This window comes from Solea senegalensis, linkage group LG1, assembly GCF_019176455.1.
Source record: "Solea senegalensis isolate Sse05_10M linkage group LG1, IFAPA_SoseM_1, whole genome shotgun sequence".
NCBI classification, from domain to species: domain Eukaryota; kingdom Metazoa; phylum Chordata; class Actinopteri; order Pleuronectiformes; family Soleidae; genus Solea; species Solea senegalensis.
Genome location: NC_058021.1, coordinates 14,907,247 through 15,011,250, shown reverse-complemented (window position 1 = coordinate 15,011,250; position 104,004 = coordinate 14,907,247). Strand labels below are relative to the sequence as shown.

The 104,004-nt window shown below is 41.7% G+C and overlaps 1 protein-coding gene across 14 annotated transcripts; it reads left to right on the top strand.

The window, feature by feature from the left end:
* Nucleotides 1-3,784: 3,784 nt before the first annotated feature.
* On the top strand, nt 3,785-94,931 carry LOC122774898 (adhesion G protein-coupled receptor L2-like). 14 transcript variants are annotated; one of them, XM_044034568.1, is made up of 24 exons: nt 3,785-4,386; nt 26,055-26,268; nt 43,795-44,008; nt 47,931-48,040; nt 50,740-50,754; nt 51,948-52,748; nt 63,653-63,952; nt 65,819-65,919; nt 67,592-67,777; nt 70,201-70,239; nt 73,242-73,425; nt 74,918-75,040; nt 76,459-76,664; nt 77,125-77,298; nt 79,707-79,916; nt 80,774-80,994; nt 81,769-81,835; nt 84,124-84,215; nt 85,364-85,532; nt 86,514-86,642; nt 87,983-88,079; nt 89,161-89,286; nt 92,165-92,218; nt 92,845-92,909. In XM_044034568.1, the coding sequence occupies exons 2-23, from the start codon at nt 26,193-26,195 to the stop codon at nt 92,200-92,202; spliced, it is 3,678 nt and encodes a 1,225-aa protein (XP_043890503.1). In that variant the 5' UTR covers nt 3,785-4,386; nt 26,055-26,192; the 3' UTR covers nt 92,203-92,218; nt 92,845-92,909. The 14 variants fall into 14 exon arrangements, with proteins under 14 accessions (XP_043890503.1, XP_043890525.1, XP_043890514.1 ...); XM_044034590.1 differs by having other exon boundaries at nt 92,165-92,203; nt 92,845-92,906; XM_044034579.1 differs by having other exon boundaries at nt 92,850-92,872.
* The last annotated feature ends 9,073 nt before the right edge of the window (nt 94,932-104,004 follow it).

Here is a 104,004-nt window from a genome sequence, read left to right as displayed (position 1 = left end):
AAAAACAGAGACAAGGGCTGGCTGTGTGTATTTACATATATACTGCTTTGACCACAATGAATAAAACACCAGCGAGCCGGGCTCTCCTGGGTCAGTTCAGATGAAACAGAGAGTTTACACTTCCAGTTGTAGGCCATACATAAACATTGTTTTTCTAAATAAGAGTATGTGCCAGTGGATCGGCATCATTACATCTGTTTTTCTTTCACTTTGATATTCTTTATAATGTAAAACTACGCCTCGGAAAACATGCGAGCTCTGCACTAATCCTCTCACTTTCCACCTGGTGAATTTGACCCAAATTCACATTTCCCCCGTGCGGCCAGGGGGCTGTTTTTATTGAAGCCACGTGTAACAGAGACCACTGACCTGGCTATGTACTTTGGCTCATGAGGGGAAGAATGAGAAGTGATATTTAAGAGAGTAATATTTCCAAAGTTGGCAATCAAGTGTTTGTACTTAGATCGACTTTTCTCAGGCAAATATGTCCTTTGCCTGTATTTGCACGAGTGAAGTTCGGCTCTTTTATTGCAGTGCTGAAAAGTAAGGATCTAAAAATAGCGATAGTGTTGGGGAAGAATGAAAGCCCCGACTCGCAGCAAAATATCATGTTCAAAAGAAAGCTGCATGGGGCTGAACTTAAAAACCTGAGCAAAATGTTACCATAAACCTGCTTCCAGCTGGGCAGATCATTCCCCTTCCCGTACATTGATTGTCGAGATATGACAACAGAAACCTCACATGATATTCAGAGGCTAAATGGCAGAGCTCAGACAGCATATGAGGAATCGCATGTTACCAGAGGAGAAGGGTACCTGTGTAGCGACACCTCTGCTCACAATGAGGACACAGCTGGTAGTGAAGCACAGGTAGACATTATACATCTCGCCATTACTGTGCTGTCTGGCATATCACGGGTCTAACGGCTTCTAATGATAGCCTTAGCGTGGCAACAAATAAATCTGAACATTATGAAAAACTTTATTTTCTTCTTCGTTCCAGACAGAAACATGTAGCCTGCAGCTGCTGAGTCTGCAGCACTCAACAGATCACGACTTAAAAATCTGCCCTGCACAAACATGTTGTTATCCGGGTTGTCATTAACATTATATCGTATTTGCTTCAAATGACAATTTAATGCTAATGCCTTTTCACTTACAGAGAAATCCTGGGGGGCGTTCAGCTTTAAAGTGTAATTTTATGGACAAACAAAAATCTCCATTGAGCTCAGTAAAAGTTTTAAGTAATTTACAACTCTGGTCTTCATTTGTGACCATACATTCACTTTGCCCCCCCCCTTTTTCCCCCCAGTCACTGTGTTTACATAATATTATAAAAATACAAATAATTGTGTTAGTGCAACTAAAAGTGGACTTTTAAAATACATGTAAACATGTTAGTCTGACTGAAATTGTACTAAATTGAATTTGTCAAAGTTGGACCAGCACACCCAGACACACTGCATGTCCTTCAGTTGGACCAGAGTGAGACTCGAGCTGGCCTGGCTCCTGTGTCCACAGATGATAGCAAAGAAATAATAGAAGAAGCCGATACACAGAGGAATAAGACAACCGTGACAAAAACATGGCGAAATTCTGCCCGGAACATTGTTTGAACTGAGGAGGAGTCAGATTTTTTTTATTTTTTTTTTATTTTTGGTTCCATCAATTTAAAGAATATTGGATATTTTATGACGGTAGTAAGACTCTAAATGGCGCTTGACATGCTAATAACTAGCTGCATGCTAAACTGGAAACACGCCTTATACAGAGGACCTGAAAAGGGGGCTTTTCACCCTCTAGTGGAGCAGAGGCGGACACACTTCATTCAATTAATTGATTTCCCACTTGTGCTTGGATACTGGGACAAGGGCAGTAGTCAGTGCATGGAAATGTACTATTTTGTGACAAAGGAGGTGTCATGTGCCTTTTTTAAAAAAGAGCAGAAGGCAGAAGGCAGGTCAGTGCAACAAAAAAGAGAAATTTATCGCATGATGGATATTTTTTCTCACTTATAGCCGAGTGTCTGTGGGAACAGAGGTTATACATGACGCAGGTATTTGCATAACATAACATAACAGTCTTGTTCTGCTCCCTAAACACACATTGACCTAAGATATAGACCTGTGGTCTGAAAAATCTATATGATATGTTTATATTCCTGTGAGGACGTATAGTACATATTTACCTTCTCGCACACACTGTGCAGTTTATGTCCTGTTTGGTTCCTGATAACAAGTTTTTCCAAAGCATACAGTATACTACTGTATATTGGTATATAGATGAAAAGTCAGCATGAATACAGATGTCAACATATACAATTACTGTCACATGTTCTGTGAATTTGAAAGCAAGGATTATCCCAGTATTTTTGACCCATTTGCTTAAAAGCCTATTAAAAGGGTTTAGAGTTGTCTAATCCATCACAAGCAGAATCGAGTCTCAGCTCTTTTATTTACTACTTTAGCTCAAATACATTTAAAGTGTTAACAGTTTCCAATCGCAACAAATGGCAGATGAAGAAAAACACTTCATTATCAAACATGAAGTAAGAAGTCATGTATGTACATACACAAATCTTGTGCTTTTGATTCACACAAGGGATTTAACACTGTAAATGAAATGAAACAATTCATACGTCGGCCTACATGTGGTATATGTATGTATATGTATATGTACATATATATATATGTATATATGCATGACGGTGTTATTAGCAGGATAATCCTGGGGTTTCAGTGAAGTTTCACTGTTACGTTCCATGGTTTCATTTCAGTTGCAGATGCTTTTCCCCGGCAACAAGATTAAGATTCAAAGGGAAGTGTTGAGTACTAGCAATATCTCGCCATGAACATATGGAGGGATAGTGAATGTTTACAAGCAACGTATCCGTGTCTGCGAGAACATAATATAGCCTAAGTGCATGTGTGTGATCATAGGACTAGTGGATTTATTTTTGTGGGAGGTTAAGGTTGAGGGTTAAGCACTGCCATTTTTTTCCCCTTTCTCTCAAAGAAATTATATTACACTGAATCTACATACTTTTACTCACTGGGTACACTATGTAGATGCTCATACATGGCACATACGACTGTTTATCTCTTTATGCTCATTTACATTTTTGTTGCCTCCAGTTGCATTAGGTTGCTATATTGACACCTAATTAACTACTTGTTTTGACTAATTCCCTGATTAATTGATCTATAAATGATCAGAGAGTGTGTGCTTTAGGTCCAAACATGTACCAAATGTCAGTTTTATATATATATATATATATTTTTTTTTTTTCATAAGATCAAAAGGATATTCTTGCAACCGATGAACCTTGTTACAACCCCTTGTTACATACTGTTGTGTACTTGTTACTTAAGAAAATGTTGAATTCCTTAAACAAAATATTAATTATTCGCATAATGAGTTTTGCATTTATTCATTCATCTAGAAAGTCTATCTATCTATCTATCTGTCTGTCTGTCTGTCTGTCTATCTATCTATCTGTCTGTCTGTCTATCTATCTATCTATCTATCTACATATTTGAAGTTCAACATCATGTTTGACGTCAGTGTCTAAACTGTCATAATTAGCACTGGGATCCAGTCCATGTCCTGCCGATGGTCCGCCCCAGGTTTTGCGCACGGCTCCTCACAGCCAGCTGCTGCAGAGCGGAGCACCGCTGCTCCGCTTCTCCTCGCCTTGTTCGCCTCCAGTCCCGGCTGTAGCTGCGACTGTGTGCGTGTGTGTGTGTGTGTGTGTGTACTGCATGTATGTGTGTGCACACCACGGCGTGTGGATGAGGAGCAGAGGGAACAAACAGGAGCGACTAAAAACACTCACACTACACCTTCTTCTGCCTGTGGCTGCATGTGAGTGAACCAGGCCGCTGCAGACTTTTTTACACGGACTTGACAGAGCGCGGAGTTCCATTCTTCAGCGGCACCGGGGCGCATCACGTCTCCTTGAAGTGATCCCGATTTTATGCAGTCTGTCCGCGTCGCTCCCGTCGGAAGGAGCCCGAGTGCACGCACGAGAGGGGAAGAGGAGGAGGAGTGGGGCAGGTAACGATCAGTACTTTTGAACATGGAGCTATTGGTCCGGTCTCGGACGCTCTATAGGCTTGAAGAAGAACAGAGAACCGCCACAGGAAAGCTCTCCGTCTGTGCGCTTTGAGGAAAGTGGAACATGCAGCCGAGCCCCAGCCTTCTTTGTGCGACCCGCTGCTTAGTTTCTGGGGGCCTCTTCTGAAAAAAAGGAGAGGAGAGCAGAGCAGAGCAGAGGAGAGAGGAGAGGACAGGACAAGAGAGGACAGGAGAGGAGCGGGGGCTCCCGGTGTTGATCTAAAATTCACACTCTCAAGCCGGCATCCATATTCTGGCACGGCGCACCACTGTAAGTAGCCCTTAAAAGCTGATGCTTTGAGACTTTCAACAGAGAGATGCTGGGTTATGTCTCGCTGAATCAATACCATTTATTTACACTCCCAAGGCAGACTAAGGCAATATGTATATTTATATATATATGCATATATCTATCTATATAGATAGATACATATACATATATAGACATATATATATATATATATATGTAACTGACTCACCCCAGCAATGAGCTCACTAGTACAAAAGTGTTATTTTGTGACGTTTGAAGCCTCTAATTCAAATGAAGTTGCCCACTTCTAGGCGTCATTCTAATACATATTTGATTCAATGTATTTTTAATCTCTATTTAATTTAATTTTTAAAAAAAAGCCCACTCAGTGATGCGTAATCAACTGCATGACAACATTTGGTGCAGATTCCTTCATTTAATACGATGCAAAATTGGAGTATTTGTTATTGAAAGGGTAACATAACATGTGTTTTGTGGTGCACAGTGATTAGGCAGGTCCCGGGGCGTGAATCAAAACCTTGCAAAGAGCAAATGGGAGTTGATTTATAAGCTACTCAGCCATGATATTCAGCATGATCAGGTGGTGAAAAATTGGAGCTCACACAAAACATCTCCACCCTGTGCAGGACAACAGGAGATAAGTAGCTGGATGTCAGTTACTGTCTCCATTTACTTCTCCATTTTGCAGCTATAAAATAAGATCATTTCACAGGGCATGTATAATTCACAGACCTGAGCCGGCCATGTGTGATGATGGGACACACACACACACAAACACACACACACACTGAGGTTTTTACAGGCTGAGGAATCATATCTCATTCTCACGTGAAGCCTCTCGAAATAAGGCCATATTAGACTTCAGCAAAAAGAAAAATACCCAGAGGAGCACAGATGTGGTTGACTACACTTTTATCTTAAATAATACTTCCACATAATCTACACCAGTAAAGCCAAATTAGGATAGTGGTGCAACATTATGTAAGACACACTTGACAAGTTTGGAAAACTGAGGGCGTCCTTGACATACAGTATACTTATATATATATATGTATGTATATATATATATATATGTAACAGCTGTCAGTCAGCGAAGTACAGAGGACTAATGCAAAATATTTTTTTTGCCGAATCGTTAGAGAACCGGCACTATTTTAACGACAGAAACTGCAGCATTATATAAGGCATAATGCGGGTTTTTGGAAAATTGGTCTCGCTGCCACATTTTGACCAAGTGTTTGTTTCACTTCAGTCACTCACTAGGCAAACTGAACTGTGGTTGCAGAATATTGACTTAGCAATCAGTGATTGCCGAGGAGAAAAAGGTCACTTCCTCCCCTGCCAACAAAAAAAAAAGATGGGATGTTTTAGTGTTGAAGAGGGATGCAGCTCTTGAAATTCCTGTGTTTCATCTCAAGCAGTTTTTTCCAAATCTAAAAAATGTTGGGACAGAAGGAAAAGAAAAGAAAAGACAAGAAAAGAGGGGAAGGGGCAAATGCTGTGCTGCCTCCACCCTCTCCCTCTACCTCCTCTCCATCTCTCACCCACCCCAGACGTGCTGCTGGTTTGGTCCATTTGTCTGTGTAGTCTTGGGAGGAAGTGCCATCACATCTCACATTGCGCAAATGGTTTCAATGCATGCTAGTGTGAATTCTAGCGGGTTTTTGTAACTGCCAATTTCCATATCAAAGTGTCTGCATTTCAATAGGGAGAACTTGAGCTACCAGCCCCCTTCCTCTAAGCAGTTTTGTTCAGAGAGAGAGAGAGAGAGAGAGTGCTGCTGCTGCTCGTGGTGGAGGCTAGTCACAGGATTGCTGGACATTGCGATTGAGTGTGTGTGTGTGTGTGTGAGAGAGAGGGAGAAGTGTTTGTATTGGAAGCAGATTTAGTGTGGATTGGGAGAATTTGTTGGCCATAATCTAACACCAGAAGCCATGTATTTAGTGGAAAATTTGGACTCCTTTCAGACTTGGTCATGTCAAAAAAGAAAAAAAAGAAAAAAGCAAGTCAGTTTAAACAGTTTCTCTCAGTGCGAGGCATAAAACAAACTGGAGTCTGTGTTTTATATTTAAGGAGAAGGGGAACTCGCTTGAGATTCCGTGCGAAGAAGAAGAAAAGGCATAAATAAGTTGCCGAAAATCTGTTTCCACAATTTGGCCGCAGCGGTCTGCATCTAAAATGCATTATCTTCAACTGCTTCCTTTCAAATTAAAATGCTTTAATTTCCCATTCAGCGAGTGAAGATGTTAGGACGCGGAGCATTCGGAGTGTTGTGGGAGACGTCGACTACCTAGTGGTGCCTTGATTGTTTGTCTGTCACAGAGATAATATTTATTCCCCATTTTGTGCAGCTGTTGTTTGTGGGAGAGATAATGCGACAGTACACTTTTTATTTTGATGGATTTCTCTCCGTACCCTCTTTGTCTTGTGATGTATGCCGTAATGGTCTCATGCAATCCTTAGATTAATAGCTAGAAATAAAGACACATTTGCTACACACGCAAAGATAAAAAAATTAAAAGGGGGGGGCTCCCTTGCTTTTGTGCATGCCCTTACTTTGGAAATAGGATCAGCATAGGTTAATAGCAAAAGAGAGTGCAGCGTGCGAGATGATGATTACACAGAGACAGTGAACATAAATGCTATTGGGAGCGCAGAAGGGGTCAGTGGCCCCTTCACGGACATCCTACTTCAGGGTAACACCGTGAGACAACTGCTCCCCCCCAACATGCGAGAGAAGAGAGCTTGCTCCTTCCTCTTCTTCCTTTTGTTTGGACAACACCACGTCACAAAACCGGGGGCAGGTTGTGGGAGGGCAGGTTCCAGTTGGGGGAACCTAGAGAGCAGGCGAGGGGAGGGGAAAAAAACAGGACTTCACCTGCCATCTTCACTCACCGCAGACAGGTTTGACAGCTGTCTTGTTCAATTCCTCTGACATGCTCGCTGTGAAAAGTTGGACAAACAAATGGACAGGGAGAAAGGGGAAGAGGGAAGGATGAATAATGGCACACGGGACAGTTCTGATTAGATTTGAGATCAGAAATACTCTGTACATCTGGCCGATGCATTGGGACGTTTAGTGCATTTCTAGATGAATGATGTAATTCTTTTCCCCTCGTTGTACTGACCTAACATCATTCTGTGATTTTCCTGGTTCTTACAATCTGACGAAAGCTTAGATAGCCGGGCTGTCTGCATTGTGTGTGTGTGTGTGTGTGTGTGTGGAAGAGGCACAGGGCAGAAGAGACTAGGCAAGTGCAGTTAAAGTTGGTTGAGTTAGGAAAAAGTGAGCGAGGAGTTGAAGCCATGCTGTGGTGTGCTGAACCGAGCAGGGTTGTTCAGATAATTAAAAAGCTGCCGAAGAGGAGAGGTTTATGCATTTCGGCTCTGTCGGGACTGCTATCGGTGGAGAAATTGGCACCAGTGCTCTTTCTGGGATGAATTTATCCTGGGTAAGTGTTGCTACCAAATGGTCTGGAGTCTGAAAAGTAGTATCTGACTCTCAGCAGCTGACATTTACTGATGATGCTGAGAAGACTCCTCAACCCTCCCCTCCTAAAAAAAAAAAAAAAAGAGCTGAATCGAAGCTGCACTCTTGTTGCTGTTATTTGGCCTGTTAACCAGAGGATGAAGATGTAGTAGGAAAAAATACACACCAGAGGAGAAGGATGAAAAAAAAAAAAAAAAAAGGAAACAGGATTTTGTTTATTTAACAAAGTGCTTTGGGGTAAGTTTCTCATTTAACTGCGAAAGCCCGTCATAGCTATTCTGTGGCTTGCCTCAAAAATAAAGAGACAGATGACTGAAATGAATGATTATGCGTTTGGGTTGTTAACCCGATGGATGGATATATGGTCTCGCTCCTTTTCACTGAGTAAATACATCTGAGGAGGGAAAAAAAAAAAAAAGGATCCCTCCCGTACTACCACCTTCTGTGTTTAAAATGACAGTTAACTTTCCCCCACTGGTTTAAAATGGATGTTTAATGATCAACAGAGGCTTGGAGCTTACGTCTAGCAGTCACGCTGGCTCTATACGCTCTCGCTGCCGAGACTCTATGTGGAAAACCTTCCCCTGGTGTTGTTAAAGGACGCTTCGCTCCAAAAAGAAAGGGGGCTGTTTTCTTGAGTGATTGATCATTGGAGGTCTCTTTGGAGTTTGTGTTAACCCTTTGGTGCGTGCAGATCTCTCCCAGTCAGGGAGCCGTCGGCGGCCTGTGATGGATGTGTCCAGGGTCTTTAGGCTCCATATATCAGAAGATTAGTACTGACCTGTGAGTTGTCTGGGCCGCCCTCGTTGCCTTTTCTCCAACACTGGCTGACATTAGCATATGAGGACAGTGCTCTGTCTCAGGGGGATACGGAGATAGTGTGCTTTATTTGGTTCTGCCATACTACAGGTCACAGGAAGTGTGCAGATTATAGGCTGAGGGCCTTGTGTTGGTATTGGGTGTATCTGACAGGTCATCTGTCTTCAGCAAGGGAATGCCTCTCTTTTCCAATTGTGTCATATCATTATCCTGGAAATTGAGGATCAGGTCATGCTGCGCCACAGACAAAATCCTCCTTCATGGCATTCACGAATCATATAAAAATGTAAATCACTCTGCTGATGTGGTTTAATGTTGTTATTTTTCATTTTGCGCTGTAAAAAAGAAATTGGAACAGTTGTACTCCCTCAGTCCCAAATACATAATCAATGGATCTCGCCACAGTTTGAATTATTCTATTAGTAGCTTTTGCATAAACAGCACAAGGGCAATTATTTGTCCATTATTTTCTTGATCAACCGATTAGTTGTTCGGTCTATAACGTGTCAGAAAATGTTGATGGGTGTTTCCACGAGGATGTTCTCAAGTGTCTTTTGTCCACAAACCAACAAAAAAACCAAAACAATAATTTCCCAGAAATGTTCAAATTTAAGCAGCTGAAAGAACTGATAGTTAGTTAAAAAAACACAACAACATGATCATAATCAATTAGCTAAGTATTTGACAATTCATTTAGAAATCGAGAACCCAGCCACTCGTCTTCAAGTTCATTCACTTACTTAGGTTTTGTGACACATTCTAAAATGAATTATAACTGCGCTCCACATTTACAGCTCTTCCCTTGCAGCGATATTTCTCGCCCACATTTAAATGTCACCTCCCACGGTATTGCTGGCGTTTGTTGTTGTTTTTGTAGTGTCTTTATATACAGGAAGAATACTTTTAAAGCCGATCTTCAGGGAGCTGTGCATCTGCAGTCTGTCAGTTCTTTGCCTTGTCTAATGGCTTTTTGATGCCTACTTGGAGTTACTTGGTGTCTTGTGATGAGGCCAATGTGTTTTCAAGGTGAGGAGGTATTGTCAAAGCCCTTGAACGCTCCCTGGGCTTTGATTGGCAGGCGTTGTCGCAGAAGATGAGAAGCAATGGGAGTCACACGGCAAAGAGAATCTATTACCTTGGATGGCAAGGCATGCTTTCACAATGTGTCAGTGCAGTCAGCCATCTTGCTCTCTCGCTGCGTCTGTGGAATTGTCCCTCCCCGACGCAAAGAGGGAACAGCTTTCAACTCTAATTTTTGTGGCTGCCACAAGTAATGCTGCTGATGTTTTGTACTTGGGTTTCATGCTATGATAAATGATCGCGCTTAAAAACCAAAAACATTTCATCGTGGTGGTGTGTAATCCCGGTTATGATTGCTGGCAAAAATTAATAAAAGGCATCCAGGCAAAAAAGAAAGAGAAAGAAGCTTGAATTAGTCAAAACTATACATAAAATTTAGCTCCTTCTCGTGGCATTGTGCTGATTTGCCCCCCATTTCAAAAACCTTATTCACACACACACACACACACACACACACACAGACCACAAGCTTCACGAGTTGCGGCGAAGGAAGGAATCTTGTTGTTGATCAGCCAAGCAAATCAGATCTTGATATTTGAAGAGTGCAGTTGTGATTGCTAATCACTTCACTGCCGAGTTTTAATTAGGAGACCCATAAGCATTCTGTCATATCTCAGCAGAGCATAATCAAGCATCACATGTACTTAAGAGAACAAATGACTAGTTTTCTTTGTGGGGGCTACACAAACAAGCACACACACAGGAGGACCATGGTTGTTGTTGTTGTTGTTGTTATCTGCATTCCACGTGATCTTTATCTTTAAAATGATATCTTGACATTATCAAAGGATTATCGATTAAATACGTATTTGGAGCAATGCGCGGACACTTTTGTGCTTATCGCTGCAGAAAGTCCGAATCTATAATCTTAATTTCGGGGAGACAGCTCTATAGATTGGGGCCGAGCTTCTTTTCAATGGGTAGGTTTCTGTCCTGTGCTCCTAAGACCTTTGTTAGGACATTTTAATTACAGCAGAGCCTGGTGTAATTGATCTAGGCTTAGAGGGATTTCACTGTCAATGAGAATGAGCCTGGGCGTTAATACAGCCAAGCTAAGGCTTCCACCTCTGTGCTGCAGTCTGCAGTCTCTCTCTCTTTCTCCCCCACACACACACACACACACACACACACACACGTACGAGTGAAGATGTGTCTCCTCATTGACTATCACTTATTTCAGTGAAGAGCATGTCTTTTATGTGTAATCAGCCTTCCGTGGCGCTGCAGACGCGTTTTCCTCTGTCTTTAACATTCCTCTTGTCAGCGCTGTTGCCACCTGGAGAGAAACCGTTTCTTCATGGTTCTGTATTGTCACCCACGATCTTGAAATTTTTATAAGGCTGTTAGATAATGCTTCCCGATGAGGGTGAATTATTGATGGTCTTGTTTGTATGAGCGGGACAGGGGCAGGCTTTTAACTCTCTGAGCTGGTGGGTCTCTTATCCGGTAACTAAGGGACACTGCACAAACACCCAAAAGAATGATGTACTGGAGGTGAAAAAAAAAAAGAAAAAAAAAAGGCAGGGGGCTGAAAATAAAATAAAAGAAGCACGCATCCCTTACACTGCTGTTAGGCTAAGCCACAGCACAAGGGGAAACTTGGCAGAAGTGAAAAGCACGGCATCTACCAAAGCCCTTTCTCTGTTTTGAAGCACTGAGAAGTTTTAAGATGGCTGTGTGTGTGTGTGTGTGTTGTTGTTGTTGTTCGTGTTTGTTGTTTTGTATGGGAGTACACACAGCAACCCAGGCCTGGCTTTTTTTTTTAATATTTTGTACAAACAAATGTTTCAAAAAGGTCAGGCACTTCTATAAAACGGGAGGTGAAATGTGGAAGAAATAATCAATTTTCTTTGGAGTTTAAGTGAACATTTAAAATGCTGGAGCTGGAAAGAACAAGTTAATAATTAATTTGTCGATCGAATCCAAGCTAATTTGCAGCTTTTTTGATATTCATTTAATCTTGTAGGTCATTTTTCTGCTTCTGGGTGGATATTCTGCTCGTCTCTGTTTAATGTTCTAAACTGAGTTGGACTGTTGGACGGACACATACAACAATTCTATTTCCTAAAGTTTCATAGACTAAATGAGTGAGCAGTTTTAAGAAATGAAATAGATATTATCTGGCTGTTAAACCAGTTTTCACAGATACACAACACATGTGTTTTATGATAGCCTCGGCCCAAGTCAGCATAAACATTGTTTATGTACATTTCTTGTCAGGATTTTGGCATTTTCTGCTCCTGAAATGTGATCTGCACCAGGTGGAGCCACCTTTCGGCCGTCTGGAATCATAGAACCAGATTTTCATTTGTAGACACGATGTCTTTGTTCATTGTGTGCTCAAAATCACAGGAGGAGTCGCCTGTAACTAGGCAGCTATTGGACGATACAGCTGTCAATCACACGGGTGTCCACTCATTATGTGCTTGTACCTTACAGTTTATTTGCCTCGAAATGGGAACATAATTCACGACATTGACATCATGTGCTCTTGAAGAAGAGCTGAAACTATTGATTGAGACCATTAACTTCTCAGGAAAATGTTTAATGATGTCATAAATCAAGGGAGAAGTTTTCCCCATAGACTTCCATTCAATCCTACTTTATTTTATTTTCACTTCCTATCTGGCTTCAGGATGAACCAGGAATAGTATGTCCATTTTTTTTTTCACGGAAAGCTTCTGAATCCATACGTTTTGGTGATAAAATTAGTGATAAAAACACGGCAGATGAGCTCTGCATCACTTGCACACCTTATAACGCATATGCAGTGACTATGTTGAGTATATTGGCTATGCACGTGCTTGTCTTTGACAACACTGATTGATTAATTGATTGGTTTATGGCGGTGCATGCGCACAACAATAGTGCCCAGACCGTACGGGCGTTTAATACACAAAGAAGGACAGAAAGTCATTCTCGCTCCTCTGCAGCTTCATTTCACACAGTATGTGAAAAGTAAGAACAGTCATTTCTAGTGAAAGTGTGTGTTCACAGCTGATAGTCAAGTCATAGTTGATAGAGGATAGAGATGCACAAAAGTACCGGCACCGTATTGGTATCAGCTCATATTGGCTTTAAAATGGATATTGGCAAACACGACATGTTACTTTAACACTAGGCTGAATAGGCTGCTCTCTCCTTGACTTCTATGCTTGCGCCTTTACTAACTATTACTTCTTCATGTTTATTTATTTTGCGCGATGAAGAGGATTTGACATGAATGTGCATGAATGGATTCCCCTCTAGTACTTGTATACAGGGGCAAGGGCAGTAAAGCCGTAGCTTGATTGTTTGAGTGTTTTGAGTGCAGGCGTATCCAGAGCAAAATGTATGCGTTTTTAAACGAAAACAGAGTAGCGTGAATGTAGTTTCAATGGTCCTGTCCTTCGAAAGACCCCCTCCCTGTTACACCCACTGAAAAGAAATCCCATTATCGCCCCTGTTCTTCTCGCAGGAAGAAACCAGACCGTCAGCCACAAGCCAAAAATGTGTTTCTGAAATGGCGAAATGTCTCTGACTCTCCGACTGTATAACTGTATAACATGCCGCAAAACAGAACGGACGTCTGTGTCTCTGTCTGTTGCACACATAGCCGCATTTCATTAAAATCTCCCCTTAACTGCTCAATGTACACCCTGACAGCTGTCCCGGTTCTTACAGCATGCACTTTCATCATTGTTCCAGTTCATTGTCTATGCACTTGTATGGCCCTCCAGTTTGCATGACAATGGGACGAGCACAACAAGCGCACGGAAATAGGGATGAGGCGTATAATTTGGAACTCTGAACTGTCCTTTCTGCCACATTTTAGGTTCTATCTTTAACATTTATTTAGAGAGAAAAAAAAAAGGACTATATTTTTGATGTCGAAAAACACATTTTGTTTCATTGAAGGCTCAACATCTGGCCAGTGTTGCCATCCAAGATTTGAATTTCTTTGTAACTAATGTGGTGATTTAGAGACCAAGTTGTGGAATCGCGTTTTTTTTCCACCTTTATTGTAACAGCACAACAAGGGTGAGTCAGTCTACTGTGAAGGATGAGCCATTTATAACCCATGGATAAACCGGCGATGGTGCATCTATGGATGGAAATGAAGTAGTTTACAGCTGAATCAGGTGTAATATCTCCAAAATAACAGCCCTGAGACTGTCAGTGACGTCAGTAACAACAGGAAGAGAGCCGGGAACTAATTATGTACAAAGAAACAAGAAAAACAAGTCCAGCCAGCTCCTATTTCTCACTGGAAATGCTACAGATTGAAGCCCATGTTTTAGTTCCTAAAGAAACAGACAGAGTGGGTGGGAGGACAAATTAATAGAAACCAATACTGAGGGGGAAAAAAAAAAAACACTTTGAATTGAAAACAAGCACGAAACTCATCCAAGCCTACAGCATGTGTGTGTGTGTGCATATTAAGTCCATGGCTCGTTTTCAACTCAGTACAGCCAAATTGTGGAGCATGGGCAATATGGTAAAAAGATATGAGCTTGATATTTTAAGCTGTGAAGAAATAACTGTATCTCCACAGAAGGACTGCTTCTAATCAAAGCAACAATTCAGAATAATCAGTCTCTAATTAATGTTGTTAGATTTCAGACCATGTACAGCATCAACATCATTTAGCATTTTAATGATGTCGGCAATAAATTGAATTACAATACGTTTTTTTTTTTGTCATAATAATCAGACACATTTTTGCCTTTAGGGTGCACACACACACACACACGGTTGATACTTCTTGATATCTGGTTAAATTACCAATTTTAATATCAGCTAATCCCTCTCGTTTTACCCTTAAACCATGAATAGTTACTTATTAAATTCAGATTAAATTCAGCATACCTTAAAATCCTGACAACATTGTTACATTTTCACAGTACTGTCAGCACAATAAGTCATTCATTTTCAGCCTTATCGAACATCTTTCTGCACATAGTTTTGGTTTATGGCTCCTCACGTGTATTGTTTTAGTTAATTCTATTCAGATTTTAGCATCATTTTTATTACTTTCGATGAAAATTAATTTGCAAATAACCGGTCAACACTGAGGAGCATTTAGACCCAAAGGAAGATAAAAGAAGAGTTAAATACATAACAACTGCAGAGAATACTGTTTTAATACTGTTTTTTATTTCCAAACCCATTAACTCAAGATGGATATGAATCATTCGGTAATTGACAGCTGTAACTCGATAGAGACGCTTAGATTTATTGAAAAAGTGTCACATTTCCAAAAATAACAGTGGATAAGGAGTCAAGTGTGTACTGGTGCAGATTCATCACAGAAACCTATGAGGAAAGCTGATCATATTTGAACTAACGCTGAAAAAAAAAAATGCTCCTCGGCTAAATATATTCTTTTACAAAGGAGGCACTGACAATGCAGATGCCCTTTAGAACACAAGGCTGAGTCACAAGCGCACAGCAGGTGACCTGATCTGAGGAGCAAAAAGTCTGTGAAAGTGAGAGAGAGAGAGAGAAAAAAAAATCTGACGTGAATCATTTCTCACACTTTCCAGTGTCCTGATGGTTTTACCTGCCGAGAACAGCAGAGGATGTCTGCTGTCGACTGTTAAACATCCTGGTGGGTCCATAATAGTATTGGCAGTCATCTCGTGGGACTCATTAGGTCTGATGATTACTCCACCCGTTGGTGTAATGGCTGAGGTATACGAGGCAGTTTTTTTTTTTACAGGAATCCTCTGGTTGCACGGCGCGTTTCGGTGGTTTCGTGAATTAAATCAAATTCATAGCCAGGCGTCCCCCTTGTCACCGGGATGTAAACATGATGTTACATCCTAGGAAATCCTGTGCGGCGGGAGCGCAAGAGTCGGTGTCCACCCCCTGAACTTACTCATACAACAAGACACCTGCAGGAAAATGATTTACCTCTTTAGATTCTGCAATCTTTCATAATGTTGTCCATGACAACGACGCTGTAGATCAGTCGGTTCAAGGCGCGTCTTTGCTCGTCAAAATTACATTTAGGGTGACATGTCTTCAAGGACATATGTTCAAAGCAGAAAAATAATAATTCAAAATGAAGTTTGCCCGATTTAATATATAACACCAGAACAGAATTAATGGATTTCATTTTAGGGCAAGTAATAATTAACTGTCATGAGTGATGTGTTTACTCCTAATATTTCAATGAAACTGTTTAACAATTCCGTCCAATTAATGTTACAAAATAGTGGACATTTTTTTACCAGCAGTTTTACCACATGTTGTTTTTAAATAGATTTCTTTTTGTCCACTTGAAGCTGCAAATGCCAATATATTTAATTTACAACTTCCACAGATTCTTACATCAGAGGAAATTCATGTATTTCCACCAAAAAAAAGAATCAAAAAGTGGACTAACATTATAAAATATTGAAAAGCTCATAGTCAGTGCATAACCAAAAATAAATGCGGTTTAATACTTTGGCTATAATTCCTATTTTAATTACGGTTATATTGTTTGTTTTCTTGTTCATTTCGTTGTGCTGTTGGAGTGTTTACGAATGTCAGAGGACAACACATTTTTTAATAATGATCTCAGGTGTAAATTGTCCTGTAACTTTGTGCAAAACCTACAATAACTTGTGATGATTTTGTGTACAAGTGCAGAACTTTGATAGCTAGTGCTCTGCCTCTGAGAGAACACTGTAGCCCTGAATTAAGGCAAATGAATGCGCGTCATTTACCTCAGAAGCTGAATGAATAGAGACCACACAAACCGCCCTACAGAGTGACGGGCTTCATATAGAAATGAAGCCCGTTTGCTGATCGCGCATTGGGAACGTGTAGCACACTCATTTTCGAACAGGAAAAAAAACCAGTGAACAGTGAAAACACAGCCAGAGGATGAAACGTATCAGTCTTCATGATGAAGAGAGCAATTAAGTCGTCTCGGTGCAAAACAGCGGCTGCATTCACTCGTTTCCTGTCCAAACAAGACATACTACTTTGACCCGCCCCGTAAAAATCAATAGAAGAATACAGTGAGCATGAGTCGCTCGGCGGGACGTCAGGAGACACACTGTATGATGTAAAATGTCTGTTTAACACACTTCATGTTCTTCCAATAAAAATAATGTCTCACTCCGTGACACGAGACACTTTGACTGGTGACATAGCAGCTGTTATTGCTGAAACACAAGGAGGTAATGGAGATGCTTTTATTACTGGCAGATGTGAATTCATTGCAGTTGATGTTTCACGGGTTTCATCCAAAGCAGGTTCGAGTGAACTTTATAGCTTGGTCTAATTTATGTTCATGATTAAATCATGGCCCTGTAAAAATATCAGAAAAATGATGATAGACAAAAAAAAAAAAAAAAAATCAAATTTCCCTGACATTTTGCAAAAGGCTTTGGACCACAACCCAGAACTATTAAGTACAGAAAAAAAATGACTTCCTTAATTAAGCACGCGCTCATTAATTTCTGTTAATTGACTCACTGAATATGTGTGAAAATATTTTAAGATTTTAAGTGGTGTCAGTGTATTAATGGGAATGACTTGGCATTTTGTGTGTTGTTATACCAAACTACTGTGAACTGTAAAAGCATGATAATATGGCCATTTCAAAACAAGTTTTATTACAGGTTGTTATGTTCTACACAGATATGAACATAAAAAGTTACGAATCTAACTCCTGGCACCAAATCTACACCCGTATAATTCACTTTTATTTATATATTTATAAAATGTGTCACTTTTTTTCGCTTATGTCAGAAGCCCCACTTGAATGGGATTACTTTCTACAGTGTGTGTGTGTGGGGGGGCAAAAAGTAATTGAAAAAATGGGGCCATGTCTGTAAATTTTAGCCCCAATCTAAATCTTGCCATGTCAGTAACTTGTGTGGATTTTAGTGTCAGCCAAATCTGGGACCTCCTGGGCCTTTGATAAACCCGTGGCTTGCCCTATATCTGAAATGACAACCCTGAGATAGTTTACAAATAATGTGTCATTTCCCTCAGGGAAAGATAAAAAAAAAAAAATAAGAAAAAAAGGAAAGGACTCCCCGCCTCTCCCACGTGGTGCACATGCAACATCTTCTCCCCTTTTGTGTAAACAAGTTTGCCGTCAGTTTGCGGAAATTATGTTTGATTATGACCGTACATTTCCGCTGCGATGGCAGCACATGAATGGATTTCTGTAACGCCGGAGACTGATTGCACGCGTGTTGTTCATTAACATCACAGATGTTGTTGCACATAAGCGGTCTCTTCTACGCACGCGTCGTGGTAGAGTAGCGCTCGCGAAAGAGCGAGGTCACGCATGTGTAAGGATGAAACACAGTGGTGATACAGTTTCCCTCAAAAGGTGCAAACATCCACACATCGCCTGCAGGGAATCAAAGCGCTGTGAGTGTGTGTGTGTGTGTGTTCATGTGCGCATGCATGTGTGTGTACAGTCCTGGCGCTAACCAATTTGGCGCCCTAGGCAAGATTTTAGGGGGTGCCCCCCCCCCTCGCATCGCAGTAAATTCCAATGCCAATTTGCATACCCTCACACAAGAAACTGAATAGTTTTGTCTTTGAAATTGTATTTTATTTTAAGAAAACAAGTTGCCCAATCAAAACAGTCCCCATTAATTCTGTGCCACTGCACCTGCTCTGCTTTGTGCTACCTCTGCTAGCTACAATTATAAATATGTGCACTTTTGAATATTTTTAACTTGATGTGCACTTTAGCACTGACACAGTTTAACACTATAAACACACTTGAGAAGTGTAACACAACAAACAACTTGGTCTACAACCATGATATGTACATAAATGGGTGGAACAAAAACAAATTGCATTTTAATTGACTGTTATGAACAGGGCAAACGTTCGCTAACCAGATGTCAATACAAATGTAGACAAATGTGTAACACCTGCTCAGTACGTCTAATCTCTGCACATTCCCCCAGAGGGATGCAGGGAGGCGGGAGTATGGAGAGTTAAGTTAACGCCACACTCTGCTACGTAACTAATGCAATGCAACAGACAAATCATTTCATCACATGATCTTTACGTCAGAAAACTCCGCCCCACAGAGCAGGTACAGTCTAATCAGCCGGAGGGGGAGGAAGGAGGAGGCGGCGGCGGCTGGAGACTTCGAAACGTAGTATTATTAAATTATTATTTAATAGGATTTCAGTTAAATGGATGTTCTTTTTCACATTAGGAAATAGTACTGAATAGTTTTAGTGTAAACAGTTACACTTTTTTTCCCTCCCATCATTTGTGACGCCCCCTGGATGGAACATATGCCTATACTGCTTATGCCACAGGTTGTTCTGTGTGTGTGTGTGTGTGCAGGTGTATCGTTACCAAACCAATTGTGATTTTCCCTGGCAAAGAATAGTGCATTAGCATTAGAGAGAGCTGTGTGTGTGTGTGTGTGTGTGTGTGTGTGTGTGTTAACAGCATGCAGGGGAGTGCTAGAATTAAGCATGGCAGAGGCGAGAAGTGAGGCTTTCAGTAAATTTATGAAGAGACTTATTGAAAAGAGCTTCTCTCTCTGCTCCTCTCCGCTGACCTCCCTGCTTAACCAAGTGCTCTGGGGTCAGTGTATTCATTTCAATGCCAAGCAGATAGTGTTAATCAGCTCAGGAGTAGCTGAATAATAGTCACTGCAACTGAAATTGTAGCCTCTCGTAAGTGAATGTTTTTGTTGTTTTTTGCTCAAACATATGACATTATTTATTGTACAGTACAAACGTTTAAGCGTGACAAGCAATCATAATAAAGTCACCTGTAATGATTAATAATAATAAAAAAAAAAGGCATTTGTGAATTGTGATTGGCAGTAATGTAATTATCAAGTGAAGTGTGTTTGGTTTGACTATTTAAGGACATTTATTTCACAGACATAATCACTCAATTGTGAAAAAATACTGTAATCTGTCATCTTTGCTTCTGACAGACGGACTCGATTGAGATAATAACTGTAAAGTGTTTTTAGTTAGATCTCTTGTTGACACACGATTTCATCAGAAACATCATTTTTGTTCTAATCACTTTTCCGAGTGTCTGCTTCCCCGCGCACAGCCTTTAAAGATTACATGCCTGTGTCGCGTCATTTTGCTTGACACTAACCTGCTTGTTCAGCAGGGGTCTTCTTTGTTCTTTGTTCTCCTCACTTAACCGAGCTTCTTCGCTTCGCCCGTCTCTGTTTCACTGTGTCCATCTGCCCGCTGGCACTCTCTTATCTCCTGCCTCTATCATTTGGCCAAGAGCCGCCGAACACACCAACTGTTGTGTGTTCTCAACAAAATAGCTTTGCACCTTTCAGAGTTTTTTTGTGTTTTTTTTCTTCCTCTCTGGTCCTTTTGAGCCGCACTGAAGAGCATTTCAACTTAAAAGCATTTTTTTTTTCTCTCACTGAGGTTTGATTTTGGAGCCATATTAGCGACACATGAAAGCGGCGGCTGAAGTGGCTTGAATTAGATTTGTGCATGTTTAACAGAAGACAAATACCGAAACCTTCATGGACGCCCATGACCCACAGTGCTTTCACTACACATTACACGGAGGAGGAGCTGTATGTTTTAACTAGCGCTGTCAATAGATTAAAAAAAACAACTAATTAATCTCTCAAATTCCTTAAACTCGATTAACACGATTGAAAGTTTGCTTTTCTTCTAATGACTAAATTAATCAGTAATAATCAGACACCATTTATTTTAATTGTATATTTCTTTTTAAACTACACATAGAACTCTGTGATTTCAAAGAGACTATCAAGTGCCAACAATCCCTCACCTCTCTCCTCCATCTTCGGCTACTATCTCTAGTCTCTCCATATCTGACTGACTGCAGGCAAGTGACTGTTTGGCGCGGATAATTCCCGGCTTTCATGTCAGAGGTCAGCGCACACCAGAGGCAACCAAACTTCAATGATTTCATCGTGTTGATCTCGGCTGTATTAATCGCAGCGATTGACGCAAATGTCCAAATCAATTCAGAACAAGTTATTGACGTCTCCAATGCTGTTAATGTCCAGTGCAACCGAAGTGCAGTGTCGTATCCGATATCCGAGGTATGAATGAAGTCGTTTCCCAAAAACGAGAACCAGTGGGTGTGCTAATGATGAGTCTCCGCCTCTCTACCCCTCGCTGAAACCACATTAAGTATTTACAGTATGTGAGAGCATATCTGACGCGGTGTTAAAGAGGGCAGTTATGGTATTTTTTTCTTTCTGCACAAATGTGTAAAACCATCGATGCGATCAATATGCCCTGATGCGCTGCTCGTTTCCCCATAAACGACCATCAATACATATTGATACGATATAGAAGTCCCAGCCAATGTAACAGAACTCTACCAAAACTGACTTCTACTGCTTCTACTGAACAGATAAGATAAGATACACCCCAGACAGGTCGCCAGTCCATAGCAGGGCCAGAAAGGCCCTTGTTTGAATTGGGATCCAAACTGTTGACCCTCCTGCTGTGAAGCAACAATGCAATCCACTGCAACACCATGTGGCCCCAAACATGATTGTAATTGAAAAAGAAGCTATATGTCTGGTTGAGCACCACAGGCAGCACAGAGAGGAAAAAAAAAAAGTAATACACCGCATCATGGTCTCTCTGAGAAAACATGCATAAATAGATGAAGATGAGTAGTGTGTGTGTGTGTGTGAAAGTACACTTCAGGAAAACAGCTATATAAATTATTTGTTGGTATTGAGTTAGGCAGTAATGCAAAGATGTATTTCTCTATAAAATCCCAGTACTACAGCGGAAAATCCTCAAAACATTACGGCAAACCCGCCGCCGAAGTGATCGGCACGCAAAGTGATTTAGTCAAGCAAAAGGAAATCAGTCAGCAGCTATTTCTCCGATAATGAACGGCTCGAGTCTTGCTGAAAGTACAAAAAAAAAAAAGCACCGCGTGAAACACATGGTCACATCTTTCACTCTGACACTGATGTCTGCTTTATGACATTTCTAAGATATAACCTTTAGTTTAGAACATATCACTCGGATAGAATTATCATTAATTGTAGCCCTTTTGCAAACAACGCATTCATTCTTCCTATGCAAATAGGAACAGCGCGGGTTTCGCTCGCAGATATTGTGTTGCTCCATCCCAAATTCGGCCGGCCTGTGTGTTTAAGAAACAGCCCAAATCTCCAAAATATTTATTTTATTATCATAGAACAAGGAGCTTTAAACTGTGTACCCTCAGAAAACAAACAAATCACTTAATGGACAAACAGTTTTATTTAATGACTCGATAGATCTGTCAGTATATATACAGTTGTGAACCACAGTTTACACTGTCTTTATCCTAATAGTTGTACACCGCATATCAGCTCTGGGTCGATGAAACGCTCTCTGCAGACTCTGCTTGTTGTCGTCCCGTCTCTGTTTCTGGCAGTTGATCTCAACGTCTCTACATCACTGGCGGAGCCAAGGAAGTGACATCATGTCCCTGAAGGGCGTGAAAGCGCAGCCCTGACAGGACTGTCATGACAAAAGAGTTCCTTGGGAACATCAGATCACACCGAGGACAGAAAGTGTCTGGAGGCCGTGTTCTCTTAGTTCCTGTAGTTCCTGTCTCCCGCTACTTACCCAGCAATCATTTTCTGATGTTTGAAATCCTCCTCCCTCACATGTGTGCCTTTTTTTGTCCTGAATGTAGGGCATGTGGGCGGGGCAGAAAGTTCTCTGAGATTGGTGGTTATCCAAAGAGTTGAGGAAGAAATCATTGTGTTGGCAGCAGCGGCTCAGCAGAGCCACATCTCTGTTTCACTTGTAGGTTTTCAGCGAACACTTGGACTTGGCGCGTCGGTTTTGTTTCTGTCTTACTTGATATGTATGTATGCGCTCTTTATCTCGCGCCTCTCGGTGTTGACAATTGAAAATAAATTAACATTCCTGGGCTTTATTTTTGTCTTCGCTAAGCTTGTGCAGAAAACTTGGAGGCGAACCCCGGAGGTCAGGCCGTACTCACAGGCTGTCAATCCTCCGCACTGACCCTGCCGCCCTTTTTCTTTCTCCCCCTTCCATTCTTCTCCTCCCCTGCTCTCCCTCTCCCATCCATTTAGTCCCACTCGGCTTACAAACTCCCCAAGTCCCCCCTTCTCCCACTCTCTCTTTCACTGGACTCCTCTCCAGCTTGAGTTAGGCAGACACAAGCTTTGTCAAAGGAGCCTCACATTCATTCAGCCGGCTGTTGCACTCAGCCTTCTATTTCAAGTTAAGACATGTGGGCTGTCTCCTTCTATCCATTTATTTTAATTATGTTTTAATTGCTTTCCGTCCTCTCTTAAATGCTTGCTTATTATTTCTATCAGGCCGATGTGAAAAATTTGCTGTGGACTGTGATTTTCTCCATTATCTTAACCGATGATAGATTTCTCTCCTTAGCTTTCCACTGTGTTCGCACTGGAGACAAAAGAAAAACAGATGTCGTGAACGTTTTTGCGCATCGTTTTTCTTTTCATCGCTGAAGAGAAAGGGGAAAATATGAGGGCGTAATATGTGTGTGCGCGCACATATACCTTTTTTTTTTAAGCTGAAAATGAATCATTTTTAAAATAGTCAGTGGTCTCTGAGTGCATATTACATGTTTGAGCTCATTAGAGTTAGTGTAGGTGGTGACAGTCATAACTGTGCCTTTTTTCTTTTTTTTTTTTTTTTTACACGTCTGCGTCAGTGGAACATGATGATCTCCATGTGAAAATCACTGGCCAAGATACAAGTAACCTCAATTTCCAGACTTCAAGGGTGGAGGGGGGGTTGGTGGTGGTTGTGGTGGGGGCTCAGTGTAGATAATTCCTGAGCACAAGCTCCGAGGGGTAAACGATGCCTCACTTACCTCTTCAAATCATTTTCTGCTTGAGAACATCTTAAACCCCCTCCTCCTACAAACAGCACCCCCATCCCCTGATGTGAAATTATGATTTGTCTGTTAGTCCTCGTGTAAAGCATCCTAACGTTAATCACCTAATCCTTTTTATCTCAAGTCCACTGGAGACAGTCCAGCAAACAAAACAGTGTTTTAGGAAGATGAGCACGGCTGTGTCCAACCATCGGCTTAGGAGAGAATGGAGATGTGTTTCTCAGCGGGACGATGGCCGATCAAGAGAAAGAACCCCAGGGTAGTGGGGGCAAGACTTCCTCTGTGAGGCCTGCTAGGCTCTCGCCCTCTGGTGTCTGTAAGGCCTGAGTGGCTCAGGGGGCCCAGCAGGCCAGAGGGGGCAGGGAATGTCCCCCCAAAACGTTTCAAATCCCCTCCTGTCAACCATCATTATGGTTACCCTGTGGCCCCAGCCCGCATATTGGGGGATGATAGATGGCGATGGAAGAAGTCACATGCACCTCTGGAGATGAAGTGCTCCGCCCAATATTGACCGTGTGGAAGTCTTGTCACAAGATTTAAGAGTATGTGCAGCCAGCCTCCGTCGGCGTGTTGCGAGACTTCCCACGAGGATAGAACGAAAGCACCCTCAAGTTTTCTTCTGTCTTATCTGATCTGGTCCGGCGCCACTGGCAGATAAACAACTGGAAGACAAATAAAACCACAATTCCGATAAAACCACCCAAGTTTAACTGATAAATTATAAAAAAAAAAAAAGGAGGTATGTGTTTTTGCTTGGCACAGGCCGGAGCTGCACAAATATTTCATCCAGGTCGACCTCAAATGAAAATAAATACTCTCAGGCTGCGTCAGGCTAGGTGGAGATCCAGTAAGCTGTGATGTCCCAACCAGGCTTTTGGTCAGACGGCGTAGAATGAATCCAATAGTGACTTAAATTATTGCTCAGCAGGCTAATGTGAAAGCTTCACGTGTTTTGTGGGTTTTCGTGTTGCCAAAAATATCCAAATGCATTAGCGAGGCAGGGAGGGCGATCGGGGCAGACTGCTCTGCTGCTCAAATTTAGGTTCATTATAAAATAATCAGGGTGGTTGACAGGAGCTGCATTCACAACTGGGCAGCATTCACTCTCCTCTGCATAATGACGGTTACCAAGTGACTGATCCTGTGTACAAGGTGGAGACAGAGTGTGTGTGTGTGTGTTCTTATATGTCTGGCATTAACCCTGACCTTGTCAGGACCAGTTGTCCTCACAGAGACCAAAACCAGTTGAGGAACCGCTTAACTTTTAGACCTAAGATGTGAATTATGGTCAGGTTAAGGTTAAAGTTTGGCATTAACTGGTTATGATTAGGGATAAGGCTTTGTTTATGCTGTCCACATGGGTGGAAGTAAATGCAGTGTCCTGAGAAGGATAGCTGCACAAACCTGTGTGTGTGTGTTTGTTTGTGTGTGTGTGTGTGGCATTTCACATATGACACAACACATCCCTCCTCGGTGTTTGACTTTAGTAAGCAGCTTATCTGTCTGGGGTGTTAGTTTGTCCCGGCCACTAACCTTTTGCAGTTTTTCCAGACAAAGGACTGTTTTGCCACCTCTTGATAAGCAAGGAGACAAAAGTAGTTCACAATGCAGCCGTGTCTCTAATGGCGTCCTGTGTGAACGCGTTGCCGGAGCGACGGGCTTTCTCCCGCGGGGATCTGGGAGTAAATGGGGAAGGTGGAACTGGGAAGAGTGCAAGAATGAGGCAGTGTAAACACACATGCTCTCATAAACCTTTTGAATTTTTTAATATTTGCGTGAAAAATGATTTGTTGAAACAGCAGTCAGTGGGTTGTTTTCTTTGTGGTGCTCAGATTTACACATGACTTATTTTATTGCACTGCATGAAAAAGTGAATCAGTAACAGCAATTGTGCAATGATTCTTCAGGAGTTGGGGCCAGATCTCGTTTTTTTTCTTGGTTAATTCCATGTCTTTTTTCCTTCAATGTGAATGTGCAGGGAGTCTGCAATTTCAGGGTTACATCTTGACCCAAGTAAACTAGTGCTGAACGTTTGGGGGGAAAAGAAAAATTGCAATTTCAGTTTAATTTGCAGTATAATTTTATTATATCAAGTTAAGTTTCAGGCATTTATATTAATTAATGTTTTACCACAGTCGTGACTGATCACAGATAATGCAGTTGGAATACGGTAAACTATGCGTAGTGTTTACAAAATTTTTTTTTTATGATTTTTATTAAACGAAAAACTATTCAAGTTACATTTGTAAAGTAATGAGATCTCAACAGTCAGTGAGTCCGAGTTGAGATATCAAGGTTCTTGTCATTTTTCCATTTCCGTCTTGGTTTCTGAAATGCTACACCGCTAAGCAGCAGCGAAGCTCAGGCTGTGATGATGCTGATGCTGATGATGACCGTCCATTTTCTCCATTTTCACAATCTGTCATCTTGTTTCTTTCAGATGCGAAGATGACTGGTGATGCTTTTCCAAGAACTACCGATCGGTGACATTGCTCCAGCTTTCCTGCTCTCCCCCCGCAACTCACTGAACAACTATTATTAGCCATCAGGCTCCTGGATTGTTTACACACACTGCACAATGGCCTCTGCACTGAGGAGGTGTCCCGTGTTCCACTGCATCTTGCTCCTTCTTGTTTGCTTTCATTGTTCACAAGGTGAGTTACCATGGAGTCGTGTGCAAGAAAGTAGTTTTTTTTTTTTTTTTAATGTAATGTTGGTCAGCCTTTCATGAAGCCACTTGTTATTCAATGTATGAATGAGTTGAATTTATCAGAGCCCATTGTTGTTGCCGCACTAAAGAAGTGGAGAGCTGTGATGTGGCAAGACTGGAGAGTTCTTCTTTAGTGGCTTTACCCTTGGACTCTTTCATTAACACACACACACACTTTTCTCGTCAGGGGACTTTTCAGTATTCATTTAAGGTCTATAACTATACATTGCTGCATATATTATGTATCACACCAACCTCTCTAAACTCTCACTAAACTTGTCTTGGCTGAAACAGCTTCTATTTGGGCCCGTGTCTTAAATATTAATTGGAGCTGATGGTAGTAGCTGGTTTTTCCAGATTTGCGTGAGACAAGACAGCTTGCCCTAACAAATCTTTACCTCTAGCGGTTGTGCCACTAGACCCTGTAGAGACCTGGTTCTGACATCCATCCTGAGTGATCCGACCACAGGCAGGTTGTGCTGCGTGCAGGTCTGAACACATCAAATCCGATCACCTCAACCAATGTCGTCTGGTGTAGTTTAATTTCTCTCTCTCTCTGTCACGTGTACACACACATACCGGCGCACGACCCACCAACTTTTTAAAAACACAATTTTATTCTCCCAAATAGACATGACATCAATATGTATTTGAATAAAGGGCCAGGAAGCTGAATTCAATCGTATGTGGTCGCAGGAGATGCATTTTAACGACATCGAACAGCCCTGCAGTACTTGAGGCTGTCTGCATTTGATCAGACCTACGTCACAATCCACTTCACACATTTTCCCCTCCTGTTCAAGGTTTCAACTTAGCTATTAGCTCCTTAACCACAAAACCTGCCTGCACAACATGGCCTCTGTCAGAGTGCAGTTTAATAGAAGCCGCGTGTTGTTGAGCTCCCAAACTCGCCTGAAGAGCAATCATTTCATCTGAGCACATTTGCCCTTGCAACTCATCCTGCAAGTTCCCAGCTGTAGCGACAGTCAAGCTTGGCTTATTCGACAACAAAAAGCCTGATCTCACCTGGACATGCTTTTAGCCCCGAAAGAACATTCTTTTCTTTTATCCTAACAAAATAAAACAAAAAGGTAGTTTCTGGTTTGTATTTATGAATTGCCTTGTGGATCAAACCTACGGGCCACATGAATCATAGCTACTCTTTGCAAAGTGAGTTTTAGAACAGATTGTCTGCGTTCCCTTTGAAGCTCTGGCGCCATAGAGGAGAGATACATTTTTCATTTGCACCTATGTCTGATCCTTCTGATCAGCCCGTACCCGGAACTATCAAAAGCCTGACACTTGATTCATTTCCAGAGTTCCGGAGGAAAAATAATGTGGAAGTATTTTTAATTGTCTGCAATGACAGCCCTTTTTATTTCCTTCCCCTCACTTTTGATTACCACATTTGGCTATAATTACAAGTATTGTCACACAACCCTCCCGTCTGTTAAATGCCAATTAAAACCGCTGATATTGGTATGTCTGCTTAATGACGATCATTGCATTTTCTTCCCTCCTTTCAGTCCCATTGTACCAGGGAAACAAAGTAACCCAAAATCACATGCCTGTGCACCAAGCATTGCTTACAGATAGATGCTGAATCACATTATTGGAGATGGGGATTTGGGGGATGGGTCTTTTTTTCTCCCTCTGTCTTGCAGTTTTTGTTCTGTGATAGATTTTGCCTCCACTTTTATTTTAGTTCGAGCTCTACTGTACAATTTGGCTACGGAGACAGACAGCCACGGAACCGACAGTCGCGGCATTCTTTCGAGCAGAAATTCCTTTTTTGTCTTAAGATTAGCAATTTCAGATAATAAGGAACAATCTTACATGAGACAGTTGAAGAATAGCCGCATGATCTGGCTCTGCTTCGAAACGGAGTTGAATAGTCTTGCAGAATTTCTTAAAGAGAAATGCTGCTTTGGCATGCAGAAAGCCAAGGTTTTGGGTTTCAGTTGATGTGAGCGCTCTCAGGTCTAAGAATGCATATTTGCCCTTCCATCAATAAAGGAATGTGTGTGTGTGTCTCTGTGTGTGTGTGTGAGTGAATGAAAACAATATCTGGTTCTATCCACATGCCACTCACCTTCAGCCTGTCCAGCCCTGAGGGCCGGCATCCCAGTGCTTATGATCTACGTTTCCATCAGAGTCCCGGCAAGGAAACCTCTCGGCTTGATAATTACCGCCTGTCCCTCACCAGAAGAGGGTATAATCAGGTTATCATTTTTACCCAAAACATTCCTCACTCTTTGAAATGTTCATTGACATACCTGAAAAGAAAATGATTTATCTCCCGTCTGGTACTGAGTTTTCCCTTCAGAGCTAACAGTGAACTCAAGTTTGAAAAAAAACTTGACTGGTTTGTGTAAAAGTGGAACGGTGATTTAGGTGATTTCCAGTTCATTTATCGCCTCCTTTTAGAGACCAAAACAAAGCCAATAAGAGAGTGACTGCCGCGCTTACATCAGAAATGGGGCCAGAAACATGAGATGAACCGATCCAGTCCACAACCCCTGGCTGTGTTTTGTTCAAAGTTGAAGATCATTGCTCTGGAGGTGTTTCTGGCGCCTCAATGTAGCCCTAAATAATCGATCACAAGAAAAACTAAAGTTAATAAATTGTATTTTTCACAATGCCAGGAACTGCTGTAGTCAGATTTCTTGCCGCACGAGCAGTTTTCCACAAAGCGGACACAATGAAGTTAGGCAGCAGTGGTGTGTGATGACTTTATCGTTTAGAGGAAGATATTGAACATTTCGTCAACTTAACCTTGAGCAACGAAGAAAAGATTAAAATGCAGAACAGTAATAAAAGCCTTGGGTATTGTAAATTGGGAGATGCAATTAAGTCGAGACATACCAGGTTATTTTATTATCTTATAACTGTGAGGTTCATGGTAAAGTGTAAAGAGACGGCCAGCGCAAGTGAGGCAGACCAGTGTGTGGTGGGAGGCATCATGCAGGCTAAAAGGTAATCATATAAAGTAGTGAATTCTACTGTCACTGATCCGTTGTCATGGCCACATCTGACACCAGGAATGATGGTGGACTATGTGAGTATTAGCCTTGCCATTGGAGAGCCGTGATCATATATTTTTCTTCCATTCTTGACAAGATCCAGTCTCTCTTAAGCACGCGTGTTAACAAACAGCCAAAAGCTGCATGTTCCATTTTTGTTCCAGACACCAGTCTCACTGTCTCACACCCACACGCTCCCTCGCTTGCTCTCTTTTGCCCACTCGCTATGCGCACGGTGTACACACTAAACTGCATTAAAGGGGCTGCACTACTTGTCTAATATTATTCTGTCTGAAATCTATTGCGGGTCTCACAAAGAGATAATACATCGTGCCGTAATTTGCTCGTTAACCTGCTACAGCGAGGGGGAAAAAGGACTGTAATGAACGGTGGGTGCCGTTAAAGGAAGCTTAACGGGTACACCTGTCTGTAATGTGCTGTAGTCAGCCAGCCGTCGGCCAAACTGTCAGAGACAATAGTCTGCTGCCGCCACAAGTGGACAGTGAGCTAGAAAATGGATGCAAACATGACACTGGACAGAGCGCTGTTCCGAGATTAGAAGCGATGAAAGATATCGCTTCCACTTTGGTATCGTTTGCCCTGCTTTCCCTGATGGTACGTTTCCATGCACAGTTAAGATGAGCTTGGGTTGTAGACTGCTATCCCTGTCCCAGCGTATAAGCACCAGTAGGGAAGGAATTTATATTTCTATGAATTTATAGTGTTAGGTGTTGGTTGACCCATTTGGCCACAGATGAAAACTACTTTTGGTGACAGTAAAGTGTAATTCTACTGTATTGTAGTTTAAATACTTGCAGAACATGAATTCATTCTCCTTGTCAGTTAAAGAATGCATGCATGTCTTTGTTCACATACGTCTTCTTCTGTGTGCCAGTTTGTTCTATTACAGTATTTCCTGGTCAAAGCCAAGAGGGTTAGAACTGTGGACCATGTCAGTGTGAGTCTGATCAAACACATACGTGCAGTAGTAATTAGACTTCCAGTCACTTTTTCTGGCTGTGTTAGTCCAACTTTGAGAAACTGGACATCAGAAGTCCGGTTTTAGTTTCTAACGCCATGAAAGTGCAGCGACTGTTGAGCCGCTGCTTTTAGATATGCACCGAGGGATGCTTGTGACAATTGACCTATTCAAAGAAGTCACTTTGGACTTTCTCAGAACGGTCTCCTCCTAGCTCCCTAGTCTAATATCCAGATATGTTCTGATTGAGCTCATGTGAGGATGCAGCGGGAGAAAAATTCAGAGATGAATGGGCGAGTCTGTTGCTTCCCGTACGCCAGACACCGCTCATTTGCCAGGACTCTCCAGAGTCAGACAAATATCTGGCTTCATTTTTCTGTGTGTGAATAGGAAACTGGGAAAATGTCCGCACCCAATTCTCTGAACATGTCTGAAAACAGCTTCAGATAACATGCTTTAGTTGAGATTGAAAAGAGCAAAACATCTGTTCTCTATAGCTTTGTGGACACATTTTTCATTGTTGAACAACGACAGTTGGCACGAGTGTCAAATACTTTATACTGGAGTCATTTTTATAACTGCTTTATAATAAAAATTCGCTCTCCTGTGTATCATCAGTTCACACATTGTGGGCAAAGAAGCAGCATAGGAGATGTCTGGTTTGCAATAGCACCTCTATATGTTGAACACTAAGTGTTGAGGTGTCAGTGAGATAAAATTAAAAGCAGTAATGTTGGCTTTGATTCATGCATCATTTCCTGTGAATCCAATCGCGTGTGGAGGAGGGCAGTGTGGGCACTGAATGACTTTTGCATCAGAATGGAACTTGATTTCATGAACATCTTTACGAATGTAACATTAATGCATTAAATAGATGTAAAGAGACATGTGGTACGGTGGTAGCTTGACTATGTCATTCTTGGATTACATTCCTTGTACGATATGCACCGGGTTGCTAGTGTTAGGCAGTTTCTGGTTTTGCTTGCGGCAAGTTGTCAGCGTGTCAAACGCCTACCTATCGCCCACAAACTTTAAAATATTTAATTCCTCAAGCTGACTCAAACCAGAAAAAAATTTAATTTTGCTTTTTTTATTGTTGCTCTACTTCATCTTCTTCTAGCCGGACGGTGGGAACTGTGGTGCATGTGAGTGCCCAGGCCAGCTTGAGTCTTTCTAAGGTGTACACGCAATATCGATCCCCCATTGCATTACATCTGGGTCTGTGTGCAACTTCACTCAACATGTTTACATGTATTCACAAGTCCGATTTTAGTCGTATCAACCCAATAATTAGTTATTTTTCCCTAATGTCACGTAAACATACACTGTACTTAGTGTCATGTCACTACAGATGTTCCTTCTTGTTCTCATTAATCTGACTTGTTGTCCTCCACATGCATGTGCCATTATATAACACATGCGTGTAATTATTCCAGAATAAAGTAGGTCACGCAGGTATCGGGCTTGCTTGTGATGTCTCAGGCCGCCCAGTCTGCACATTTTGAAAGGAGACGACTCGATTCTTAAAGCAGAGTCCACAAAGGTGGGAGAAGTGTATATAGGCACATCACATGCACCACCTGCTGTGACTGAATGAGCGCCGTTATCTAAGTCTTCAGAGCAAAGAAAGCCCAGATTTAGGGGGCATTATATCATGCAGTCAGTGTCAACACTTTCAGTTGGCTCTTGTGTGAAAATGCCAAACGGATAGCAGGCACCTTGGTATTCATATCTAAATATTGCACCAGAGGGGAATGTAAAAAGATTAAGTGGTTTTTGTTTGAAAGCTGTGTCATATCCACAGAGAAGGGGATCAGCGTGAAGAGGCCGTGTTTGTTTTGGTCCTACCAACTGTTCCAGCACGGACGGAGCGTGTGTGAATAGAAGACATTAAGATGGAGGTTGTTTTTTTGTTTGTTTTGTTTTTAATGATCAAGTCAGCCGACACAAGAAACACATGTGAGGGAGAAGCGGCAATCGATTAATGGAAAGATTTCCCAGTCGCATTTGTCTGTCGGCGTCTGTCCCTCCTGCTGCTTAAACGTACGTCCCTCACTCGATTGTGAAATATTCCACGCTTGAACCGACCAGCATGCTTGTCTTTCTCCCCAAAAGGTTGTAAAGGTTAACAATATGTCCCAGCACAACATTTGTCTCATGCAATGCCATACATTGTGCTGATGGAAGACTCTCCCTTGTGCCACACTGGTATTTCCAGTCCTGGGTTTGACTGAATGGGGGGGGGAAGCTTTTGTGCTCTAACTCCTCACTGGCCCCGGGCCATACACATCCAGTCTGTCATCCATTGATATGCTTGGCTTGCCGTTTTATAATTCATATTGAATGCTGCGGGTCCATGGCAGGGAGATCATGAATTATCAGCTAAACCATGGGAGATTCACAGATGACTGGTCAAACTGTGTGGTGAGAACAAGCTCAAAGCGAGGAAAAAAAACATCTGATACATCAGTCTTGCATGGAAATTCGGTCCAACTGGAAGTATTTTTTTTGATAAATACGGCAGTGGGCCCATCGTTTGAATTGGACTTTCCTACAGATTACAAATTGTATGCACTTGGACAAACCTTTCCATTTCTATGGTTATTTAATTAATATTGGTTTTCATTTACTCATTATTATTTACATGTTACTTTACTGTAGTGTGCAGCCTCTCCATTTCTCAACAGTGCACGAGCTACACTTCTGAATATTGATGTGTAAAAATATGCTTCTTTTTTTTTTTTTTTTTATCAAAATAATAATAATAATAACTGTGGACCTGAAAAGTTTGGAGCCACAAGAGAAGATGGAATTGAAATGAGCCAGTCATATGAATCTCCAGGATCAGTATTCCACTCAGAGGAAATGAAATACAATATCACCCTTGATAGGGTCATCCTAGATTTATTGTGATACTGATTTCCTGAGTGCATTTTTGGTAAAAACAAAAAAGCAGCGAGAACCCGTTTGTATCCAATATGCGAACACAAACCTATTTCCCTTTAGAAGAGAAACTTGTCTTTTAAATTGTGTTTGGGTGAGAGTGTAAAAAGATGCTGTTTTATGTCCAGTTGATGAACACTCACTTAATTTAATGGGCTAGGTGTTTCCTGACAGTTTTATTTCATTTGTGAAGCATGCTTTAACTCTCAATTGCTCGCCGCATCCCAGAACCATTCAATTCACACCCCTTATGATAACAAGTTGTATAAACATTGGACCAGATGCCTACCTCACTCTTTCCTCAGTGAAATGCCGCCTGCACTTGTTTTTTCTGCAGGCAGCCTAATTCAAATAATAGATGAGTCCAGCTTACAGCCACAGAGTAGTTTGCCTCCAAATCTAAACTTTTGGACCTGCTTGGTGTAACTCACTGCTTCACAGGAGGGTTCAGCTGTCATAACAAAGTAATGCATTTAATCTTGAGAGGAAGCAGGAGGTTTTCGAATAAAATTAAGTCTACACTTTAGAAAGATGTAAATTATTTTCCTTTCTGTGTGCGAGGTAGTGTGTGTGTGTGTGTGTGTGTGTGCCAACAATATAAATCTGGTTTGGGAGATAGACAAAATTATTTACAGAGTCAACAAGAACCTGTGCTTCAGTCAGTGTTCATCCTGCACTTTTAAACGGCTTTGGGGGGAAAACGCTAAACTAATTCCATTTGATCAAAGTGCTCAAGAGTTAACAAACATGCGAAAACAAAAGGCACGCGTGTAATATTTAACACCAAAGAGATGTAATGCTGAGGCAATCAAAGGCAGCTGTTGCTCGAACGAAATACTTGCACCAGTAATATCTTTCTAACGCTATATATACAGTGTATGTTTTCTTCTAGACCCAAACATGAATGTCTGAGTCGTGAATGTGAATGTCAGTTACGCCGTGATGAATGGTAAACGCTCCCGACATTCAAAAGGAACTGGCACAAACGGTTTATATTATGTCATCCGCGAGTTTCCAACTTAGCACCTTTGCCACTAACTGTACCTTAACTTCTCCGACCCCTTTACTGAGTAACAACGTGGCAAATCAAGCAACACACATCTTTGCTTCTACCTGTTAAAGTAGTATTGTCCTGATAGTGCAAGATCAGGTTTTTCCCCCTCCTGCAGACACAATTCATTATGCATCTTATTCAATATATACATATACTGTATGTGTGTGTGTGTGTGTGTGTTACAAGAAAATGTGGGTATGGCATTTTTTCCCCAGATGATGTTGTGGTTTGCAGGACTCTAGCACTGCAGCTTGGAAAAGGGGCGGAGGGAACATGTCGTCTAAAATGGCTGCATTTCAGTCACCATTTTAAACAATTTAGCATGGCGCACTACGGAAACAGAAACAGTAAGTACAGCAAAGGAGAACAGGTTTATTGGGAATTGGCCTGGATCATACACTGTATGTACTGTTAGCACAGAGCGAAGGAGAGAAACAACAGATAAAGGGCTGAGACTGATGGACACCAGGAGGACTGAAAATACGATTGGAAGTCACGAAAATGCTAATAAGTTTGCAGTGGTCCCATGCCTATTGTCTTAGCTCTGATTTATTAATCAGTGCATACACATCTGGTATTTTGTGACAAAGGCCATTTGGCCATGTGTTTTCATGATGTGGAGATTCAAATATTCAACTTTGTTTTTTTTCCCCCCTTGCATTCTGTCTTTGTGGTTCGGCATGAGAAATGTCATGACAGCTCAGGATGGATCCGTGTCTTTGTTGAAGCTCTTTATCGTTTGCACTGCTAAATCTACTTGGACATGGATGCAATCGATACAATTTGGTGTTTGACAAAAGGGCTTGACTACACCGTTTGTGTGCGCTTTAGTGTGTGCACACACTGTGAGTCTTTTTTTTTCTTTAAGGCTGGAGGAAGAAACTGACAAAAGAGAGACTGATGTGTAAATATACGATAAAACTACTTCCACTCTGGTTCATGTAACAGTGGTTTCTTGTTCTTTTCGCTCACTCCTGCGAGGTTAGTGGTCATATATGATTCAGATCAGTGTAATGATGTGTGCTGGGTCTCTTTCGTTCGGTGCCTGCAGGCTAGCTCTCACTGCAGGCAATGAATGCAGGTCTGTTGAATTCACTGTATTAGTAATCTCCTCAGGCTGCGAGTCTGTGCCATACACCATGACCACACATTTTTTTTGTCCAGGAATTAAATGTCACCTCGGGGTGGGTCACCCGCAAACAAAAGGCCGCCAGCTGATTCGCAGGTATAAACACTCTGCGATAAGGAAACTCTCTCCTGCTGTGTAGGAAATTAAATACACAGAAAGGAGAAAGTCGGTGAAATAGTGCAGCACAAAGAGCGCAATTGTTGTTTTTGTTTTTTTTTATCGTACACTGTTTGCGTTGCCAACTCTACTACACCGTATATTCTCACGGAGTGTGTGAGGCACAATGGTTTCAGCGAGGATGAGGGGCAGGAAACTGTCTGTCATCAGCATCTCTCCATCTGAGCATTTCTTATCAGTGCTCCTGTTTTCTGCTCGCATTGACTGGAATGCAAGTGGAAGGGAATAGGGCAAGGTCATCACTCTCGAGTCAATCAAAGTGGCCAGCGCTCTGGAGATAGTGGTGGGTAACTGCTAAGGAATGTGCATGGATGTATTTTTTTTCAATGGCCTTTCTCTGAGATACTCCAGTGTTGTAGCAATGCCCGAAAAGGCTTCTCCTGTCGGACCACACTGTTAGATACATAGGCAACAGCCGAGGGACTGCCGCAACATCACAAGATCACACGGTCAGTGGAGACAGCCGTAGGCACGCGTTGCTATAGTGTACTCCCGATTGTAAACCGGCTGTGCTTGAAATGTTCTAAAACAGTCTAAAACAATGCGGCTGATGCAGTTTCATGAGGCAAATTTCAAACCTAAGTAGGAGACTTTTACTAAGTCAAGTTCCTGAGCAATTTAATTCGCCTTAGAGTCAAGGTCCGGCGCACTGTATGACTTTTTGGAGCGTGCATTGCAGCAGAATGATCATAGGTTTCAGGAATTCAGGATGTGTCCTGGAGACATACTGATAGGAATCACTTGCTAATGTAAGCCAGCACAGAGTCTGCCTTTACTGCATTCAAAATTGTATTTTAATGTGCGATGAATTGTGCACCAGATGAAAAACGAATGTCAAAAACACACACACACACACGTATATATATATATATATATGTACTTTATTTTGCGTGTGTGTGTCTGTAGAAGTCATATCTCAAATGTTGTACTTCCTCATGTGCATAACAAAATCACTCCAGCACGGTGTGTTTGGCGACACAGAGCACCATAATGGATTTGTGCCCTGTGAAGGTGATATGACTATTGTGTTTGAGGTCACTGCTGGCCTTGCATGAAGATAAACCCCTTATCAGAATTGCCTTTTCATTATTGTCTCAAGGCCTCGATCTCAGTCCCTAGTCATCCTTGTAGTTTGTGGCTCATTATTTATGTAATCCACGTTCCAGCTGCAGCTTTTCCTGACACGCTGTCTACGTGACATACCGAGTAAGCCTGGGTTCAGCTCTGCAAAGCCAGGGTTGGGTGGAAGAGACGCGGGGTTGACGAGGAGGGTAAAATGGTGAAGAAAAACACAAACATGAATATCACAGAGACAAACCCTACCCCCTTTTTTTCCTCCTCCTTTTTCCCTTCTTCATCCCCATCCTTACCTGACTTATTCCGTGAGGTTCTCTTGAGTGTAAAATCAAGGTGGGTTTTTCAGTGCTGGGGTAAAATATGGGCTTTACGGGGAGTTAAGTGTCACTCAGCGTAGATCAATCTGGTGAAACTACCCCCCTGCTGCACTTTGAGTTGCTGTAACTCACCACTTTCTGTGTATTTCATCAACTCCCCTGCAAAAAAAAAGAAAAAGATGCAACAATATATTATACATTGAACAAGCAATGGACTAATTCTGTCAAAATGGCACTCTCCTGGGAGCATATATGTTCTTTTCATCTTCCAAGTCGAACATTTTTTCTTCTTTCAAATGTTTAGCCTCTGTGACAGTTACTTGTATCCTTATGAAAGGGTTGTTTTTCGAGGTAGACTATACAAGGTGTGGAATTATACCTCGCTTTTATCCAAGTGATACATCCATGGACCTAACAAAAGAAAACAATAATGTCTCTTCAACTTTATTATTCCTGTCATGACTTATATTAAGCACCCACTCGCTATGCATCTGGAGGATTATATGTATTAGTAATGTAATGATGCTCTGCTTTTTTTCCGTGCTGGCTTTCTTTGATGTGCGCCCACAGGGTCAAGAATCATCCAACCCATCGACACAGGAAACCTTGATTCTTGAGGCCGGATTAAGACCCAGTCATTATAGCGTCCACTTTCTGTTTTCTCCCTGTAGTTCTTGCTCCCTTGGGAGAGATTCTTCATCTGCAGTCTTCTGCAGCGTCTACACCAGTTGTTCTGGGGAGACAAAATAATCCACCGTGTTTAGTGTGCATCACTTGTGCCAAAAATTAAATCTTCTTCTTCTTTTTTTTCATGTTATTCCAGACAGTGATTTCTGCAAGGTGTTAAATATACCCGAGGTTTGCACGTCTAAAGGAACGTTTTGGAAATGTCCTGAAGGCACCGATTGATTTGTCGAGGTGATTATTGCTGTGGCTTACGGTTGAATGTGCCAAGGTGAAACATTTACCAGCACAGCGTAAGGAAACCAGTGTGTAGAACGTGTGATTACACTTCAGTAAAAATATAGTACTTAATCACAGAATCTACTGTTGGTGGCCACACAGTTTACATCCATTTTAACTCTGGGACGTGTTTCTTTTTTTAAAAAAATGTGGTGGAAGTAAAGCAGGTTTGTGAGCTGCAGTCGGTGAGAAGAGTGATGGCACATCCATCTATTACTTGTCAATCTTTCCATTCGAGCGGCGCGTCCTAATTCCTGAAACAACTGGTGGCCAGTTTCACACAGAGAAAATAAAACAAACAATCAAAAAACTGAGGTTCTCATTCTTGGCTGACAACCGTGGAGGTCTCGGTGTTGCTGACAGCTTCTAGGCTAACCACTCTGACTTCCACACTGAAGCCAATACTAATGCTAAAAACTCAAGGTGATTTTTTTTTTTAAACAATCACCACTGACTATTTCAACAAAAGAATCCTGTAACAGGGTATTACAAATCCCCATGAAGGCTGCGTGGTTGATTCAACACTAAAAGACTAAAGGCTAAACAACAAGTCAGAATCCCCATCAGCTGGTGACTCTTACTGCAGATAAGCCTGCTTTTTAATGACTACCTAAAACTAGAAGAAGAAGCAAAATACCAAGAATCACTGGTATATAACGACTCACCGTTCAGAGGAGGGGTTTTAAAGATCTAGTACGTCCCAGGTGGAAAAAAAAGCAAAGGATTCTTCCTCGAAATTCAGGCGTCAACACTAAAAGAGAAAACATAACACACCTGATAGCGTCTCGCTTCCCTCTCAATGGATCCACCTGAGGAGTTAAGAGGGAGTGCAGCAGGGTCTCAGTCTCAGAGCATTACGACAAATCCTTCGCCGCAAACCCTGTGAAGACATGTTTCAACTTGCCTCTCCCATCATTTTCTTTTGGTGAAATAAACGAGAGGTGAATTAGAAGAAGGGGGTCTATGGCTACGAACACAAAAGGTGGATTTGAAATTTGAAGTGGCAAGTCGTCCAATTCATACATCACCAGAAAGAGAAAAGGGATATGACTCAGAGCGCTTTGTCTAACCACAAATGGACTCAGGCGCATATTGCCAGTTTCTATTTTAGAACCCTTATATCGGAATCAAGAGTCTCTGATAGCAGTTGTCTGGGAAAGGCGGGTGTAGCCCCGGGGTTTGTGGTCATGTCTGACACTGTCTTTAGAAACAGTTCCCAGCAAGGTGGTCCACAGCGGGGACTAACGTGTCATGGGAGACGGGGCTATATGTCCAACTAGATTTTCGGTGTTTCGCCGCATTTGGACAGTTAAAATGAAATGTGAGCCGCTGTGGCTGCACAGCGAAGAACTGTCAGGGTGTTGCCTGCATTTGAAAAGCAGGTGTTAGTTTTGTGAATCCCAAATCTCCTTTCTCATCTCCCACCTTGTGTGTGTGTGTCTCACGTCTGACAGGCGGCCGCAGAGAACACGCGTTGCACATGTTTTATGGGACAGTTTGTTTTATGAACTAGTCCAATTTAGTTTGGCAGTTTACAGAGGCACACCCATAAACAATGTGTACATTTCCATGCACGGTTCCAAACTACTACTCATTTTACTGCATGAAGTACTATGTCTGACTCTGGTAAGCTTGGTGACAGTATCCCACCCCTTCATCTTGTTAGTGCTGGGCATTTTCTGGTTGACCTATTATGTCAAAGACCAAAACAATTTTAGTCGGCGGCGATTGCCACATGCATTATCTGTGTGTTTGAGTCCAACTTTGAGACATTTGTCGTAAAAAAAAAAAAGCACTGAGTGTAGTACATATTTGCTTTTACTCAACTCATTAAAAGTTTAATCAAAATGTATCATCATATTTTATTCATATTTTAAAAAATAACCCTTGGCCAACACCTAGAATTCTTCACTGAGCAGATAAGAAAAATACTGCAGCGAAGAAAACAATACAAAACTGTTCGCCACATCCCAAATTCAAATTAGTTTTTTTCAGTTTTTTTTTTTTTTGCAGTTGGTGAATTCACGTTGAAAACTCTTCCTCCACCCGAGCAAAAAACGTGCAGTGCGACCACTCTGTCGGTCCGGATATTGGATTATGGAGGCATCTCCTGCTGTTGGAGGAAAAGCTTGACTCTAATATCTCCTCATTCTTCCGAAGATGTCGGCTACTGCTAATATAAGGAATAAAACAACATAAAAGGACAAACAATCTTGAAGTACTCCTGCTGTGACCACGGAGGGGGCACTCTTATTTGACTAAAGGCTACACCCCTCCTTTATGCTGCAGAGAAAGCGTCCCTGTCAAACCCAAGCACAGAACAATGGGGGCCAGCCTTGGGCAAACAGGGCCATTTGCATGCAGCTGTTTGCCGTTTCCAGAACCACAAAGACCAATCAAAGGAGCTTTAATGAAGGATGACAAGCGTCAACCAACTCCTTTGCTCTCTGTCTGTGCCAGCCCTCACCGCTCTGTCTACCCTCCAAAAATGGCCTAGATTTTTTTAAACACTGATCAAACATTCCTCCACTTTTTTTTTTTTTTTCATCCCACTTCTCAAGTCCTCTGCTGTCTGTAGGGTTAACGTTTGGTCACAGCTGTGATCTTAAAAAGTAACACCAGCAAAGATTTAACCTGAACATGTGTTTTTTTTTTTTTTGTTGGCACAACCACTAAATGGCAACATCTTGACATAAAACCTCCATTTTCTTTTGTTTTTATCTCCGGGGGATTTAAAAGGCACAACGTGTTGCTCTGTGGATGTTTTCCTATGTGTCCATCCGAGCCTCAGTGCCACTTCCAATTTCAAGGGTGTTGATAGAAAACAAAATATGTACGGGGGTTCGGAGCGGGGAGTTTGTGAGTAAATTAAAGGCTGACAATGAGAGAGGAGAAAAAAACTCCCACAATGCAACATATTGAGAAGTGGTCCCAGCCTTTTGCTTTGCTCTCTTGAGCTCAATAGATGGCTTAGCAGGCAGGTCAGGGGCAGGAATCTGAAAAGCTACTTTCCTCGCAGTCGCTCACTGACCAGAATGCGTGATAAGGCTTCGTGTCAACAAGGCCAGGAATAGGGATCACAGCCGATTATGACAAAGTCAAAGTAGTCTCCATGGTGATTTGACTAAATGCTCTCTACAAAGCATTATTCAATTCTCTCACTGGTTGTGTAGTTTCTGAGGTACAGATGCAGCCAACTTATTTTCTTTCTTTTCCTTTTTTGAGCTCACACAGACAGACAGGGCTCGCGTTGTGGAGTTTTTCACCCTGCAGTTGTCTTGACACTGTTTTCCCTTCAGCCGGTGCCCTTCTGTCGCAGCCTTCAACTGCTGCAAAGTTGAGCAGTCAAACAAAGCACAGAATGTGAGATGAAAAGCTTTTCATACCTCCTTAAGACGCCGACGTTTGTGCACGCAAACATCACCCGCGCTCTCTAAAATCTCACAAAACTTGTGTAAACCAAGAAAATCAACACCTACACCCAGAACCCCTTGTTGTCACACAGTAGTTTAGCTGTGCTCCTCTCCTAAGATCTTATGCAACATGTAAGTCAGCCAAATATACTGTACATCCCCTTGAATTCAACACTTCTCCTCCTACAGAGCAAAAAATACAAATAGAAAACTTCTTTGAATACACTGCACATCTGCAATTTCCACACAGATTTGTCATTAGTTGCACAATTACAAGTTGACAAGACCGTCATTAATGAGACAGCGGCTATCCGCGGTTTGGAAAAGAAGCAATTTGTTCTCTAGGCCGCCAGTACAGTCTAGAGATACTCCCCTTAATTGATGTAGCCTTAGCCTATGACCAGAGAGATCTATACAAGCGAGGGTGGAGAAGGAGGAGGCCAGCGAGGCACAAGCCTAATCAATCGCTAGGCATCTGTTGACAGCAGCGTGCCATCATGCAATAGTGGACCGATAGATGGGCTGAATCACAAGTGGCCAGCCAGAGAAAGTAGGTTATGGAGGCAGATGGCGTGTGTGTATGTGTCTGCGAGGGTGTTTTATCTGAAGGTCGGTCTCTCCGCTCAGAATTTTAAAACTCCATGAAATGCATTCTTTCTGTCGGCTCTCTGTAGCTGCCGTGATAAACCCGTCACTCCGTCCGTGAGGAATGGCAGGCGGAACAATCATTAGTCTTCGCAGTGAAGCCGGCAACTTTCTTTGTATTTTATCATGCACCACTCTGGACAGGCTTTCTGAAAGGTTTGCGCGATTGTGCGGGTTATTGGAGGAGATGGAGTGACCTCACGGGCCCCCACTCACGATTCGACTGCGCTGACGTCTCCTAATGAGGTGATAAACAGTCCAGCTAAGCAGAATCTACTGGCCATTAAATAGATCATGCTATTATAATGAAATGTCTGGTGGCCAAGTGCCAGAGAATTTATACCATTAGGTTCATATTTTGTTATACTACTTAACTGCTACTATTACTAGTGTGTGCAGAGGTTTCTCCTAATATGAAATGACTTCAACATTTTATTTCAGTGCATTTTTCACAGATGTCTTACTGTGTGTGTGTGTGTGTGTGTGTGTGTGTTTTCTGTCTGCTGGTGTGACATGCAGAGTGACATAGAATATCATTATGCGCGAGCCAGACACAGCAGGCTGAAATGACTAACAGACATGTGGGTCGGAGGTTTTTCAAGGAAAGGAATGTCGAGCCGGACTCACTTCAGCTCAAACAATGGTAATTGCGTAAGGCCCCGACTGTCAAAAGGGTGAGCATAATTAAAGTGAGGGGGCAAAGTGAACCTAGTGTGGTAAGTGTTGGTACATGACAATACGCGTGGTCCAGTGGGAGCATGGAAAAGGTAACATGCTGAAAGGAGGGCTAATTAGGGGAGAGCAGACCAGAAAATACAAATGGCAGCTGCCCTCCCCCCCACACACACACACACACACACGAGGCCAACCATTGACACAAACAATGGTGCTCTGCTTTCACGTCTAAAATGGAACACGTTTGCACGTTGTACTTAATTATTTTCTCAGGTTTAATTTTTTTCTTCACCGCAATTCCCTTGAACCTACACTAATGAATCGCTTTTTCTCTCTTCCTCTCCCCTTTTGAATCTCCATATCCACCCGTGACAAGACATTTTATTACTTGAGGGTCAGGTCTGTATGAAATGGTTAATTTTCCCCCAAAGTAGAGCTATTTGGCTGCACTCCCATCTGCTGAGCTTCCATGTATAGATTTTCCCCCGTGTGGACTCCAGACTGTCCCCTCTTCGATCGCCGACACTGTAAAATAGATTATATTACACTCCATGCTGCCAGGATAATTTTTTTTCTTTTTTCTTCTTTCTTTTCTATCTTACTTTACAGAGCAAGTAAGGCAAAATAATCTAAATGGCAAAGGGCTTGTATCGCTGAAAAATACACTATTCTCAGCCCAGGTAGGATTGGCTGTGCTGTAAATGTTCTCGAGATGGACGCCTTCCTGATGCTCTTCAGCTTTTGTATTTGTTCAAGAATTTATGAGGTTACCACTGGTCTCCAGTGACTTTCAATGTCATGTCTTAGCCAACATCCAAGACCACAGAGAGATGGGGAGTTGAGTTGTTTCGCCTTTCTCCATTCCTGCATTGCGTGTAATGGACCGTCTGTTTTAAACTGTGGTAAAACATTGGACTTCTGTTGGCTATTTATTGTGTGCCAGTGGATTCTTACTGCATGATGTGTGGCCTTATTGTACTGGAGCAGTGATCCTTTAACTCATTATAGTTTTTTATTTGTGTGCTTAAAGTTCCCTCTCTTTTCCTCTGTGTGTGTGTGTGCGTGTGTGCACCAGGGTTCAGCCGTGCAGCCTTGCCTTTCGGGCTGGTCAGGAGAGAGCTCTCATGCGAAGGATATGCAATTGATCTCCGCTGCCCGGGGAGTGATGTCATTATGATCGAGACGGCCAACTATGGCCGCACTGACGACAAGATCTGCGACGCCGACCCATTTCAGATGGAGAACGTCAACTGCTACCTGCCCGACGCCTACAAGATCATCTCACAAAGGTGAGATGCTGCTGGGGAGTGGAGGGATCTCGTTTCAAAAAATATAACCAGGAGCTGAGGAGGAAAATTATAATTGCACCGAACATTTTTCTGCACACACAAAACAAAAGAATCATTTTAGTTATCACCCTGCTTGTGCACCCACCTACACGCAGGACAATTAATCAACAGCTCACACCTTTTAAAAAGAAAAAATATCGACTCCACTATGTAGGTGGCATTTTGAAATCCAGCGTTCACACCAGCTGTGTGTTGTTGCCGCTGTTTGAATCATAATCACCGCAGCTCAGACACACAACAAGTCACACAAGAACACCCTCTTAATTCCCTAACTGGAATACTGGGCTTACTTCGTTCAAACACTTGTACTGCAATTGAAGTGGTGCTGCCTCAGGTACTGAGCCATGCCCATCCCCGTGCCTTTCATGCCGGTTACCATCTCACAGGACGCTGCCTCGTTGTCAAAGACGGCGCAGCAACACTTCAGCTCGACTGCTGCTTGCTCCTAGAGGAGTGTGTGTTTCTGAAGGGCACTGGATGAACTATTCATGAATAGTAACTAGCACAGTTCATCTTCTAATGCACTGCTCTGTCCTAACTTGCTCCCTCCCTCTTTCAAGCTACCTTCTTATCGTCGTCACTCGCCGACCGACCCCTCTGAGGTTTCGCCCAGCTTCATTCACGTCTTTACTCCCCTGATGTGTATAAAGGTGCAGCACAACAAAATTGCTCCGGAATAGGTCCCACTGTCTGACTTTTCTAAATTTGCAACTGAGTCCCACGGCACTCGCATAGTAACATCCGTGCCCTTCAGTTTGCCTGCCACCTGCTACAATTTTCACCACATCTGTTGACATGTCTGAATCTCACTTGCGATTTTTCTTATCGCTGTAGAAGATTCCCCGGAGGCGCCGTGTGTGTGTGTGTGTGTGTGAAAAGCTTTGAGAACACTGCACCACAAGCTGCACCACAAGCCCTTAATCATCGGAATTATTCTAATGATTCAGATCAGAGGAAATGGATTCTCGACTGTAATTAACGTTGACATGATAACCAGGGACATTGAAGCTGTCACAAAGTTTTGGGAGACCCTGTTCACTCTTCCTTCAGGCTGCGGCAAACAAACAAAAACACCACAGTTAGGGACAAAAACTGCCAACATTGTGATGATTAACAAAATGCATTAGCACGGCAGACAGATACGGTAAACAAACATATTAAAAGAGATTGGGGAGATAGACACAGTGGGGAGCCTACTGCACGGAGAGGCAGTTTTGTCGGTTTGAAAATTGCGACAAAAATTATTCATCAGCCGTCAGTCTCTCTGCAGCAAAAACAACTAGACAGGAATCAGATGTTTTGATTTTCAACAGCATTGGCATCAAAGTGTTTTGTCAAGTAAAATATTCGGATGTTGACAAGAATGTGGCTGAATGAAAAATGCATGGGGGGGACTCATGGCAACTCACAGTCAGTCACCCTGCCTGTTTAATATTCAGGTGATCTTTCCATTGGACATGTACTGTAAATGGACTGCGCGTCTCACTCCCCTGCCTGCCAGCCTCGCTGTGTTGTGTAGGTACACAGACTATCCCGCCACAATATGAGGAGACAAGATTGCACTGCCGCCTTTTTATTTGCCTTATTTCAGACGTTTGACCCAGTCAAACATGCAGAATAAACCTTTTACCTGGTCAGAGATGCAGCCCTTTGATAGAAAAGTCAGCAGGAATCAGACGTCTTACCAACGCGAGGCTGTGCTCGGTGTTGTAGAGATTACGGGGAGCTATTTTAGCAGTAGTTTAAAACAGAGGAAGCGTGTCAAAATGCTTAGCAACAACACCTCCCTCCGTTCTCCATGGCAGGAGTACCTGCAGAAAATACAGAGCGACTTCTTACAACTTGAAATGTAGCAGTAGTGTCTGCACATTTAGATCCTGTACTTAAAGCTGCACAAATCAATACTAATACATGTTGATAATAGGTCTAATGACGATCACAGGTGAAATACAGGGAATGGATTTCAAACGCCGTGGACCTACTGTGTGTCTCAGAGCAGCTTTCAGGTTGCTGCGTTTGTTTTTGTTTAAGTGATTCGGTTCACTCTTGTTGTTCTCGTGAGTTCATTTCCTGCAGCTGTAGCTCTTTGAGCAACGTTAACGACAACAACAAGAAACAAATCCAACCTTCTAATGAACAGCATAGCACACTCCCAGAATCAGCGACTGGCTTCTAAATATAGCAGAGCATTTAGAAACTGAAGTGCCACATATTTCCCTTAAAAGTTAGTGAAGACCCAAAACAAAAGACAGGACGGTGCATTTCATTCATCAGAAGAATGAAAAACTATTCACTTCTCAGAATGGCCCCTTTAATGCCTATCTATGTGTTATTTTTATTGGATTATAATCACTGATGCATGAATAAGTTATATAAGCGGCAGTCTCATTGTGTAGATGTTCAAGGTGAAGGTCATTTTACTGTTTTTGTCTTAAATCCATGACACTGTGTTGCATAGAATGAGCTAATCATAGCTTGTCCACGTGTAACCCGCTAAATATAACTGCCACTGCAGTGCAGTGGAGCGTCGTACACATGCTTTTCTTAAATGATGTATGTGAAGAGCATAAAATGAAATATGTAGGCAAGCCACAGGTAGATGGGAATGATCCACCAGGACAATGCTTCAGTAAATATGCTTGTCTGTCAGGCTTATAAACTTTGAAGAATATGAAATAAAATCATTAAAAAGCATATCTCTGTTCCTCAGTGTGTTTGAAGTCACTCTGTTGCTCTCATCCAGTGTCAGTCAGTTCACATTTTCATGCAGTGACCCTCCTCCCTCGCGGCAGCTCGAGTGAAGCCATAACAGTGAATCTCTTAAGTGCAGCTGGCACCATTTTGTCTGTGATGTCTAAAGCATCACCGTTGATGCTAATGCTCTTTGTTTAGTCCATAACAGGCTTAGCACCTTTTTTTAATTCATTATTATTTTAATGTTAAATAAATCCATCCATCCATTCACGATACCTTCACATTTGTGTGGCTGAAAGTGCACAGACGAGGCCTCATGTGGTCGTCGTGCTGCATTTTTCCCCAGAAAGCCTCTTAAATTACTAATGTTTCTTTGACTGTCATGTCCAGTGTTGAAATGTATGTCCATTTTGCATGACTGCTGCTGACCTTCTGAAATATTTATCTGAAGCTTGCAAATTGTTAAATGTCCTATTTTGGTGCCTTTTTTCATGTTTGCCTCTGCTGCTGCTGACTTTATCCTCAATCCCTTTGGCCTCAAGAGAGCCTGATTGAAGTAAAGCCAATTTCACCCTGTAGAGTATTTACACACACTCAGTCCTCTGCTGTTCTTCCCCACCTTATCTCTCACTTTACATTAACTTTCTTTTTACCACCCAAAAACATCTGCGCACACACACACACACACACAGACTGACGGACATTGTTTCATAACTGGAAGGCGAATAACCTCATAACCTTTATGGAAATGACTCTCATTCATGCCGCGTTTGTTGCGTATATGCATAGGAGCTGCCCCGTTTCAGCAGAGGTCACTTATTCCAGTCCGCCCCATGTCAGCGCCACCTGTTGTGTGTCTTTTAATGAATGTCTTCCCTTTCAATAGCGGCATGAAGACGCTGTTAAAGGAAATGCCTTCGCTAATTCCTAACGTGCCTCCAGCTGCTGCTCTCACTTGGTTATTCATTATCATGTCCACGCACATTCATTGTACTCGTCCTTAATGTTTTCCGTCCCCTCTCTGTTTTAAACTAGAATGTTTATGTGACAGCCCGGCCTGGGATTCCCATCAGTTTCAATGTTGCTCAGTTATTAGTGTTGTCTTTGTCGAGCACCTTTGCTCTGGGAAGTCATGATGAAATCTCTGGTCAATCTTTTTCTTTCCTAGGTGCAACAACCGTACGCAGTGTGTGGTTGTCACTGGCTCTGATGTCTTTCCTGATCCATGCCCTGGCACCTACAAGTACTTAGAGGTCCAGTATGAGTGTGTTCCCTATAGTAAGTATCGCCATTCTAATCACATACTGAATTGTACTGTTTCTAAAGTGTCTTTAGAATAGACAGATGTGCTATAACCACTGTCTCTGCACATAGTATAGCATATGAAAGACAATGCAGAAATGTTAATGATAATATTATGTTGCAGTCTGTTTATAGGTCAGTTGATCTCAATTGGGAAAATCAAAAAAACTTTTCGGTCACCTCTACAGAATCATGCAGACAGTTGTGGTTTTATTTGTCTTCCCCCCCTCAGATAAATATCTTGTTTGATATGGTATCTGCTTTTATTTTGGATCTGGCTCCTAAATACTTGGATTTATAAATATTTATTTATGCTAATTTTGTAATGCCTTGCATTGAATGCCATCTTGTGACAGGGAGTCACCTGTGTGTGTGTGTGTGTGTGTGTTGTTTTTTTTTAGCTCATTAACATATTATAACATTTTATCTTCAGGTTTCTGAGCCACAAGTTCAAGAATAAATAAGACACACTTAAAGGTGATATATGTATAATATGTACAACAGTGACATTTAGCGTTTAAAATGGTTGCTGTAATCCCCAACTGAAAAGGATTGTGGTTGCCAGATTTTCTGAAAATACAGAAATAAGCCGCCGCTGCATTAGCACCCGACGTTTGACTGCGTTCGTGCACAAATGCATACATAACCGTCCCACCCTCTGTTTTATTTTTATAAACATTGAACCTGTTCGGTTAAATTTAGTGTGTCTGCCTGCAAGCATGAGAGGAGCACTGGAGATTTATCACCTGGTGAGAGGAGACGACGACAATAACGGACCATATGCATATATTAAATATTCACAGGCACAAGTGTATGAGAGTGAGATGGAGAGAGAAAGCAAACTCGAAGTTCCCTGTTCTGCCTCCCTGTCTGGGAGAAAAGTATCCACACTGGCATCATGACGTCTGTTGTCAACGTCCTCTCCACTTTCTGCCATTTATATTTTAATGCCTCTCCACTGCAGACCCTCCTTTTTTCCTTCCCTTCTAGCCGATGCATTTCTTTTAAGAGCGGCGCCATAACAGAATGAAATGTTGAGCTGAATACACAGTTTAGGTTATTGACAATTGTCTAAGACTAAGCAGAAATAGATCCACTGATATAATTTGAGCAGATGAATAGAGTCATTACTGGTTTCATTTGGAGATCCACTAAAATGCATCCCACTCTTAGCATTGTGAGGTTTGTGCCTCCATTGCAGTGATAGAAAGTGGATTTATTTTTTTTTCATGTGGCTAACAAAAAGCAACAGGACAATCTCTCCAGAAACAATGTTCCTCTTACTGGAGATAATCTCTAGACCTCTCTGTGAGGAATGGCTCTACAAAATACATACTCCCTACAGAAAAATGTGTGTTGACAATGCTGTGAGCACCACTTACAAAAATTCCCTTAACGCCTTTGTTTGGTGGAAGTAACAAAGACGTCTCAAATGCAGATATTTTCAAGCTTGGGCAAATAAACCCAAAACTATCTGCATGATTAAGGCTCATGGGGATAATAAGTCCCTTTCAAATTGGGTGAACTCACCCTTTAAATTGTTTTCACGACATTAATTACAGATTTCTGTGTTTTGTTGAGATAATCACGGAGGCTACAGAGAGAGAGAAAAAAGTAGATTAAAGTTCCAACGTTACTGCTCAGACAGTCAGTGGTAATATGTTACAGAGGGTATTAGAGTGTAAAACCTGACAGTGTGAGATGATTCTGCATCTTTTCCCACATTAAATAAACTCCTGCACACAGTCATGGAACGCCTCAAGTCTTTGAATGATTTAATTTAATGCACTGTAGAGATTTAGTTTTTAAGCTGGTAGTGTTTAAAACTGTGTCTCTGGGATCAAGATTTAACTCCTAGGCTTCACTGCTGCCCAAGCACTTAGTATTTGAATTGATGAATCGTAAACATTTTCTGAAATATTCATCTCTTCTTTTCCCCTCTTTCAAACAGACCTCCCTTTCACCTCCGGTCGCTCCCTCCCTCAACTAACCTCTTTGCTCTAGTTTTTTTTTTTTAAGCTTTCAATATTTCACAGGTTGTGTCTCTCTGTCTCTCCCTTTCTCCACCCCGTGTGTGCAGCTTCAGCCGTCCACTTGAGAAAGTCCATATCAGTGTTCATCCGTCATTTAACGTGCTCTTGGCTTATTTAGCAGTTTGGCCCGTAATATTATCAGCGTGTCATGTTTTTCCGTGTGCGGGGGCGAGTCTGGAATCGAGTTTGGATTTGTGTTCATAAAGTTTGAGCCGACTCCACCCTCTGTTGATAAAAGCCAAAAATAAATCTAAGAATTTAATCCGTTGAAGTATGACCGGGATTTTAATTTTTCTTCCTGTGACTTAGGTCATGCATTTTAGAGGGATTTTTTTCCTTCTCCTGCTTTCAGGTGGTCAGTGCATTGAGTGAAGGTATAAAAGGATCAGTGTGCTGAAAAGGCTGGCACATTGCTTATCCCTAGTCATAACTTGTCTGTTTTTATATCCTAGGATGGGAGGCCACTTATTTCACAACACATCCTTTTTTCCCTCTAGCGCCTTTTCTTTGTGCAGCGCTGTGGTTCATCTCATGGTCACATCCTCTAACTAATTCTTTTCTTTGTACCTGGTAGTTGTCTCATGATAACCTTTCTCTCCCTTTTGCACTCTTTTTTGCTTTCTTTTCCAATGCCTGAAATAGAAGTGGAGCAAAAAGGTAAATGAGTGGTCTGGTCCCCTCCCTCCCCCTCCTTCAGCTCCTTGTTCTGTGGTGTTGAGTACAGCTCCCCTCACGTCTCCTCCCCTCTCCTGATTGCCTCTCCTGTCAAATGCTAAACCCATAGGAGGATTGTTTGCACCCACGGAGTCCAAATGAATTCCAAAACAGAATTTCAAATGACATCCATGGTCATCGAATGTAGTTTTTTTTTCTCACTAAGTGAAAGAAAACACCAAGTGTTGATTTGTTCCAGAGATTCTTGCTAAGCGTTGTATTGACCCTTAAAGAATGACTAGTTGTTGATATATATACATAAATATACATATTTGGCTCAGTCTGTAGTTTGCTCGACCCAATTTCTCCTGCACACGTAGCACGTGATGTGAAATACCATTGATGGTTGAGTGAGATTGGCACAGACGAAAAAAAACAGCTTAAAAAGAAAGCGAGAAATAACTCTCTTCCTTTTTGTCCAGAACCAATTAATTTAAAACCATCAAAATTGGGAACTTTGCCATGGCCTCCCTCACCCATCAGTGATTACTCTTGATTGTTTTTTTTTTTGCCACAGAAGTAGTGAAAATCCTTTACCAGTGTTTCAATCTATTCCCCAAACTCCACTTTCATTTTACCTCTGCTTTGCTGCCGCCACCACCATTGACAACCTATTGTTCACTCTTATCACAAGACGTGAAGTGTGTTCCCTTATCATTTCGGTTTATGACCTCAGTCATGTGAGTATGCATGTGCAGTGTCTCCATATACCCTGTTATTTATGTGGCATTTGACAACAGGGACAGGCTGATATTCAAAAAAAAAAAAACCCAACACACCAACTCGTGATCTTGTCCCATTTCCCGTGTCTTTCATTTGCAGGATTATGTTTTTTGTTCACAATATATTTTATTTTATTTTTATCCCTGTAGCAGCAGACCCTTGAGATGCAAGTTCTCTTAACATCACATTTATCATTCTGGTGAACCACCATGACGCATACATTTATCCCCCCTCCCCCCCCACACCCCCTTATCATTAGCAGTAGTACAAAAGCACTAGTTCAAATATTCCTCCAAATTCACAGTCCCTGATCTCGAGTTGTTCAGCAGCAAGAATGATGCGTGTCAAGTCTGCAGTCTGTTTAATACATTTTGCCTTATTGTGTTTTCTTTCACTCTCTTCTCTGTCACTAGTTTTCATTTGTCCTGGGACTCTGAAGGGTGTGGGAGCCGCCACCTTCCTGTTTGAAGCAGAGCAGCAAGCCGGGTCCTGGTGCAAAGACCCGCTGCAGGCTGGAGACAAAGTCTTCTTCATGCCCTGGACGCCATACCGCACCGACACCCTGATCGAGTATGCGTCCCTGGAGGACTTCAAAAATGGTCGCCAGACGACCACCTATAAACTGCCACACCGCGTAGACGGGACGGGTTTCGTGGCTTACGACGGGGCCATCTTTTTTAACAAGGAACGCACTCGCAACATTGTCAAGTTTGACTTGCGCACACGCATCAAAAGTGGCGAGGCCATCGTCAACAATGCCAACTATCACGACACCTCACCTTACCGCTGGGGCGGCAAGACAGACATTGACCTAGCGGTGGACGAGAGGGGCTTGTGGGTGATCTATGCCACGGAGCAGAACAATGGGCGCATTGTGATCAGCCAGCTCAACCCGTACACACTTCGCTTCGAGGCCACGTGGGACACGGCATATGACAAGCGCTCCGCCTCCAACGCCTTCATGGTGTGTGGCGTGCTACACGTGGTGCGCTCGACCTACGAAGAAAACGAGAGTGAGGCCAGCAGGAGCCAAATCGATTACATCTACAACACCAAGCTGAACCACGGCGAGTACACTGACATCCTCTTCCCGAACCAGTACCAGTACATCACTGCTGTGGATTACAACCCCAGGGACAACCAGCTCTACGTGTGGAATAACTTTTACACTCTGCGCTATGACCTGGACTTCGGGCCTCCAGATCCCGCTGAAGGTGAGAGCTGCTCCATTTTAGTTTCCTTCATTGTCTTCGCATAATTCTTCCATTGTTTGGCTGCAGCGTGGGATGTCACAGATGGCTGCCTTTTAATTTTGGTTGCAATTCAGGTGTGATAAAGAGAAGAGAGCCTGTGTTGGTCTTGGGGAAAGGGCTCATTTGCAGACAGAAATTACAGATTCACCTCGGAATGAGAAATAGGTCCCAGTGGCATCGCAACGCGACAAAAATCCACTCCTTTATTACCATGAGGCGAGCAGAGACACTCACTCCTGCGGAAGCTTGGACCCTATCAAATTCTTTAATCTCAGACCTTATTCAAAACCATTATGAACACTACCCTCCCGAACTCCCCCCAAATGCTGGGAATATGTTTGAGAAGTATTGCGCACAGTATGATGGAGGTTATCCTCTCCTGCTTATTGTGGGATTTCAAGTTGTGTTGCCATGGCTACCTCATCATCCTCTCTGAAGCGAATTTTTTTGAAAAAGATCAGGAGATAATCGCTGTCCTATTGTGTAGTGATAGTTGTAAAGCCACCTGGCTAGAGTGTGCATACAATGTCTACTTCATGGTTAAATAGGTTATTCTAATTTTAATACATAGAACACGATAGTAAATGCCCCCAGAAGGTTCTCTAAACTCGGCCACATGCAGGTTGCAGACCACTAGTGAGATGTGACAGGGATCACCACCCAATGTTAACACCCACTAGTAGATGTAAGGCACGTGAAACGGGTCAGAACAAAATATTGACCTTGACCAGTTCTTTTAAATTTGAATATGGCTATAGAATCTGTTTCTTTTAAATATGGTCAATTGATTTTATTGATTATTCCTTTTCTTGTTTTTGGTGCTGTCTAACGCAGGGGTCTCAAACTCAAATGACCTGTGGCCACTGACTGTCTCGTCTGGTCAGTCGGGGGTCCGTCAAGTAAAAAAAAGGCCAGTTTTTTCGGAAAAGCAACAGTTGCAGTGGACGTTATGAGCTCAAAAATACATATCTATATGCTGTAATAATTCCTTTTTTTATATGTACTCTATTGCCTCGTGTGAGCGTCTTTTATCTATCATTCTGTACAGCACTGTTTGTTTTAAAGTGCTTTACAAATAAAGTTGGATTGGATAATTTCAAAATATAAGTCCTCGTTTTAATATGAAACAATAAAAAAACATATTTATGGTGCTAAATTAATCTATTAATTTAAAAATAAAAACATATAGAAATGACTCGTTACAACTTGATATTGTTTGAGGGCCACATGAAATCGATTGGAGGGCCACATGTGGCCCCCTGGCCGCAACTTTGAGACCACTTAATGGGTTATTATAGGGCGTTAACGCAAACCCATTTTAACGGCGTCAATTTTTTTTTAATCGCGAGATTAACGTTCTTATTGGCCTAGCAAACTTTGTAGTGTTTTTTCACATGCTGTTGCAACTATTAACGTTAGAAAAGCTACAACACCACACCGGATCTAGCTAGACCGGAAACAAAACAACAGGCACGTTGCGAGCCGGCCAAAGAGTAGTTAGGTTAGGTAGTAATAGTAGTGGTAGGCTAACGTTACGTTTTGAGTGGATGGCGAGCGCTGTTCGCTTTCTTCGTCTCCAACGCAGCCTGGAACATCTCTCGACGCACTCCCCACATCCAAGTAATGAGGTATGCAGTGTTACCGATCAAGCTGGCAGACCCCGAACCGTAGTAAGGAGACCTCCGAAGACCGCTAGCTCCTTTAGCTCGGATTAGCTCATTACGGCAAAAACAAATTAAACCCATTAAATCTTATTATTGTGCTGCTCTCACAATAAGATGAATAACTCAAAATATGCAGGGTGACGGAGATATTGTCTCAAAAAAAATTAAAACATTTGCACAAAGCATGCCCATCCACTTTTCTATGTTGATAAGAGCATTAAATTGAGATGAAAAATTGGGCAAAAATAAATCGAGGGACATTTAGAATAGATAAAAATGAATTGCGATTAATCGCGAGTTAACTATGACATTAATACGATTAATCAAGATTAAATATTTAATCAGAAGTTTCAGATTGTTACGGGTAACGTCCTAACGTCACGACCTGCTGAACCTGGCTGTTGGTTACCATTTGTTAGCAAACAGGAAACAGCTTCTTCTTCTGTGGATTGTGTATTATTCTGTTGGCAGCTGGCTAACCAGTTTACAGGAGCATAACTATTGCCTGTTGAATCATCCAGAGAGAAGGTAGCAAATGATTTACAATAACTATCATAATAAATAATGAAAGGCAGACTTTTACCAGAAATCTTCTCCTGTTTTGATTTCACAAGATCTTGTGGCAAGGGATTTCAGCAGGTAGGAGATCAATTACAGTGAATAATCTTGAGAGGCAGTTCGGGGGTTTAAATTAATCTGTGAATTGCTTAGGGGCGACATACGTGTCATCAGACATGGACCTTACATGAAGCTGATAATGGGCATAATTACCTGACTGCAGCCACCTTATCCCACTGAGCCAGGCTAAGTCTCGTTTATGAAGTGGGGAAACTGGGACCATGACCCCGCGTCATTTCAGAAGATCAGGTTGCCCTGAAGCACTGGTCTGGATTAGGTTATGATTTTTAACTTGTGAATATTCGGGGTTGCCATGGGGAAATCTGATTCATGACCAGGGGTGTTTGGGGGTTGGTGTTGATGTCTCAATGGAGGCTGTGTGCTCCTGAACTCTGCCCTCTTGTCAACACGTCTGTTTGTTTTCCTGCCGTTCCCTGGAATCTCCACTGCCGTGATAACTCGACACCCGGAGGAGGGAGCGCCGAGTTTGTCTGTTTTTCAGAACAACTAAACCCTCAATTAAGAGTACGTTAGAGCAGATATGAAAAAAGACGCAAACTCTAATGAGTTTTCCATGCATGCAGTCTGCTCAACTGTTCGCTTCCTGATGTATGTAAATGTAATTAACAGCTGAATTATCATAATTACCTCCTTGTCTCAAAAGTGTCTCAGGGAGAAAGTGGCCATCACAGAGCCTTTTCAATGAAGGGTTTAATGTGCTCTCTCAGCTACTGTAATGCCTCAGTAAACATAAATGCCACATATAGGCACGATGTTGCCACTTGCTGCTTCAGGACCATTACATTTAATCACAGAACCCAACAGAACATAGTTCTGGATTTCACTTATTATACTAAGTACCTGTTTCCTGCCACTGTTTTGTTATTGGAAAATAAATCTGTGCAGCGGAAGTTGTCAGTGTGGTTCATTAGCCGTGTTTTAGTGGAACATTTTGAAATAGTGTGAGTTCAAGAAGGAGCGAAGAGGCATCTCAAGACGGCCAGCAGCAGCAGTGGCAGCAGCAGCACGCCGACCTTTTTTTGAATGGCACTTGAAAATAATTGGCTCTTCTTTATTAGGTTTTTTTCATACTTACACCTTTAACTTCTTTGCTGTGTAGCTATTAGGATTTATTGCTGGCCATGATATGGCGTTGAATTAAACAACCTATTCTGCAGGGTAATCTAATGGTGCTGAAATAATGTCTCCCTCTCTGAAACTGAGGGGCACTTGAGGCGTAAAGGAAATTAATTGTTCCCATTAAGATTCATCGACCGCAAAGTGAAGTTACCTCGAACTCCAAACCCAGTATATTTCGCTGCTTTGTAGAACTAGTGTAACACAGTGTGTGCTGGTGTCCTTTTCTGTCAGAAGTATCAACCTTGGCTGTAATGCTCATCCCAGAGAGGCGCTGTGGTGCCAGCAGGATTAGGGGTTTATATTAAGGGAGTTTTAGCAAAGTGATCAAAGCAGAACATAATTGACCTTAGCAACTTGACAGTATTTCCTTAACCTAATGTTCAATGTTTGCAACACTGTCGCATTCTGAATTCTGGCCATGGATGAAGTGATTAGCTAAGAGCATTCTCCGTATTGATCTTTTTGCTTATTGTTCCAAACAGTTCACACGCATTTAAAGAAAACGTCCTCTGCTAATGCATTGTGAACACAAAACAGCAATGATCAATACTCCACCTCCTCCTGAGTTTTTTCTGAGAGAGGTGCATGCCGATAAAAGAACACACCTCGACTTTCGCTGTAGAAGAACTTGGAGGGACAAAGGCAACGCTTTACTCTGATGTGCAAAGATAATGGATTTCAGTCCAACAAATTAGTCAAAGCACAATCAGAAGAGACAGTAATTGCCAAGAGCATTTCAAACTAACAAGGGGAGCAAGAAGAAAATTAATTTGTGTTCGAGGTACAATTGATCTTAGACCAGAGGCATAAAATGAATGGTCCGAAAAGGTATTGTCACTTGCAGAAACGTGGTAGCAATGGGAATACATTGGCTCCATGTTGAATTGAAATGTAAAAAAAAAATTCATATCTTCCTCCAAACCACAGTATCTATCTTCACAATACTGAGGGTTGTGTTTTTTTCAGCCATTTTGTGGCTGAACCCAGCTGTTCACCTCGCTGCACTTCAGTTTGCTTTAATATCCCCAAACAATGCCTCCAGGTTAGTGTTCAAGACAGAGGACATTTACAGATGTATCATTCACTAAAGCCTGTGCTCCAGCCTCTGAAGCTCAGTGATTGCTAACAGAAATAGCAGCTGGAGTAAAGAATGCAGAAGATTTAAAAAGAGCCCTAATTGTTCCTCTTGCTCAAATACGGCAGGAAATTCTTTCAGTGGACATCACAGGCGAATAGGACAGAACGTCCCCGTCTTGCTTGGAGTGTATTTCTGTCAGCCCATATATTTTTCTGTCCCCTTGCTTGTCTCTTTATTGTGAGCTGCTTTGCCGCCTTCCTCTGACTCAGACGGTCTAGTTGTGACTGCTCTACGTCTGCTGTTCCACAGGATTCAGTTTCATGTCTCATGAATTACCCCACGTTGAAACGGGATATGTCCGGCAGAGTTTTTTTCTGTCTACTGCTCTTTAAAGAGCAAGTGTCACTGAAGCGGTGAGCCCTGCGAACAATTCACTATAACTTGAGTTTTGCATTTAGCCAGAATACTAATCCAATTCGGTTTTAATTAGGAACTGTTGTAGAAACCAAAGGAATTGTCTTGTGGCCCTTTACCTTCCATGCCAAGCTGTGCGCTCCTATGATGTAGCCTTGAATAAAAGCAGTACAGCATGAGCGCACATAAACAGCCTAATGTAAAATTCATGTCCTGTGGGATTTATTTATCTGTCATTAATTACCAGCACTGGCTCTGTAAGTAAAGACAAACCAACTGTAAATCTCTGTGTTTCTCCTCCTCTGAGACAGCCTTGGTATTGAGTCAAGCTGAAATGCCCAGCATGGACCTGGCACACAGAACAGGTATCTTATATGGAGAGTCTTAAGTGTTGCCTATCTGGTTGATTAAAGCACAGCGATGTTCATATAATTAGAACCTCCTCGGTGTAACAGTTACACCTGACGTGAAGTGTTTAGCTCCATATGCAGCTTAATACATAAGCAGTGTCGACGCACGACTTCAAAGTGTCACTTCATTACAACCGCAATTTCATATCATCACCAAAGTTCCAACATATTTTCTTTTATTGTATCCATGCACTCACATGGGAGTGCAGTGTATGTTTTGATTGTCTATTAAAAGAAATCTTTAATTAGTTATTTACTGAGCTAAAATAGGAAATGGGTTTTATATTCAGCTGATACATTCTTTTTGAAGAACTGTATAGATTTAAAAGGGACCAACCAGTGATCATTTTCTTCAAAAACAAGTGAATATGACTTGAGTATGACAATCAAAATGTCATTTTAATGTGCAATAACACATTTAATTAGACTATAAGCTATTATAATAAATGATTACATTTCTTATTGTTTTCCAATGAAAACCAAGTATGTTACTATCATACATAGATAAACAGCAATTTAATGTTCTGTTGATTGACTGTTCAACTGATGAAATTAAGCACATTTGCAGCTCTAGAATTAAGTCATGTCATCCAGTTGTACGTGTATATATATTGTACATTTGTGCATGATTTTGATTCAAGAAAATAAGACTCTAAGGGCTCACTGGGGTTTAGTTTGAGAGTGAGAGCTTTCCCAAAGAGCTCTCTATAAAATAAGTCTGCAGGAAGTTTTGTTGCCATTGTTATTTACAGTGGATGAGGTGATATTTTGGAGGATGGCTGTTTCCCTCATGATTAAAGTTTTTTTTTCTTTAGTGGCAGATTGCATTTTTCTCCTTCAAGCAGAACATTTTGTGATTTTCTTTTTCTTCAGAGATTTGCGTTATATGTTTCTCACTTTTTCACTAAAGTTCAAGTAAACTAGATTAGGGCCACCAAAAAAGTGACTGAGCTGTTTCCTTTCAGACACGTGACCCCCCATAACCCACCATGAAACGGCAAACTGATGTTTTACACTTTTTTGTTTACTGTTTCTTGCTGTTTACAGTCTGTACGCTGAGGATAGCAGCTGCTAGTTGTAGCCTTGTATTTACAGCACCATATGGTATAATTACTGTGTTCTCTTCTTGTTCTTGCGTTTGCCCATCTTTTTCACGGAATTGGTTCTAAAATGGATCCCTTCCTTTTTTACTGAGCACTGCATCTCTTCTTACTATATATGTGTCTGTTTGTTATTGTAGTTGAAGGATTAGCCTTGTAAGTGATTCATCTTCACCATTTAAAACCAATTAAAACTGCTTATGTTTGACTGTGAGCTGTCATTGCAGTTCTCTAATAGTAGGTATTAAGCGGCTTATGATCCATTTCTCCTGGAGTTTGTACGGACAGGTAGATAGTTTTCACCACTGACTGCATTCCGTGTAATTTGAGATTAAAAAAAAGAAAGAAAAGAGGGCTGAGATATGGCTTATAAATAATACCTTGATATGTGTATGCTATGTCCCAATGTATGAGATATATATCCATACATCTTAATATGAAGCTGGACACTGTTGAGACTGTTTCTCGCAGCTCATGAAAAAGTGATAGTCTATACTGTAATATACTCAACAGGAACAATGTAATTGCATTGACAACTATGGTCAAATTCTGCTGTTACTCAAATAACTAGGCTTACATTTCAAGGGGAGTCATTTTATTTCGATTCTATGTAACACTTTTTTATAATGATTTAATATCAGAATTATAATATTTGACTAAATGCCTCAAGATCTGTACTGCAGCCGCCTTTAAAACCAGGGAAAGACATCACAGGTGCCATGTCATGTTATAGAGATATCCAAAATCAAAGACAATATCTTTCTCTCTCAATATCGTTCTCCCCTGTCACGATATTGATATAATATCAATATATTGTCTCGCCTTAATGCCGTGGTATAAAAAGCAAGGGCAAACAGATCATCTAAGTTCGCGACCGTCTGATTATGGTTTAATATTTTTTGTCATCTTCCTCACAGATGCTTAGATGACTCTGGGGGGCTATAAATAGACATAATTCTGCTTCATCTTCATGTCTTGACTGATGATCTTGCATAATGGTTCTCATTGCTTTTAGCCCTGTTTTAATTTGCGTACGCTGTTTATACTCCGGTGACAGCCATTTGTCAAGTGTTCAATCTCAAACTCTTCCATTATTTACAAGAGGTATTATTCAGCATATGGCCGCAGTATGCCCGTGGTGTCAAATAGCCCATAAAGGGTGACTTCACTGCCTCTTGAGAGAAATGGTAGCTAATTGGTGCAGCCCTCTCACAGTGCTATCAGAGGATGCATCGCTCTCACTAGAGGGGAATTTTCTCTTTGCAATCAAAAGAAAATTGCAGTGCGTGGCGCAGAGATATCAAAATAAGCCCACAGATGCATTGACATCTGACAAGCACGACACTTGATGTAGTATTGAGCAGATAGGCAGCGTATTTGATGTTTTTTCTGATGTTCGTCACAGTCACACTGGTGTGAAACCCGAGTCATGCTGTCTATAAACATGCACAAAGATTGTATCGCGTCTTTGATTAAAAAGAAATCACTCGGTCGACATCGGCATGCCCCCTGCTAATTAAAGCGATATGATTCTGCGTGAAGAGAGTGAACATGTGTGAAAACAATGAACAAGTGTCTCAGAGCATAAAAAAAACACTCTTTTACCAACCAATATGTTGTCATGATGTTTTGTAAGCAAATTATTATACTTTTTTTATCAATTACTCAATTATTATTCTAATTTTATTATAATGAACACATGATATGTGATAAGCCTCCCCCTCAACCAAAATAAGAAATACAGAAATCCTCTGTGCCTAAAACTTAAAGGAATAATTCACCGATTTGCATTTAGCTTTGTATTACTACAATAAGGGTAGTATTTTTAAAAAAATTGTGCTTCCCAACCTCAGTTTCCCCTGAGTTGAGAAATATCTTCCTTCTTTTCTTTGTTACGTCCCTCTACGAGTGGGTCGAAAAAGTGCGCAATTAGCTTTGCAGTTTCAAGCCTCGGACCAAGTGCCACTGGTGGGCATGTTACAAAAAAAAGAATGACGATATTTCTCGACTCAGGGGAAACCGAGGTTAAAAGACTAACCCTATTCTTGTAATACAAAGCTAAATGCAAATCGGTGAAGTATTCCTTTAAGTCCCTAATTTCTAAAATCAGTAAATAAAGTTTACAGAACTAAATGTTTCTTGACACTATGATAATTTGTGGTGAAGAGTGTCAGGTGTAGCTGCTTTTGTCGCCTGAGCTGGATTAATAAGGTCTCCCGGAGCAGGTTAATCAGGTGATGCAAGCATATTAGAGCTTAGCTCAGCCCGTGGAAAAGCAGAAGTTTGCTCAGAGAGGTTTAATAATCTGAAAACCAATTACCCTCACCTTTGTATTGCATTATATGCATATATTGAATCAACTGTGTCAGGTCATGAATCATCTCACTTCTCCCGAGTCAATAAGAAAATTTCCACCTGCGATACATAATATTTTTATGGCTTCATTCTTGCACTGTTGTTATAGCCTGTTATTTGTCTGCTTTTAATCCGATTTCACTGGGGTGTACGACATTTTTTAAACAATGTAGATTTGACTCACAAATCAAAACATTTTCTGTCACGAGGGTGGGCTTATCGTTGTCCGTATTTGTGTTATGTTGCTTAGTATACACATTTTTTTACTGAACTGGATTTGAAGTGAAGAAAAACACATTTAAATAAGATCATTATAGGTCATGAGCTCCTGGAATGACAGTTGAAAATGAATCAATAGGACTGCATATTGGCAAGTAAGACCGCATTTTCAATTCCATTTTCTCCACTCGTGATCGTCCCTGTAGTGTAAATTCACCACATAATCTTTGGTCCTATTCTTGAAATTTCATGGCATTTTCACCTTTATTCACCTTCCCAAAGCCTTGCTTCTGAGAACCTTTAACTCTTGGGGGCTAACTGAGGCTTAATGATCACCTGCTCATGGTAGCTGCACATGTCCACTGTCACTTCCACAGCCATGCTGACATCCCGGACAAGCTGTGGATGTGTAGGTGAAAGACACACAATGACTCAATAAGTGCAAGGTAATTATCCAGGATCCCTGCCAGGGAGAAGGTCACCGAGTAAAACGTAACAATTAAGCCAGAGTGTAAGACGTTTCTCTTTTTTTAAATCATCACAGGAGCATGGTGTCCCCTCAGCTAAGGACCTTCTGACCACATCTCTAGATTTCAGCTCAGCGACACGGCTGACGCAATGATTCAGCTGAATGGCTGATTAGCGGCCAATGTGAAATGTGGGCTTTGTCGCCATTCTCCCTCAGGAAATGGAGATATGTGTTTGATGATGGAGTGTCAGATAGTATGATATTGCATTTTCCCAGAGGGACCCGGGGAGCCTGAGGACAACACTGTGGTGCCTTTCACAGCGGCAGACCTCATTGTGTTCGGGGGCTTTTATCTCTAAATACAATCAGGTGGCTGTGGGTAAAAATGTATGATCATTCATGCAGAAGACAAGTAGCAGTGTGCAGCGTGTCCCTGTAGACGTGCACACGCAAACATTCAGGTTATTTTCTGTTTTATTCGCGTTGGCAGCAAGGCCGCACAGTTAATCGCGACATAATCTAAATCCCATTACAAGCAAGTGTAATGTCCACATCAGAAGTCACTGCAATTAATTGATAAAGATAAATTGTACATTCTGCAGTGCTGCAGGAATTCAATGGCCCCAAGAAGTTTGCTCTTTAGGTGAGGAAAAAATACCCTTTCATATATTTCATTATAAAAATGAAAGTTGGACCTTAACATTGACATTGCTGTGAACACTCGGCTGTTCTTGGGGGCCCTCCTCTTAGCCTCGGGGCTCCAGGCAACCGTGTGCTTTGCCCGCCCTGTTGCAACGCCTCTGCTCTCAGCAGACATCCATCTGCGCTCACGGTGAAATTTGGCAGGAGCTCACCAGAGCAATTGATTAAACACATATGCATTTGCACAGTCATACATAGATTTGCTTTGCAGGGTTCGTGTTTATTGAATAGACGGGGGGGTTTATATTATTGCTGATGTATATGGTTTTAGTTTAGCGCTATGTGTTTTTCTTTTCGACACCAGCTTTATTAAAGTTGGAGAGATGAACTTGGCAGAAAAAAAATTCAAACGCAAGCAGGCTTTGTCTTCTCTGTTGACATTTAATCAGCCCATGGTACTGACTCTGTTGGGAAGAAATCACTGCTCTGTCAAAGGAGACCTCACCATGACTGCTTTTCTTAAGAATGCTAAAAATAGAAAGAGACGGATAGTGTCGCATTGGCAGTTTTGCCTTGATTTCGTCTGGGTAAAGAACAGAAAGGAGGTTTTATTTCCCGGAATTACGAGCAGCAAGGAACAAATAAGCCACAGGACTCAAAGCAGTTGCAGCTTCCCCTCGGCCAGAAGTGACGCAAGTTCATGACAAGGACATTTATGGCTTGAGGTCTAATAGCTTCCTTCTATTGTCGCTTCAGGGCCAACCATTGAAGATTTCTCCATTTCATCATCCATACCAAAGACCACCGCAATTTTGACCACCACGGCCGTGTCCACTGCAAAGGGGCACGCGAACACCACAGTGACAGGGGCGGATCCAAGAGATGGGAGAGATCCCTTTGAGGACACCCATGGGACAAGTACAGCTAAGCCAACTGTACCAGAGCTGCTCCCGACACCCAGGCGCTTCTGTGAGGTGACAAGGAGGAGAGCGATTGACTGGCCCCAGACCCACGCCGGAACCACTGTGGAGCGGCCCTGCCCCAAAGGGACGAGAGGTAGGCCACCATCTGGATTTGTGTACAGTGTATACCAATGTCATGTCATTTCATGTCTTTACATCTGCGCAGGATTCTATAAATAATGTATTATTCTGCCCACAAGCCTTATAGAAGTACCATTAAGTAAAACTTCTGCAATTTGAATTCAATTAATCACACACTGTGTGGAATGGGCTTTAACCAGTCCCTCCAGGAATGTGCGATGTTGCGATAGCAACAATTAACGTAAATTCAACCAATTACTGTTACTGTTGCGTAACCTTGCATTTTTGCCCAGTCAGTGCAACTTTTGCCTGACTTTGACCAATCACAGTAGTTTACTGCAAGACAAATCCCCCGTGTGACAGAGGCCATTTCATCATTCTTCATTGATCAGTCTGCTGGGTCAGGACCAAAAACTTTGGACAGTACTGTTTACATTGGGGTGTATTACGTGCAGCTGCTCCTCTCTCTCCTCTCCACAGACACACACTGAGCTGCAGACACACTCATCAAAAACGGGGATTTTTATTGCAAGATTTCGCCTCCGCCTCGCAGCAAAAAAAAAACAAAAAAAACCCAGCTCATGTCTTCACAGAAAACAATATTTTCTAACGAGCATTGAACTCGGTCAGTTTGATGTTTGTAACTAAAACTGCAATTTAATGCTGCTACTGCTTAATGGGGGGGTGGGGTGGGGGGGCAAGCAAGCAGCTGTGGTTTGAGAGAGCTAAAGGATATACTGAATGCAGAGAGCGGGAACAAACTCGGAGCAGTGAAACGGACACTAAGCACATTTTTCTGATCGTTACACAGCGGTTATAAATAAAACCAAGCAGTTGAATTTTAATGTAAATACAGACAAGCCGTGAGAATAGTGAAGCTTCTCCTCTGACTGTGAGTGAGTGTCGCGCTGGCTGCAGCTCTCAGACAAAGAGGCTCAGGACCTTGATCATTTTGTTGAAATGTTCACATTTCTGTTTAAATCGTACAGATTACAGTCTGATTCATGTTTACATTACATCCGCTGCCATGTATCACGGATGTATGTCTTCAACTAAAATTTAGAACACCGCCACGTGTCTTTAATCTGATTATTGCTTATTACCAATAGCACCCTATTCAGAAATTAGAAAATGCTCTCTCCGTGGCAATTGCTATCGTCTTAAAAAAATACCACATATCAGACTGAAAGCACAAAATCTGTCAAGTAACACAGTTACTGAATTACCAGGAGAAATGTGTGGCCCACTAACGGAGCATTCAAGAAACCGACAGAAATGTCTTCATTAAATCTGGACAGTGTGTTCACAGTTCTGTCGTCCTGTTGAAATGCTTTCTGGAATAAGGGGAATTCAGCAGTAAGTCATTACGCCAGTTCAGCTAACAATGCTATTCACACAGGAATCGCTCACAAGTTACCTCAACACCCCATCACAGAGGCGGACGGGACTGTCACAGTCGAAATCAGGGCTGCTGCAGGATGAAAGCAAAGGAACAGACGGTGTTTTTCCTGTTGCAGTGAAAGGGAAAATACAAATCTAAACATATTACATGCTTAGTAATGCTCATTAGGCGTAGTCCTGGGTTGTATTTAAACAGAGGTAAATAAACTGTTCAGAATTTGTGAAAAGTTTATTGCAAATAACAAACCCGTGTGTATTGATTTATTTCAGCTATGTAGGAACCGGATAGTCTTCTAGCATCCATGCTACATTTTTCATTTGAGCAGAATGTACACAACTTTCAGGCTTTTTAGTTTGTTTGTAAATTGTTGCTCCTGCCAAACGGTTTAGTTTCCGGTGACGAATGAAAGCTCAGCGGGAGAAGCACTTTCCGAGTATGACTCTCTCCAACTGATGTGTTTATTCTGTGGTACTGCAGGCATCGCCTCCTTCCTCTGCACTGTGGCAGGGACCTGGTGTTCCAAAGGACCAGACCTCAGCAACTGCACCTCCCACTGGGTTACTCAAGTGGCACAAAAGGTAAACCGTGAATGTGTCAGTCATACCATACAGCAGCGAAAAAGCATGTCACACAGCTAAAATACAGCGCCGAGTCACAACCTTTGACCCGTTCGCTTGCTGTACTTTTTTATTATTCCTGTGAAGAACTGGTCTGTGGTACAGATCCTGGAAATAGTTTTCTCAACTGTAGCAGCAGTAGTTGTGGTAGCAGAGAGAAAGCAGCTTAAAAACACCAGGTTAAAATGCCAAGAACTGAACTCTTTACTTTACTCTTTAAGAGTCAGTTTTCTGCTTTGATGGTCAACAGTAATGCAGGTAAGGATCTGTTGTTGACAGTTTTTCAGGCGCCTGCCCAGATCATAACACCATGCAAAACATTACAGCATATGGTATTCTGAGAAAGAAACGCCTTTTTTGTCTTTATGACTGGAAAAACCCTGACTAAAAGCATCAGGTTCACACAGGGTTCACAGGTTTTGTCCAACGACATTTGGAGAAATGATTAACAGGCGCCCAATTCCATGCAATACTGCTTATTACTACGAGTACTAAAAAGGTTATTGTGCATTTGCTTTTTTAGTGTTTTTTTGAAGGCAATATGCTAAAAACACAAAGGACAAATAAAAAAAAAAACAATTATTCAGTTTAGTAAACACATTAGTGCTGTACCCAGTGTCAAATGACTGCTTTTAAGTTAAGGATTATTCAGACTTTTCTCCCGCATGCTTGCACCCATTATACTGACACAAGGAAACTAGTGACTGGATGAGGTATTATTATTCTTACATATTTGCTCATTAATTAGTAAAACAAGAGACAAACTATGTATAATTAACTGAGATGATGGGATTAGTGTTTTGTTGTTGTTTCCCCTTAATTTAGTTGCCCGTGGTTGTAGTTCTGCTGCCATTAGTCGTCTAGTTTGTCAACTCTCTGGGACATAGTGTAGCTGGGAGAACGTTCAGATATCTCTGACTCTGAATTACACCTTGGAGGGCAAATTGGACAAACATTTTGCCTCCCACTCAGCCACTCATAATTATTGTTTGTATGATAAGACAAGAAATCTCTATCAGCTTTCGCTTTGTGAGGTTTAATTGGTGATGGCGTTCCAAAATCGCCCAGCGATTGTCTTCTGTTGTGCTCCATTATCTGTACGTGTAACACTGAGAAGACGAAGGACTCCTTGTAAACTAACCGCAATAGCGTTGTACCATGAAGACTGGTGAACTGTATTTGATGTGTGTTTTTTTTTTTTAAATTAGTATGTGGTTTGTAATTGGGTCACAGCTCAATCATGGCAGGTTGGGGGAGCGTGGGTGGGTACATCCAAAGAATTAGACCATTTTAACACGGAAGAAGTGCTGTATTACACTGATAATAGATGATAGCATCGACACTGACAGCTCATCATCATCGCCAAGCACTGGGATTTTTCTTTTCTTTTCTTAAGCCCGTGTATCTCGGTTGTCTATTATGTTCCCTGCTAAACATGCACACCCCGTCCTTGCATTTATTCTACTACGCATAATGACTTTCTCCGTCGGAACCAGCTGTGTTGCAGCGAATTAGGAGTGAGGTGTACTGTATGTGGACTATCTCACCCTCACATCACGGTACCATCATTTCAGGCATGCCTCACTAACACCTCCCCAACGCCCCTCCATGATTCCTTTGTTGCTGTTTTTAGATCCGAAGTGGTGAAAATGCTGCTAATTTAGCCAATGAGCTGGCACGCCACACACAGGGCCCAGTGTTTGCCGGAGACGTCAGCTCCTCGGTGCGCCTGATGGAGCAGCTCGTGGACATCCTGGATGCTCAGCTGCAGGAGCTCAGGCCCAGTGAGAAGGACTCAGCTGGACGCAGCTTCAACAAGGTACCGTGAAATTCTTGTCTGGCTTATTGTAACCTCTCATTACACTTTGTCCCCTTCTTGGCCCAGCTCAGTGTCAGCATGACTCAGGACATTCATTAGTAGGACACCTACCGCTACACAGACAAACACAAGCGTGTGCCTGCACTCACCTACATGAACACACACACACACACATCCGTGGAAACACACACAGGTGAGGGGGCTAGAGAGGCTGGTCTGGCCCTGAGGGGAAGCTCATTCCTCTATAGCTCCCTGGTAATTACCCATGGCTTTCGAAACACAGGCTCACCTGGCAGTTCCATCTTAACGGAGCTAATGGCCATGAGCCCCCCACCAACACAGAGAACAACTTTTCATTGCTGACAAGTGTGGAACTGTTCTCTCCCGGAGCTTCTGCAACCGCTTGAAGAGGAAAGTGTAGGCCCAAGACGTGCCTACATCTCTCAGCTGCAGGCAATCCCATAGAGAGTTGAGTGACAGTTTGAAAGATTGCGTTGTTATTCAGACTCTCTCGTTTCTCTGTAAACAAGGTGATTTGCACCACAATTATGCCTGTCGTTTCTGCCCTTCTGTTCATCATGTTCCAGTCGTCAGATGCTGTCACGTATTTGAAGATATTGTTCCACTGCGTAATGAAAGGTTTTCGGTTCATCTCTGTGTAAAATCTATTAGCAATCTCCGGAAACTTATTCTGCTTGTGCAGTCTGTCACAGCTGTCAGACATTGAACCTCTGAAAGCACTGCAGCCTTGACATTTTTACAGTCAAGTTCAAGCGACACGATTTTCAACCCAATAGTCAGTCATCGACGGGTTTTGCAAGTCATGGCTAATCGACAGTTGCTTAGTATAAAGTATTCAAAGACACAGTCTGGCCACTGACGCCTTTCTGGCGTGCCGCAGATCCGATCTCATTTCCAGCACGCTTGAAATTTGATCAGAGTCTGCGACGACTCAAGCCACCCCAGCCAATCACAGATCGGAACGCAGTGACAGATGCTAAGACCCAAACGGCAACGCTACACCAGATCAGAGGAAATCTAAAGAAGAAAACGGCAAAAAGAAACGTGACATCTCAAAATGTGACAGAGATCACAGACAGGGGGGCTTCAATAAAAGTTCAGTGGTCGACATGTAGGCACGACACTGAGCTAAATTTAGCCCGGTTTCGTGCCTCATTCCTTGTGTCACTTTTTATGTGTGTTTTTACGATTACATGTGTTTTCATAACTTAACATAAGAGTCTCCTGGTGAAAGATTGTCTCGTACGTGACCCCCTGGCTCACCACACTCAGAGACTCCAGATTATAAAATTTCTATTAGGTTTCCAGCCTTTCTTGGGACCAGAGCTCAGTTGTTTTACCTATTGTTTCTCCTTAAAGCTCACATGTTTCGTGAATTTTAAAACTAATTTACTTCAATAATGGATACCCGAAATCTCCTCTGCAGTAAAATACAGATGCAGTCCAGGGCCTTGCAGGTGCAATATTGTGTTTGGTCAGTAGTTTACTCACCTGTACATTGTGTCTTGCAATTTTGTCTTGGACATGAAAAATGGTTTTGCCAAATCAGGAAATCGTATTTCCAATCACCCATCCTCACTTTGCTGTTTGAGTGATGAAGGAAATTGGTTTACTACTCTGACAAATGATGTCCATGCTATTTGGAAATGAAGCAAATTAATGGTTGTCTTAAAAAATATACAATACAAAAATAACAAAACAATCTTAAGCCCTACAGTGTACGTTTAAGAATAAAAACACTAACTATGTATCGTTTATAGGATTTTTATTAATGAAACTACGAAGGTTTTCATGATTTTGTCGAAGAACCATTTCGATTTCCTGCGTGTGTGTGTGTTTTTTTGAGGATATAACATGGACACAAATAACACTATCTATTTTTTTTTTCCTATTCAATGGAAGAGCCACAGAATATGATTGTCTCTGGTTTGACTCAAGCAAGAGAAAAGGGCAACTTATTTAAAACCAAGAGACCAACAGAGGGATTTTAAAAGCAGCAGTGCCATATTATTCTCTCCATGCCATGAAATACAAATTACCTCATTCCACATTGTTTATCTTCTCAACATACTTTAAAGCATCACTAATGGGGAGCATCAGAATCTCGTCTCAGCATATTTATTTTTTTCCTTCCTCCACAGGGCTGTGCATTTCTCATCTTTTCTACTCACTATTATGTGATTCATATTCATTTTTTAGATTTCCAGCACTCTTACCCCCAAAAAGCTTTTAGCGCTGTGGCATCACTTTCAGGTTATAGTTCACAGACCTGATCTTTCTCTTTCTTATATGAATTCTGTCTCTTTATGGTAAGTGGCTTGATTTAATGGTTTCTGTTTTCTGTCTACCTCTCTCTGCAATTCGTTCTCTTGCGCTTGTGATCCTCTTGTTGTATGGAAAAGCTTCAAAAAAGAGAGAAGACTTGCAGGGCATACATGAAGGTATAACTACCAGGCTTTCCATGTTGTATCCCCCTGATCCCCAATGTCTGATCAGCAGCATGCAGCACTGTCACTCGCAATGTCCTTGATTGTTTTGTCACAGTTTGTGCCTGGTGATCCCGCTTGCAAAAGATATGGCTGCTTCTTCATCTGACTCGGCTGACTGTTCTGTCATTTCTGTCCGTCTGAGGATGCAACTGTCAATATCACTCCGTCTTTGTCCTATTTTCCCCTCCTCTTGTGTGCTATCACTTGTACATCTTTCTTTCACTTTTCTCTCTCTCCTTCTTTTCGTCCTCCCCCACTCGTTCTCTCTCTCTCTTCGTCTCTCTTGTCAGCTCTTTATACATTGTGTGAATAATTGCCTTCCCACGGTCGTAATTGCACCTCCCTGTCAGCCAGAAGTGTGATCAAAGTGGCAGAGTGCTCAATTTTCACTTGCTTACATTGTACAATTCTCGTGTCTGTTGTCCCCACTGCAAAAAAGAATAATCTCTTCTTCCATAAGAGGTGAGCTTTATCTGTGGAATTAATTTCTAAGTCCATTAAGATATGTGTGATCCATGCTGATTTTTGATTCTTGACATCTAGCTTCTCCTCTGCTGTGGTAGAATTAATTGATGGTGTTGAGAGACAAGTACACGATGGAAAGACACCAGGAGCAGATTCTCCAGGTTCAGGTTGTTTAGACTTGAGGGTTTTTTTGTGAGAAGGTGGAAATTATTTTTCCCCTTAACTGAGTTTGAAATGTCTTTTTAGCCATGCGTGTGTCATGGTAATGTAGAAAAATGTTTCATTCAGACTGAAATATCGCAGCAACTTAGTGATGGATTACCTTGAAATGTAGCACAGACACATGAGGTTTCCTCATGATTTTTTTTCTTCCCACTTTTCGTCGAACACAGCAGGTTGAACCCGCCCCGCACCCGTCTCCAAATTGGCACTGTTGAAGTATGCCAAATTAGCCATTAGCAGTTTCTGTTTGCAGCGCACCCCTGGATGTTGAGATAATTATCGCTAGATTACTTTTGCACGGAAGAAGACATAAAAAAACAACATAAATCTTCTAAAATAAAGTCGCTTTCTTTGCTCCGTTATCTCCAAGCAAGTAATGGCATAATATAATAAGAAATAATGATAGGATATGAATCAGAGTAGGTCACAGGCGTAAAAAAAGAACGCCTGTGTCAAGATTTGACTGAGGAAAAATGTAAGCTGAATGAATATCTACCAAATATTTCATTCTATAAACTTAATGTTTTTAAATGCTTTTTTGTAAGTAATCAAAAGAAAGGGATTGGATGAACTTAAACTTGCACTTTGATCTGTAACTTAATACCTGCAAAAACAAATAAGTAAGTAAGATAAACATGTGGAATAAAAGTACATTTATATCATTACATGTTTGCATTTAGCTCAAAGTACTAGAGGCCCTGCAGTAACTTAGTTAAGCTTTTGAGCTTATTCTTGTTCTCGGTCTTGACGTCAGCGCTGTCCCCAAGCGTTCACCGCACGATCCCTTTCTCTGGCTACAGTGAGTCATGGGGACTCCCCTGCTAGCACCCCTGTGATTTGTGAAGTGACCTCCACCCAGGCAAGAATTAAAGAGGACTCGATGAAGACACAGATTTTTTCTGAGTTGCACAAATTAGAGACAGCCAGCTCCCCCCAACCCCCTATTTGGATTTCATGGATCCTTTGGGAATGGCTCACCGGGAGAGGAATAGCGTTTAATGTCTATGTGGCTGTAATGATTCTGACCCTGTAAACGCCACCTCTCCCTCTCGCTCCCTCTCCTTTTTCCTACACACACACACACACGCACACACACACGCACACACACACACAACTCCTATCGTAGTCACAGCTTGCAAGCTTCCAGTTGCATGCAAGGTCAGGGGCACAGCGATTGATTTCTGTGCTCGGGCCTGAGATACAAAGACCTGCTGAGAGCTCTGTGTCATCATCACTGTGGTTAACGTAAGCTATGTGGTTAAATGTTGCGGTTAATCATATATTGGTGCAGACTTTTGTTGATCCCCCTTTCTTGTTATTCAAGGCAAACGGATAATCCCGTCAGTGGTCAATTAGTGTTTGGGATAATCATAGCTGTGACTAATTGGTACAGTGAGCAGGGGCTTGTTGTGGTTAATTACCATTATTGTGGCGAGCCTAGCTGTGGTTAATGACACCTATGGTTAAATTGTCACTCTGATTTGTCGCACCAAGGGAATTGGAGTACAACTGTCTGCCCTGAGTGGGATTTGTGAACATTAGTTGTGGCTCGGTTGTGTCAGCCTGTCATGAACTCACTCCTGCAGGGTCAAGGGGAAACTCTTGTTTTAGCAACATACGATATCTGTGTGGATTTGGTGGAATGTTTTACTTACTTACTTCTTATCTGAGAGCAGGAAATGAATGGCTTGCCATTGAAAAAACAAGCAGAGCATCCTGACTTACTCCGGAGAGGATGAAGCATGGATTTCATGATAATGCCTCCTTTCCTCCAGGAGAATAGTATTAAGGCCATGATTGGCAGATCCTGTAATGGAAACAAATGTTTAGTTCATGGAAATGATTGGGAAGTAAAAGGTGCTTAAAACCAAAAATGTAGCTTTGTAGACAACTTCATCTAATGAATGGAAACAAACATTTGGTATGTATTTGTATTTCACCGCAAGCATTTGTACTTTAATATTAAATAAATACATTTGTCCAAAAGAGACCTCCTTTGATTGGATGCACCTTTTCCAAAAACGGAACACTGGAAAGCACATACTGCATTTGTATCATCATTATTTGTCACTTATGGCTTCTTTGAATCATCATGTCATCATTTGAAGTGACCTTGATATTTCAGTTCCAGTTGCTGTTGCTGTTTCTGTTGTCACTGTTGGCCCTGCATGCCCTTTTCATCATTTGCTGCCCTGTTCCCGCACTTTGTTATTAACTGCAGTTATAATGGGAGGAAGCTGACATTTCACTTGTCTCCATGGATACAGGCCATTGTGGACACTGTTGACAACCTCCTGAGGCCGGAAGCTCTGAAATCCTGGAAAGACATGAATTCGACAGAGCAATCTCACGCAGCTACGATGCTACTGGATACCCTGGAGGAAGGGGCGTTTGTCCTTGCGGAAAACCTGATCGAGCCAGCGATCGTAAAAGTACCTGCAGAGAATATCAGTAAGTTCCTCTCACGTAACTATAAAACAGCATGTGCACATCTGTCAACCAGAATTAATGATGCTCATTGTTATGTTTCCTTATTGGCCGTGCACCACATATCATAGTTTAAACTGAGCGATAAAATCATTTTCAGGGTGTATTTTTTTTTATTATTATTATTTTTTAGGTTGGAATATAATATAAGAATGACCACATGTGGTTGACATCACAACAGAAGAAAAAAAAGAACTCAAAAAGTTGTGTCCTCACTGTGCGGTTTATTAGCAGCACAGTCTCATTTATTAAATCAGCTCGGCACATAATTTCTACTCCTATCTCTTTGTTGCTATGGTTTTGATCTCCCACACACCTCTTTCTTTTATACATCATTGATTTCTAATCTTTTCCTTTGCGTAGTAAAGTCACTCCATTGAAATTGTGCTGCAAGATGAAGTGTCCAGATCTGTGGGACAAAACAAAGAAGCCAACCGACTGGCACTGTTCTATTCATACCACGCTCCCTTCTCTCCTAGCCTTTCCCATCAAGTGTTAGTTAGCTAAGCTGATAAGTACTAGTTGCTCTGTCTCTTTGAAAAAGCGCTGATTAATATATTGTGTAATACGCTGTATATTGGCTACTTAATCACTGCATTCAGGCAGTTCAGGCATGCAGTGTTATGAGCCCTTGCTTATCTGCATAGTGGAGATAATATTCCTGTGGATAAACATAAATGCTGTCATATGAAAACGGAAAGCTACTTACCTGCCCCCCCTTGAAGAGTTTGAAAAAGTGTGAAAATGATTGTTGCTCCTAATTAGCAGTTTGTCAATGCTCAAATGGCATCTCCAGGCGAGCATCAAGGGCAATATGAGCGAGAGCAAAGGAAGAGCTTAAAAGAAGGCAGAGGTGCAGCACGACGGGAGAACAATTCCACATCCTCGTCTGTCAGAAGTCATCTATCTGAGGAAGTGAGGTTGTTTCTGATGGGAGGGAGTGCGCTGATACGTGTGTCCTCCTGACCCTTCAGTAATTTCACACATCAAAGGGAGCACCACCCAGCAGCTGGCATACTGGAGAGAGTGGCTGCAGGAATTTGGAGGATTTTCAGAGATTTGCTTGTTGAGCCAAGAGTTATCTGAACCCACGGGGGGAAAGAAAGTAAAAATAAAATGCTCAATGATATTTTTGATCCTATGAATATTTGACATTCATGCTGCAGTAAGCTTTGCGCTTGCTTTGGCTCATCCTGTATCATCACCCTTATCATTTTTCTCCTTTTGCTTGTGCCTCACAAGCATTGACAATGCAGACCAATGGCATTACTTTTTTTTTAAGTGAATGACACTTAAAAGGTCCAATAATAGTGGACTCTATTACTGGTACAATGAATATCAAATATTTAAAGAGCTGTTATACGCACCCTGTGCAGCTTTTGAAATGTTGCCTATGACTAATACATCGCTCTCTTTCTGTGTCTCTCCCTGTCCCCTCTCCTCTCACTTCTTTCAGTGCTAGAAGTGTACGTGTTAAGTACAGATGGCCAGGTGCAAGATTTCAGGTTCCCGCAGACAAGCAAAGGTGGAGCTTCACTTCAACTTTCCTCTAACACTGTCAAAGTCAACAGCAAAAATGGTGAGAACCAAACAAATGTTGTAAAAACACATTTAACGATGGTGGAAGTTTTGTTCCTTTCCCTGATATCAATACTATGAACATCTTATATTATACGTCACATCTCAGCGGACAATGAGGATTCAACAGTTTACCGAGTAATTTGCTTTATGGAAGTTTATTTAATCAGATATTATTAAATTATTAGTGCGAGGCAGATGAGAAAATGTAGGCTTCTTGGGTCATACATTATGTTTGCTTTAAGTATAAAGCTAAAGGAAACCAAAAACGTGATTAGATTAGATTGGATTAGATTAACATAAAGAGAGGAAGCAGGGGAAAAGGCTTGCCTGGATCTCTAAATGCCAGTAGGCTCGCAGGCATCTCCAGCAATTAATAATTAACATAATGTATTTTGTCTGATATATTGCATATAAGTGCTTTCTAGTTTTTTAATTACAAGAAAGCAAAAGCATAATTTCAGGGATTTAATTCCAAATTAAATGATCAACTCGCTATAAGTATTGAGACACATTACTTGGGGCTTAATTTTGAAAGACCTTTGGCAGAGTCTCTGGTCGTCTTTGGCGTGATGCGATAAGCTTTGCTCACTTGGATTTGGGGATTTTCCGCCATTCTTCTCTGCAGATCCTCTTGATCTCTCAAGTTGGATGGGGACTGTCAGTGGACTGTCATTTCCAGTTCCCTTTAGAGGTGTTTGATTGGGTTCAAGTTGGGGATCAGGCTGGGCCATTCAAGGACATTGACATTGAGTTTTTTTCCTAAGCTCCTCCATTGCAGTCTTGGCTGTATGCTGTGGGTCATTATCCTGTTAAAAGTTGGAACTTTGACACTGTCAGGTTTTCATTAAGGTTATCTTGGTACTTTGCCCTGCTCAGCTTACCCTCTGGCAGCCAGTCACTGCCTCTAAATAAACAACCACACAGCATGATTCTGCCACCAGCAGGCTTCATTACTGGTATCATGCTGGTGATGAGCAATGCCCAGTTTCCTTCAGGGTGATTATTGAGGCCAAAACAGTACAAATCTGTGTGTCTTAAACCAGAGAGTGTGTTGGGTTTTTTCCCGTTGAAGACCTCACACACACCTGATATTAACATCCATCCTCACTGATGCTGGACGTTTGTTTTAACATTAGTTTATGCTCATATGGTAATTTATAATATCATCTAAATAGAACTCAAATTCTCTGGAATGAACTTTGGGGTTTTGGTCATGTTTTTATTAAAAACAAGTGATCTAAAATTAAATAAAGTCCTGGTTATTACAAACTTTATTCACTGCACAATTGTAAAGGCCACTTTGCCCACTGGTTAAGAGAAACACTTATTATCACTTTGGTATGTGTACTTTATGTACACTGTATGTCTCTTTTATGAATCCTGTGTGTCTGACAGTTTCATTATTTCTGGTTGCAGGTGTGGCCAAGCTTGTGTTTGTGTTGTACAAGAATCTGGGTCAATTCCTCAGCACAGAGAATGCCACGCTGAGGGGAATGGGGGACCTGAACAAACGCAACCTTTCCCTCACTGTCAACTCCCACATCCTTTCAGCCTCTATCACCAAGGAGTCCAGCCGTGTGTTTGTGGCCGACCCAGTGATCTTCACACTGGAGCACCTGGATGTAAGCCCCCTCCTGAGACTCCCCCGTCCAGTCTATAGAGCTGAGCTGTTAAAATTACTGCTACGGCTACAAAGAGCCTTGATGTATTATTGTTTTGTGGAAGACTAAAGCACAGACATCTATATTATCCATGTGTGTTGTGAAGAGTGATTAACGCAAATACCGACTTGTACAGTCGGAGAAGTCGAGTGTCTCACCTTGTGCTTTGAAAGTGCCACAGTAATCCGTCTCACGTTTTTTTAATTTTCATCTCTTTCATCCCTTTAATTCCAGCAAACCACTTAAAGCGCTTGTGAAAACCTTGTGAAACAAGCACACGTAAACAGACTTAACGCATCACGTGTACTGACTACGACTCGCAGTCTGAGATACGACGTTATGTTTGTGTATGATCATGCATATTACAGAACATGCTCATATATGTTTAATCATTTCTCCACTGCATGTTTGTGTTTTGTAGAAGGAGCACTACTACAACCCCAACTGTTCCTTCTGGAATTATTCTGAGCGGAGCATGATGGGATACTGGTCCACTCAGGGCTGTAAACTGCTGGAAACCAACAAGAGCCACACCACTTGCTCCTGCAATCACTTGACCAACTTTGCCATCCTCATGGCTCATAGGGGGAATGTGGTGAGTGGCCTTCATCTCGTGTTTTTTTTTTTTTGCCTCAGCTAGTTGCTCCTCTTCCATCTCGCTGACAAATTTGCATGTGCACGGCATGAACAAGAATGGCATTTCAGTGGAGATAATTAGATTAGCGCTGGGGGAGAAGGTAAGGTCGTGGGGAGAGGAGGGGAGAGCAGAAGAAGCAGGCTGTCACTTTCAAAGAGCGAGATTGTGGATCAGCATAGGAAGTACCATACCATTATCAGAAGTAATTATTTTTACCTGTGGTCCGTGTCTAATATCCCTCCATGCACGTGGCCCCGAGAATCATGGGAAAAGGTGCTGCAGAACCTCAGCCTTAACTTATGTTTCCACCACTCTTGAAGTGGTGGAGAATCCATTTGGTCGTGAAATGCAATTATAATCCAATTACATGATAAATAGCATGTGTAGCAAGGACCTAGCCCATAATAAATGTGGAGGATAAGTTTGTGGTTCGTTTAATAATATGTCCCAGCTCATGAACTCTGTCCCTGTCATCTGTCTTAACCTCAAACTTAACCACAGCTGGAAACCAGACCCTGAGGCAAGGCTTAGTCTCACACCAATCTCCTACACATCACCTCAAATGCAACTCCTGGTCCCTATAAAATTACAAATATCACAGGAAGAACTGCCTCACTTTCAGGCCACCGTGTCGTTGAAAGATTTTTTTTTGGATACTCAAGTCTGCTTTTTTCACATTAGCCTGGTGCCCATCTTGAAACATGCTCAGTTTTTTTTCTGATCTCATGCGACACACCGCAACTTGACCTCAAAAACAGAACCTGCATGTGGACGTCACTTCACAAGGTTGTTCGTTCTTCACGGTAGTTTTTCAACTGATGTCACTGTTGAGTCTGACTGCCAAATCACATCGCATGCAGTATAACCAAGTTAAATGACAGATGCAGAATTTCCTAAGTCTTAAATCAATATCAGGTGACCATATGAACAATAAAACACATTTTCATTGCCGTAAGACGATCCCTTCCAAATGTGTTCTCGTTAAAAGTGACGAGGGGTCAGCTGTTTCAACTTTTTCTGTACAAAAACCACGCTATAGTTAAAGGTGATATATTTAAAATATGCAAATCAGTGACCTTTAGCTTTTAAAACAATTATTGCAACCCCAATTAAAAACATTGCATGAGTGTGGCTGCCACATGGGAATTTTGTTAATAAGATGCTGCACTTACAAATCCACCATCAGAACTGTCTTATCTGTTTTATTTTTTTAACCGTTGCATCTATTTGGTTCATTTTAGTTAATTTTACAGTCTCTTAATTTTCAGAGACTGTAAAACCATTATTTCTAATGCAGACCCTCGTTTTTCTTCTGCTCTGATCAAAACTTTGTGAGAAGGGTACTGAGGCTTTTTATGTCCTGTGTAGTTCAATATTTAGTGCTTAACATTTAGCTGCTCTCTGCTCACTCGTGTGGTGTTTTGAACTGCGATGAGCTGTGTAATGGGATGGGCGGCGGTGGGTGGCAGAGTTTGCGGCCTACAAATGAAAATGTCTTCCAAATGAAACGTTACTATGGGTCGTTTTGGTCAACCCCTGAATGTGACCCATAGGTCCGTTCTTAGTGCACAGATATTTTTCAACTCAACTAAGGCACAAGTGTTAGTGAGATTAGGGTTAGGTCTAAAAAAGACGGTGCTAGATAGTGACACACAAAAAAAAAGTTGCGTGTGAAAGTCTAACGTGGGAGTCAAAGTCATGTTGACCACACAAGGTACCAGATTGATGTTATTTATACTCTCCCTTGGGGCGCCTATTTTAAAAGCATACCTATGGGTCATGATTCCTGCATACGACCCATAGTGACATTTTGTTGGAGGACAGTCTTGAAAATGTATTTGGTGAATATACCTGTTGGTGTTGTTGCATACTGGCCATTGTTATCAATGAAGCCAGTATATCAGTTTAACCTGAATGAATGAATGTTTCTTTAAACATTTTATGTCTTAATGTCTATAACCCACACTTGACTGCTAAAGTGAGTAAAAAACTGTGTAAATAACAATAAAAGTTCAAGTAATGTGCCCTTTGCATAGCAGCCATTTAGACAGGTCGCAGTACAGGACCATTATAGGTGTTAAAAATCTAATTAATGATGGCTGAGTTCCATTTGGCTTCATCAGCTTTAGGGTGCACGCTGGTTCACTGTTGCGCTGTCCTGACATGAACTGAACAAACTCATCGTTAATGTGGTCAGTACTTGTCAAAACGGCTGCCGTGCGTAGAGCCCAGTCCTTTCACAAGAAGCTGGGAAAATGTATAATTGTGCATTCTGTCACATTCAAACCCTGCTATTTAATGATAATATTCGGAAAGTGTGGAGTGGAAGGTCAGTCCTTTTTATATCTGTGTCTTTCTCTGTGCAGGGGGAAGGGAGTGTCCATGAGCTTCTCCTTACTGTCATCACACGGATGGGTATCGCCGTGTCTCTAGTCTGCCTCGCCATCAGCCTCTTCACCTTCTGCTTCTTCCGAGGTCTGCAAAGTGACCGCAACACCATTCACAAGAACCTCTGCCTCAACCTTTTCATTGGCGAGCTTATCTTCCTCGTGGGCATCAACATGACTGAACCAAAGGTACCGTGGAAATTATACCGCAGGGGGTTTTAACTTTTATGCTACTGATGAATGGTCTTATCAGGTGTGATTAACCTTTTTAAATGCTTGGATTTCTCCTTCAATTTGCCTTTAAATTGCCCCGAAGCCGGCAAAGAAATCCACATTAGATTAAAATACCACATATCTATTCTGTTTCAGTTTTCTCCAACACTTGAGGATATATGATGCTGATTCTGAGTGAAATACTCAAACTCCAGATGTATCTTTTATGACTGCACCATTTTATCAAATGCAAATATTCAATGCAAGATTTTTTTATAGACCTTTGGAAACTTTGGGATAAAACTCAGTATGGAGTTCTGTCAGAGCTGAATGGAACTTAGTTGCACAATGAGCATTTTAACAACAATAATCAGTTTGTTGATGTAATTAATTAATTAACACAAAATATAATAAAACAGTTCTTTTTTCCCAGCAGAGAGAGTGCAATGGCATTTAGTTGTGTTTCTGTCTACCTGATGGATGTATATGCATTATCGACTCTTGTTTTAGCTCAGTTTTGGCCCCCCCACTCTCAGGGGGAATCTGTGGCTCTTGAGCTGCTAAAAGCTCTGCAGTTTTCACCAGCTGGTTGCTAACTGTGTTTTTCCTCAGCAGGAACAGAACAGCGGGTTTGTCAAAAACATTACGCTTACCTGCTGTGGCTAAAAGCCATTAAGCCAAAAATACTTAAATGTACCAAAGTCTCTGGTCTCTTTAAAACCTGAAACAATAGTAGTTGTAAATCGTAACCATAGCAACCAGGGAAAAACAAGTTAATTCCTTTAAAACCCACTTATGTATGTGTGTAACCTCTGTATGCCTCTTCCTGTCAGCTGGTGTGCTCAATCATCGCTGGTGTTCTCCACTTCTGCTTCCTGGCTGTGTTCACTTGGATGTGTCTGGAGGGTGTGCAGCTGTACCTCATGCTGGTCGAGGTGTTTGAGAGCGAGTTCTCTCGCAGGAAGTATTATTACATCTCCGGGTATCTCACCCCAGCTGTGGTAGTGGGCATCTCAGCAGCCATCGACTACAGGAGCTACGGCACACAGCGGGCGTAAGTGTAGCATCTCTGTAGAGGCTCTTCTTTGGTGAAATACAAAAACACCGGTTCTCCCAACCTCTCCACCGAGACACACCACCGACACAGCCTGCGTTTTTGTTCTGATAATAGAAATATCACAAAGAGTAATTCACCTCTGCCCCGTGGAAATTTGCACCCTGTCACTGCTAAAGCGAGAGTGAGCAAGCAAAGCCGCAACATTAATGAACATGCTGGCTAGCTGCAGTGGCCTGCTGGATTTTGATTCTTTGCCTACGAGGGTAATTGCGAGTTAAAACTTTATGCACTTCTCAGCTGGTCCTCGTTCAAGCAGCAAGCAGCTTTATGATTTGTAAAACTGCAATCCTCTAATTTATTGCATTTAAGTGAACTACCTTTTTTTTTTTTCTAAAATCTCCACTTCATTTCTGTTTCCTGGTGATAAACACAGAGCGAAGAATGCAACTCATTCTTAAACTATACACACTGCAGTGTTTACCGTTCAGAGTCTTCGGTACACACAGTCAGACGTCGCACATTTGCAAGCATTTGCAGACTGTGAAGTCATGAATCCACGAGTCCCAACAACCAGGGCCTTTTAGACTGCAGCTTCTCATGGCACGTGGCCAACGCTCGCTCAAGGTCGGGTTTTCTTCTCTGTGGTCAGAGGAGTTTATTCTGTTGCTGTGACCTATCATCCGGTCGGCTCTGCCGGGCCCTGATCGATGAGACAACAACCTTGTTTTGGCAGTGAGATGATTTAATGAACTGAATATCACCTCCCTGCAGATGCTGGCTGAGGGTTGATAACCATTTCATCTGGAGCTTCATTGGGCCTGTAACCTTGATAATTGTGGTAAGTTGTAATTTTGTGCTTTTGTGCGATTCTCACACCCACCCACACACGTATATGTATGTATGTATATATATATACACGATATATAAAGAAAAGCTTTGAAAGCTGTTTATAGATTTTTTCCTTCTTCTTCTTTCTGTGCTGGCAGCCTCATGGCTCTACTTTCTTGAATCAATTTGCATGAAAGGAAAGTGGACCCATTATAGCTGACACAAGGACATCAGTGTCCACTCAGCTATGAAATCCTCTGAAATCAGAATTGTTGAGCGGCAACAGCTTAAAGCTGTTTGGTCCTTGCTGTACATCTCGATAATACTCACCTCCTACAATCAAGAGGAGAAATCTTCTCAAGCATGAAGGTCGTTTGCTCAGTGGGAATACAAGGGTGCTGGCGACGGTGGGGGGCGGGGGGAGGGCGGCGGTGAACATGGAAGTAATGAGTGGGTGGGCCAGACAGCCATTACCACAGTTCATAGCCCTGCTGAGGATCATGACACATCCCCAGCCAATCCCAGCACACGGACATCTCCATCTTCACCTTTTAATATTTCATGTGGTGCACTGGGTGTTCACAATGCACACACACATACACACACACACACACACACACACATTCACACAGCTCCGGACAAACGTCCATATAGGCGCACACAGTAACACACATGTAAATCTGTCCGTGGACTGTAAATATATGCAAAACCCGCGGTGGTGCTGCGTCAGCAGGGCTCTTTTTGTTTTGCGCCGTATTTGGCAGAGAAGTGAAAGACCTAAATATTGTAGAGGACGGCCCCTTCGAGACCGGGTATGAGGGGGAGTCCATATGCGGTTTGCCTCTGCCTTCCTGCTTTCTTGCCTCGTTGTCTGTCCCTCTGTCTGTCTGTCTCATCAGATCTGTGTCATCACTCGCAGCTGTGTTAAACGCATCTCCAGCCACTCGACTCATGCAGACGTAAATCGGCCCCAGTGGCTGAAAGACAAAACTCGGCATTACTCTAAGCTGTGATCTAAAAGCCTCTTTCTGTCTTCATAGCCACTCCTTTTTCTTCCATCGTTCCCCCCGCTGTTGTTGGTTTTCATCTGCTTTCCTCTCATGCTCTCTTTGTTTCCATTTAAAGTCTCTTTCTGTTGTCTTGTGGTGTTTCAGAAGGCATCTATGTGGGGTAATAATGGGGATGTATGTGTGTATTTGTAAATGAAGTAGAATAAAAAAAAAAAGGCCCGGTTAAGTAAAAACACTTCATTTAGATAATAATACTTTTGTTTCTATGGCAATTCCTACTTGTATTGAAGTTATTTTTCTTCATTTGCTGTCGATTGGTTATGCCTGCTGGCTTGGCACAGATATGCCATGTACCTTTTTGATAACATCAAAATCTGGATACACTTTATTTCTGTGATTATTTACAGAACTGCAAATGTTTAATGGTACTGGACCAAACTCAAGCACATCTCCTTCCTTTCCCTCAGTGGCGACGAACCCTGCAGTGCTTACATAGAGACAACCTTAGAGCATGGAAACCTTTGTGGATGTATGGCTTGAATCACTTAAATGTTTTTCCTGGCCTCTGTGAGATTATTTCTAAAATATGGCACTGAGCTATGTTCTTTCCTCTCTGTATTTTTCTGGAGCTTTCTTCCGTGGTACATAAGATCCACTTGGACGTCACAAGATATACGTTCTCATACTCAATGAGGATTTGCACTTTGGGATCGAGTGTAATGTCAAACAAGGGAAAGGAAAAGAGAAACTTTCGACGAAGCTCATGCTGAAGGCCAGTGCTGTGTGAAGTCGACCACAGCAATAACCTCTCACTGTTATTTTTCTTTTTGGAAGTCAGTGTACTTTATGATGTGCACCAAAGCAATAAATTTTCATATTCCTCTCAGTCGAGGTATGCTGGTGTCGATGCTCGCTGCAAAGAGCCAAAACCGCTGTAGATTAAGCAATATTCTCAGTCACGGTGAAACCTTAGAACTGTTATAGCAACCAGTGGCCAGTTTCATGCTTATACAAATCAAAGGGAAATACAGTACTTTTCTCTCCATCTGACAGCCGTTGTTACTTTAATTAAGATTTTTGCCCCCCCAAAAAAAGCCAAGAAGAGGATGGAAAATATGACAAATTGCATTGCTATTCCTCCGATTATTCTCCGCATACACACTTTCAGTTTAAACGTGTACTGTGTGGATTTAGTACTTTTACAAAAGGATTTGTATGCTTCCGTCACAGAAATCAGATTCCTGCCTAAGTGCACTGTGTTAACCCTGATGTGCATCTGTTTTGACAGGTCAATGTCATCCTCCTGGTAGTGACCATGTACAAGATGGTGAAGCATTCCACCTCCATGAAACCCGACTCGTCCAGGCTGGGGGGTATCAGGTGAGGGTGTCACTCTCAGAGATTAGGCGGCGGGTCTGTTGCTTGCTGGGATTGTGTGTGTGTGTGTGGGTGTGTGTGGGGGGGAGGTGGTGGTGTTTGTGTGATGAGAAAACTAATATGCTCCATTTCTGCTTTTGCCTCCTTCCTGAAATTTCAAAAGCTGCTTTTGACCCACACTTTATTTGATTTTTCTCTTCTCTTGAACCCAATATTTTGCCTTCCAGGGGTTACTTTGCTCTGTAGCTGGTTCATGTTATGATTTTCAGTGTTTGTACTATGCAGTGTTATATTGTCTTTTCTTTATTCCGTCATCCCAAAACTTCTGAACCATGGGATCATTTTGCTCCTGTGCTGGCATAGTTCACAGGGTTCACATGCCTGGTAGATTTCATGATAGTAAAGACAGGAAAAAAAAAAAGGGGGGGGGGTGTTGGTCACCAATTTTCCTGCTTTCCTGTTTCACAATATGCCTTAGCACAGGTCAACATACGCTATTATATGTGGGTGTTTAATTTTTCGGGCAGCTAAAATGATTTTTGGTCCAAATAAAAAAAAAAAGCCTGCACAAATCCACATTAGTGCTGATTTCACACATCACACAAGTTGGCAAAAAAAACTCCAAATTTAGTTTGTAAAAGTAAAATATGTAGTTATGCTTGTCTCTCGTGTCTTGTTTAATACATTATTTTAAAAAATAATAATAATTCTCTTTTCTCTAATCAGGCATCCCTCTCAATACTACCTTTTATGTTTCCTTGGGCCTTTCTCAGTGACATGCCGTTGTCCCTTTTCATCTCTTCTTCATCTCTGTATCTCTCTTGAGGGTGGCTCACTTCGTTGTGTGTATCAATAACAACCAGCCATTGTCATTGAAACTGACTGTTAAGTTATCTTATTTCCACTCAGCTTAGTTCCTGGAAGCTGCCAAGGAAAAAGCTGCTGTGTCTGCAGTCTATTTCGCCATCAACTCCAAAAATGAACAATGGAAAAAATATTTCAGACTCAATGTCGATACGTTCATTCCAAAATGTTGCGTTTGTCCAATTGTTTTTTAACAAGGTGCGGCTGAAGAGGAATTAACTAACATCATATCGTGCTGATTATTTTTCATGTGTTAAAATTCGCTCTCTTTTTTTCCTGTTTCTCAGGTCGTGGGTTTTGGGAGCGTTTGCTCTACTTTGTCTCATGGGGCTCACATGGTCCTTTGGCTTGATCTTCCTCAATGAATCGTCCATCGTGATGGCGTACCTCTTCACCATCTTCAACACTTTGCAGGGGATGTTCATCTTCATCTTCCACTGTCTCCTGCAGAAAAAGGCAAGATTTAGTCTCCCTCGATAAATTGGTAACACTTTGCTTTACAATACCGTAACAAGTATGGGAATTAAATATAAAATACAGTCATATGATTATACAATATTATTTCTAATGCAATTTCCACCTTGGTAATCTCAGTAATACCATGTCATTTCCAACATAATATACAAGTAACAGCTTGCTATATAAGAATTACTGTAGTCTCAGTCAGTGTTACACCTACGTGAAAATTAAAAATATAAAAGATAATTAATTGCCATATTATAACGTTGAAATTCCCACACTCATTTTACATTGGCTATTGATTACTTGGTTACTGTCATTAAAACACTTAAAGATGATAAGTGTATTAAGATGATAATACCATAAAACAGTCTTCAATTTCAGAAAAAAATAGTTCTAAAAACCAAAAAAATATCAGTCTTTTCCAACAGAAATTTGACATCACCTTGAAATTTCACAATTTCATTAGCGTTTCAAGATTAAATGTATGTATATTTATTCTTCATCTATTTAAAATATATAAATCTGCATCAGCGCTAAAACGATAAGCCAAACGAATGAAAACAAGTATATGACAAATAGTTGGCAGCTGTTACATAATAATTAATATTGATTAACCCTTTAAAAATGTGCTTTATTTTTTTATACTGTTCACATTTTTAATTAGTTAATCAAGAATGTAATTATCGGATTAATTGATAATGAAAAATAACCCTTATGTAACAATGTTACATAAGGGTTCTCAAGTTGTTTTCTACCCTCCACTTGAAAACACACACGTCACAGTGTTTCCTCGCTATCATAAAATTTCGACATGCATTTGTTACACCTGTCCTAACACTCGTGGCATTTAAACTGCCGTCAGCTGGCATTTGCCGAAGATTTGGGATTTGTGTCTTGTGGGTTTGTCGGGGATGAGCGTGTCACCGTCTGTGTCTGCTTGTGCTCTGTCGGTCATGATCTTTTCTTCCTCGGCAGGTTCGCAAAGAGTACAGCAAATGTTTCCGTCAGTCCCAGTGCTGCGGCGCGCTGCCGTCTGAGGGATCCCACAGTTCAGCCAAGGTGGCCACATCTCGATCCACGGCTCGCTACTCGTCTGCTACGCAGGTACGTGTGCTGCGAGTCATAAGTATCAGACTTTAAAGGATGTATCAGGTTTCAAGATATTGAAAGAGGTGATATTCGTTTTTTTTTTTTCTTAAATGAAAAGACTAAAAAAGATCAGTCGACGGATCCTGCTAACATGAGTTTAAAACCGCACAGCCACACTTTCATTATGAAGAACGGGGGCACTGTAAGTTTATTTTGAGTCAGTCCCACACACGACATCATGGTCGTGTAAATGCTAAGCAGCTCTCAAAATGTGACTGTATGTGGCACAATTTGTCCTTTTCATACGTAACGTTTGTTAAAATCAATGACGCTCAGATGATCATGGCTATGAATTGAACAACGTATGTATATATATATATATATATATATATATATATATGGTTGGGAGCTGTGCACGAACCAATCTATGAGAACATCTTTTTCGTCCTTTTCAGTGATTTCTCCTGCTGAACAGAAAAATAATATTGACTTTTTTCTTTTTTTTTTCATATGAAAGATTAAATATTTTATCATAAGGTCAAGCTTCTTGGTTCATTCAACCGAACGCAGTGCGAGCATTGGAACAGAACCTTTAACTCTGGAACAGGACTGTGTCTGCGATAGTTGTTGTAATCTACATCTGAATATACTGTATATATAAATAATACTTCACACCGCAAGGTTAAATCTTGGTTGTGGTGGAGTCGTCGTTCTGCAAAGGTTTATATATATATATATATATATATATATATATATATATATATATTTGAAGATCAATAAACGTTACATGACAGTTCACTTGGTAGGTGGATGGTATTAAAGTGTCCTCTCGGAGTGAATTGTAGCACAGTCACATTTATATTATACTATATGAGTGCTATCATGTTTCAGTTGAAAGGAACATATAAGAAAATACTGAGCGGGGCATAAAAGTCTTATCATCTCTGGTGACTTTGTGAGATCTATCTTAAGAGCGCTTCTGGGAATTTGATGGCAGCTTCTGCTCTCTTACTATCGGGAGCAGGGGGCGAGGGGGGGGAGCAAAGGGCCGATTTCTCATATTACAAGTTGAAGTGAAGAGATTCTTAGAGTTTATCCATTAAGATAGCCACTTTTTTGGTTTTGATTGTTTTGTTTTGTTTTCGTTCAATAGCATGTGTGTGGGGGGGGGAGTGTCTTTGTTTTACCATAGTACAACCATGTCAGCAAGCAGCATGTTCGCTGAAATGTGTATGCAACATGTAGGTTTCAATCACAGTCCCACTTAGCCAGTCAGTCCTCGGGGCCAAACACCTTGAATAACAGCAGCACCATGTTGAGTCCTGATCAATGGCTGCTTTTCTCTCTCTACCCAGAGCCGTATCAGGCGGATGTGGAACGACACTGTGAGGAAGCAGTCAGAGTCCTCCTTCATCTCAGGAGATATAAACAGCACCTCCACACTCAACCAGGGTAAGCTACCCTTTCTTCCACCACCAACACACCAGACGAGACACATACGCTATTCTCTTTGTGACGAGACTCGGAATTCACAGTAAACACTTCAATGAGTGCAGCCTACACCGTTCTGTGGCAGCTCAGGAGAAGGGGAAGATGAGACCTGATTTATTGTTGCATTTCTCATAACGTCGAGCCACCCAACAGAAACGGGGGTAAACGCTGCCTGTGTATCAAAGTTCACAGCCTTTACCTGCACTTTCCATCGAGTTCCCTTCTCTCTGCGATCTTCAGAAAGGAGAGCCACGGTAAAGAGGTGCGTTATATAGTCAGGCATAAAACTAATGAGGACTTAGGTTCACATAGTAACAACGGAAACTGGAGAAACCCATCTGCACTGTGGGGTGATTGTGATGATGACGGTAGCAAAGGGAGATGAGCAAAGTCAGGCAGAGGTCAGAGCAGGTTTTGGGAAAGATCCCAGCCTCATGAAGCTCAGGCTCCAGACTGTGCCAGCACAGATTTGGCTGTAGTTATGAACTACTTCAGTTTTTTTTTGTTTTTTTCTAAAGCACATATGCCAGAGGTTCTCAGCAATGCAACAAAATGACCGAGGATAGTTATTCTCATCTTTGAGGATTTACACAAGCATGCTAAGTTTGATAGAGATACTGTATTATTCATGGAAGGCCACTTAGACATGTTTTGTCTAGTGTCTCGACTGGATGAGTTTGTTTAGATGAATTTGTCTCACATAAACACTGCAGCTGATTGTGCTGCTATGCTTTGGTCAACAGTTGTCGCAATAATTTTGTTTGGCAGTTCCATCAGTCGACTGTTTGGATAATGTTTTCGACCACCGTTTCTATGGCTGCTTTGTCCATAATAGAAGGCAGACGCATCGCAGGTCTTAAATCTTTAGTAGTGTCAGATTCTGGACAGTGACTGTCAGTGTTTGTTTATGTCGACAGATACCCAGCGCACCACCACAGCACACACACAATGAAGTGCAGTACAATGAGCTCTTTTTTCCTCCACTGTGGGGTTTTTTCACTCCTGATTTTTCTCCCTTTCTCTGTCTTCCTGTTATTTCCAGGGATGACTGGCAACTACCTTCTAACTAACCCTCTCCTCCGAACCCACGACACTAACCCTTATAACAACCTGCTGGCAGAAACGGTGGTGTGCAACACCCCCTCTCCACCGGCCTTTCACTCCCCAGGTGCACATCCAACCCTCAACTTTTACCCTTACAGAGATTTGTGTGTGTTTTTAAAGTGTTTTTGGCAAACAGTTTTTCACTTTTACATATGAAGATGGATACCACTGCTAATTTTTTTGGGTTATCTGCCAAAAAAAATCGGTCCAGCACATCAGTGTTTTCCCTTCCAGGTGTATTTGAAAATCTATGTAACCTTCAGTTAGCATCAAAAAGATTTACTTTAGTTTATCCATTGTGGGCTGTTGAAAAAACCTGGTGGTCTAAAATGGCAGCCACCTGATATAAATATAAATCCTGGGGTAATGAAAGCAACAACTCATACAATCAGCGTATTATACACTAAAATTCTAATTGAAATAATTTCACCTACATTTTACAAACTAGACAAAGTGTGGTAAGTTTGGTCTTAAGATAAAGTGTGTGCATTCATAAGTTTAAGAGATGCTGGTAGTTTTTGTTCATTGTTTGACAGAATCAGACTAGCCCACCCATTTCCAGTCTTAATAATGTAACATAATAGTCATATTAAATAGACAAGTGTAAAAATATAAAACATATTTCATATTTCAGATAGCAAACTATTCCTGGAAGTGTTTTCACATTCATTTAAATCATTTTAGATATAAGATTGTGGCTGTGACAACGTGTGAATTAGTTTTTAGTTTTTATTATTTGATTTATCGTACTGTTTGTTCTTCATTCTCATCTTTTTTAGTAGCGGTCATCAGTCCAAGTTTCTCCCGTATCGAAGCGTGAGGAGATAAATTCAGAGGCATTGAATGCTTTGAGTGTTATCTGGACAGACATATGGGAATGCCTTTCTGCTGAGTTTTACACGTTGGCACGCTCGTGCCAAAATGATATCAACATTATGGTGGATATTGTTTACATCACACATGTTGAAATCTTCAGAATTTTGCAGAGTTTACTTCAAATCTGGCCAAGCTTGATTTAAATCACGGCAGTGTTTATGGTGACCTAGTTCCTCTCTGGCAGAGCAAAAGAAACCCAATTTACGAAAGAAAGAGAGAGAGAGAGAGAGAAAAAAACAGAACCACATGACGCAATGCGGGCAGAGTCATAGCCCTCAGATATTCACAAGCTTATGATGATAAAAGGGAATATACAAAAACAGCAGAATGGCCAAAGAGTGCACGGAAAGGATTTGCAGGAACGTTCAGCTTGAACCTGGTTCAGTCATCGCGGTCTCAACTTGTGCCACGAGCTCGCCCATGGCACAATGAGAGCACTTTACACTCCGAGATAATGAAGGAGGGTCGGGACCAAACAATGTCTGCACGGAAAATCAAAGACATTTTCTTTTCCCTCTTTGTGAGCTAAGCAGCAGCTGAGCCAGACGGAGAAGTTTGAGTGTGTGCCGACAGCTTGTGCTTTATAGCCCTAAAAATGTTTACCAGCTTAATCATTGCAGAATAATTGCATGTTAACATTTGGAGCACAGGAGATACATAACTAGTGGAGATATTTAATTAGCCGCTAATTCTGAAATGTCAGCGTAAATTCACCTGCAAGAAAACCCCCCTGAACCTGCCGTGCTGATTACCTGTTTAAACACGGGAGCAACACACAGAATGCTGCCGACTCTTATTTAGCAGAAGATCAAGAAGCAGTGACGGGTAAAATTCAAGGATTCAACATATGGAAAAATGGGTTTGTTCAGCACAGGCAGCAGTGTGACACACAAATGTCAAAACCTGGTGTGAAGATCACCAACCAAGTATGAAATATGTGCCGAGAGACTGTCAACTTTAACATAAGCTCTTTGAAAATGTCCTCTGCTATAGTCATTACATTTAGCTCCCTGCAAAGGATGTGGGTGTCTTCTATTATAAGTGTATTAATACTAAGTAATACTCTGCAGATGTTCACCCGATGCAGTAAAATCTGTAAGGAGAACATCTTGGATGAATCTCGGCTGGAACACTTCCCGGGGTGCAGCTGTCGCTGTGTCCAGTTGAATTCCGTTCACATCATTTCCCGCTCTCCCTGTAGACAATACCTGTCTGCAAAAAAGACGAGAGAGAAAAAGAATTGCCCGCCTGTGTATAAACAAATGCAAATTCGGGAAAGAACGGTCTTCTCGGAGAAGTGTCTAATAATCCCACCCCCACTTTCTTTTGCCCTTTGCCTTTCACTCTTTTTAGAAAAGCCTTTGATGTTGTTTTCAGAGGGTTTTTTTTTCTCTCAGTTGCTATCACCCATTTTCTGCCACATTGGTTTGAAGCATTCAACTCCAGAGTCCCCCTATTCCGTGTGTAACGACCGACTGACGACATCCTCTCAAAATGTCAGCCTCTCACTTATACCCTCACAGAGAACACAGTAAATCACTAGCTCGGATAACTAGCCCCTTCACTTGCATCCTGCTACTTGAGCTTAGTCATAGAGCTGCGCAAAATGACTTCAGTGTGTGTGTGTTTGTGTGTTTATTTTCTTCACATATAATACTGACAGATGTGCACTTCAAAAAAGGAAAAGAAAAAAGCCATTCAGTCTTTCAGAAAGGAAATAATGTCATGAGGAAACGTTCCTTCTTTTACTGAAGACTTTAAAAAACTGTGCTTGCTGCTAAACCCTTTCACCTGCTCAGTCCAGGATTCAGTCGTCCTTGATTTGTCCTTTCGCTCTCTCAAACTGTTAAACACATCATTTTGCTGTCATTCTCCATCCACCTTGAACAATTTGTGCAAAACATCCCAGGGGCTAAATTATAGTTAATTGCAAGGACACAATCGGCGACGGATCGACTGAATCCAGGCTGGATGTTATGAGCTTCCACTTTTGTCTTATTTCAGTGATTTTGTTGTTTCTGCTTCTATTGAAAGAACGCATCTGTTTTACTTTTTTTGCACATCAGCTGTTCTTAGGCCAGATAGCCTGAGCAGGCACACTTGATGTGAGTGGTGGCAAAGTGAGTCATTGCACCGTGCCTGTCTGTTGTGGTGTGTGGGGGCTTGTTGCTGTGCTTGTGGGGGGCCCCATTGCAGAGCGGCGGCTGGCCGTCTGTTTTCAACATTGCTCTCTTGTCTTGCCTTCCTTTTAAACAGGTGGAATGTTTTATTCATCGTCAATGTCACAACACTTCCTCGTCAGCTCGCCGTGATTTATTTATTCATTTATTTATTCATTTATTTATATTGCTCTCATCCCATCTGTTGCTTTTTTGTGTGCTTCTGTGTTGTCCGCCGGTCTCCGTGTCGCGACTGTATGTTCTTGATGTGTTGTCTCATCGCTTGCTGTCATTCCTCCAATATTGTTCAGGATCATTTATTAGATTGGCCGCATGGATGTACTGAGTTATAATGAGGATGGACATGTTGGGGAGTTAATTGGGTTCTTGCTTTTGATTTTGGCTTCTGTAAAAAAAAAAATTAAATTAAATCAAGATTAAAGAGCATAAGGGGGGAAAGTGTCCTGAGCAGTATCGCATATGTTTATGTGGATGGTGTAGTGGTTTGTTGGATCAAAATGCCAAAAAAAAAGTAATATATATATATATATACGTATCTCACATGGTCCACCTGCCTTTCTTTGCAGGACAGCACTCTCTGAGCAACAGCAGGGACATCAGTGCTATGGACACCCTCCCCCTCAATGGCAATTTCAACAACAGCTACTCCCTGCGAGACGACGACTATGAGGCTGTGGGTGTTCGAGCTGCAGGTGACCTTGGGGGCCTCAGCCTGGACGATGCTGCGTTTGAGAAGATGATCATATCGGAGATTGTTCACAACAACCTCAGGCCCCGCGGGGCCCCCAAAAGTCGTGAAGCTCAGAGAGATAGAGCCTTGCCTCCCCAGACCAGGGTGACAGTGGACCGAGGCGGGGGCGGGAGTGGCAGCGAGGACGACGCCATCGTGGCGGATCACGCCGAGGCCTCGTCCCCCCAGAGAGGAAGTGGAAGAGGAGGCCAGACCACGATGGAGCTGCTCTTGCACCCCCACCACAAGGAGGTGCTGGAGGCCCCACTCCTGCCCCAGAGGACTCACTCCCTGCTTTACAGCAATCAGAAGGTCCCCAGGCGTGTGGAGGGGCAAGGCGGCCATGGCTCTGAGACTGTTACCGCAGTGGAGGACATGGGTTCCCATTCACCCAACAATAATAGAGACTCCCTTTACACCAGCATGCCAAACTTGAGAGACTCACCCTCGCCTTCAGCTTCCCCATACCCCCCTGAGGAGGAGGAGGAGGAGGAGGAGGAGGAGGAAGAGCTCTCCCTCTCACCTCGAAGTGAGAGCGAGGAAGCTTATCATAAAAGCATGCCTGAGCTTGGTGATGCACCACAGCCGCTGTCCTACTACCACATAAACCGAGGCACCAGCGACGGGTGCATCATCTCACCCAACAATGAAGACTGCGCACAGGAGGGAGAGGCGCCCACCGACGGACAAATGCAGCTCATTACCAGCCTCTGAGCCAGTCATCTTTGTTTGCACAGGTTTGAACAGATGGGGACTTTTGGTCGAGCCGGCAAGTCTGGCTCCACACTCCGCATGCTCTTCCTGTCAGAACAGGAAGTGAAATGTTGGAAAAAGGAATGAATAAATGACTTTTGCACACAGATCTCATTAACACACGAAACACGTCCATCCGATGCCAGACAAATGTGGACTGTGAAAGCTCTGCTGTTGGACTAAAGAGGTGCAGAGAATAACACGCTCCGCTCTGTCGCAGATAAGTTTGTCTCATTTCTGTTGTTCTGAAAGAAGATTTGAAGAATAAGGGATTAAAAAAAAAAAAACAAGAAAAAACACAAACTCCAAGCAAAGAACTATGAAACTCCTGACAATATTCCGGGGGGACTTTGTAAACCAGGGTCTTTTTAGTCATAAAGTACAGAACTAGAACTAGTGTGGCTCCATTTCACAGTCAGGACTGTAAAGTTAAGAAAACCACTAACTCAGACTCAGGCCTTATATTTTCTCTATTGCACATTTAACTGTTGTCAAAGTAACAGCTAAAGAAAATATATTTTGCTGTACCACTAGTGTAAAAAGGAAAAAAAACAAAACAAAACAAAAAAAAAACAGAAACAGCAACCATTCAGTAGTTATACCCTTTCAATGTTATTAAGATTCTTCAGACAAGATTAATCAAAATGGTGGAAATGTGCTTTTTTTTTCCCTCTCACACTTGACTCGTTGTAGTATATTTACATATGAAAACAAATCATTTTTGAAGAAATATCAGTCCATATGAAATCATGCTCAAGTCTATGCTTGTGAAGTGCTTTTGCTTTCATGATGAGGTTTTTTGTTTGTTTTTTCCAGTATAGTATATTTGTTAACACCGGGCCACGCACAGATTCGGAGTGAATTGGATTCTCGTGTAATTTATTTGACTTGAAAGAAATTGTCCAATTTTAAAGGCTTATGTTTGTGTCAATGCGACACAGCGGTGTTTGCAGACATGTTTTGTCCTTTGACATGAAGTAATTTATTAACTGAACTATTCAGAAAACAAAATGGTGGGGGGGTGAGAAAAAAAAGGATATGGTTGGAAAAGTGTGGAAATGTTGCAGCACTGATTAGGTTCATTTTATTTCTTTTGTAAGAGCCCATCATCAGCTGATATTTAAATCGACTCCTGTTTGATATCAAATAAATGTGAATTTTTTTCTTGTATGGGGACGTCTGGTTTACTTTTCGCTTTGCATCCCAATCTACGGTGGCCCTGAAGGTCGTTGCACTACAACGTTAGAGAAAATATTTCATTAAACACTACAGCATTTTCACCCTTTTCAGTGAAATGTCCTGTTTTATCAAATGTTTTGTTTTGGGAAATGTAGACCTTCAGGGCCAGTGTAAAAATCTCTCTGATCAATACTTGTAAATTAAAGGAATACTTCACCGATTTGTATTTAGGTTTGTACTACTAGAATAGGGGTAGTATTTTTTAAATACTACCAGCGACTTTCCTTACTGAGGAGTTGGCAGCAGTGACTTGGTCCAAGACTTGACACTGCAACGCTAATTCAGCACTTTTTAGACCCACTCGTGGGGGGGCGGGACCTCATTCCCAGAATGTAAACAGTGTCCACCATCTTTGCTAACAGTTAAGCTAACAGCAAAGAAAAGAATGAAGATATTTCTCAACTCAGGGGAAACTGAGGTTGGGAAGCACAATTTTTCAAAAATACTACCCCTATTCTAGTAATACGAAGCTAAATGCAAATTGGTGAAGTATTCCTTTAAATGACAAATAATGGATAAGGGATTCTTTTTGTGTTAGCCTTTCCCTCGCTACATGATCTTCTCAGCCTTATATATACTGTATATTTCCATTTGAATAAAAAAAAGCACATTTTAGTGAGGTTTACTGAAATAGTACATTTGTGAGTTGCTATTTTAAGCTTATTATGCGTTTGTTGTGCTTGTGAGGATTTCCAGCAGTGGGATTTCTGAAATACTCCCTTTAAAACCATCAGTCACCAAGTAACCATGATCACTCACAGTTATACTCGGCTGCACAAACGTTTTGGAAGATTTTTGCATCACAATCAAATAATTCCGTGAGTTACTGTCTCTCTTAGCTTTTGGTTGAGCTGTGCAGACAATAGCTCGGTAATAAAGTCACATATTCTGCACAGATGATTCATGTAACGCATCTGTGTTCTTCATCCTCTGAACACTTTCTTTAATATATTTACGTAAGAAGATCTTCAATGACTGAAACAGATAGTTAAGTATTTACACCGAGTCCATTACATCTGTGGATTATTTAAAAGCATGTGTACATTTGTGTCTGACGTCAACCAAAAAAGAACTGATTCATTACTGCTTAGTCGTGACTGGATGAATCTGGGACCTGGGACAAAAAGGCTGGACTGAAGTGGTCCAGATTTATAGATGACAGAGAGATTTATTTCTTAATCCTCTTTGAAGTTGTTTTTTTTTTTAAGCAACAAACTGAATGATTTTCTGGTACCAACATGCTTTATTTCATAGTGAAGTCTTTGTTTTATGGACAGGTGGTCAGACAACATAAGGCAAGAAGAGTGATGATGGTACATTCTTCAATATCTTCTGGCATTTATGCACTTGGGTTCCCATGTATGGATGATCATACTCGTATGATAATTTGATTTTACTATGTCTGATGTTTTCCAAGTGTTGGGAGAAAGTTTAATCTGATAAAATATGACTTTTCAACAAATGACAACAAACAACAACAAAGGCCTTAAAACTCCTTTTTGACATACGGCTTCTACCAGATTGGGCCCCAAAATGGAGGATGGAGAAATATTCACCGTTCATGTTGTATTTAAGTGTCAATTTCTGACAAATTTGCAATTGTTTAAATTATGGAGATCCAAAAGTAGATTTGTTAACATGAACGTTTGAAAGCCTCTGTGCAGTCTTTGCACTTTTCACTTTTAATAATTCATCCTTGTTATAGAAGCACTGCAGAGGTTTTGTTCTTTTTATTGGATTAAAAAGTGGAATGTCACCGGCCTTATCTTTTAACCTCCGCTGTACGCAAACTTTATGGGAGTAATTTATTGCAGGTTTAACATGGTGGGCCATAATCGTTCCTGATCAGTCTCTGTGTCCAAGTCATAAGGGCTGAGCTGTGGCACATCATCCGAAAAGGAGACAGAGTGAAGGAGACTCACATCATGGATTTAGCAGATTTTGTCTTCAGCGTGCCTTTCATCCGTGGCTTTCTAGGAGTATTTGGCTCCAACTGACCACACAGACACTACGTGCAGTCACCGTATGATCTGGGTGGTGCACTTTATTAGTTTGAGCTGGGTGCCAGCTTGCTGTCAAGAGACAGTCGAGGAGGCCAAGGCAAAGCTCCGAGTCCAGCATGGCTCCCTGCCTTGTTGTTTGAACATCAGCCTCTTCGTTTACACAGCAGGATCCAAAAGCCCTGAGAGACACCAAATCATTCTGTAAATTATGTGGAAACTTGGCTTCCATTCAGTTGTAAATTAAATCGAACGCAAAGTCGATGACCCATTCACGGTCATCGGGAACGAGCTGGCATTGTCCGTGAAAGCTTCCTTGTTACAAAACACTACAAAGTCAACACGGTGGCTAGAAACAAACTTCACATGAGCTAAACCTTCAGGGGCAAGTGTGATGTCACTACAAGGAGGGGAAGTTTGGTTCCCCCATCTGCATTTTCATAACAGACAAAATTGTGATGAATGAGTAAGCTGAGCGTTCTTCCTCAAGCATAAGGATCGGTTTTGCATGATGCATATATATTGGTTCATTATCACAGAGTCACCTGTGCTCTGTATTAGCTCCCTCAGCCGATGATCTATAGGAGAACATTGAATTCTGAAATTGAACAGTGTATACCGAAGATGGTCAGATGCTTTTTCCTCAGCAAACCTGGGAGGGTCCTGACACACGGATCAGCATAAGCCACGCTCTCCTTATCCATCCTGTAGTCAGTTACAGCCTTTCATCCCCTTCAAAAAAAAATAACAGTGACCTCCAACCCTGACTTCTCAACAAGACGCTGACACGGCCATCTGTGATTATCTAATTACACCACGACGCAGCAAATTAACCATGCAGTGTTTGAGTCGCCATTATCAACTCATCTTTTATCTGTTACCAGTCAAAGCTCCCAGCTTCCAGGGGGCAGCGGCGAATGCAACGCGCAATAAGGCTCAGTCCGAGAAGACATTACCGTGTTTTCAAATGAATCCGTTTGATGTTGCAGCCTCTGGTGAGTTGGACATTATTTCATGTCCATCATCAAAAAGACATCAAACAAGATGCTGCATTCAAAATCAGAGCACAGAGCCTAAGCCAAAAGCGGTGTGTGTGTGTGTGTGAATGTAGCCTACATTGTATAAATGTGTGCACTTGCATATCCTCATGATAAATCACTATATTTCAAACTGAATGCACATTACGTCTACAGAATCAGCCTTTTGACCTGCTCTGCGAGGTCTTCCTAAAAAAAATATATAATATGATTATTAAAATGAAGCCGGTGTGCAGACAATGTTTGTATTCTCAGATAGTAATCTTTTCTTTAGCCAGTGCAGGAACTATACATAACTAGATCGGCAATTCCGTGCCGAAATTTCGAGGGTGCCTGCAGTTCTTGCGGCATGTGGAAGTTATATGATTTGGATCCAATCCACCTTGGAAGTACGTGGACATTTTGGTGGAGTCACCCTTTAAAAGACCAAGTTTTAAAGGAGAGAGGGGGAGAGAGATTCACAAGCCCCTCTGTTTCCCATTCATGTGTATGTGGAAGTTATATGGCAGTTTTTTGCGATTTTTGCCGCCATGGTTACTTGACACGCTTAGAAATAGTCATCGCACACAAGTCCCGGTCGAGCCGCACGTTTTGATATAACATGTGTGGGGGTTTTCTCAAAACTGTGGGAGGAGTTAGACGTCAAAGTTTTGGGTGGAAGAATACAGAGAGACTGACAAGCCCCTCCCAAAGTCCCCTTTGCTCCTTACACACACGCACACACGCAAACACACACACACACGCTTGTCTCTATCTCTCCAAAACCAGCAGAGAAATCAGAGAAAACAGCATGTTTTAAAATTGTCATATTTCAAGAACGGTTGATGATAGAGATAAAATTTTTGGTTTGTGAGCGTCAGGAGGCTTTCGGCAACTCCCATATTTAAATTGGTGACAAACGGACGTGAATTGACAGAGAAATCACAGTTTTAAAATCACCCTCGTCTTGATTTTTCCAGAACTCAAAAGCAGACATTTTAACATGGGAGTCAATGGAGAGTGTGACCGGAGTTGTCTGCGCTTTGAGGTGATTTTAAGAAAAACTACAAGTCATATGAACATGAAAACACACACAGGGTTAGACGACGCCCATGGCAACGTTTTGATGTAAAAATTATCAGTGTAGGTTGGAAATTGTGGGCAGGAGAGGAGTTTGTTTAGAGATTTTTGGTGATTATTTTACTGGATCTCGCTAGAGTGGGCCACTCTAGCGATCCGCCCACACACCACTCACACACTCATTATAAAATCTGAAAACGTAAAAAAAAAGTACAAAACGTAAACTGCGATTGTTTAAAAACCGTAACATGGATCAAAACTTTGACGTAGGTCAGAAAAGTCCCAAGTCTTGTGACCCGTTTAAAGTTCCAACCACGTTTCTACGTTAAAGTATGACGACACTGTGATGCTCCGAAGTGGGCTTGGTTTTTTTCCAAATTTTGGCCGTTTCAATGCATTTTAATAGGGAAATTTTTGGCACTTTTTCGCGATTTTTGTCGCCATGGTTACGCGAAAGTCTTAGAAAAATCATAGCTCACGATTCCCGGTCAAGGCGCACGTTTTGATATAACTTGTGTTGGGGTTTTCTCAAAGCTGCGGGAGGAGTAGCGCGGCAAACTTTTGGCGGAAGAAGAATATCGAGCGGAATAAACGCGTAGGATTACAATAGATGCTTGCTCTGCAATGCAATCTAGTGAGAACCCTAGGGTTCTGACTAGTTTGCCTTGCAGCAGCAGGCACCTAATTACATTAGCACAACCACAATGCAGAAGAAGTATTATATTTCCTCAGGGCCTCTGTGAATGTACAGCTTACATTCCTTTACATTTCACTCTGCAGCGGGAAGATAAAGAACCTCTGAATTGCTCTGCTGCTGCTGCCACCGTCCCGCCGTACAACACTGCTCTGCCTCGGCCAACTCGGCTGCTCTGTGAGCATTCAAAGCTCGGGTAAAGACGGAGGATCCCAGCCAGAAGAAACAGCGAGACAAAAAGAAATCAGGCTCTGTCACATTTTTATAGCCGGAGAACAGAATGGATAGACTCCTCATGTGCCGTGTTACGGGGTGGATTTAAATGTGCGAGCGTTGTTTTAGCGAAACCTGTGCTATACAAATATAGCAACCACAAATTGTTGTCACGAGGCCCCCGCTGTGTTGTTAAAATTAGCCATTTTATTGTCAGTATTTTAATTGCGCTGTGATGCATTTCTTTTTTTATTCATTTCAATTTTAGCCTCACAACAGTTCTAGTTTCAGTGCGTGCTACTATAACCACAACTCACTCTTTTCGGAAAGAAATATGGGCTCCTACTTTGACATCCACGGGAAGCCTATTATGACAGATTAAGACTTTAGGCTTAAAATATGCTCAAGAGTCTTCTGAGTGTGGCTGACAGAGGCATGATAACATTTGTTGTCTGTCTGTCCCTATGTGTGTGTGTGTGTGTTCTTGTATTTGTGGCTTTGGGTGGACCAAACAAGACGTATAAACCATGTGAGGACATTTTGGGAAAGTGAGGACATTTTGTCTGGTCCTCGCATCTTTAAAGGGATTTTGGGGGATTAAGAAGGTTTTAGGGGTAAGGTTAGAACTGGGTTTAGGTTTAAGGTCCTCACTCCGAATGCTGCCCAAACGTGTATGTGTGTGAAAACGAAAGAACAGACACAGCCAGAGTTTGAGATATAGAGTAAGAGGAGAGAGAGAGGGAGAGAGAGAGGGATGGAGAGCAGCAGCTGCCTAATGTGTCAGAAACAATCCACGGCTGAGCCCTGAAGTGGTAAAACTGTCATAGCTCGCAGGAAACACCAGCGGTGACCTCAGAATTGGTCGAAGGTACAATGTCACGCCCGTTATACAGCAAACACCCAACACTGGCCTGTGTTTTTGTTGGGTTGCCTCAGTTAAAAAAAAAAACACAAATACAACATATGAACGTCATTAGTCAAAAGCTCTCGAGAGGAATTTTCCCACATTGAAGCAATTGCTCTCACAACTCACTATTTTTTTTTTGGTCGTTAGAGTCAAAAAAGTAATGAGTGTCATTTTTAAAAAATACCGGACTGTGAGGAAGGAAAAGGAAAAGTGAATACAGGAATAAGCTGCAGTAAAGCATGTGTGACATCCCTTCAAAATGTGAGAAACACATTTGAACATAAAATATGGCCATGTCTACTGTGTGTCCCACTTCAAAGAGTCTTTTGATATGTCAATTCAGAGTGACAGTGTGGACAGAAACTCTCTGAAAAATAACAAAGGGATTTTTTTTTTTTTTTCCTCCCCTTCTCATTGAATCATGTAAAGCATGCGACATAAATGTTTCAAGAGAGAGCGGCGTTCTTGTTTTATTCAGCGGAATTTCGGAGTGATAATTACAGATCATTCGCGCAGATGTTTTCCATATATATCTGAAACTGTATACCCATTATTTACATGAAAGCCCGACCATTACACAAACACATCTGCACTTATTTTGCATTTCCAATTTATTGCAAGAAAATGGATAGAAGACGACAAAACAATGAAACGAAGAACTGCTGGCCCCGCTCTTTCTGTGTAAAAATAAAAATGAAAAAAAATCCTGGTTCAGATTTCAAGTGCAAAGCAAAAAGCGATGATAGAATATTTTGGTGCAAAAGTGATGCATCAGACTTTTGCAGATTGACAGTAGCGGTGTCCGCGTGTCGTCTCTTTTGTTGTCACGGTTTCCACTGTTGCGTGGCTGGGACAAAAAACGATGGCATTAAACAGCAGGACGTCTTTGACAAACACTTTTATTTAAAGGCGTTTATTCACAGCTAATTCACTTACGATCAGTCACCACCAAGGATGAACCAAACCTAATCTGAATAGAAAACTCTGAGGTACAGTAGCATGTGGAGATAATTATGAAGCTAAGATAATCAATGTCATGCTTGAAGTTGCATTCAAAAGATGCCCCAAAGCAGGGTTTTCCTGGGCCATTGATTTGAAATTCAAAGTGATGAGTTCAGGGAGGGAGAGAAAGAAAGAAAGAAGGAAAGAAAGAAAGACAGTGATGCACTGAGCGGCTACACATGGCGACATGTTTTATTGTTGCTTTCTTGTAGACACTTAATGACCTTCGCTACAGACTACATCAACAACGGCTCATGTTTCGCATTTCCAAATATTTGGTTAAGAGGTTACGACAGACACGCATGTTCAACAACCACCCACAGACACATGGAAGCACAAGAACAAGATGGAGGAACAAAATGTTTTGGAAATATCTTTCCATCTCAACTTTAAAGGTTTTTTTTTTTTGTCATCTTTTATTAGAAATGATCTTCTTCAGACTCTCCACGCCACACTGCACATGTCTTGATGGTCTGGAAAGAATTTGTTTATAGAGAGGTGGAGATCAGAATTGAGAAAGTTGTTTTAAACCCGTACTGCCGGTGTTACCCTGGAGCAAGGCATCTTTTCCTGAGAAGGGCCCAACTGTGGACCAGATGAGGGGTTGCTTCTCTGACAGGTCAATATCACGTCATAGCAACCAGGAGGCATTTATATGTTTTATTCCCTCACCAGGAACTCAACTAAAATGTGAGTATATTTTTAAAAAAAAAGGGGGAAGTGAAAAGTGATGTGAAATGATGCAAAAGTTTGGACCCTGTTGAATTTCTCTTTTTCTAAGTTAGGAATGTGAATCCAAACTCACGGTACAGAGCCGACACTCACTCACAGACTTGAAGGGTTTTCTGACAAGCGCGAGAATTGTAATGATGCAAAATAAATAATGAATGCCGAGCAAATATCTGCCTCTGTGTTTTTCCTTTTCTTCTTTTATTCATTTAAGCAATGTAAGAAGAGAAAAGTAGCTCAGAAGTCGACAGGAGAGAAACCTTGATATTTTATGGAAAGCGACGGCACGGCTCTGCGTTCTCAGTTTTGCGAGAGATCAGAATGAAAAAGCTCGAGGCAGTCTGAGAAGTTTTGTTCACCTCCACCTGCATGCATCTTTAACACTTCAGTCTAAGGAGAGCACAGCGCAACACCTGCCCCTGCCTTGGTCACATTCTGTGTCGTTCTGCCAAATAAACTTCTAGTGGAAGTGCTTTTAAAAATGATACGATACATTTCAGGAGCTCACACCTTCAATTTCGCCGGAGCAAAAGGGCAAAATGGGTCTTTTCAGCGACTGTATAAAGGCAGTCAGGACCTTGGTTGTGTGCCCAGTTTCTTTGTATTGAAAAACTGAAGGAAATAAATAATAATGGAAATAAATAAATAAATAAATAAACAAAGCACATGAAGAAATGTGGGTACATACATTCATATATGTCCTTGAAGCAGCAAGAAGAACAAGGGCCTTTCTCCCGTGTGTGTTTGTGGGTTTTCTCCAAACATGCAGATTTGCGCATGAGGTAAATTGGACACTCTAAATTGACTGTATGTGTGAGTGTGAGAGTGAATAGATTAGATTAGATTAGTGAATAGTTTGTCTCTATGTGACCACGTAATGGACTGGAGACATGTCCAGGATGTGACCCCGCCTTTCAGCCTGTGTTGGATGAGATTGGCACCAGTGCCCCCCCCCGCAACACTCATGTGGCGGATAAAGCTGTGGAAGATGGATGAATGAATGAATGAATGAATGAATCACTGAATGAATGAATATATCCTTGCATGAGAGAGTTATATTCTTAAGTATTCTAACGTGGCTCTCTGCCAAGTGAAAAATACGTGAAGCTATATTTGAAATTCTTCATGGAGTGCATATTTATATAGCGCCATATAGAAACAAGGCAATTCAAAGTGCTTCACAGGCGCATGGGGATACATTAAAAAGACATTAAGAGGACACTTAAAGATAGTTAAAGACAAAACGCAAGGTAATAAACAGATGAAGATTAGAAAGAGTTTATATGCATTTAATAATGTTGTACGTTGTCGCAGCCAACAGTGTTTTAAGACCTGGTTTAATGCAGAGTTTGAGCAAACCTTG

Excerpts from the sequence above, each read along its gene's own strand:
- LOC122774898 (XM_044034495.1), top strand. The coding sequence starts at position 26,193 with ATGGCCTCTGCACTGAGGAGGTGTCCCGTGTTCCACTGCATCTTGCTC. Across the intron at positions 44,009-47,930 it reads TACAAGATCATCTCACAAAG|GTGCAACAACCGTACGCAGT; the intron begins GTGAGATGCTGC and ends TTTCTTTCCTAG. Across the intron at positions 89,287-92,844 it reads ACCGGCCTTTCACTCCCCAG|GACAGCACTCTCTGAGCAAC; the intron begins GTGCACATCCAA and ends CTTTCTTTGCAG.